This window comes from Colletes latitarsis, chromosome 5 (genome assembly GCF_051014445.1).
Source record: "Colletes latitarsis isolate SP2378_abdomen chromosome 5, iyColLati1, whole genome shotgun sequence".
NCBI lineage: Eukaryota > Metazoa > Arthropoda > Insecta > Hymenoptera > Colletidae > Colletes > Colletes latitarsis.
In genome coordinates, this window is record NC_135138.1 from 35,435,895 (window position 1) to 35,580,073 (window position 144,179).

Below are 144,179 nucleotides of genomic sequence, written 5' to 3' on the forward strand. Positions count from 1 at the left end.
CTAGTTTTTACGTATCCTTGAGCAAATAGACGGTTTCACATGGTGTTAAGCATAATTTATATTAACTTGAGATTGTATGAACGTCAATTTAATTAATAAACAGTGTCTAAAGCTTATTATTATCATAATAAATACAGAAGTGTCCACATAAGTGAATAACAGTTTTGCCCACTTAATTGTCCGTTTACTTTGCCCCTTATCCCAACCGCGGACATTTAAATGGGCACCCTACCTAATTCACTGTATATCTATATATATCAAAACGACATCTACCATAAAACGCCCAAGTTTGTCGAGAAATAATTTATTTTTTACACACTAGATGGGGTACCAATCATTTACGATCGAAAACTAATTTTAATTTATTTATTAACGCAACAATATACAACTCAGTAACATAGATCACTTATAAATGCTCCACAATTAACGCCAGAGCTCCAAACTTGTCCAGAAACATTCCTAATCCTGTCAGAACACACTGCTAATCGACCCCTCTGACACTGCAACACATATTCCCAGTTTTTACGTTTCTTTGAGCATATACACGGTTTCAAATCGTGTCGAAGTATAATACACATTAACTTGAGACTGTACGCACGTCAATTTAATTAATAAACAGTGTTTAAAGCGTATTATTAATATTATAACTACGTAATTCACTGTATATCTATATATATCAAGACGACCTCTACCATAAAACGCCCAAGTTTGTCGAGAAATAATTTATTTTTTACACACTAGATGGGGTACCAATCATTTACGATCGAAAACTAATTTTAATTTATTTATTAACGCAACAATATACAACTCAGTAACATAGATCACTTATAAATGCTCCACAATTAACGTCAGAGCTCCAAACTTGACTAGAAACAGTCCTAATCCTGTCAGAACACACTGCTAATCGACCCCTCTGACACTGCAACACATATTCCCAGTTTTTACGTTTCTTTGAGCATATACACGGTTTCACATCGTGTCGAAGTATAATACACATTAACTTGAGACTGTACGCACGTCAATTTAATTAATAAACAGTGTTTAAAGCGTATTATTAATATTATAACTACGTAATTCACTGTATATCTATATATATCAAGACGACCTCTACCATAAAACGCCCAAGTTTGTCGAGAAATAATTTATTTTTTACACACTAGATGGGGTACCAATCATTTACGATCGAAAACTAATTTTAATTTATTTATTAACGCAACAATATACAACTCAGTAACATAGATCACTTATAAATGCTTCACAATTAACGTCAGAGCTCCAAACTTGACTAGAAACAGTCCTAATCCTGTCAGAACACACTGCTAATCGACCCCTCTGACACTGCAACACATATTATCAGTTTTTACGTTTCTTTGAGCATATACACGGTTTCACATCGTGTCGAAGTATAATACACATTAACTTGAGACTGTACGCACGTCAATTTAATTAATAAACAGTGTTTAAAGCGTATTATTAATATTATAACTACGTAATTCACTGTATATCTATATATATCAAGACGACCTCTACCATAAAACGCCCAAGTTTGTCGAGAAATAATTCATTTTTTACACACTAGATAGGGCTCCAATCATTTACGATCGAAAATTAATTTTAATTTATTTATTAACGCAACAATATACAACTCAGTAACATAGATCACTTATAAATGCTTCACAAATAACGCCAGAGCCCCAAACTTGTCTAGAAACTGTCCTAATCCTGCCAGAAGACCATGCCAACATCCCCCTTTGACACTGCAACACATATTCTCAGTTTTTACGTTTCTTTGGGCAAATACACGGTTTCACAACGTGGCAAGCATAATATACATTAACTTGAGACTGTCTGTACGTCAATTTAACTAATAAACAGTGTTTAAAGCGTATTATTAATATTATAACTACGTAATTCACTGTATATCTATATATATCAAGACGACCTCTACCATAAAACGCCCAAGTTTGTCGAGAAATAATTCATTTTTTACACACTAGATAGGGCTCCAATCATTTACGATCGAAAATTAATTTTAATTTATTTATTAACGCAACAATAAAGTGTTCAGTAATGCAGATCACTTCTAAATGCTTCACAATTAATGCCAAAATTCCAAGATTGTCTAAAAACAGTCCTTTCCTGTCCGTTAATTCCGATAACATGTGCCTTAAGTTAGTGATGTCTTCTGACAGGAATAGAATTGTTTCTTTTCATGTTTGGACCTTTGGCGTTAATTGTGAAGCATTTAGAAGTAGTCTAAATTACTGTGTACTTTATTGTTGCATTAATAAATAAATTAAAATTAGTTTTCGATCGTAAATGATTAGAACCCCATCTAGTGTGTAGAAAAAGGAATTATTTCTCGACAAACTTGGGCGTTTTATTGTAGATGTCGTCTTGATATATATAGATATACAGTGAATTACGTAGTTATAATATTAATAACACGCTTTAGACACTGTTTATTAATTAAATTGACGTACATACAGTCTCAAGTTAATGTGGAGTATGCTTGACACGATGTGAAACCGTGTATTTGCTCAAAGAAACGTAAAAACTAGGAATATGTGTGCAGTGTCAAAGAGTGATATTGGTGGGGTCTTGTGGCAGGATTAGGACTGTTTCTGGACAAGTTTGTAGCTTTGGCGTTAATTGTGGAGCATCTAGGAATGATCTAAATTACTGAGTACTTTATTGTTGCATTAATAAATAAATTAAAATTAGTTTTCGATCGTAAATGATTAGAACCCCATCTAGTGTGTAGAAAAAGGAATTATTTCTCGACAAACTTGGGCGTTTTATGGTAGAGGTCGTCTTGATATATATAGATATACAGTGAATTACGTAGTTATAATATTAATAACACGCTTTAGACACTGTTTATTAGTTAAATTGACGTACAGACAGTCTCAAGTTAATGTATATTATGCTTGCCACGTTGTGAAACCGTGTATTTGCCCAAAGAAACGTAAAAAGTGGGAATATGTGTTGCAGTGTCAAGGGGGTTGGTTAGCAGTATGCTCTGACAGGATTAGGACTGTTTCTAGTCAAGTTTGGAGCTCTGGCGTTAATTGTGGAACATTTATAAGTGATTTAAATTACTGAGTTCTCTATTGTTGCATTAATAAAGAAATTAAAATTAGTTTTCGATCGTAAATGATTGGAACCCCATCTAGTGTGTAGAAAAAGGAATTATTTCTCGACAAACTTGGGCGTTTTATGGTAGATGTCGTCTTAATATATATAGATATACAATGAATTAGGTAGTGTAGTGCCCATTTAAATGACCGCGCTCAGGATAAGGGGCAAAGTAAACGGACAATTAAGTGGGCAAAACTGTTATTCACTTATGTGGACACTACTGTAGTTATTATAATAATAATAAGCTTTAGACACTGTTCATTAATTAGCCTGGCGTACATACGGTCTCAAGTGAATGTGGATTATGTTTGACACGATGTGAAACCTTGTATTTGCTCAAAGAAACGTGAAAACTAGGAATATGTGTTGCAGTGTCAAAGAGGGAAGTTAGCAGGGTCTTCTAGCAAGAATAGGACTGTTTCTAGACAAGTTTGGGCCTTTGGCGTTAATAATGAAGCATTTACAACTGATCTAAATTATTGAGTACCCTATTATTTCATTAATAAATAAATTAAAATTAGTTTTCTATCGTAAATAATTGGAACCCCATCTAGTGTGTGAAAGTGCATTATTTCTCGACAAACTTGAGCGTTTAGGGTAGCGTCGTCTTAATATATATAGATATACAGTGAATTAGGTATATTTTTATATATTGTGTAATATTCCATGCAATTTTGCCTAAATATAGAACACTGCAACTTGATATGAACTTAACAAAAGAAAATGAAGAAGTATTTAAATCTTAAGTTACTACTTACCTGCGTTATTTATGCATAGCTGTGACAGAATGCTTATAATAAGGTAGGGTGTAAAATTTTTAAACACATTCGATAGTATTTATTTAAATATTTATTCATTTCAAGAGTTATTATTTTATTAATACATATATACATCATATATCCTGTATTTAACTTTACATCTCTCTTTATTATTACAATTGCTACACCTATTTCAAGATTAAGTGTAGTACAAAAAAAATGATATAGAAATAGTTTCATACATGAAATATATTAAGATAAAACTTACATACATGTTTCTCAGTAAAGATATTTTATACATTTGAAAAATATTTGCTTTTGAAAAATCTCTTATAGAATAATTCCGATATCACAGTAATAAACTATACTTGTCATAACATTAAAATTCGCTTATGATAATAAAAAAGTATTATTAGTACGGACATAGTCATACAACTTTACAATTGTGATAAAATTATATGAAAAAATATGTCGGATATTTCTGTTCCTTAGCCAATACTAATTCCTTCAAATATGCAGGAAATATAAAAACGATAATTTAATATTACACAAGCTGCCAATTAAATAATACTTTCTTTTATAAAATTTGTTCAATAAAAATCTCTTTTTCTATATATACATTTTATTATAGTGTTGTTGATGTAACAGCACTAACACCATGCACTAATACTATAGGAAGTAAATCTGCTGTTAATTCTGTTAACAATTGAAGATACTGACGATACATAACACTTTCATCCCAAGTATTTGATGCTGGTGGTGTAGGCAAATACATAAATATTATTGCAGTTTGAGAAGAATGCTCTCTAATTAGTTGATTAACACTGTAAAATATATTTAATAAATTAAAAATTTTAATATTCATAAAAAATCTATCATTCAAAATTCATTTTATTAACGCATTTATCACGGAGGAAGTAAATTTATCTCTTTTCGATCGACACGCCCAGCGGTGGAGGTAAATTTACCTCTCCTATTATGCATTTAGTACTATCATCTTTATTGAATTTGTAGTAGAGTTTATTTACTTTCTAAGACCCGTTTTTTTTCTTCAAAATTCAACTATGTCAAATTTAAATTTTAAAAATATCATCGCCCGTTTCTAAAGAAAAATATTTGCCATCCTGCAATAAACGCGTTAAACAATCGTATGTTTATGATAAAATGTTTACCTCAAAATATAAGCACGTGAAACATTGCTCAAGATGTCGTCGCTATTTTCAGTGCCTGATTCATATTGAGTTTCAACTCTCGATTCGATAAGGGATCTACCCTTTAATCCGCGTACTTGTGTTCCCCAATTAGGGATCTTTTTAATGGATGCAGATATTCTCAACATATTTAATAATTTCCTTATACGAAGTTCATTAGAAATTCTTGGACTTTCATTAGTATCTGAAATTTCACAATGAAACACTCTGAGGTGTAAATTTTTCCATGTGGGCACCATGTTGATGATACACGCAAGTTGAAGCATAAACAATGATGTTGTATCAAATGAATCTTGATCCGTTGGTTGGAAAAAATTCACCGGCCACACATCAATATACTTTAAATTAGAGTTCCTGCAATAAGAAAAATTTATAATAAAAGGTGATGTAACGATATATACAGATTACGAAATTTAATATCGATAACAGTGTTAACCGAATAAATTAATTACATACTTACTTTGTAATTTGTAATTTATTTAACGTATGAAAATTGCGGCATAAACATAGGTTTTTTTTCATTTTTAAAACATCTGCGCACATTCCTACATATTGTACTGGATCTAGATTCTTCTCTGCTTTTGTTTGTCTCAATGGGAATGCAGTACTATTTGGCAATGTTGTAACATTTTCAAACATGTCTGTTGCATATTGTGAATTAGTAAAAAAGTCTATTTGTTCTTCTTCGTCATAGAAACCGAGAACAATTGTATTTGGTTTCATTGCTCCCATTCCAGATATTCGTATTAAATGATGCAGTCCTTCACGTACAGTTTTCGTAATTGTCAATTCAACAAATGCTTTTACTTTCATGTGATCAACCAAACTCAACCAATGGGGATATTCCTCTATCGTAGGATCTATACTTTGACCAGAAAATTCTCCGATTTTGATATGTCCAATTACATAAAGTCCTCCTTTTTTCAAATCGTTTACAAAATCTATAAGTGGACACGCTGACCGCGGAGAGGCTACCATTAAGAGCATTTGTGGTCGCCAAAACTTCACATGATCTTTACGCGAATCTAACATTAATAAATATTTCCTGACTTGATGGAATATGAGTGCTTGTGATATACTTCCCCAAGGAGCATTTTTACTCGGAGAAAATAAATGCAACACAATGATTAATATTAAACACAGTATTATACTACTGGAAGCATAGATACTATTTATGACGAACATCATTATTAATGTTCCAAGAAGGCCAATTGTTGCTGTATGCCATGTAAAATAATTAAATGTTGGCCTGTAAAAAATAGTACAAATGTTTCAAATATTTTACACTAAAGTTTTCAATGTCAATATTTCAAATCACGTAAGTTCAAATTGAAAGGTACCTGAAGTTTGGGGCACTTGCAAGTTCAAGTCCAAGACAAGCCAAGTTGGTAGCTAAATAGCTTAACAGAAATAATACTGAATTAATCTGAGCAATTGTATTCAAAGAACCTACAAGTAAAATTATTTGGACTAGAGTCCACGAAGTTAAAACTGCAGCAATTGGATTTCCTTTCCACGTTCCCCGTGTTATAAAATTCAATCCAGATCCTATAAATATTAAAAATGCAGAAATTAAACTAAATTAGTGAATACAACAAATATTTGTATAAAGCAGAATTTAATTTACCAAATACATTATCTTTAGCTAATGCTTCTAAAACTCTACTTGATCCTATTAAATTACTTAAACCAGCACTAAATGTTGCTGTTAATATGCCAACTGCTACAAATGGTGGCCAAATATTAATTGGCATCATATAGATAAAATTATTTTGCAACAAAAATCGACTTGTAGTTGCAGCTGTAAAAATAGATAAGAGAATATAAGATATAAATGTAAACAATACTGCTGATAAAGTTCCACGTGGAATGCTTCTTCCTGGATTTTTCAATTCACCTATAAATAATTATTAAATATTTAATTCTGAAAATATGAACTAAGTATAAGGTAATAAATTATCCAGGAAATTACCACTCATATTAGCTCCAGCCATTATACCAGTTACACCGCTAAATAATACACCAAAAACACTTGCAAAATCAGTCATTACCCCTTCACTTGAATAATCTTGACTATAATTTGAATACAGATTACTTATAAGAGTAGATGATAACAATCCTGTATAAGTACCATTAACATGTTCAGTTGCATTTTGAACTAGTTTATTTGCAGCTGGAATTGCTATCTAGAATAAAGAAAAAATTTATGAATCTTCATACGTAATTAACAATCATATTTTTATAAATAAAGTAAATCAATTGAATTAAAATTTCTGTATATATTTTATACACTTACCTCCATGTATCCTTGTGCCAAAAAGCTTATGAAAACACTTGATAGACAAACACAAACAATAGCCAAAATAGCAACACTAGTTTTTGCAAACATTGCTGCTCCTATTAAACATACCAATAAATTGGCAGTGTTCAATAATGAACAGTATAAAAAACGCCACCATCTACCATCTGGTATAAAAGCACTTTTATCAGCCAAATAACCAGATGGTCCAAAATTTTCTATCAATCCTTCGGCGCAACCAGAGATGCAAAGTGCACTTGATACTATATTAGCCATAAAAAATAGTGTACCAATAGAACCACCAAATTCTGGTCCAAGTGTACGACTTATCATGACTGTATTATAATTAATAAGAAAACAATATCTTACATCATAAGTGACATGCAATTTTAATCTTCATTCAGTATTTAAAAAAAAAAATATATGATAATAGTAATATTTATTTTTTTATGTTGTAAATTATATCTTTAATAAGTACAGCTGTAGTTTAATAATGGAGACAAAAATAATATATGTATAAGTTAAATGTTAGATAAAAGAGTAAACTGATGATTGATACCTTATCTTTGAACAACATATAGAGTTTATGCTTAATGAATTATTAATTACACAAGACAATACAAAACTATTTATTAACAAGAAGTAATTATCTTTTAAGGATACAATAAGCACCACCTCCTTCAACTGCTCCATTTGTTGAAATTGCACACACAGATGCTACAGTAAATACCAAAATTCCATAAGCAATTACAAATTGTACCAAAGTTACAAGTAATCCTGCATTACCAACTATATATCCTAAAATGTACAATTCATTATTACAAAATTAGTCAATGCAAAAAGCAGTTTGGTATTATTTTTATCAATTTCATACCCATTCGTATAAAAACTAAGGCACTGAACATGGATAATGTAACAGGACTAAATACACCAGCAAATGTTCCCAAAGTACGACCGATATCTGTTCCCAAACTACCAAATTCAACATATCCATCACCTTCTGCATGTTGTATCCTTCTCACTCTAAAGAAATTACTTAATCTATATAAAACACCTCTTCCACGAATTAAAGGAGCTTTTTCATTGCCAATTTTTATGTGTACAGGTTCATTATTTGTGGAACCTATTTCTGAAGCTATCATGTTTTTTTTTCTAAAAAGATCATTTTCAATTAAATATATACCATCGATTAATTAATATTCAGAACTATGAAACTACAATATTCAATTTGTTTCAATAAAACTTCCAACAATGAATAAAATAACAAAGAAACTTATTGTGACAATAATAGTCTGTGATAACTATATGAATACAGCTTTTAAATATCTTTATCTGGACTAAATGGGCTATCTTAACATTACATTAATGTACGTACTTATTTTTTTATTGACATAACAATATAAATCTAGCGTTATGCGTAATTAAATCACGAACTTATGATGTCATCTACTGAAATGTCAAACAACGACTGACTACCTATGTAACACTTTGAGGTTATTAAACTCACGTCAGGAAGTATATACTGTACATATGTTGATAATGATACAGTGTTACCCTATATGATACTAATTGCAACTTGCCTCTTTAACTCGTGAAATCATTTCTCAATATTAGAAAATTATTATAGTACTTTTTATTATTACTCATTTCCTTAATGTATTATCAAAATTCCCTATTTAGATATAAAATCTGTATTTGGTATTACTGTTAGCAAAATTTAATTTTAGCCAGTGAATTAATAGAATTTTCTAATCGTAAGAAAGATTCTAACACATACGTATGTACAAAAGAACATGAATATGCATTAGTATATACATTCAAGCTTTACAAATAAGACCATTTTCTTTTTGTCCGGGAAAAGATATAAATATTATTATTTGTAAAATATTGAAATAGCATAAACATTATATTTTACAAATGAGATCATACATGTTTTGTGAAGTCACTATCTAAGTCTGCTTTTGATCAATGTTTTTCTTTGATTAATGTATGCATACGTAATAGTATCATACTGAATTGAAATTGAATCCAAAAACTATCGTATTTGTGAATATTATAGTTTACATAATATTGATACGATCTATTAATGATTTAAGTATTATAACTGATAGATAGAACTGTAATTTTCATGGACAAACAATTACTTATTTTTTAAAAAATAAAATTTTAATAAAAAGTAATATATTAAACGATAAAATGGTTATGTGCATAAGAAAATTAACTTTACCATTATCACGATCTATTTCAACAAATTTTACATCAATTCGTCAAATGAGCATGGCGATTAATGCGGATTCTGTAAAATCCTTGTTTTACAAGGAATATGGAGAACCTGCTGATGTTTTACATATTAAAAAACAAACTATTAATCAACCAGAAAATGATCAGGTAATTAAACTTTTAGTGAAAAGGTGAATAAACGAAGTTAATAAAAAATAAAAATAGTATTTCTTTTAATCATTTGACTCTTTGTTATAAAAATATTATGTAAATTATTCTTTATAAAGGTATCTGTTAAGTGGTTATTAGCACCCGTTAATCCAGCAGATATAAATACAATACAAGGCAAATATCCAAGTAAACCACCTTTACCAGCTATTCCAGGAAATGAAGGAGTAGGTGAAGTAATAGCTGTTGGATCTAATGTGAATAATCTATCTGTTGGTGACAGAGTTGTTCCAAATGGTTCAAATTTAGGAACATGGAGAACACATGCAACTTATAATTCCAAAGAACTTATGAAAGTATAAAATATTCTTAAACACAAAGTATATGTGTGTTTGCATTATTAATATTATAATTCATATTAAAATTTTAGATTCCAAAGGATGTTGGAACCATAGAAGCTAGTATGTTGAATGTAAACCCATGTACTGCATACAGGATGCTTAAAGATTTTGTTTCATTAAATCCTGGAGATACTGTGATTCAAAATGGTGGTAATTCTGCAGTTGGGCAATTAGTTATACAATTATGCAAAATATGGAATTATAAAACTGTCAGTGTTGTTAGAGACAGACCAAACATACAAGAGTTAAAGGTATGAAAGAATAAATAGGATTAAGTGTATACTTCTTAACAAGAATTTTTTAGGATCAGTTAACAAGTTTGGGTGCAGATGAAATACTTACTGAAGCTGAAATAAGGAATACACAAATTTTTAAAAGTAAAAAGTTACCTTCACCAAGATTAGCCCTTAATTGTATATGTGGACAAAATGCATTAGAAGTTATGCGACATTTAGCACATGGTGGTATTATGGTGACTTATGGTGGTATGTCCAGAGAACCTTTAACTGTTCCAACTTCTGCACTTATTTTTAAGGTGATTCATATTAGAATTACAATTTATAAAATATTTTATATTGTGATTAATTTCGAACTAATTTCTAATAATTTAATAAAATGTGTAGGATATAACTTTGAAGGGATTTTGGGTGACAGAATGGACAAAGAAAAATATGCATTCCAAAGAACGCATAGATATGTTCAATGAATTGGGATTATTGTTCAAGGATAAGAAATTAAAAGCTCCACCACATAAGTTAGTTCCATTTTGCCAATTTCACGAAGCTGTTATGAATGCACTTAACATTGATGGTAAGACTGGAGTAAAATATATTTTGGATATGACTCAATCTTAAAATGAATTATCTTTTTAATAATGAGAATTTGGAAGCAAAGTTGGGTAAAATTTAATTAGATTACATTTTGGCCAACTCCGTTTATAAATTTTGTAATGAAATGGCTGCATTTCTTCTGTACTTAAATTATTAAACAGACGCACTGAGAATGATATTAATACATTTATTGTATGATAAGATATATTGGCTTTTTATTTTTAACCTGATGTGTATGTATATTTCTTCTAGTATATTTTTAATTATGATTTCAGTTATAATTAGTAATTATTTAATTTTAATTAGTACGTTTCATTACTAAAAGTTCAAAAATAAATTTAATGTGAAATATTATGAATTCATGGAAAAATTATTTTACGTTATATGAAGAAATATTCATTTATATTATAAAGTACACGTATATAAGTATAGACAAAATGTACAAGAAAATTCTTTTTATTTTTTTTGAATAATTATAATTAGAGAATTTAAAGTAAATCGAATGAAACTATTCTGTTCCCTCTAAAATATCCAATATTAACATTTGGTATTCTAGTTCTTTAAGTTTATCTTCAGAAAAATCTGCACGTACATTATCAAGTTTCGTTTTATATTCTTCATTAAATACCGTTTTTTCATATTTCGTAACTACCGTATCATTTTTGCTATCTTCTTTAGAATCAAGCTCTTCTTTTACTGTATCTGCATTGTCGTAAGTGTCGTTTGAAAGTAAATTCAAAGTAAAAGGTCGTTTATATAAAGTTTCTTCTGTTCCCAATTGAACAGCCAACATACCAAGTTCTGCTTTTGCACCACAATCTTTTAAATCATGATTTTCCTTTTCTGTGTTAAATATCAGTTTTGACATTTCATGTGTCATTGAGTACCTGCATGGAATTTATTCAATGTATTTCTATTTTAATCAAATTTGACAATTTTTTATTCTATACTTACATGTTTTTACCTAGCAAAGTACTACGTTCGTCAAAAAGATTAAAAGTACCATCACAGCAATTTTTTGAATCCAAATCACACAATTTTATGTCAGAAAAACAACTTTTGTTCTCTTCATATTTCTCGTCGTATTTATGATGCACTAAATTAAAACTACCATTATCATTTTGTAATCCAAGACTTAGAAGAAGTGATACTTTTACACAATATGGCTCCAATACTTTCAAACAATCATTTCTGGCATTCCAGACCTCCTCACAGGTTAAATGGTTATAAAACTGCATAATAGTTAACAGACAGTTTTTAAAAATTTCATATAAATTAAATAATTTAATAAAAAGTACAAAAAATGCTTACATCAACTACCATCTGATGTACCAATCCAACGCATTCTTGTGCATTTGAATTGTTAACCATATCGCGCATTGCGTCTGTGTGATTTAACGTTAAAAGAATAACTTCTTTAGGGCCAGTAGCTGCAGTTAATTGATATTTAACCATCATAATCATTAAATCAAACAGTTTATTCATACTATTTATATCGAGTTTCACAAGTGACGATAACACAACGCATTCCAAAGTAGACCGTAGAATAGACATTTCAATTAAAGGTTTTTCCACAAATATAGAAGACAATATTTTAGGATTAAGTAAGGCTGCAGTTACATCGTCCAATACTAGAATTGAAATGAAAATCTCTTCAAATAGATCGAAATACACTAAATATTTAATACTAAAATAAATTTTAATTATGCAGCATAGATCAACATTTTAATATTACACTAGCCTTGGATAGTTTTATCAACATTAATCTTCTGTGCCTTCAGTCTTTGTCGCAAAACATATAACATTTCACCACCCATATTTAAATAAAGAATTGGTGTCGCATATAAAGACATTTTGTAAGGAATTTTTAGTGTTCACTTTTACTAAGTACAAAGTGCTTTTTCTGCTTTGGTACACGTATGACTTAGCTTGTCTATACCGTTGTCCTGGCGACAACAGTGTACATAAAATTAATCGACGCAATACGCCTAGAGACTGCGCGATATCTGGTATTTCACAGCCGTGTACAGCCATCCTTAGGATTCTAAGCATAGTCTTACAAAAAAAAAGTAATCAATTCAATTTTCGTATTATAATAGTATAATTTCAAAAAATAAGAAACACGTCGATGAATATAAATATAATTCTGTAGACCAATTTAATTAATTCAATATCATAAGTTACAAAGTAGCTAAACTTAATATTTATTATTAATATAAATACAAATATTTAGTAAACGATTCATTTTAAAAGTGCATTGTATTTACTTCATCAGACGTATTTTGAAAATATATAAATCCGTTTAAAATAATGCAGGTGGTATTGAACTTTATGCAAGTAATAATTTTACCAAAATTAAAATTCATTATTTATTTCTCTTCTTAGACAACTGTTTTTCTGTTTTCAAAATTTCAGAAATTACACGCATACATCTAACTGGACATACTGTACATACTTAAAAAATAATCGATACAAATTTACACTGATAATTAATTTATTTTTCAAAACATATTTTTGAATTGTAATAAGGTATAATTGTATACATTAACTAGAAAAAACTTTTAACTTATAGTAATTTCATAATTAATGTCAACAAATGTAATATTTAGTGAATAGTGAAGTTTTAAGTAACAATCTTTAATCTTCTGCCTTCAGTCTATAACTTTAACAATACTAATTATATAAAACTATTACATTCAGAAAGAAAGGCGCGTTTGACCATCTTTGCTTTTATTGTGTAACTTCTTTAGAAACATTCTTTTAAATTAAAAAAAAATAAAGAACGTTTCTTATATGTGCTATATATTGAAACAAATATTAAATAATTAATTTTAATAGTCGCCTTAATAACAGTATAAATAACAATAACATTAATCAGTTATAAAATAATATAATTGGACGGTTATGTATAACAAAAGACATTGTATTTTATACTTTTATAAAATATCTTAAATATCTAAATTGAAAATTGGCTCAGTAAAATGGAACGGTTTAGATTGTGGAAAGAATTTAGTTGTCCATTTTCTTTGGTTTCTTTCAACATTTAACCATTTATAACGTACGAAGATTTCTTTCCAAAAAAATATGCCATGCATATTTGTCATTCTAATATTAATCTATAGTACGCGCTATTGCACAGGCTTATTCTCGTTTTGTCTTGTTTTCTCATCGCACTATTTTCAATATTATTTTAAGTACAATTTTACTGCACAAGTCAATAAATATCAATGAAATCATATGTATAGTGAATTAAGTACATATATTCAATAATAGAAGTTTAAGTAATATGGAAAATAATATAAAAAAATAACAGTACATGGTAAGTCTTTACACACACTTGAGTACTTTTAAAGTAAATGTAAGCGTGTAAACAAATATTTGTTAAAAATCAGAATAAAAATATTTAATGATATTAGATTATTCGTCTCGTAGTTTTTAACATGAATATAATAAGTGACATTATCTCAGATTTATTTTTTCAACATATTAAATTATCAATGCAATAAATATTAAACTTATTTTAAAGAATGCAAAATTCAATAGTTTTGATTTTTACATTATTTACTTAATTAGATATAGATGTTGACATTTTATGAATACTCATGTATTGCATGGTATATACATACATAGGGATAATTAATTTCTTCACTCCTTGCAGAAATATCACAATTGTTTCTAATTATATATAAGTATATAATTATATATATATATATATTTTTTTTTAAACATCTTTCCTCTCAAGAATTCCTTTAAGTTATGTAATGATTAGTTTAATAATATTTGAGAATTCCCCAAAACACATGTCTAAAAGAATCTTTCCACTTCGAGAGTATTAATGCAATTTACAATTTAACTTACAAATTATATGTCCAAGTACCTTTCGCCGATTGAATGTAGCGAAGAGGAACAATTGTGTTTCTAACGTCAGGACTTTTTGATCTTCTCACACAATCTTGACTTAAAACTCTGCACCCTGGACTCAAAGTTAAACCACTATAACCACCTCGAGGGATGCTGTCACTGCTTGCTACTCTTCTAACATCATTGGCTTTTCTTTCTTCACAATTACCGACTACTGACATTAAGTTATCCGGTACAGAGTCTCTAAGTTTATACGTGCATTGATTGTTTCCAGAATTCCTTGGATTTTGATCGATCGATACATTTTTCGAGCAAGTTTCTATGCATCCATTATGGCGAATTTGACGTTTTTCAGTATTATCGTCAATTAGATGCCGATCATATGTGCGATGAGCAAAATTACAATTTGCATCGTTATCAATGCATTGATAAGGATTTATTGTAGTATCGAGAGAATCCGAAAATTCTGGACTTGGAATTGAAGAAAGACTGCCCATGTGAGAGAAGGCAACCGTCCCCTGAGAATTTTGGGGACGGTGTCAGAAACATCATTCCTCTAATTCGTCCATTCGATTCCTAACAGCCATTTCTACTACTTCTAAACTTGGATAATCAAGCTCTTTAACTAAGCATAACACGGCTGATAATATATTTGAGTTCTAAAATTAAAACAATAATACTTAACGTATTATTTCTTATTCACTTTGACAGATTTACATAACCAAAATACATACCCTTGTAACAGGCCTTCTGTGATAGTGAAACTGTGATCTACATTTTTCCTTGTCAGAATGTCTCACCCATCCAGGCACCTGATTTGAATCTTCCTACAATATTGAGGAATTGTTTATGTTTTATTTAATTTTCTTTTTAATCTAAAATAGCCTTAAATTCAAACTAATAACAGTTTCGATTCTGACCCTCTCGACATTATGATGGACTGCCGATCGTCTAGTTGGAGGTGGTGGTTGATGTTCTTCGTAATCTGACTTTATCCTTTGCTCGTGTTGTTCTTCGTAGTCTGATTTTAATCTATTATCATATTCATAATTGCTTCTATCTGAACGTCTATCTTCTATGGTTTCGTTTAAAGAGTACTGCGCACGTGGTGACGTTGCTGCATATGTACGTTGAGTTGTTTCATTATTACTATAATCTGAATAAGTTCTTCTCTCATCATATTCTCCATTATGTCTTGAAACTGCTGGCCGGTCATCGTACTCCTAAAAATTTGAATAATACAATAAAATTATTTTAATTTTAATTGAAAAAATATGTTTATGTGTTATTAATTATCCTTGAACTACCGTATGTATGTGTTGAGGGTGGGGAGCACGTTTGTCTTGTTATATTACTATCTTTTATTTATTCTTTTCTACTTGCTAAGGAACACTACATTAAATCATAGTAATATCACTAATTGATTAATCATACTAATACAGGTGTAACTGATGAACACAAAGACTATCAAGGTATCACTAAAAATAAATTATCGTACTGCACAAACGTTATGCGATACTATAAAATGTACCTTGATTATTTCAACAGTGTTAGTTGTCACATTTTCACTGATGCTGCGCGACTCTGTATGTACAGTGTCATCTTTGCTGTGATTTTTTGACTGTCCATTCTGAGGCTGTTAGTGTATGATTGCAGATAAAGGGAGCAACAATATAATCAAGCTTATTTATTAAGTATTAATTTAATTACTTATTCTGCTCAGCGATTACTAAGTGAAAAAGTTAATATATTACTAAGTTTAAATAAATAACGAAAGCAATTCATTAAAAATTCAGATACACAGAGGATATTCTGATTCTTTACACTTTCATGACAGATGTAGACATATTAATACAGATATATTCTCATGCAAAATATAAATATAAATATAATTGACTTACTTCATATGTATACTGATTATTTTGTGAATAACAATGAGATGGTGATGCATTATAGTTTGCATTCCTACGATCTGGATCATGAAACTCTTCTTGAGTATGCTGTGTCTCTTCAAAACTTCTCTATAAGTAAATGTTCAGATAAAAAAGTGATCTATGACTAAAAATTATATTCTATTATAAACCCATGTATGATAATAATATAGTGTATAAACATAATTTTCAGAATGAAATTAGTATAATAGAATCAATCATTTTTATAAGAAAAACTAAAAATAACTTAAACGTCATATTACCTGATCACTCGAAGAACTATATCTTCGATGTCGTATCACTTCAGTTTCTTCAATATATTCAGTGACAATATCCTAATTGTGTAAATGTTATTCAAGTGTTAGGATGTTTGTTAAAGATAAATTGATATGATAAAGTATTTTTGAATAAACTTATTTTAGTAATATTAAATAAAATCAGATACAAATTTAGTATCAGGTTCCGTTAATAACAAATAAATGATACGTATTATCAACAAAATTATGAAAAAATTTTAATTAAACTTTTGCATGACAAAATAAGGAGGAATTTTTGTATGAATATATTGATAATTATTATTTTGACTGTAACCTTACTTCTGGACTGATTGTGTCTGATTGCGGTAGAGATGCGTCCATATCAAGAGGATGAAACAAAATAGGACCTCTTGTTAATGCAGTTTGCACCTCCTCAGGTGACACTACTTTATCATCAAGTTTTTGTAGACCTGGTAAAGTCCTTAGAACTGCTAATCGATACCTGCAAAAGAACTAATTAATTAAAATTCCCTTCTAATAATTAACTATTTATCATCCAAGCATAACATAATTTTCAACCTCAAGTGATATAATTTAAATTTTTATGATTTTTAAAAGAATTATATTATGAAAAAAATGTCGTAAAATCTTTTAATAACATTTTCTACATTGTCTTTAAATAATGTAATAAGTTTATGAATCGGTTTATCAACAAATTTAACAAGTTACTTATTAACACAGTGTATATTACCCATCTTTCTCAGCACAAGGATTTTCACCAAGCCATAAATTTCGTAGATTAGGTAAGCCTTGAAGATAACAAACTTCATTTAAATCTTTAATATCATTCTTCCTTATAAACAAATCTTGAAGATTTAGACAATATTGGAAATCAGCAAGACTATTGATATTGTTAACACTGAAAATAAATGTACATAATCTAAAATAACATTAAAATAAAATTTAATAACATTTTGTAACATATATTACAAGTTTAAAAATAATAAATGACCAACAAATTCATAGATACAATTATTTACAAATAAAGCTAAATATCATTTTACATATTAAACAACATATTCTGAATATAAATCATTATACGGTATTTATGCACTATATATAAATGACACAAATATATGCTTTTTTTTATATTTACATAAATAAAAAAATTACATTCAACATTATATGATTGGTATTTAAAAACAGTTATATAATACATGTAGGTTCTGTATATATATATTTTAAATGATTAAGAATATAACATGATGTCAACTTTCTTATAAAATTATAAAATAGAAAGTTATTATTTTGTAAAGAAGTACTTACAGAAGAAATAAAAGAAAATGTACTGTACTATTTTATTTAATTTCATATTTTTAGGATAATTTATATTTATTACAATTTTTTCAACACCACAGTTTACAAATAAAAATATACAATATTTTATCTTTTTATATTGGAACACTGTTTGCATTCATTTGCATAAGATTAGTTTTCTTTTTCTCTTATGATAATGAAACATATTACAATGAATTCAAAACGTGTGGGTAGAACAACCTTCTCAAATTGTGGGTTGTGCTTCTAATCTTAAGTTTTACGTAAACCTATCCATAATAGGAGTGCATCACAGTTTCTGTAATATATTAACTGACTCAAATGTTTTGAATCATTGCTATGAATAATATAGCTCTTACTTTACCATAAAAATTATAAGAACATTTAGTAACATTTATAAGCATGAAACTATCTAAGAACATACAGAAACAAAATTTTTATACAATAAAAATAAATGTTTGCTTTAATCACTTACCTTAAGGATAATACTTCCACATTTTTCATTTTCCGTAAAATGGTTACATCGGTTAATTCATTACCCCTACAGTAACATATTAATATAAAACTATACATATATAACAGTAAAAATGTTTTCCTAAAAAGAATATCGTAACAAACTGTAAATTGTATGGTTGCATCTATTGCAAGGAATATTTGGCATTATTGAACTTGTCATTTTAATATTTTAACGCATGAGAATCGAGTAATCGCTATAAAACAGATAACAACTCGTTTAAAAAGTTTAATATTTATTTAAATACTCACCAACAATTAAGTTTCTTTACGGCAGAGAAATCGGACACGCGTGTTCGAGCCACGACCATCTCCTCAGTCAACTTCACCATAGTTAAATTTATAATTTATACAAAAATAAAGAAAAAAAAGTAAGAAGAGGCCCCTCGTTGATGTGAGAAATGATTATATCAAAAATGTGGTTCAAACCATCACGACAAATTTTTCAATTGCAAATCAAAGACACAAACAAAACCCATCGCCATGATGGTTCGTTGTCGACTATGGTGATGAATCTAATGTGCATCAGTGTGCACGTATACTTATCGTCTGTTCCATGAACAATGAAGTTGGAAGTTAATAAAGCTCATCATGTAGCTTAAATTTCATTGGTTTGCTGTATTGGCACATTGTTATGTTCAGAATTGTATCGTAGAACAACAATTAAAAATACGGTTGCAAAACCTCCATTTAAAAATTGTTGCAAAAGTTGAAGCCTCCAACAGAACCAACAATATTACTATTTATATAGATTAGTAGTAGTAACTTACATACATTCCATTGTCTCTGCATTTCTTCAAGGAAGAATCATTTGCAAACACAGTCCTGTAATCACGTGATCCTATTGAGATTCCTTTATCTTCTGTAAAACAAATTGTATATGTTTAAGAAATGTAAATATGCTTCGAATAAAAGTCACTTTGTTTACAAAATTCCATTAAATCTTAAAATATAAAGAAAGAATTTTTTCGCTATCCTTACTAATTTCTCAGAAAACAATTTGAAATACATCATATGAGACACCTTGTATAATATAGTAATATTTGATATAAAATAATATAAATACTTAAATGTTAATACAAATTTTGGTTGTAATTTGTATTTTATAATGTAATAGAATGTAGAATGTAAGTAATTACATTACACATAATAGTTTTCTATGATATACGACAAATTCAACAGACAATTTGTGCATACGTTCCACTCTACATTATTTTCTTTACTTCTAGCCTTTCAACATTGCTTGGCGAGGAAATCATTCCTGATATGTATGATGTGTTACACTCTTTCTTGTACCATAGTTCGAGAAATGAAATTGTGAATGAATATTAATACTTATATGATAACACGTGTTAGAAAGTGTAAAGTGATAGGATTAAAGATCTGATGGTCATTTGATTTGTATCAAAGTGGTGTTCATGACTTCTGACATAAGAAAAATGCAGAAGGTTGGGAAATTAAATTCATCGATTGATATTATTCCGTTACAAGGATCCAGTGGAGATTACAAATCGAAGACTATGAATAATAAACACAAACTCGATACTTCACATAGATTTCTTCGAGATCAGTTATTAATTTCGCGCGTGCAAACGGTAATTTATCAATTTTCTAACATTTAGATTTTCTTCACTCAACTATACTTATAAAACCGACACATCTGTGATGCGCATTTTGCGCGGTAAATGTTCGTTTGATACTTATAAGCAGCGCAAACAACCGTAGATGCTATTTAAAACGATTATTAAATGTTTGTGTCGTAACACACGTAGCGTACATGAAATGCGTATATTTATGAGGATAAAATACAAAATAAAACTTAGTAGAATTATTTAAAATATTATTTTAAATATGGAATGTCAAAGTAAATGTAAATAAAATAATAGCTTATTAATATTTACTATTTGAAGACATATTTTATCTAGTTTTGGTATAAAGTTTAATTGTATTAATTTACATTAAATGTTTTGTATTTTAATTCTTTGGTTGCTATCAATACCTATAGGCACTCAATCAATCAGTTGATTGTATGCTTTAAACACCTATGAGTATTTAATGTGTAAATATACATGATGCACGAAAAACTTTTGCACACATTGTGTAAACTTATGAATAATTGGTTTTTTGTATTTTATAGTACATGCATGAAAATGAAAGTAAAGTCTACATCGATGTCAATGAAATGGCAGATGCTCTACAAAAAAAATATCGAGATTATCGTATTAAAAAACGGGGTCCCTTTAGAGCTTTAGTACGCACAGCATACGATGAACTTACAGAGATGTTTGCAAACAAGTATTGTTCCAGAGATTGGTCTGCTTGTGATGATGAGGATGATGAAGAGGAAGTTGATGTTGAAGTATTTACATACATATTATTTGAATATTATTTATAACAGCAACTTTTAAAAGAAATTTATTGTTTTTAGTCAGATCCTCGAAATACCATGTTAGGTGGTATGTTGTTAAAAATGTATAAAAAGTCACAAAACAAACAAAATGGAAATTCTAGTGATAAAGAACTGATAGACATTAGTAGTGACGATGATGTAAGTAAGGTGGAGTCAAATTCTTGTAATAAGGCAAATGAATCAGAGGTTACAGAAAAAGATTTACAAGACTTACCAGGTCCATCTTCACGAACAGAAAAGCCAGAAGCTGTTAAAGAAAGTGAAGAACCAAAAATAGTAAATCTTAATCTTTTTTTTATTTTTCCTGGGTTTTTGAAATTTATTATCATTTAAAACTTAATGATAACAAATATCAAAAATACAATAAAACAGGAAAAGTACAAAATTACAGTATGTAATGTATAAACACAATACATCATTTAATTTCATGTTTGTAGCCTGTAAAAGAAACTCGACCGGTTACAACAACAGCAGAACAATTCGCCAGAAAACGACAACGTGATAAAGATACTGATAACAGTCAATTTGTATTCGTTAAAAAAGTTAAAGGAGTACCTGTCTCTGATCCAAAAGTTACATTTTCAAACATAGGCGGATGCGATAAAATTTTAAAAACAGTATGTAAATTACTTGCACATATGAAGCATCCAGAAATTTTTAAACAACTGGGTATATCACCACCGAGAGGATTTTTACTGCATGGTCCACCTGGATGTGGAAAGACATTACTAGGACATGCTATTGCAGGAGTAAGATCTTATTATAATCATAAATATGTTTTACTTTTTATATAATTACTAATTTTTTACCTTGAAACTAGGAATTGGGAATACCTTTATTGAAGGTAGCAGCACCTGAACTAGTGGCTGGAGTGTCAGGCGAAAGTGAAGCACGAATTAGAGAATTATTCGAGCAAGCACTTGCGCTTTCACCTTGTGTAATTTTCTTGGATGAAATTGATGCTGTAGCACCACATAGAGCTACTGCTCAGAGAGAAATGGAAAGGAGAATTGTTGCGCAATTATTATCGTGTTTGGATGGTAAATTATTATTCTTATTACATTACACAAAATATATTAATTTTCAATTTAATTTTGAAAAAAAAAGAATAACGTTTTATTCAACAGAATTAAGTTTAAAGGAAAATGGTATTGGAGTATTAGTACTGGGAGCGACAAATCGACCTGATTCATTAGATCCAGCATTGAGAAGAGCTGGTCGTTTCGATCATGAAGTGTGTCTTGGAATACCAGATAGAGATGCAAGAACAAACATTTTAACTGTGCACACAGAAAAAGTAGCACTTGCTCCTAATGTCAGTCTATCTACAATAGCTTCACTTACACCAGGTTTCGTTGGTGCCGATTTAGTTGCATTAATTAGAGAAGCGGCTATGGCAGCAGTGGATAGGTAATTTCATTCAAATATTTTAAGTATACTTAAAGAATAATTTATTCAGTATGGTGAATTGCATTGTTTTGTTGTTACTAGGATACTCGAAGACTTAAATAAATCAGAACCGAATACTAAATCATCGCAAACAATAGAAATTAATAATGACACTGAAAAAGAATCACAAAACTTTGAAAACTCTGGAAATTTAGTTGAAGAAGTAACTATTGAGTCACCTACCTCAGATCAATGTAATGTTTCTAAATTAAATAAGATGAGCAATCTGGAAAGTCCACAAGCGACAAGTTTACAAGAGATGGATGTACAAGAAAATTCAAAGTCTCCAGATTTAACAGGATTGCTTACCTGGTTACGTAATGATCCACCAATTCCGTCAGAACGACTAACAAATTTATGTATCGAACACAGTGATTTTGAAACTGCTCTTCGCGTTATTCAACCATCAGCCAAAAGAGAAGGTTTTGCAACTGTACCTGATGTAACATGGGACGATGTTGGCTCTTTACGAGATATTAGGGAGGAATTACAAATGGCTATATTAGTAAGTATATTTGCATTTGTTAAATGATTTTGAATTATTTTATAATATTTAAACATGTAAATGAAAAGAATACTTTTTTTTTACGTTCTATTTTGTTTTGTATTATCTAACATTCTAGGCTCCTGTTCGACATTTCGAACATTTTACAGCCTTAGGATTAACAGCATCCACTGGAGTGTTATTATGTGGACCGCCTGGATGCGGTAAAACATTATTAGCCAAAGCTATTGCGAATGAAGCTGGTATTAATTTTATTTCTGTTAAAGGACCAGAACTTTTGAATATGGTAATTCTATTTATTAAGTTGAATATACATAACATTGTGATGTGTTATAACTTATTATTAGTTTAAATTGAGTATAATATAATTATTGGATATTTTATTTTTTTTATTTTAGTATGTTGGTGAAAGTGAAAAAGCAGTTCGACAATGTTTTCTCCGAGCCCGAAATTCTGCACCTTGTGTTATATTTTTTGACGAATTGGATGCCTTATGTCCAAGACGATCAGAAGGTGATAACTCTGCTACTTCGCGTGTTGTTAATCAAATGCTTACAGAAATGGATGGAGTAGAAGGACGTCAAGGAGTATTTTTAATGGCTGCGAGCAATAGACCTGATATTATCGATCCAGCAGTACTGCGACCAGGAAGATTAGATAAAATTTTATATGTTGATCTGCCTACTGCAACAGATCGTGTCGATATTTTAAGAGCACTGACAAAGGTACCCTGTAATTCAATTATTAATCGCATAAATATTTTTAAAGAGTTTGGTTTTTTCATGAAAAAATTGATATTCATAGAATGCAACTAAACCAAAATTAGCTGCAGATGTAAACCTTGAGCAAATAGGGTATAACAATAAGTGCGATGGTTACACCGGAGCAGATTTAGCAGCTTTAATCAGAGAAGCTGGTACAGAAGCATTAAGAGAATTATTGGATATACATTATACAGGTCAACCAGAGATCTCTATGCGGCATATTGTATCTGCGTTTGATAAAATAAGGCCGTCCGTACAAGAGAAAGTAAGCATTTTCATTTATCGTTAATAAAACTGAATGTGCTTTTTTATCTATGAATGGAGATACCTTATCTAATAACACATTGCAACTTATAGGATATAAAACATTATGAAAAACTGAAGAAATTATATTCGATTAAAAAAAAATCTGATGATACACCTATGGAAACTCCAACAGATGCAGTTATAGTAGATGTAGTTATGGAACCTATGGAAACGTGAAATAAAAGTACTAAGTATCTATATAAAAATCTTCCATTACAAAATATTCTAAACTGATAATGATGAATCTGAAGTAAGAAATATACACTATTTGCCTTGACTTTATTTTTGTAGTTGTGATATCGTGTTCATGTTTGATGAACGAAAATGTAGTTGTACACCCGAAGTTGGTGATTCGTATTGTTAGAGAAAAAAGTTACTGGTTATGGCATCAACCATCATTCCTACTCGAAAGAGATGGAGTTTTGGTTGGTAATGAAACAGATAGACTTCTTTCTCACAGCATGAATCATTGTTCCAGAGTATAATATTAGGTCTTGGTTTATTGTTTGAAACTAAAAGCTAAAACTAATGTATACTTCTTTATTTTTTAAATACTGAGAATTGTGCTAAACAAGTTGTTTTAGTAATTTTTCATATCTATATACATTTATATCCAGTTAAAAAGAATTTTTATAAAGTTAAATAAAATTTACGTTTGATATATACTTGAGTAATTTAAGAGGTTCTGCCACTTTAACGGCGACAAAACAAAGAGTATATTTACTATCTTTTTTTTTTTTAACAATACTATATACTTCATCGAAATTAATACTTTAGTATGAATAAAATGTATAATAAGCTCTAAAATGAAATCTTTTATACGTAAATTAGATGTGAGTAAGCAAAATAACATTAATTTCATCAACAACATATACGGTATTTTGACGGTTTTGTTTCCGACTCCAACAGTGTTTGAAAATCCAAATTTGGGTAATATTATTATTGTTGAATATATTCTGTATCCTATAATAGACAGAATATTATTAATTAAAAATATTGTAGAAATTACGGCATTTAAAACAAAATAGATCTTTTGTTTTACCAAATATGTTTTTTTTTTATATTTTGTACTTTTTTAATCTACGCTTAATCGTCTCGTATTAAAATATAAATGCAATATTACAACAACGCGTATACGGTCAATAATATTATCAATGCAGACACAATTATTGACCGTGTGCGATTGATATTGACGATTAAGAAACGATTAAATGTTTTAAATGCAGAAATGATTATTCGGATATTGATATTATTCAAAATTAGTGTATTAAACGTTTTTTTTATGAATTACATTTGTTCATTTCAAACGATTGTCCTTTATTTATAGTGTGTAATCAAGTTCTCTTACCATTCACATTTCAATTTATTATAAATGAATTACAAAAATTTAGTTTTGTATTAAAATTTGTCAAATTTAATATACTATAAAGACTGATTACATGAATTTTAATTTAGAAAATAACGTTAAATATCCATTAAATATAGTCAAAATTATTAATGTAATGTATAGCCTAAAGAATGTATATATAGTAGATACTTATTCCACACATACAATACAAATATTAAGAAAATATAAAGAATATTTATAATTGCTTTTTTGTTTAATTTTTTTTTTTTATAATAAATGCAATTGTAGTCATACCGTAATGTTCCTTTTATGTAAAACACAGTATAGTAATTATTAAAACGTACTAATTCATCATTGAACATGTGGTTCTGTAGTTCGATTTTTTACAATCCATGGATGTTTTAATACATCCTCTAATGGTAGCCTTCGATCTGGTTCAACAACTAATAACTGAAAAGAAAGAAATTGGAAATCAACAAGTGTTTAAATGTTTTCGTTTAATGATATTAATGTTTGTTAACTTGTTTATTTTCATTCAAATGAAAGTTTTAAAAAAAAAGAGGAAAAACGGCTCACCCTAGATATTAAATTTCTAGCACCTTCACTAACAAAGTCTGGCAACTTATACTGGGCTTTCTTGATTTTTACATATGTCTCTTCATAAGTTTTAGCTAAGAATGGTGGGGTACCAACTAAACACTCATAACAAAGAACACCAAGCCCCCATAAATCCACAGTATGATCATGTGTTTTTCCAAGAACCATTTCAGGTGGCAAATAATCTAAAGTGCCACATAACGTATTTCTCCTAGAAGAAGGAGCATGAACAGACCATCCAAAATCTGCCATTTTCAATTCACCCTTTATTCCAAGTAATAAATTTTCAGGTTTGATATCACGATGTATGACACTTTTACTGTGACAATATTTTAAGGCATCTGCTAATTGAGATATATAAGTTGCTGTTCTAATTTCATCAAAACGTTTTTCTGGTTGGGCATTTAACTCTTGAAATAATTCTCCATTTGGGGCATATTCCAGAATTAAGTAGACTCTTTTGTCATCGTGGAAATAGCCATACATTTTTAAAATATTTGGATGTCTGTATTTAAAAGACAATCAATTATGTAATGTTTTAATTTAATTTATGTTATAATTAATCAAATGTACTGTTATTGTTGTTTGGTGTATAATAACAGTATTAGAATTTTGCAATTAAGTTATTGAAATAAACATTATTAAACATGGAATAAAATATAATAATATAGAGGTTTTTATTTTCAATAGTGGATAAAATTCAACCCTATGAGCAATAAGTTTGCTCTTGGTACTGTTACAGACTAAATTAATGGAAGGTCACTCATACTGTGTAAGCATAATTTAAATAGGAGCAATGACTCTGTTGTTTCTATATCAGAAAAATTGATTGAATGCAAACATGGCTCAGTAAATTTCACATTACTAATATTTTCATAACAAAAGCATTTAATATTGGAAGTATATTATAAAATTAATGAAATGTTACCTTAAATGTGTCTGAATTTCTATTTCTCTTCTAACTTGATGTTCTACATCAGCTTTATCTATCTGTTTTTTAAATAACACTTTCATAGCAATAATGAATTTTGATTTTTTCTCTCTAGCTAAATAAACATTTCCAAACTTTCCTTTTCCTAATGGACGTCCAATATCAAAATCTGATAAAACCCATTTTTTTTCACTCTGATTTTTATTTTTTACATTATTCTGTTCTTTGCTTTTTTCAACATTTAGGTTCTTATCATCTCTATTTTCTTTATCATTATCATCATTAGTTTTATTCTGCACTATTGGTTTAGAAACTAAAGGTAATTTTGGTGGTGGCATCAATTCTGTAGACTTTTTTTTACTGTTTTCGTCTTGCTTATTCTTTTTCAAATAAATATTACAGTGACTTGTGGCACTTTCTATATTCTCAGTATTATTTAATGTATTTTCACTCAATACAGGTGACACTTTAGATATATTTAGTTGTTTCAAATTGTTACACACTTGTGAAATTACTTGTTGTGGTTGAGGATTTGTTATTTTGTTCTTTAGCATTGCTGTTATCTCAAGGTATTATCTATAATTAAGAAAAATAAAAATAACATGCAAAAATGCATTTGCTGATTACTAATTGATTCAGAATTTAAACAATTTAGTACCTAATTCTGTATGATTTTTACTTATGAGTTTATAAAATTTTTGTTAGTATACGAATTTTGTGTGTATGTACCTTACTATAAAACATATTTTTGTATTTTATGGCAAAGGATTTTATATAATAAAAATTTCGAATTTATTTAAAAAATATATGCATTTAAGTCTTGTCCACTTTTATCAAACAAATGACTTTACTTCCGAAACTATTAATTGTACAGAGTTCGTCTTTTCTTGTTTTAACCGCAATAAATTTGACTTTTAAATATACATTTGTTTAAGATATATTAATTTATAACAAATATTATGAAGAAATTAACTTTCTTACCTGGAATGTTGCACGTTGCAATTTTTAGCAATCAAGCGGTCGATTTGGTGTGGAATAACCAAGAAACTCTTTATGGGAATAAATATACTTCTTGTTAGATACTTGTTACATATACAAGTAAAAATAATAAATTAAATAGTTACGTCAAAAGCAGAAATTACAATTCTTGCCAGAAATGGATTACCTCGTCTGTTTCAAAATAACGAATTTGCTTGCTTTCTTGTAATTGGTGGAAGTTAGTGTGTTAAATCCAATGCAGTGTAGCCAATTTGGCATAATTCAGTGCATCAGTGTATTGACGGCGACACTACTAACGACGAATATCCTTAGCAACTAAAAGAGTCATGGGGAAAGCCGACATATTCTACCGCACGAGCCATATTACGTGAGCTCGGCACTTCCTCCTCTTTTAAAAAAAAATAATTACTTGGCATCTTTTAAATTTCGTCGAAAAATTTCAGCACTTACTCGAATTTTTTTCTCAAAAGTGCGTAAGATTTTGGGGGTATGTCTATTCACCAAAAATTTCTAACGAAATTGTACTATAAATACAATAGTCCAACTGTTGAACAATCAATTTACACTTTTTATATAAATCTTAAAATATTTATTTCATTTAGTATGAGTAACATATTTATTACAGATTAACAAACATTTGTAAATAGGGTTCCCTGTTTGTCTATATACTCTATATTACAGACCATATTTAGAAAAATATTCTATATGAAATAAAATTTATTTTTATATCAAAGTATAATTAAACCAAACAAAAAGTTAAACATTTTATTCTAAATATGGCCATAATTTCATATACATTTATTGGGATAAGATTTTGTTCATCAAATACAAATTACAATTCATTTTTTAAAAGTTTCTCATCAAATAGGTATTCTCCTAATGATCCATGTGTTGTCATCATTTTACCCAATGTTGAAATTTTTCCAGCAAGATCACGTTGTCCTTTGTATTGTTCCTCTAAGAATTCTCCAGTGAGGTAGTCTACCAGCTGGAGTTAAATAATTCATTAATTATAATTTAATAAATTTGAAACATTAATACCAATATATACATATGTACAAATAGTTTAATTACATGATAATCATTGAAGTTGACGGATTTTGGACTTTCGCATGTTATAATAATGTCACGAATACTACGTGTGACTTGAGCTTCCAAATTAAGAGCATCTGTAAGAGCTTCAACACCACTTTTCCAATCTTCACGTTTTGGTTTCTGAAAGTGATGTATATGTGTGCATATATTCTTAATTTACTGAATTACAATCATGTATTTTGTAAATAGAAACAGAATTACATAATAATTTCAAAATTATTTTATATACATACCAGGGGAAATTTCAAAAGTTTGCTAACATCATTTGTAAGCTGACCACGCATCAACAGATATTCAATGACTTTTATTGCATGTTCTCTTTCTTCAGTAGCAGAATCAAAAAAGAATTTACTAAAACCAGGACGATTGACTGTGTCACGTGCAAAATGGGCACCCTATTATAAGGTGTAGTATGTATAAATATAACTTTTTTTACAAAAAATAATATGAAATAATGAAAACAATAAATACATAATTACCATTGCAAGATATGTCATAGCAGCTTCAATTTCAATTTTAACCTGAGACTCTAAAATTTTTGAGCATGGGTCGACCATATCTAACCATAACTTTGGTACATCTGCAGGCTTAAGTGTACCTACAAATACAAATAGGTAATAGTATTTATTGATAATAAGAAGTTGAATAAAATATAGTTTGTTACAAAAAAAAATATTTTAATTGCACAATCCAAACAAATAAATGTAAACACTTAAAAATATAACAAGGATTTTCTTCTACAAAATGTACACTGCTTGAAATATTTATTTATATATTAGGATAAATTACATATCTTAAATGTGTCAACATACATTTATAAAATAGTATGGATTTGTATTGCAATTTAATTTATTAAAGATCTTATTACAATTTCAAAGAATAATAAAATAATCTATTGTTGAGTTAATCAGTTTATCAGTTATAACGAAAATATTTGCTGGAGATAAGATTATATTCTTATATCTCTCATAATTACAAAAGCATGTAGAACTAGATTACTTCAATTATCATTATTTTTTTAGCACTTCATTTCCTTTGTTATCTCCAGTTCCCCTACAATATAATACACTTATACTCAATGCATGGATTTATAATTTTTGTACAATTCAATATTACTAATTTAAATACTAATAAATACGTTATAATTAATTTAAAAAGCAAATGCAAAAATTATTTATAATATTGGTAATAATAATAAGATTAATCATTATTGAATTTTAAATAGAAATCCATAGTGAAACAATATGAGCACAAATTACTGATACACAGTGATTTCATTTGAGTTATCTGACTTCCCAGAATAGTGAAGAACACGTATACATTCAATATGGACTTTAGAACATGCTGTAATCAATACGTGCATATTGTCATGTGAAGCTTATCAAATGATATTACTTTGAAAACAAGATTGCCAATAATGACCAATAATTAATACGTTCCAGAATTTCATTATCTCATACAAAATAACTAGACCATTCTGTAATTTAGAAATACTGAATCAAATCATTTTAATGAGAAAGTATTCATAAAAAATGTACAATTTCTAGCACTAATGTATTTCCTACAAAACATAATTATCAAATTTAAATAATTGCACATATTGATAAAATTTAATTTAGCTGAATTTCATACTATAAGTTTTTATTAGAAATTTTTTTATAATGTGAAATAAACTTATTAATACATTAATTAGTAAGACAAAAGTAATTGAATATGATTATTTTATTCTAAATTAATATTCATTGGTAACTTTAATAATAAATTTTCATTAATGATGTTTTGCTGCAAATTATCCTCATTTATATTGTATACTTAATGAAGTTATAATGTTTTATAAGGTCAAAAGATTATTAAAAACATTGATGGTGTCATATGATATATGAAACTTTTATAGACACAAGTATTGGTAATACAAATATGCATCACCAAAAACCATTTTAATCTTTATAGAACAAATCAGCTAGTCATTTAACTATGTAAAATTCACAAAAGGACTAATAATAACATCATTGTACAGATTGCATCATATGTTTATTCATTTGCACAGCTTGCAGAGTGACGAATATCTGATAATGTGTATAAATATGAGTAATAATATAAGGAAAAAAACATAAAATCAAGTGGTGACTAATAAGTATACAGTTTCTGGAACAAAGGATGCATCATTGCTGATAAATTGTGCAAATAATATTATGAACTTAAGAAACAAAAGAATAATGTCTTTGTTTTTCACTGGAATCAACAAGTAATAAGCTGTTAAAGATTAAATTTATATTTATGTAGAACTTTGTATAATAATAAAGGTTTGAGGTTTCAAAATACAAATAAAAATAGTTATTCAATATTTTTTGTGCACATGGATGGATATATGAAAAAAACTGTGATATATATAATGTTCTATTAATGGAATGTGAAAAAAACTTTAACAATATTAATGATAATAAGTTACTATTATTTGTTGTTCGAATTATGCTTTTTAGTTGTAATGATACTATTTGAAATTTATATAATAATTGATATTTTATCAGTTAAAAATGCAAAAAGATTATTTAACACTATTTCTAGTATGGATTTATGCAAACTTATTTCAATCAAAAGGTGTCAGAAGACACCTTTGTATTTGAATACAAGTAACTATAGAAATAATTGTTATTTTTAATATCACATTACTCATGTAAAATGATTAAATTTATAAAATAATTTCAAGGTAAAATTTTGAAAGGTAACACCTTTGATAGAAATAGTGTTAACATGTCTTCAATAAATAAAATCACTAGTATAAAAAAATAACACGTCTACAAAAAATAATCTATGGTTAAGTTTACGCGTTGTACAATGATCAAATTAAATTGTAATGCTATTTTGTAATAGTGTTAAATTCTAATTTAAAGAGTTTAACATTAGTAAATGATTCATACCTGCATGTTTGGTAAATTTTCAAGAAACACAAAATGGGCTTTTCAAGGATATACGTCGTTCTCAGAAACGGAAAGGATACAGGATAATGGAATCTATCGGGAAGTACATTAACCTTAATCGATATTTATACACAAAAATATTATAGAAACAAAAAAATATGTATAAAGTTTAAAATGATAAGCTTACATTTAAGTCCATCTCCTAGAGCTCCGCTGACGTAAAGGAAGGCAACGAGAAAGAAGTAAAGCAGCTTCATTGTTGATTGCTTTCGGAGGTTATAGTTGAAAAAATCGCAAGAATACTTATTATTACTTGTTTTGGGAGCAACCTTTATACGCACTGGTATAGAAGGCTGCTTTTACTGAAGCTAGATAAGAGAACGTACGTGAACTAAACACGATGTACGGCCATCGATCATTTAATAATTGGCCAACAAATGCGCACCATTCGTACTTTAGTCGATGGGGAGTAACTGGAATGGAATTTTATATTCCCTTCCTACTACGCGTGCGCTCTACTATCACCTGACTATGACTGTGTGAATCTCAGTAGAACTACCAACGAAGTCAGTGTTCATTGTTGGAAGAACGTCGAAGCGAGAGTATTCACGTTGTTCCCTTTAAACGAGTACATCGTTTGAACAGGTATGTAACATGAACAATTTAATTTCGCTGTTCATTACGACGCAGTTATATGAATTCAATATGTAAATAGAATATAATCCCAGTACATGTGTACTATTTTTTTTTGTTTTTCACTCTATAAATAAGGGTACTGCGCATTTCGATACATCAACGACGTTATCACTGTACAGTGCCTAGTATCTATAGAAGCATAAATTTTTTTCCAATGTAGGTAGACGTCACATCTATAGATTATACTTAAATCAATGATTTATTTTGGATCTTAGGTTATGCTGTATTAGCGTTAATTCGATTAGTAATTAAGCTATTGTGCGTTATTTTCTATACCAATTTTCCTTTTCATCTGGTGTTAGTGTATCACCCTTCTATCAACCTTTTTTAATTAAAAGTATAACTACTGCATTCATATCTATGTAATATTAATGTATATTTTTTATACTTTTAGTTATACTTGCTTTACAAAGTGTATCAAAATTGATTTATTATTAAATTTTTATATTATAATGTTCCTTACAAAACAATGTTGTATACAAATTTAAATATATTTATACTTATATTTCCAATGAGTTGAATTTAATTAGATGTTAATAATTCTAAAGAGTAATTTTATATTGTTAATTCTTTGTGTGTATTATTTTAATAATTTACCCATACAAATGTTATGTATGTTTTATCCTTTTTGTTACTTAAAATTTCAGAAAATATGTTGTTCTTTGGAGTATTGTCTATTCTTTTGGCAGTTGCTTCTGCTGAATTCTGTTATAGTGATGTGGAAGGAGCATGTAGTACAAAGCTCACATCAAATGGTACAAAAATATGGAATATTTAAAAAATTATTAGTCTGATAGTAATTTATAAATTGAGTAATATTTGTACTTTTAGACGGGGCATTGATTCCAAATTGTAATGCAAAATATGGAGCTATTGATGCGCTTCAAGCTGATCTTCAATCATATGTAAATGCTAATATAGAGTCTAGTTTTGAGTTTCTATTAATGTCAAGTTATTTTGGAAATTTTGAGGCTCAACGCGAAGGATTCAGAAAGTTATATCGTAAACATTCTGACAAAACATGGGAAGATGCAATTGATTTAATGAAATATATTACTAAACGTGGTGGTAGAATGAACTTCAATCAGTTACCACGTTTCAAAAAATCTGTAAGTAGATTTGTGTTTTTCGTAATTATATAATTTTCTAACATAAAAATTTAATTTATTTAATTAATGATAATTTTGGCTATTTTATTATATTTTTTCTCAGGCAAAAGAAAGCAGAGTATTAGAATTGAATGAACTTAACAGCTTAGCTAAGGCACTTGATACTCAAAAACAACTTGCAGAGGAAGCAATACGTATTCATGGTCAGGCACATCCTCACAATAAGCATGATGCAAGTGTTGCTCATTATATTGAGGAACAATTCTTTGAATCACAGACAGGGCATGTACGAGATTTATCAGGCTATACAAATGTTTTGAAGAATTTATTAACTGAACGCGATCCATCTGTATCTATATTCTTGTTTGATGAAATTCTTAAGAAGAGTTTGTAAATTGTTTGCAACCAAAGTTAAAGAAAGAACATAAAATTTTACATTTATTATTATTAAAATATTACAAAAAAGTATATTTCTTTCTTAGTTATGTAAAGTTCTACATGTAGAGTTAATTAATATACTGTATAATGTTTTTTGACATCTTTCATACAATAAAGTGTATAATTTAGTAATTGTTTCCTTTCGTTCTCATGTCAATATAATAAATATAAATTAAACGCATACTTAAAATTGAATTACTAAAAAAAATTTATCACGAAAAAACTGATATCCAATTAAAAAATAAAGATGGACAACATTCAAAATAGTTACAGAGTTTCAATTTATTTAAATTAGTTAACAAAACTTCAAAAATATCTTTCTGAAAATAGAGTATCTAGAATTAAAAAAATAGCATATTAAATTTCAATTATTTTGTAATAAATTGAATGTATAATAAAATACCATAATGAAGCATTAGCACACAGTATTTTATTTTTATCTTTTATTTTTATACATTGGTACTGTATATTACATTTAACACATTCACTACCATGCATCATATCTATGACGCACCAATTCTCGCGAGAGTCCAACGTCACATTATATGTGATAGCGATGATCGTCTATTTTATATTTGTAAAAAATAACTGAAGTATGAACTATCGGTCATTGTTGCATTATGTGGGACACCACATTAAAAATATTTAGTTGACCTATTTAATATATTTCATTTATACATAATTTAAAGCATGTACTACAAATGTAGCATGATCTGTAATGGACAGTTTTCGAACTGAATGGTGGTAATGAACATCTTAACCATTTGAGTACCAAAGAGCACATTTTTAATATCACACATTCTTTTTATGTCTTAATTCAAGATTAAATTTTAATATTTGAAAATAATTTCTGTCAGACAGTTATATTATTTAATTACTGCTTCCTAGAATTAAAAAGTAAATATATTGCTGCACTTGGCACTCTGCATATTCTTGGACTGTCTGTAGCACTCAAACAGTTCATTGTATCTACTATACATATATCTATATTTTTTTTCTAGATATGCTTGTAGTAATAGAACAGTTTATCATTTCAATTACACACATGATTATAGAAGATGAGTGTACAATAATTGTCATTGCTATTTTCTTAGATGAATAATGCGTAATAACATTTCTAAGCCAATAACTTTAAAAAAAAGGCACATTAAATAGGTATTGTTAGATAAATCTAACATGCTCTTATAAAAAAAGAATAATTATTTAAATAGCTTTTTGTTTATTAATAAATGTATAATTTGTTCAAATTTGTTAAAATCAAAGTAAATTAAAATTTAATTAATTATGATGCAATCAATAAGTAATGTGCCTAATAAAATATAATACATTAAATCATACAATACATTTTTATTATCACTTTTAAACAAGCAACTTATTTCTAATTATACAAATTTGCACTAATTATAACATTAATAAACATGGACTTAATTTGTGAAAAATAAAATCTATAATTTTATACAAGAATATAGAAAAATGTAAAATAATATTCCTATGTTTTATGTTTGTAAAAAATAGTTCTATAATTTTTTTGTACCATTCTATTGATGGACAAAAATATATGTAGTTTTTGTGATATATAATATAAAAGCATATTTATATTGTTTCTTAAAGTAAAATTAACATCTCGTAATTTTTCTGTGTATCATATTGTCGAGCTACTAACTATTTATTTTTGAAATAATAAATAAATACTATTAACGTGAAAACAATATTTCAAGAACTGTAAAAGAATTAAAAGCGTATTTTGTATATTAATTAATTCAGTCTAAAATATATTATAGTATAAAACTTTGCTGTTTTCGTAACTTCAATATAATATAAATGAAGATATATTTTGTCATGCTACTGCCTAATCTGTTATTTTCTACACTTTAACAAATTCAAAAATGGTTATACTAAATCACATTGCTTTTTTATAAGTTATTTATCTTTTCGGATGCAAATGATCTAAGTGAACTATATACTAAGTAATAGATACATACTTTTGGATATTTTTCGCAATAATTTGCAACAATATGCCATATACAACTTTTGCAATATTAACTAGTCATTTTTTAATGAGACATTATTGTATTTTTCATATCTAACTTTTTTTAAATATATCTCTTCCACTCTATTCAATACTGTAACAACTACTCTATTATTTTTCTTTGATACTATACATATATAATAATAATAATATTCCTAAATTATCTCTGTAATTAGATACAAAGATAAGTATATTTGTTTTTGTAATCATAAATTTCAATTTGAAAGATAATCTTTGTAGATAACCAGTCTTGATGTTTTATGTAAGCTTCTAATCAAAATATTTCATCTAGTGATATTTATGCTAAACCTGAATAATGGAATTTTTATTATGCAATACTGAATGATTAAATAATATTTAATTTATAAGTACAATTTATTAAATTTCTTACCTTTTCTCAATTCTAATGTGCATTAAACAGTTCAAGGCTCGTACGTAATTTACCATTGGTTTTATAAATTATGCGAATGTGACTAAAATAAACAATTTTGTATAAAGTAATACATATCTAATTATACAGGATGTTACCAAACGGGTGGTACCCGTGGGGCAGGGGGTGATTCTATGTGCGAAAATAAATCGAAAAATAAATCGATAATCGAGTTTGAAAATTGTTTCGAGCCCGTGCGTAGCATGATTATTTCGTTTGGTACTTTCGTATTTCGTATTCGTTTTTAGCAATACGGCTACCGGTTACTCTTATTATCAGTCTGTTTGTATCGATCAAATTGTGACGATCGTAAATACGTTGACATGGTGAAAGTGTTAAAGAGTTTATAATGGAAGTGTAACAGCAGAAGCTAAGTATTACAGGCAACCATTTTCAAATCGTCGCCATCCAGACGAAAGGGCGATACACAAAATGGAGCAGAGAGCAAGTGAGTGCCGTTTATTTCATAATTACCATAAATTACCATAAACTTATTATCTACACATTTTCAAACTCGCTTTTCTCGTAAACGAAATTTGAAACGGAAAAGTATTATTCCTTTTTCTCGATATATTTTCACACGTAAAATCACCCTCTGCCCGATGGTATTGCCCATCCGATACCACTCTGTATAATGGAATTGAATTGTAATTTAATTTTATACTTACGCCTGAAGATGTAATTCGAAGATGTATTAATAACGATGCAAGCTCAAGATCTTCACTGTAATTATTTTTTAATGGAACGCTCCTATAGCCTGATCGTAAGCATCGGACCTAAATGTACAGATATGTCCAGGAAAATGTAGTATGCAATTAGGAATTTAAAAAGTGTAGCGAGTTTTTGTAGTTAATACGTACGGGATAAGTAGCTTGTCCAATAAAATTACTATCACCAAACATATCTTCATCCTGCACAATGAATCGTATGAATGCAAAGTATGGATTGGTAACTTCGAAATCAGTAGATTCATTCCATATAGGATTAAATCCATTATCAGCTATAATTGTAATACGATTATTATATAATTGTCAAAGTAAGGAACACATCAATTATCTTACTTACGTATTGTTTTGGTTGTTATTTTCGTGCTACTATCAAAATCAGCCCCCACAATTTCAATTTCAACAAAAGGACTGGCTATGCCTCTCCCTGATCTAATTAAATGTCTAGCACCAATAATTTTTAAATTAAATTTAACAGGCTCTAATCCTTGTAAGCAACTTTTATCATATGGATTAAAATCATCTTTAAACATAAATTCAGGTTTCAATATATAACCACAATTGCCATTTTCTCTGAACTTTGCTTGATTGAGCTGCATTGACTTATCTCCAGTTTGATAATTTAATGCTACCATTTGGCAGCCAGAATTCCACATTGGCACAGGATTATAATTTGACGAATCGATACGTTGTCCTTTTGGGTATACTCTGCTAAATTGAACCTTTAACATCGTAATTTTAGATTACTAGAAATTTCTCTTTGCAAATATAATTAATGGCATTGATCCTCTATTGCTTTACCTGATGATACTTTATGAAAAATTTGTTTTCTTGTTGACACATAAGTTTCTCAGCTTTAGTCTCGGGAAAGCTACTCATTTCAGTGAATACAAAACCTTTTGTCTTTATTCGCTCTAAATTAAATGCCACTGACCTACAATAAACTATTAAATTTGACATTTCTTTTGCTATTCTCCATGCACGTTCCATCTCTTTATGTTGATTTTCCTGAAAAAAGAAATGTAACATGTAATTAATCTATTGAATTCATTGTTCGTTTGATAATTATTTAAGTGTACGAAATTTCATGTTTACCCTGACACTAGCATTTTGAGCAGTTTCTTTAATGCTTGCCATCCATTCTAATGCAGTATCTTTACAAGGAGTTGCCACTTCAAATACTGAACACATACTAGGATTTTGTATTCTTAATATCCATTCTAGTCCAGGTCTTCCACCTACCCTTAATTCAACAACAGCACCCATAATATCTAGTGAGCCTTTTTGTAGACTACCAAACATCATGAAATCTGCCGACTAAAAGTAATAATAATATTGACATTAACTATACTGAAAATCAATGCAATATGAAGTAGACTTACATCTTCCTGATTGTCTTGAGGTTCTATTTCTTCTACATAATTAGCAGGAAACCAATGTTGTTTTTTACCACCATAATCTCCTCGCCACCAGCCACCACTTTGTCGATGCACGTTTGTTACTATAGCATGTTTTACCAATGTTAATTCATCTTCTCTCCTTGCTTTATAATCATAAATTGCTTTTACAGTCACCTTTAAAATAAATTGAAAGTGTAATATGTCATGTTTCTGATAAATAATTATTGTAGTACTGTTTACTGTTATTATTGTAATAACTTACTTTTGATGTAAAACTTGTGGGATCCATATAGCCAGGAATACCATAAACAGAGCCATCATCTGTATCCTGAATATGAAAAGATAATTCAATAACTCAACAAGAAAAACCATTCATTAAACGAAAGCATCGACAATATATTACATACCAATCCCATTCTTCTAATAAAATCTTGATTTACAGGATGGCTCAATTTTATTTTTTTATATAATGGGTGTCTTTCATAATAATTAACTAATTCAACCAAGCTTTCAAACTGTATAGTACCAATAGTATATAAACGTCCTTCTTGTTTGATTCTACAATGCTTAATTTTCTTCTCTGCTCTGAAACCAAATGAAAACATTACAACATAACTTATAACGCAATAGTATTAGATATTATCATTTTATATTGCACTTTAGTAGTATTTTAAAATATTTTACCTAAATGAAATAGCATAAGAATTGCTTTCTTTTTCACTGGGTCTTACTAAAAATGCTCCGTCTGTAGGAATGCGTTTCAACATTTCCTCGGCTAAACTTCGGGTACAGTCAACGTGCCACCATTCTTTCTCCTCGTGTTTATTTGGTTGCGGGACAGGTTCTTGAAGCGTGATTAAAAATTCCTATTTCATTTTTTAGATTAGTCAATGAAATAACTATATAACTTAGAAATAATAAAGTACTATATCTTCTTTACACTTACTTGACTTCTTAAGGGATGATTACGATAATGTGTAATTAGGCTGTATAAACTGTCAAAGCAATTTGTGTCAATAAGGTAATATCGTGTTTGACCCATTTCTTGCTTGAGTTTAATACGACAATGATTTACTTTGCCTTTACGCCAAAAGGAAAGACAATAATCTCCCACAAATGTGACGCATTGTCGGACTAAAAAAGTACCATCACCAAGATGAGAGTAACGTCGTAACAGTTCCTCTGCTTCTTCTCTTCCTCTTGCCAATTTACCATGAAACCATTTTTCTCCAAAGTGTAATTCATCATTGGGTACACCCTATATCACAATCAGTAATAGACTTTATCTCAGTAATAGTCATTTAAAATAAATATATTGTATATACATACATCTGTTGGCCGCCGAGCTATACCTTCTTCATCGTCATCATGTTCAATCTCTTGATTTCTAGAAAATGTATCCGTATAGAATAACTTTTGTTGAGTGAGCACAAAAAAATGAGGATTCCACTCTCTATCAACGGGGTCTTCAAGATAAAGAATACCATTCTTTACTGTGTTTCTCAGATCCATCTCTTGCCTGCTTTCATCGCTTCTAATGAGAAACGATGTTTCGTCAACACCATCCGGTAATTTTTTATGTTTCAATATAATTTTTCTTCTCAATGCATGTGGTGACGGCAAAGAAGTTTCATTTTTATCTACAGGCTGAATCAACAGCATATCACCAAATACCTCTTGCATTGTAACTGCCATTTTACGTTGCTGAGGTAGGGTGCAATTATCCTCAATAGATAGAATGACGGGATAACTATGTAAAAAATATATTCATTTTTTGCTTTCTAAAATAAAATATTAGATATTTATTTATACTTACTCGGATGTAGCAAATGCATGCTCTTTAATAGTTTTAATAACATCCAAAAATTTTATTTTTGTGGTAAGTGTATGACCATGAAAAATAAATGGCATCCCATCTGGTCCATCCCAACAATCAAGCTCTATACATCTACATCCAGTTCTTAATGCACGTACATAAGCCTGGCAACTACTTTCACTGCTAATTTGATCTCCCATTAGATACCTATAATAATATTTGTTTAATTAATACACTCGTTTTGAGTATAAGTCACCGTCGGCAAGGAATATGCTTACGTATTATGCGATGAAGCAATCCAATAATGTGATAGAGATTTGTTCATGTCTTGATATATTCGAGAATATTTTGTATCCCAAACAGAATTTTGTTTTGAAAACAAAAAATCGATAAATTCAGAAAATGTAAAATGTGGTTCTTGTACATCTCTTTGGGGATCTTGTAAATAGTCTCTAATAAAACAAGAAACTTCTACTTCATTATTTCCTAAAGGATCTTGTTGTTCAATTGTTAAGAAATTTTGAAAATCGTGAACAGTAACAACTGGTCCTGTTGTAGAATAATTGAGCAATGTATTCCAATCTGTGAAATCCTGTGAAAGTAAAATTATAATGTACATAGCAATTATATATATGAGTTTTCGTGTGTGTGTGTGGGGGGAGGGGGACCGTGCATACAACATTGCATATGTAAATTTATAACGAAAAATACACATAGTAACATCAATAATCAAAAACTTACATTTTGATCAAACATAAGTTTATGGTAAAGTATAACAAAGTCATCAAAACCAAGTTCATTTCTATTTCTTGTATCTATTTCTTGAAAGAGTTCCCGAAGTCGATTTGTTGCCACTTTACAATTAATTCTAGGCAAAAATGCTTTTACATCTTTCACAGTCACCCTGTGAATGTAAATTATTAAATTAGAAGTGTGTAAATTAAAAAACTTAAGACATCCATAAATATATTAATAATGTTAATAATAATAAAAAAAAAGTATATACAAATTATATAAGGAATCTAAAGCTATGAGTGAAGAATTATAAATTTTTTACGTTTCTCTTGAATTTTCCATTGCATAAAACTCTTTTCTTAGCCATCTTTCAACTTGTAAAGGATATGGAGCTTTTATAGTATCTTGAACTAAACGACGTAACCCTTTTACCCAAAGTTCACATTCTTTTTCACTAAGGGCTGAAATAAATACATAGAAGCAGGTGCATGCAAAAACATACTTTAAGAAAAATTTTGTGTCTTTTAATATAAAAATATAAATGTATAATATTAAAAGGAAATATTAAAATAGTTACAGGTCCAATAGTTAAACCATGAAAATATATTTACCAGAAATTGAAAGTGTTTTAAGTCGAAATTCAGAACCATAATATATAACAAAACATCTCAGATTTTCGATTCTTTTTGCATCTTCTGGCCATTTTTCAAAGTCTTTAGAATGTTTTCCAACCTTAATTTCTTTGATTTCTCTTATTTCAACTAAAATCAGAAGGAATAAAATCTTCTTTAATAGATCTTATACATTTGTAATGCATTTAACAATGCATTATTTTATATATACCTATATATGTATAAATATTATATATTAAAATAATATACAAAAGTAATGCTTTAAGTATTAAGTGTTTCAAAAAACAGAAAATACTTTTCTTTTTTAAGTACTTTCTGATTCATATGTTATGTATTAATGTTCTGCTGTAATATATAAAATCAGTGAAAAGAAGTTTCTTTTTAAATTAAAGACCCATGATATCCATTAGGGCTGATTCAATATATCAACAGTATCCATGGGCACATTTGTTTGTAGACCAAAAATGAAGGAAATGTCCACTAAGTTACATATAAGAATATTTAATGTAGTATTGTCAAATTACTAAATTATCCAGTCAGAAACAAATATAATTTAATTCTACATTGAACACAAATGTGTGTGCAAAATCTTATTAAATGAAATTTATTAACTGACTTAGATTGTATCTTTATCATAAACTCACCCATATACACTATTCACAAGGACCTTTCCTTCAGGTTTTTGACCTATAACTAGTATCCTCAGATAATATTTTGCCCATTTTTGCTGTAGATATATCTTCATAACCATGCAAAATGTGTGCCTAGAATATTAGGTGGAATTTTATTTCAACAGTATCAAATTAATATATGCAAATTTAATAAGTACTATCATGTTGGAGATGTAGAGATATAGATATATTAACATTTCTATTATTACTTAATTGATCTTCATTTAATGTATAATAATAGATAAATAAAAATATTTGCTTCCTCTTAAGCATGTAACAATGTTAAATTATTAGAGATCTTGCTATAATTTTGTTTAAGGAATGAACTATTTTTACCTGAACCATCAAAAGGTTTAAATGTTGCACTTCTTGCCCATACAATTTGTCTGGTTTCTCTTCTTATCATAAGAGTCTTTTTTTCTGGTCTTTTCCTTGAAAAAAATTTTGTTACCACAGTCCCCCTTTCTAGTTGACTGATGATTTGTTCCATTTCAGGTATTATACCATTCATATTTAAAATATTCTATTTATGCTATAATGAATGGATATATTTTATTTAAGTAACATATATGTATATAGTTTGTATATTAAAGAGCATTATAAAACTACAAGTGCTTGAGAAGAATTAAAATTCTTAAAGTAATTAAATTTCAACAGAAAAATGTTTATATAGGCTTTGGTTGAACTTTACTAAAGGGAACTATTTATATTTATATATTGTATTCATTTACTATTACTTGTTATTATTACATTACATGTAGTGTTTGCCATGTGCATGTTTCTGTAGTATAAAAATCTTACTAATGCCTTCTATAGATTCTCTTTAAATACAGTATATTTTTATTATGCGGAATAATTTTATTAGAATACATAAACATAACCTATCACAAAATTCATGAAGTATACAATATCGTGTATACTTCAACTAATATATTTAAAAACTAAAAACATTTTTTCAACATATCAATAAGAAAAGTATGTATACAAAATGTGATTTTTTAAAAAACGCAGCTCCTTTTTTAATTGTGAAATTCTAAAAGATGTATTTGTCGTGTTCTTGATTATTTATCTTTCCTACGAACTCGTGATATTTTTTTATATCTTTTGTTAAATATTAAAAATGTATCCTACCTGTATCAGAAATGGTATTTTATTAATTATATGATAAACAATTTGATTTCCTTATCATTTGTAGGTATTGGTCATGGCTATGTCATGATCAGTGTGACCAGATTTGGCATAATTAAATACATCGACGTCGACACTAGAAACGACGAACTTCCTTAACGTCTAACGCAGTAATGGAAAAAGTCGACATACCCTACCGCACAGAACGATTTTTATCACTTCACGTAATTAAGGAACAACTTTCCAATTAGTCTTGAAATTTCTACATATTCTACACCAAAGTACGCGTTGTTTGCCTTTTGAAACATTAAAATCCTTCAATCCGATCAGAAGTTATGATGTTTGAAACGTACGCATGATCTTTCAGGAAAGCATTTCTAACCTCAGATTATATTTTTGGTAAAGAATTTTTTTTAAAAATTCGTTTATGATTTTTAGTAATTTTGTTTGTTTACACCAACAACTTTATTGCCATAACTTATTACATTAATTGAATTGTGCTATCTAAATTTGAAAAATTCTTTTAAAGATGATCCAATAGATGAAAAGAATTCACTGATAGATTTAAATGTTGATGAGGTTTCTTGATTAAAGTTTGAAGAAGGAATAGGAGATAAACATGACGTTGTGTTCTCTGTATAATATACATTTTCTTTCCCTGTAATATTCTGTGAAAAAGTGTGCATAAATCAATGCAATATCTACCCTGAATAATTTTACAATTAAATACTTGAACTTACATAGTTCATGTTTTGTACACAGGATTCAACGTATTCGGAATTGTTACTAGTTCTTAATTTTTTCAATTTTTTGAATAATACAAAGCAATTACTTTCCGGTTGTACATCCGCATCTGCTTCTCTGTCCTTTTTGAGATACATAATTCTTGATGCATCCAGATTAACCTATTAATTGAACAAATATGATCTAGTTATGTATCTAGATCTTTCATTCTACATTTTGTTTATTAAAATAAAAAGTATGATTTTATAGGTCAAAAACTACTGTATCACCTCAGTTTCTTCATTTGATCTTTTTCTTTTGCCAGCATTCGTTGATATATTTTCAGATTGAAAGAGATTAAGATTATTATGTCTTAATGGTTTCCTTGAACTACTATCCTTTCGCAAGGTTTGCCTGCACTCTGCATACTAAAATAATAAAACAAATAGTATGAATTATATTACATAAAATATTTGAATAGGAATGCTGTTTAATACCTTTTTTATAGAATTTTGTATTACTTCTATCCATAAATTGCTATCATCTTTCTCCGAATAAAGTAGCAGCGTTTCATTTAAACAAGTAACGCGAAACAGTCCACCGCTTAAAACACATTCGACCTTGCATTTATTTAACGGTAAAACACAACATAAAGTTAATGAATTTTCCGGATCGCCTTTGCAATATAGTAAAGTATCACTTAGAAGAACAAAATATCTTCTATATGCAGAATTTCCTCGTCTTGACACTCTCATTAATGCTCCCTGTTTAATAAATCTCCTACCAGGTTTTACCAAATTAATTGGATTTACAATACATTTTTGTAGCTTCAATAATTTTTGTGCTTCTTCATGTTGTTCAATTAAAGTATTTATATGCCTTGCTGCTTTTTCAACTTCTACTAAACACACTATAAATACAATTAATTTATTTTGCACATATTATTATTATAACTTAAACAACATTTTTACATGGGAAATAGTTTGAATTCTTACTTTACAGTTACCTTGCAAAAGATTATATTCCTTATGTTTATTAGGTGTATGTTGCAAGACTTCTTGTAAGAGTAACTTATATCTAGGCACTCTTTGTATTGGTGTAATTAATAATGAAGGTAATTTTCTACCAACTTCAGGTCTTGATTCTTGTTTACTAATAAAATCTTTGAATGCACAGTTGCTTTCTTGATTTGTCTGAAAAATAAATTTTTTATATACAGAGTGTTGATAAATAAAAACATTCTTGATAGATTTTAACAGAGAAATTTTTAAATAATAAGATACCTGTAACAAGGATAAAACTTGTTCATAATCATAAGCATACACAGAATATAACTTAAAAAATGGAGCAAGTTTGTAAAATGCACCAGCTATATTTTGTGGATCTTCTTTTAGTTCCTTTACTAATTCTCCACTAACATTGTATAATGTTTTTATATTTTCAGACAGCGTTGAAAGTAAAATGTGATCTAATAGTTTCCTTTTAAACATAGGTTGTATAAAGTACTGAAAAAAGTAATAATTTTGTTTAAATAGTCAAATAGATATGAAGACAAGTAAAACATACCTCCATTAATATTTCTAATTGTCGTAAATAAGTAACTTCTGTTGTTAAGATTTCTTGAATGGCTTGATATCTTAAATCTTTTTCCTTTTCTTCTAAATATCTTTGATTACTTTCATTTAAACTGTTAAGAACTATAACAAAAATAATGAAATATTATATATAAAAATTAATCAACACAAAGATACTTTTAATCATACCTTTCATACGGTTCCGAGTGCTCAAAACATTTCTATTATTTATAATTGTTTTTAATTCAAAACTCAGCGGAGTTTGCGGTGATCTTGGTGAATTCATAATTCTCAATAATACTGTCAAACTTTAAAAAATTATATTTAATTCATTTCAATGTGCACTCGAATATGAATTATCGTTGAAAGTACATAAGAATATATAGTACTTTTGAGAATGCTTTACTATTATATTAAAATAATGGTCCTTTAATAATAAATACATCAGTTAAAATTCAAAACTTTGTGGTGTATGTTTTGTCGTGTGTACGATGTAAGTACGTAGTGAGTTTTGTCGTTTAAACATATTTTACAGTTTACTTCGGCTTCAAATTACTGTATCAATAGAGAAATACAAATGATCAAATTGTTTTATTGGTCCATCGATAATAAAACACCAATAAAAATCAGTAATAGATAGAAACTTTTAGAAATAGTGTATTTTTCGATTATTCTCGTATTATGTTGGCAACGTTATAGGGTTAGGAACTAGTATATACGTGTTGTAGAATATCAAAACACATGATGATGAAGTGACAATTTGACGAGCATCGAATTTGTTAATACTTACAATCTGTATTTTTACGAATCTGTTATTATCCGTAGTGACATGCAGAAGAATAGTTTTGTTGGAAATACAGCGTTATATTTATTGTTCAGATCTTAAACAAGGTACGATATGGTTGATTTGTGTGTGAAAATTTTACCAGCGGTTCGTATGTTATCTGTAAAATGTCACGTTCGGGTTATAACGATTTATTCGAAAAGAAATATACGCATTGTAAAATACAGGATGAATAATATTATTTAAATTTGTTTGCGATATATAATTACTAATTTTCTAAATTACTTACTTACGTAACGAAATATGTTATTGATACACAGACCTATTCTTTTATGTGTTTAGGATAATAGTGAAAACTATGTGTATAAATCAATGCAATACCTACTTCATATATTTCTACAATTGAATACTTAAATATACACAATTAATGTTTTACAGATAGAATTTAACATATTTGGAATTATCATTCTTAAACTATTTTAATTTTTTCAATATTATGAAACAACTACTTTCTGATTTTACATCTGCATCTGCTTTCCTGTCTTTTAAAAGATACATAATTGTTGATAAATTCAGATTAACCTGTTACTTTAACAGATGTTAAAAAATGATGTATTGAAATTTTGTATACTTAAAATTGTTTATTAAAATATAAAAGCATGATTTTTTAGATCAAAAACTATTGTAGTACATCAGTTTCTCTGTTTAATATCTTTTTCTTACCAGTTACTGTTGATATATTTTCTGATGGAAATAAATTAAGATTATTATGATTTATTTGTCAAAACTTAGAATATCAATTTTTTGGAAAATTGTAATCATCCATAGTAATACAGAGGATACTACTGTTGATAATTCAGTGCTAATTTTAATGTTCAGCTTTCAAAAAGAATATGATATAACTGATTTGTCTTAAAATTTTAACAGCTGTTTATGTATCATGTATGATATGGCACGTCAAAGTTATAATGATTTGGAAACAAATATATGCATTGTACAATGTTAATAATATTATTCAAAGCTGTCTGCATGTGTAAACATTACTTTTCTAAATTATTTAATTACATAATTAAATATATTATTATCAGATAGGCATATATTGTTATGTATCAATAATGTGTTTGATGCATTTAATATAAATAAAAACAAGTTTATGAATAATCTTGAAATTATATTAATATTTATTGAGATTATCATTGATTTCTGTTGCAAAATTTATATATTATTAAATAGGTTATAATGTTTCGTATAGTAACATTATAGCAGTGTTTGATCTGCCGCATTTTCCGCGCAAGCGTGTTGAAAACTGTGTCAGTAAAGTGTTTAGTCTGCGTGAAAAAGAATGCTGTATGTACCCCTGTTTTGTTATTTGTGAAAAATTATTTGCAAATACAAAAAATGTGTATATATATATACAACTTGACTCACCATAATACAAGTAAATAAATTACAACAAAACGCAATTAATATATATATATTTTACTTACAGCTTCATTGTACATTTTCAGCTTTTGAAAAACAATTTTTCAAATGAAGTATTTTTATACAGCATTTTTTTCCCTCGAAAGAACTAAACTATTTCTGGTATAAGAAGCAATATTATATTCAGCAAAAGATGCTGTTAAGTTTATTTTCGCTCGTTTTACTTTGTATGCAACAAAGTGTAGCTAATATTATTGAAGCTTTTATTATGACATCATATTTTCTACATGTTTGATCAGTAAATGTTTCATTAAATTTGTTTTACAAGTTTTGATGGTTGTGTAACATATAGTACAAGTATTATTTGTTTTTTTACTTTAAATTTCCCAGCTTGTTTTACTTGTTGCTGTTACTTGTGTGCGAGTCAGCTAAAATTGGTTTCTTTCATTATGTACGCTACTGTCGTTAGTGATGGATTACGCATGCGTGAAAAATGTGGCAGATGTAACAACACTATGTTACAGGTTATGTTCTATGTTGATTATGATTATGTTATTAATTATTATCTTTATATGTGAACGTTATTTTACATTTTTATGACGATTAACATTTTCTTTTTATTATTTGATATATAAAAATTTATAATTCGAGTAAATTTGGTTTTGTATACGTTCCATATGTGTGCAGAAAAATTATGTACATTTAAAATATTAATTATATGTTAAAACAATAGTGTTTAAAATACTATATACATAAATCTATCGTATAAGTTTAAAACAGTTTATTATTTAATATAAACGATAACGAATTTCATACTTAATTTAGTTTAAAGCAGAAATTGAATATGGTTATGAATTATTTATTCTTGCATATAAAATCTGTCATGTTATAACACAGAAGTATATAGCAGGTCAGAAATGTTTTAATATGATGACCTTGTCTATTATAAGTGTCATTTGTTACAGGATATACAAAAGGTAACTTGAATATTTATGAGTAAAAGTTATTAATTACTACAGAATCATTTGTTGAAAATAAATATTACATAAGATTTAAAATGTCTGAAGTGGATGGTGGTGCTATACCAACAACAAATAATCAGAACGGTGCAGCTATACATAACAATCATATTGCCGGTGGTGCAACTCAGCCAAACTTGAATAATAATAACATGAATACCACTAGGAATAATAATAATCAAATCCCACTAGTTAATGTGAGGGATAGATTGTTTCATGCAATGTTTATTAAGGCTGCATTAACATATGCAAGAACATTTCCAAGGCATGTCAGGAGACTTATTGAATTTATAGTTTTATTAAAGGTAAGTAATTTATCTACTTCTTATTCTATTAAATGTGAATTTAATTTATTGAATTATTGTAGTATAAAATAAATAATTACAAATTACAAATTTTCAGGCTATATTAGCATTTTTTGTGCTGGCTTATATTCACATAGTATTTTCACGAGTACCAACTAATTGTTTGGAACATATAAGAGATGATTGGCCACGAGATGGTATATTAAGAGTTGAAATACTTAGAAATGGAGCAGAAGATTATAGTATAGAAAAGAGTTACGTAAAAGAAGAGAAATTAAGACAAGAAAAAGTTGATGACTTAACTAATGCTTTGGGGATATTAACTAGAGATGGGTGAGGAGTTAATATTTGATTTGTTATTAAAGGGTAATTGCTTTTTATAATTTTATTTATTCGTCTTATTTCGTTAACAGATTTATTATCATTGAACCATCCGCTGTTGATGAAGATAGTGATACAACAAATGTGTCTAATGAAGAAAGTCATGATAATTTATCATTATCCAAGAAAGATATAGTTATCAGAGGTGCTACTGTTTCCGGCGATGCACAAGATCCAAAATTAAGTATAAATAATACAAGTCCTTTGCTATCAACAACATTTTGGAATGATCTAAATATAGACAAGAAAGAAGTAAATATAAACAATTGAACAAATATTGAATATATTATTTACGATATCAATTTTAAATATTATTTCAAATTAATATTTTAGACATCAAATGAGAAGACAGTATTACTAGAAAGCGCACAAAATAGAACCACAGGACCCGATGCAAATAAATTAGATAAAGAAGATGTTATCCAACTTTTAAAAGAGCAAAACTTTGAATCCGATAAGTTTGCTAGAACAGGTACAGATATGATGTAATTTAAAAGAAAGTAGTATGATTGTAGTGGTTGTATAAGCTATATCTAAAGTTGAGCAAATTTTATTCAAGTACTAGTTGTCCGTGGTTTCACCCACGTTTATCTTATTTATGAACAAAATGTACTCATGTACATTAAATATATTAAATATACACATGGTTAGATTCGTGTAATTTTCAAGATACGTATATACGTATATTTGGATACATGTGTATCTGTGTATTACTAATATTTTTTACAACATACAACAGTGTTTCGATCAACAATGTTTATTAAAATAATTAATTACTAGTTATTTCATAATTCCTTGTCTTATTTCGTTTGAAAAACCGTTTATCTAAACAGATTTGTTTCTCAATTAATTCGATTAATCGATCGACTTTTTTCGACTGTACAACGGTTTCGATTATTCGAGATAATCTCGATCCACACTATCTCGGATTACACGGAAGGATCGGTGAATGTTTATTAATCATGGAATAAAATCATTAAAAACATTCTAATAATGTAATATTGTGCATATATTTCAGTTTAATTATATAATTGTTTAATTCAGTGAAAATTTTCGACCGTAAAGCTCAAGACACCTCGGATAATACTTGGATAATCGAGACTCTACTGTACTTGAAAATTTGTAAACATTATTCTACATGAAATAATTACATGTAATAAAATATATTTAATTGTTTACTGAACTACACAGATTCACGTGTATCGAAATTAACCACTATATACGCGAAATACACGAATGTCTTGAAATCGCTAAAAAATTTTACAATTTTATTTATGTGTATAATGACTAAAAATTTTATATTTATTCTAAAACCAATATTTGCTTGCGTATCATTCTTAAATTAGAATCCATTAATGGATTTTTTAAACCAACATCCAGAGGGGTAAACTATGGATGAAAACTAAAATTTTTACTCATTTGTGAATAAAATTTACCCAACTTAGCTTATATTTATTTCAGTCTAAAACAGAAGTATTAATAAGATATACTATTTTGTTGTTATTATTTTAAATTATTTATTGTTTTAGACGATGGTTATATTGTTGAATATTCATTGGAATATGGTTTCTTGAGATTGTCACCTGCAGCCAGACAGAGATTAAACATTCCTGTAAAAGTTGTTACTTTGGATCCTATGAATGACAAATGTTTTGGTGATGATTTTTCAAGATTAATACTTGACGAATTCTTGGGATATGATGATTTATTAATGGCGAGTATTAAGACACTGGCAGAACACGAAGACAATAAAGGCTTTTTACGGTAAATATCTTATTAATCATTATTATGTTTTAATTCGAACAAATTTTTATTGATTGCAAAAATCATAATATTTTATAGAAATGTGGTAACTGGAGAACATTATCGATTTGTAAGCATGTGGATGGCCAGAACGTCGTATCTTGCAGCATTTTGCATCATGTTAATTTTTGTAAGTACACTTTTCTAATTATAAATATAAAGCGTATTACTTTTGCGTTGAATATTATTAAATTGCGTGTGCAATTGCATTCGAGTTGAAATGTTTATCACATTACAGTAGCAAATATTTAAAAGAAAGTTACGTGAAAATACAAATCTGCTTTATTTCCGATTTACTGCGAAGTTGCACACATTTATATACTTTCATGCATGTGTGGTATTTGAAGTAAGATTTAAACATCTGAATTTTCTATTTCTCAAATATTAATTGTTATATCTTTGGATGAGTTAGTAGAAAATATTTTTTAATATTAAATTTCATAAATTTCTATTATACGTATTTAAATTTCTTTACATGCAGTAGAGAATTAAATTATGCAATTTATGTTATAAATTATGCGTTATAATATTATAAGCATCATCTGTAACGAGTCTAGAACGTTCTGGAGGTGTAAATTAGATTTAGTTTCATGTGCTACGTGTTTTCGATCCGGATATATTCCTCTCCGTCAAGGGGATGGTATCATACGTATCCACACGACAGCTTGGTACATGTAAAAGGATATGGCAATCAATTCAAAGTAACGCACTGAGATCACCCGCGTATAACCCTCCAACCCCCTGCATCCTCACAACCTGCGATCCCTTTGGAGTTGAACCGTTGGGCATAAATCAACGTTATTAGGGGCATCATATTCGTTTCAGAGGCCCCAAGCCAGTAATTTTGTATCAAATTATCCCCAAATAAGTTGCGCTATCGCGTCAGAGACGATACTAATTTTCAGGAATTTTCCATTGTATCAAAAGTGTGCTTTGCATATGCAGTGTTTGATCAGTTATCAGTTATATAGTTACAAATTTCAGATAATTAAGTTAATAACGATTTCGATTGAAATATCCAACCGGTATAACCAGGATGTTAGTTTCGACATTTTTTTTTCAACGTGTAACCAAGTTTCCTCTTTTTTTGTTACAAACGATTGCTATTTTAAACGAATTTGTTAAGGAATAATGTAATCAGACATATAATTATATCAATCCATTATCGATAGCTATGTTTCGACATAAACAACACGGATGCCAGATGGGTTGTGAAATTTCAGAGTATTCCCCGGGTGTTAGGAAGTGATTGGATCATATACGCACCAACGAATAGCTGCGCTCGTGTTTAATGGGTTCACACCATGCGAATAAATGAGTAATACTGCATACCACTAACCATGATTCAAATGCTATGCATTATGTAGTAGCCTACATCTAGTTTATATCTACATAGTCACGTCGTATATAGAGAAAAGCCAATTATTCCATACACGGGTAATTTTACGAGAAGAAACGTTCAAATACAGAGCGCTAGAATACTAAAATAGTTACATACAGGGTGAATTTACTGGGAAAAATTTTAATGAGAAATTTTAGAGGCCAAAATAAGACGAAAGTCAAGAATACCAATTTGTTGATCGAGGCTTCGTTAAAAAGTTATTAACGTTTAAAGTTCCGCCTGTAGAACAGCTGCGTACGCGTTCGCAGATTGCCGTTCTACAGGCGCAACTTCAAACGTTAATAACTGTTTAATGAAGCCTAAATCAACAAATTGGTACTCTTGATTTTCGTTTTATTTTGGCCTCTAGAATCTCCCATTAAAATTTTTCCCAGAGTTGGTCGAACACTCTGTACATAGTCGTCTAGTCGTATCCCCAAACGATGCATGATTATTCTTTAGATCTCAATATCTCATTATATTGAACGAACACAGGATTAGGAAGGTAGGTACTTAGAATCGTCTATCATGGCGTAAAGTTATAATCTTGAATAAGTACTTTGTGGTAGTAATTACGTTCACAAGCGAAAAAACAGAGGAGGACAAGAATTAGGAAATATATCGAGCCGCGATTGAAATTTCCAACGATTCAATTTACTCGACGATTATCGTTACCCTGTATTTTGAACTAAATATGTTGTTACTCTTTCGTCGAGTTCCAACGTAATATTCTATGTATAGAGCGTTGGAAATGCTTTGAATGTAGTTTGTGGTGGAGACGGGAGATGGGTGGATTCCGTGCTACAACACGTGAATGTTACTTCAGTGCTTGAAGCGTCATCTGGAACCACCCTCGGTCAACCCACCGTAAAGTCACGTGTATCGGACTGTCGTCATTCACGTATTACCCCGTATCTCTTGCGTCATGTGCACGTAATATCGGGTACTTTGTTACAATACGATCCAATGTGCAATACTAGCCACCCCCCTCTCCTCATCGTTCCCTCTACTTTTCGTTTTCTTAATGTATGTTTTTTCGTGCGTTTTTTTAAATCCTCAAACAGTCCTGTTTTACTACACGTTGACGGTCTTTGAGACAAAAATTATGTCAATATATAAACAATAATATGTTTACCAAGGAAAGGGAAACAAACATACTGATATAAATTTCATTAGTCCATAATTGCATTCGTTGATAAATAAGGACGTCTGGGGTAGAAAATGACCCGAGGAGCGCATGAGTATTAATATATTTCTGACTTAAAATATTGGTTTCTTATTGAATCTGATTCTTTTTAGAGTTTGTTATACCTAGAGTAACGAACGAAGTATCAATGACGAGTTAGTAATTGTTTGGATTCTATAACATTTTTAAAAAAATAATTACTCCATTTAGATTTATATTATACATACAGGGTGTTTGGCCACCCCTGGAAAAAATTTTAATGGGGGATTCTAGAGGCCAAAATAAGACAAAAATCAAGAATACCAATTTGTTGATGGTGGCTTTGTTAAGAAGTTATTAACGTTTAAAGTTCCGCCAATACTGAATTTTTTTCTCGTAAGTGGGTAGGATTTCGAGGGTATGTCTAATGACCAAATATTATTGTAATTGACCCCTGCAACTAAAAATAATTTTTTTAGAACGATTTGAAATCTTTTTTTTTTGTCGAAAAATTTAGGCACCTACCCCCTGTCGATTTTTCTTAAAAATTCGTTTTTGATTTTTAGTAATTTTATTTGACGCCCTACAGAAAAGTTGTGTAATACTTTTTGTAGGTACCCATGAGCTCTACTTCAGGAAAAAGTTTCATTGAAATATATTCACATTTGTAGGAGTTACGACTATTTGAAAATTGGACCATTTTTTATGGGGTTTTTCTCATTTTGCGGGGTCAAGGACCAACTTTTCGAATATTTTTGCGATTTGCACATATTCTCCACCAAAATACGCGTAGTTTGCTTTTTTAAACATTAAAATCGTCCAATCCGTTCAGAAGTTATGACGTTTTAAAGATACGCATGAAATTTCAGGGAAACATATCAACGCATAGTCAGACATGACATTTTCAGTAATGAATTTTTTTCTCGAAACTGAGTAGGATTTCGAGGGTATATCTATTCACCAAAAATTATTGTAATCGACCCCTGCAACCGAAAATAATTTTTTCAGAACGATTTGAAATTTTTTAATTTAATTGTTAATAACTTTTTAACGAAGCCTGAATCAACAAATTGGTATTCTTGATTTTCGTCTTATTTTGGCTTCTAGAATCCCCCATTAAAATTTTTCCCAGGGGTGGCCGAACACCCTGTATATATATTTCAAAGCTTAAGAAATGGAAATGTAAAATTCTTTAATCAGAAAATTAGTTAGAAAATTATATTGTCTCGACGCAAAAAGGTTATTTTATTATACAAGGAAGCGATCGACAAAACACAGGTTTACGAGAAAATAAAAATTCGTCGTTACGAGTAGTCAGGATGTAATTTGCGAGAACGTTTTCGCGTTTTATTTAAATTTTAATTTGACTCTCTGTTAGAGTTCTATATCGAAGTAATTTTTTTCGTCCCATCCTTTGTAAATAACGGCGACGCATCTGCAAAGTAAGATTAAACGGTTCCAATACCAAGGTTACCCATTGCAAATAGTAAATTATCTCCTGAGTGTCAGGTGCTAGTTCAATATGAACCAATCGCAATTCAATTGCACTATTCACTCTCAACCCGGTAACCGAGTGCACAGCTCGCAATTTATCTCGTAACGTAGCTTTGTTGCAATCTCCCCTATTAAATGTATTTTTGCCAACGACGCGTACTAATCGACACGATTCTGTGTCTGGGAAAGCTTAATTAAATTACGTACTCAATTATATCGGTAATCATTTAGTCGGCCAGAAAAATAATTGCAAATGAAACATCGAAGAATTATTAATTTCTCGCAATTCTGTAAGTTTCTTTCAAATTTTTATTGAAAATTACATTAATATTGCTTAAAAAAAAATACAAGATAAGCTTAATAAACTTCAAATATAAAAATGGTTAAGTTTAAGTATTTTGAAGTATTTGTTAGCGATTATTATCGTGACTTTTCATTGTTTATCGATAAAGAATACATTGCAGATTTTTATATGTTTTAAACACATTTTTTCGAATATTAATTTTGCATTCATTTACTATGATTCTATTTGTGTTACAATTAAATGTAAACGTTTCTCGTTTCAGACTATCTCCGTTTCTATGCTACTACGGTATTCGCATCACCAGATTTTCGTGTTTATTGGTAAGTAATTATTACGATAATTATATTAAAAATTGCTTGATACGGATTATGTTTGGTACGCGTGACGCCGTGGATAATTGATTAGCGTTTTTTATTTTTATGCTTGTTCTTTCAAGACAATTTTATGATTTATCGGTGTATATCATTTTAATTTGATTGAACCTGTAAGTATCTGGTAACTTAATTATTTTACAGTAGTAGTTAAAAATTTATCAACGAAACGCTGTCACTCTTTTGCTTTCAATGAGCGGTTCGTTAATTTGAATTGTGATTTCGTTGTTTGTTTCGCCAAGTGTTTTACGTTAACAAGTCGATAAAGAAAACGAGTGCTCGGTGCTTGACCGATGTTAATCAAAAGACGTAGAAGTTAGATTAAAAAAAAAATGGTGAAATGACAGAGTAATTTGAAAGTTTGAACCGACTGACGGGGCAAAGGGAGCTATTTTCTCAGGTTAATCGTTTGAAATACAAATTTGCATAGAAAAACACTGTAGAGGGTAACTCTTATTTTCTCCTTCCACCAGTGGGTTTCGGATGTTTTAGACAGTTTCAGGACTGTCCAAGTTCTCCTCGTCTTCTGTCTCCCATTCATGTTTATCTCTGGCAGTCTGTTTTCGTTACATCGAGCCTTTTCTTTCTTTTTACCTTTCCCACTCTCTCCTGTTCGATTGTCCCGTTCTCTGGTACCCTTTCCCGACTTGTCTTTCTTTGTGTTGCAACCCTCTCCTAATTTCTCCGTCTCAAAAGCGTAACGAAAATACTCGAAAATTGCATAGTCTGTTTGAATTCGTTCCCTGGAATTTCTACATTGCAAACACGTAAATGCAGTAATAAAGCTAGAAGCCTGAAGTCATTTTTTAATAAAGTAAAATACATATACAGTACTAGTAATAAATTGTTTGAACTCTGTTTTCGAATCGTTTTTAAATATTTGTTGTAATGCACGACTGTTGGAAGGCAATGACTATTATCTGAGGTGCGAGAGGCATCCAGATTTTCGCATGTTTACTTCAGAACGGAAAAATAATTTGATGGTACGCTTGGTAGCACGCGGAGTTCAGATTACGTAGCGCAAGATGGAGTAGTCGGGAGTTTTAATAAGCAGTGGGGTTGGCTTTAGTGGGTGACATCTTAAAATCTAAAATTCATTAAATCGGAACACCAAGGTTGTGGCGAAAATTTGTAAGCAGCGATACTCGGGTTGTTATAAAGAAGACATGCGTTGTCGTTTGGGAATAGCTGAACTTCTTAACCGCATCTCTGCGCTTCAATTAAGTTATAGAAGAAAGCACCTTCGTGAAAGTTTCAATCACCCCCGAAGAATTAAGTACTCGGCGTGCATCTTCGTTACAATTGGCCCAGAGATTTACCTTATTTTAATTCAAAATTCAAACGAGTTCCCGAGACCATTTGAAAGTATCAATTATGTTTCGCACATCGTAATGATTAAAATATTCAAGACGTTGGAGAGTTGAGTTACCTTATTAATTATCGTAGTTATTACCTTTCCAAAGTGAGGTAGAATAGACATTGTTTTCTGGATGTTATATGGATGATTAAGTTACCAGTCGAGGTCCTGAGTAATTAACGATTGTTTTGCGGCATGCGGTAGCAATAAAAGAGCAAATGGAATAAATTAATGGAAAGTTGTGTATGGATTAGATGTGTCGAGAAAAGCGAAATCTTGTCTTTCGTCTCAAGGCACCGATCGAAAGTTTGCTAGAACTTAAATCGAGATCGAGGAAGTTTTGAAATTAATTCGTATTGAGCTTTGAACCGAGTCGTCGAACGCGACACGATTTCTTCACAGCCCTCAACTTGGGTAATAACCTTCCGCTCAGAAACTTTTCGTCACTGAGTATCTAATAAATATTAAATTCGATCTGTTCGTCGTCCAGCATAATGATTTCGATACAATATCTCGACGCCGTGCATTTAGAGAAGAGAATATAAAATGCATTTTTATGAGCCTTTCAAACACTTCCTCGTCTTTGAAACTAGACAATGTGGATGAATCGCACGCTGTTCGCTCGAATATTCTCACTGATTTTTCGTGTGAAATGTACTTCTTTTCGCTTTGTTTCAGTGGATCTACTTCACATGTTGGAGTTCAATTTACCGATATCGTTTCCGGCTGCGTCTCTACTTACAGTGATACTGGCCCTTGTCGGTGAGTTGCACAAAATTCACTCTTTAACGCGATCGTATACAATCTTTTTATTTTGGAATTTGTCTCACTAAAACTCATTTAAGTATCGAATATTTTCTTTTATGATTTATATGTGTTCTTTGTGCATTTTACTATTTACAGATCGTATCTACGTAGCTAACAATATAATTGCTCCTCTATCATTTTAAGTTGACAATCAATATTTCCAGAATGAATAATATGAGGTTTCTTAAATTAATTTTGGTAATGTAGATGGTTGCTACTTCGAGTATTAGACCCAGGGAGATTGACTTAATGCACAGTTTCAATAGTTTGATTGGTATCAATAGTTTATTTGGTAACCGATAGTTTTGAATTCAAATCTCAATTCAATACATACCGTTTAGAGCAGGAAATGGACGTGGACTTGCATGTTCCATCATCGATCTTCCGTGTGATATATATATACATTTCTAAACAATAATTGGGTGGTGGTTTTACAAGCTGAGTTATCAAATATTTCATATGCCATTTAGTAAAGTATTTTTTTTAACACACAATATCCCATTCACATTTTATTTTTCGTCATCAGAAACGTGATTTTTTATTTCACGATTGGGCTTCCAATCTACATGAAATCTAGAACGATATCCCTAAACGATACACCAAAACGTGTTAGACGCTCCCATAGCGTAGCACGATGTTTGAGAACGGGAATGTAGCCAAAGACATAGTCGAAGGTGGCAAGTTTTGCCAGCAGTGCGTCGAAGTAGAGCGCGTGTCAAGTTACCAAAAGTGCAAAATATTAAAGGCCTTTTTACTAAATCAAGGCCTCTCTCGGTTTCGTTCCCTCGCTGATACGACGTTAGCTCAGTTACAAAGCTGATTGGCCGGAACGGTTAACCCAGGATTCTGCATAAATTTCTGATGAAGGCGCAACAGTTGGGTAACCCGCTCGGAGCCCATTTAGCAACGGTGGCGGCGTCGGTGGTTTCCCTACCACCACGACGCCCATTTCCATTTCAACCTGAATCTCCTCTTCACGCTTCGCATGTTCGTCAGCGCCATCCAATTGATCTGTATAAAGTGTGATATCGCTAATCCTTTCACGAGACTATCCGAACAGTTCTGAAAATACTAATTAAATTAAATTTACGGGGCCCTTTTACCTCTAGTTTCCCTCACCTTCCTGTGGTTTTCCATTCTTGGGTGCAGCAGCAGTGAACTGTAACCTAACAAGGGCGCAACGTCCAATTGGAAATTAGTTTCAGGTTCCTTTCCTTTTAAATAAATATACGAGAGTAGACACGGTGTAAACAATTTTATACTTCGAGTGTTCGTAGTTTTACGTAGTTTTTATATCGAATAATTTTTAATTTTCAATTGGAGCTTGGGCGGTGCTTGAGACGTTTAGGTTTCGTTGAAGTGGTCAAGGTTTCCTTGCACTTATGACGGTATATCGAGAAGCCACCAGTTGCACGGTATCCGAGTAAAATGGCGACAGAAGTGGTAAATTTCCGGATTCATACTCGCTACCGTACGGATTGCCGGGATTCACGCGCGCACACTTGTGTGCGTATCGGGTTTACGGGTGGGTGTAGAAGAAGGAAAGGAAGCCTTGGGGAAGTTGTTATCTCGAGTAATGGGTTCCGGTTCCTGTGTCGTTTCCTGCCCTCTATCCGTCATCCTTCAGCTCTCTCTGGCGAGTACCTCTACGATTTCTCAGCCTTCTACATACACGTTTGCCTTATTCTTCTGTCCTGATATCCACGGTCTGTCTTCCTCCTAGTACCTCTTTCCTCGTTCTTTCCTACGAAAAATATATACCGCATCATATTTCTGCAATAATAAACACCAAAGAACACCGTATAAATTCTTCTGATGTACGTGGAAAATTTGTTATTCTGACAGAACTTTAACATCGTACTAAATACGTACTCTTGATTCTTTCAATTCTGTGATATAATTTATTTAACCGTAACATCGTTACGTGCAACTTGTTAGGTTCCCTCTGAGATTGTTTATTACCGTTCTTATCAGCGTCATCGTTTTATGCTCGGAAACTTGCAGCTCGATACACGGTTACTCTTTGTGTGTTCTCTCTAAAATTTCGTTGTTCCATTCGTCGTTCACGGCTGTTGCGTCCATGATTCTGTCGCGACCTGTGTATCATCGGCGCGAATTCACGTGAAATCGACCACGTGTCGTGCGGCATTTGGCCTCGGAAACGACGAGGAAGACGATTTTGCATAATGGAATGTCAAAGAACGGAGTCCCTGGCGCCCCTGCATATCAGTGACGCATGATCGACCGCCTAACATGCTGTAAACACATTTTCAGGGACGGTCAGAATATGTTGCATTCTCCGCTGTTTCGTTTATCTGCTTACGACCCCTTCGTAACAACTTTGCTTTTATCCGTACCAGGCAACGGGCATTGGATAAAGCGTTATCCAGCACTAACAAACGTTTCGAGAAAACTGTTCCTCCGGTTTGAAGTTAAAATTAAGAATAAGAAAGCCTTAGATATTCTAGGTTTTCTTATAGTTTTATGGATACGATTCAGTTACTTTTAATTGTTTCTAATAATATTTGTACCGAAATATAGGTGTAGCGGTTTAAAATCCTCCAATCCGTGTCCCCTGTCGATTTGTCTTAAAAATTTGTTTTTGATTTTTAGTAATTTTATTTGACGCCCTACAGAAAAGTTGTCTAATACTTTTTTGTAGGTGCCCATAAGCTCTACTTCAGAAAAAAGTTTTATTGAAATATATTCACAATTGTAGGAGTTATGGCTGTTTGAAAATTGGACCAGTTTTATGTGGTTTTTCTCATTTTACGGGGTCAAAGAACAACTTTTTCATTATTGTTAAAATTTCTACATATTCTACACCAAAATACGCGTTGTTTGCTTTTTTAAACATTAAAATCGTCCAATCCGTTCAGAAGTTATGGCGTTTTAAAGATATGTATGAAAATTCAGTGAAACATATCAACGCTATAGTCAGACATGACATTTTCAGTAATGAATTTTTTTCTCGAAACTGCGTACAATTTCGGGCATATGTCTAATGACAAAAAATGATTGTAATTGACCCCTGCAATTGAAAATAATTTTTTTAGAACGATTTGAAATTTTTTAATTTCACCGAAAAAGTGCAATTACTCCCTGTCGATTTCTAGCGTTACGGTCGATCTTGCAACGCGTAAAGTGCGTTTATTACAGTTGTAATTGATAATGTAATAACGTCGAGCACGATACGTCTAGTATTGGCTTATGAAAGCAGATTTTCCGTCTGTAGATTTAACAGAGTCGCATCTCACCGCATCCGGTGGAAATGCGCCATGGAATCTGGAGTTGAGCGATAGTTACAGAGCAAGTTGTTAGGGTTAGATAGTTGAATCAACATACAGAGCGGCATTGATCTACTCCTGTTCAGAGTGCTTGAAACACGTGTACAATGCATTTACCTACATGTGTTCTGGGAAAAGCAAACATACACATAAACCCCTTTTCTGTGTTTCTGCTTGCTTTGTTCGTGTCTGGTTTCTATATAATTTACAAAGTTTATGTACAGGGCGTCGTAAGTGTGAAAATTCAGGTACGGGATCATATTCCTTATCGAACTAACCGCACTAGTTATTCTCGTTTCGACATTCTACATATTGGACACATCAGGGGCAAAGAAATACAAAAATTGTTGTTTTGATTTACTTAATTCTAGGAAGTATCGGTTACTCGTTCCCTTCCTTCGCGTTATTTATTAGATTTGATCGATGCAATGAATTAGTTTGATATCTGTGAGTTCTATCACGTGACGTAAAAGGAAACAAAAATGTGAATGCACTTGTCCTCATTTTGATTTGATTAGATTCAAGCGCGTCCAATTTCGGATTCCATCAGGCTCGAATGCGTTCAGTATGTTCGGTCAGCAGGAAATATTATGCCCATTAAGTTCTGGATATTTCTGCTGTTTTGGTGGCACGCTCGAAATTAGTCAACGATGGCCACTAGAATCTCCCATTAAAAACTTCTCAGTAGTTCTATTATTTAAAATCGCTGCTGAATAAGCTGTTACCGTATTTTAAATTTATTTAAGTAGATGATATAATTATTTTATTTTAAGACATTTACAAGAACGATAATTCTACGTACGTATATTCGAATTGTACCGTTGCTTCTCTGTAAGTTTGTATATTTTTGAAAGCTCAATGCAAGTAACCAGTCAGTTTAGAAATCTCAGTGCTGCAGAGTGATTCTATGGCGAAGATGCAAGATACGTCGCTAAAGTGCGGAATCTCGAAGTTAGTCGACATCGATGTTCACGCATGATCGATCGGCATCAGCGTTTCGTGTGGGTGGGTGCAAGACCGTGTAAAACGTAGTCGTCGCGCACAAATACATACGTATCACACACGCTATCAACCGTACATCTATCTTGTCAATCACGACTGCGAATTAGTTTTGATGCAGTAGGGTTGTCGTGAACCCAACGTGGCGGAAATTATAATTATGCCATGGTTATAGGTTGCGCTATATATACAGGGTGTCTCTAACAAAGATGGTACCCGTAAGCGTGGAAATTGAAGCAATAAAATAGAGAAAATTATTAGAAACGAATATGTTACAATACTTTTCGTTATATCAATTTAACACTATTTTAATTGAAGATAATAATTATGCAGATTGTGTATACAGGGTGTTCGGCCACCCCTGGGGAAAATTCTAATGGGGGATTCTAGAGGCCAAAATAAGACGAAAATCAAGAATACCAATTTGTTGATGAAGGCTTCGTTAAAAAGTTATTAACATTTAAAGTTCCGACCGTACTGAATTTTTTTCTCGAAACTGAGTAGGATTTCGAGGGTATGTCTAATGACCAAAAATGATTATAATTGTCCCCTGCAACTAAAAATAATTTTTCCAAGACGATTCGAAAGTCTTTTTTTGCACCCAAAACTTTCAGCACTTACTCGAATTTTTTTTTCGAAAGTTTTCTCTAGAATCCTGTATTAAAATTTTTCCCAGGGATGGCCGAACACCCTATATACGAACAAGTTAATAATCGAACATTAGTTTCGACGAAAAGGTAGCAATTTATGGAAGATTAGCAACTAATTGTAAGAAAATCACTTTATGTTTGCACCGTGTTGCTTTAGATGTGCATTTAACTGTCTATATTTTGAGTAACTGAAATTTATAATGAAAGAATGAAATCGACAGAGTAATTTGTTATTATTTAACTTATATCGAAATTAATTTAGCCACTTCGGGGAATTAAACCACGATATCGCGTTCCTCGCGATCATCCATCGAGAATACTGCGCTTTATTCGATTTTTTGGCCGTTTGAAGCGGTTTCACTTTAAACTGTCTCGTTGACGCGACCCGCGTGTATGTGCATCCTCAATCGATCAGTGTACGTAGATGTGTACATCGATATTCATATGCTTCCGAATGGATCGGGTTTACGGTCATATTTATTGGCACTGAAACGGGAGTAAGAAAAACGATGTTACATACGGCTTGCCATTTAATTTTCTTTTTTCGTACCATTCAGTTTTCTTCTTGTCGTAAAAAGTACATTAAATGAAATAATAATAGTAAGAAATAAGCATATTGAAATTGACGAGGAGAATATTACCGTTGAATTTGCGCTGATCGATAGTCACAAATCAAGCTGTAACTTCTACTACCACCCAATTTAGATAATAACGAAGAATCGATGACATAGTGTGTAGTTCTATAAGAAGACGGTTTTCAGATAAAAAAAGGAAAACTGTTTACCTCGTTGTTAAGCCTCGAGATATCGATATTCCTCGCATAAAAGTCGGATCTTCCGTTAACAGTTTCCAGTTATTCGTCCGCCGTGCTCCCGAAACATTGAGAAATTTTTCTCGAGTAACGAGGATCCCCTTGATCGGTTTTTTCGTGGTGGAAAAATGCTAGCGATATAAATTGGAACGTTCCCCGTGCAATTTCAGCGTCGCGCGAGATTATCGAGCGTTCGTCGTAGTTGCTCGAGGAATTTTAACGTCTTTATAAAAGTCAAGAGGAAGAGGAAAATGTCGAAGCGCAGTTCTGCTACACACTCGGTCAGGGCTTGTGCACCAGGGGGGCTTACCGGGCTGAGGTAATGTCCGGCTAGTATGCATTTAAATGAGTGCATTATCCGTGCATTATCCAGCGTTAAGATCATTTTGGCGAAGGCTCGTATGTAACTGATTCATGCGTCTCGAAGTTGTTACCCAAATAATGATATTTGCGACGTTGATCGCAAAACTGTCTTTGATTCTTTTCTTAAAAATTCTCTCTTCGAAATACCGTCCCGAATTTTATAACACATTTGATCGTTACGTGAAATATTAATCTTTAAAAATTAATACGACGTATCGAAATCATTCGTTGTTCTGTTAATTTTATTTGGACAGAGCGAGATTACTGAAACATTGGACTTTCGATTAAATAAATAATATTTGTTCTGTTTACTATTTTCAACATTTCCATAAAAACGAGGAAGTAATATTAGTTCATCGTCTGTGAAATAATAAAAAATGATCTACAATTATGATAACCTTTTTGGCGAATTGGTAGAAATTATACAGGGTGTTCGGCCATCCATGGGAAAAATTTTAATGGGAGATTCTAGAGGCCAAAATAAGACGAAAATTAAGAATACTAATTTGTTTATGAAGGCTTCGTTAAAAAGTTATTAACGTTTAAAGTTTCGACCGTACTGAATTTTTTTCTCGAAACTGAGTAGGATTTCGGGGGTATGTCTGTTGACCAAAAATGATTGTAATTGACCCCTGCAACTAAAAATAATTTTTTTAGAACGATTTGAAATCTTTTTTTTTTGTCGAAAAATTTCATACCTTCTCGAATTTTTTTCTAGGAAATGAGTAGGATTTCAGGGATATGACTGTTCACCAAAAATGATTGTAATTGACCCCTGCAGCCAAAAGTATTTTTTTCGGAACGATTAGAAATTTTTTTTTTTGTCGAAAAATTTAGGCACCTACCCCCTGTCGATTTTTCTTAAAAATTCGTTTTTCATTTTTCAGTAATTTTATTTGACGTCCTACAGAAAAGTTGTGTAATACTTTTTTGTAGGTACCCATGGGCTCTACTTCAGAAGAAAGTTTCATTGAAATATATTCACATTTGTAGGAGTTACGGCTATTTGAAAATTGGACCATTTTTATGAGGTTTTTCTTATTTTGCGAGGTCAAGGACCAACTTTTCGAATATTTTTATAATTTTTACATATTCTCCACTAAAATACGCGTAGTTTGTTTTTTTAAACATTAAAATCGTCCAATCCGTTCAGAAGTTATGACGTTTTAAAGATACGTATGAAATTTCAGGGAAACATATCAACGCATAGTCAGACATTATATTTTCGGTAATGAATTTTTTTCTCGAAACTGCGTAAGATTTCGGGCATATGTCTAATGACAAAAAATGATTGTAATTGACCCCTACAATTGAAAATAATTTTTCCAGAACGATTTGAAATTTTTGAATTTAATTGTTAATAACTTTTTAACGAAGCCTCCATCGACAAATTGGTAGTCTTGATTTTCGTCTTATTTTGAGCTCTAGAATCCCTCATTAAAATTTTTTCCAGGGTTGGCCGAACACCCTGTATATCTAATTAATAGTTACTTTACGGACGCGAATCAAACGGATGAATATGTTTCGAATGTATCACTTGTTTCGATCGTAATGCCCGGACATTTTGTTTATTTCAACCAGACAAACACTAATATTAATTACTAGATATAATTAAGAGCAAAGAATTATTAATTTCGCTAATTTAATTTACCGGTCGCGTTATCTCTTCCAGGCGACAATGGATCGTTGGTCCATGTACATAATTAACTAACCACGCTGTTAGCGAATAATTCTTCACTCTACTGCTACTTTTACTCCCGGTGAAGTGTCACACGTTGCGTGGTGGTCTTTTTGCACCATCCTGCTGCCTACATTTGGGATGTAAACCGCCGAGGGACACTCATTATCATTCTCCTAGCGTGTTTCTTCTTATTTCGTCGCACTGTGTCCGATCAAGAAACTAATTACCCGAGGTCGTGCCCTTACTCTAGGAAACTATTTATTCTGCTCATTGCGGAGTGCTTTCATCCACTACCACTATTCTCTTAGTACCTTTTGTACGACGTATTGGCGTCTTGTTTTCTCCACCTGATATCACTCGTGAGCGTATTTTTCGAAAACCAAAACGTCAGGCGCCCTAAGATCGAGCACCGTATCTTCGTGCGTGTCAGCCCAAACAAAGGGGAGGTAATTACGGGATGGTAATGGTTTTCTTTAGATTCTCCGTTCTTCTCTGCAACGTTTATTTTCGTGGCCGTGTCCTTGTTTATCGAAGCGATTGGCTCTGGAAGTAGATCTTGGAATTGCACGAGTTCCCAAAATTTTCGACGAAAGTTCGTTGTATTATAGTCGATTAGACTGTCGCGTCATTCGAAAAAAAAAATAATGATTCTGTCGTTATTTTCGAGATTTGGGGCTATGCTAATTGATCGAGAAAATATCGTGTCGATTCTCTTCTAGAAAACTTTCAACGTTTTCATTAATCACTCTAAGAAGACGCGTTTCAGGTTGGTTGTTTTGCACTTTCGTGACCTGGCCACGACACGCCCTGGGATACTTTTATTATTTCCGTTTGGTCCTCGGGGAGGTTTCATATCGTTACAATTCATTAAGAAACACGCCAGCGAGCATACAACGGTGTTCTATATTCTTCTAATAGATTAGCTGCGTTTTTTGTGAACACGATCCAGCTAAGTATTGGTTACACTAGTCCTCAAACATCTGCTTTTAGAATTCCATTAAAATATACCTTCATTTATTTTGATTTTTTAATCATTCATAACGTCTAATCGATGGTAGGTGTAATCTTTTTCATTTAATAAGACAACTTATAAATATTGATAGAATGAATACTTTAATTAGTTCCACTAGTCTCATTGCACTTGAAAGCGTGCAATTACAAGAATACATTCCTGCAAAATTGTCTGCATAGTGTATCCTGGTAAATCGAAAATAAATGTCCTGTCTATTTACTTTGCACGATTTATAACACTCTGTTATTAATCTGCAACGTGAATATTAATTTACGTATTTATTTATTTAACGAAACCCGTATTTTGGTTAAATTTATTGTAAATTTACGAATTGTTTTCGAACGTACAAAAATTTTTAAATGGTTATGAATATCGAACGAACATTTTTTGTTTACGTTGTTCCTTACCAAAATTTTCGTTCACTGTTAGTTCGAAGGAAAATCGTTTCAAGCGAGATAAGTTTGTCGATAGTTCACCCGATAAGCGAGATTTAACGTTCAATGCCTGCGAAACGATAAAAACCGCCTGTGGGATACGCCGAATGTATCGTTTTAACAGTATAATGGCCCATGGGTCGGTATTAAATTTACATGGGGTGAGTCTTGCACACTGTACCACGAACTTTTAATTGTGCGGAAACTATTCGATTAATAGGACGAGCCTACGGGTTTGATAGCAGACGATTGCGTGTATCGATTCCCTCCCGTGATTTGTTTCGTTATTTTTAAACCTCCAACGCTCCCTTTCGTTTTCTCTCTAGCGGAGGTATTCTGTGCTTGGATAATCCGAGTTGTTTACGCGTCGTGGCATTAGATTTCGATGCTGACATTATCATTAAGATAATGAATTACAACTTCACGTTCCTCTAATGACGTTTGCTTCATATTTGGATTATCATTTGGTCGGAAGGTCGCCTTTGATTTATGTAATATTATTCGACTGACTCCAAGGAATAGAGAAATATAACATGAATAGTATTTAGTAAAAAAAAAGACGATATTATTATACTGTACGATTTTCACTGTGAGTGACTGTATGAGTCCATCGGCAGATAATTAGATTTTCAATTTGTATTGTACAATAGGGAATATATGCATCCAATCCGGCTTTAGGTATTATACGCTATCTCTAAATGTATGTGCACTGCTTGGTACATACTCGTGTACATATGTAAGATTTATAGTACGTTTCGATAACATATAACGTGCACGTATTTGCGCGTACGAATAAGATTCAGTGTATTCTTTAATACACGATGCGATTATACTACAGTAATTTAAGAGGAAGGTGTACAAATTGAAGGATATTTTGTATTTTCAATATTCAAAATACAACAGAATTCACTGATAAATTGATATATTTTCTCGAAACTATTATTAATTCAAGTAAACTTTCGAGATTGAAATACTGACCTGTTACATAAAATAAGGATTGTATTCTTTCTTCTTGCGAAAGAAAATAGTGACAAAGTTTTTATCTTTTCTCTTGTAATTATTCAAACGACTGTGAACTGTAGCTTTGCTCCAACCGTAAAGTTATTCCTCGAGTAAATAACTTTTTTTCTCGAAAAATCAAAGGCTCAAGTTTCATAGAGTTAATGGATTCTGTTTTGGACGCTCTGTAAATACAGAATAAGAATTGACACTAACGAAGCGATACTTATAGGAAGACGGTAAAGATGAGAAAAAAATGTGTTCAATTGTAAGCGATAAATAATTAAATTTACGGTACAAAATGATGATGTTCTGTTGCAGGAATGGAGGCAATCATGTCAGAATTTTTCAACGACACTAGAACTGCTTTTTACATCATACTGATTGTCTGGATTGCTGATCAGTATGACGTTGTTTGCTGTCACACACCAGTCACGAAGAGGTATTGGCTTCGGTGAGTGTTACATAAAAATATTTTCTGCTCTTTGTACTTGCAAAAGTAGATAAATTTAGTTGAAATGTGAAGGATTCGGTTTCCAATATGGCCAGAAAGTTATTTATATTGCACGGGGTCGTAGTTGCATGCATAAATTATAATAAGTCTTTCAATGAACTATTTCAGCAATATTTTTAGTATTATTCCATTTTTGCAATAGAGTTAAATAATACTAGTTTCTTAAACTAATACCTATTAGATAAAATGAAAAATTAGTCGAATGCTCGACTCAAAACCCCTTTTCACTTCCTGTTTGTCGTCATGTTCCGCGGCAAATACAAAATAATAATCGTCACGTACCCACTCTTTCAATAATGTTATACAATGCCATGTTAAATAACAAAAAATTTTCCTCTTCATTGTTTATTCTATTTTCAATGGAAACAGAGTTGTAGTTTAGACCAGTTAATAAACTCGCTCTGTATAACAGTGTATGCTCGTCTGTGTGCAAAATTGTATCGAATCGTGTGGATTTCAGTCAGTGATTTTTAATAAGTAATCCTTTTCTATATTTCTGAAATAGGTCTAATTTTTTGTTCGATTCTACGTACAGTGTATTAGATGTTAACCTCGTTTTCCCAGAAATCCCGCCCTTTGTTTCCCAATTATGCGATTATGGCGGAATTTGTCTTTGTTAATGGACGTCAACACAATTAAGGACGAATACGTACCTTCTGTAATTATTGGTGTTTATTGATTGCCATGGAACGCGCAGATCCTGAGTGCGGTACGTGCAGTGAAATCTTAATCAAACACTGCGGTTTGCAGTATAATAAGCTTACAGAGTGTAACCATCTGTTTATGTACTGTGACGATCATATGTGTAAATAGGGAAAATGTTTTTAATTCGTACTGTGTCGAAAAATGTACATCTTAGACTACAATATAGTTTGCACATTGTTATATGTAATATAACATTGTCGAACGATCATGGTGGCAATAAACATTTATTGCAACTTGTCAAAACAAGATCTGTGTTTACATAATTGAGTTTGGAAATAAATATTTCCCTGTTCATATTTTCGTCACCGTACGACCCGAATCGTTGATTTCTTTTTTATATTTCGACGTCGAGCACGATTCGATCCGTCCATTCGAGTAGGTAGATTGCCCCTTTATTACCATAAATATTTTCAATCGATCGAAACAGTGTCGCGACGTCCCGACGATCGTGTGCAGATGTCAAATCGAGATCAGGATGAGCTTCCTCGGGATAGGAATCGAGTTTTACGCTCGATGTGGCTTACGAGAGAGAACTATACTGTAATTTCCTTAGACAGACAAAGCTATAGGGTCGAGACATTAGAGGCATTAGACAGCGATTAAACAAAATTGTCGCCGGTGATAGTTCTACTCGCCGCTCTGGATGTTTGAACAGCTCCCATTGACGCGCGAGTGAACAGTCAACGAAATTGCTCGCGGCTAGAGGGCGATACGTTTAAAGCGGAACATTTTAAATTGCCGTGAACTTTTGACAAATAGATCGAACGCTGTAGAGTTTCCGGAAATGAAAGAAAAGAGGGATTCCTCTGAAGCGAGCAGGGACAGTAGCTCGAGTCCGTAACGCGTCAGACGTGATTTTACTTTAAATTATAAACACCGTAATTGCACGTTAAAAGAAAAGCAATAAGCGAAAATAATTTATTGCTCAAGTTCTGATAGGACTCTTTTGCAGTACTTTTAGCATTTACCTCGCTGTTATTATCTCTTTCTATTATTATTTCGAAGCTCGTTTAGCCGTGACATTTTGAATCTGTTGCAAGTGTAGAGCTTTCTGGGCGAACAAAAACCTTTAATAACCTTCGTCAATCATTGTTTGCTTGTGCTCTTTGACACCTTTGTCATGTTCCTTTCATTCTCGAATTATTAAATGGTCGTACTAACAATATTTGTATATTCGTGCACGTTATATTAAATATAATGGTTTTATTTAAATAATTTGATATTCTAAATACATTTTTATAATTACATTATATTTTGGGAAAGGATACGACGAGACAGGAACCTTTAAAAATTTATGTGAAATGTACGTGGAAAAGCCATCAAAGGACGCATGTACCAGAAACAGGTTTTTTTTTTTAAATACAAATTTTTTACCGTCTATTTCGCTCTCTAAAAAATTCTCTCGGAGGACAAAGCTTCGATACCTACGAGGACATTAAACGACTTTTTATTAGTTTTTTTGTGGGGAAACAGGGATTTTTATGAATGAGGAATTATGAAGCTGTTCGAAAGATTGAAATAGATTGTAAGTTAGATTATTTGCATGTTAAGAATAGCACGAACGCTTATAACTTATCAAATTTTAGAAACACAGATTTGAAAATTTATGTGACAATAATATATTATTTGATAATTCTAAATATGTACGAAAGGTTATAAATTTGCTTGTCACGAAATACCAAAAGCATAGCTGCGTTTCCTCTAAGATGCAGAGAAACACAAATCATTGGAATAATCGGCATTAGGGAACAATTAAACAGATTCCGCGCTGGTAATATCCCTTGTTGCCTCCAAGTATCTGCAACTGTGTCTTGCATAGTATCAAAACTGTATTGTTGTCTGTGATATTTACATATACTAGATCGATTTCAATCACGAGACACACGGTGAACGGTCTGCAATCGCCCTCTTTTTCTTCGTAGAAATTAGTTCCCTCACGTGCGAGAAGATTCTTCAGTTTGACCTCCTTTCCAAGCTCCAACTATTTCGTTTAAGCCGAAGCTTAGACGCTCCCTTGTCACGTGAACGAAATACGATTCAATGAACGATAATTGTCTTGCCCATAGAAATAGTTTTTAAACTAAACGAATATAAAATCTCGTACTTAATTCGTACGTTTCTTTGTATTAATCGTACACATGTGGAAACAATACTTAAAATAAAAGTTTCCTCCTTTTTCTCGCGGAACTTTGAAACCCGTTCCTCGAAATGATCGTAAATGCAATTGGAGGCCCTCTTAATTACGTAAAACATTTTCTGTTCGAAATTGTTTCACATCGCGCGTAATCATGGTTCAATTTATTGCTTCACGATCTTAGGTTCTTGGAGTTCTGGTTGACTGACTTTAGGTTACGGTTGGTATGCAGCTAACATCGAACACTGTCGACTGACTGTTTCTACGGGTCATCCAATTTTAATTAGGAGCTCGACTTCCGCTTACACGCGGTTTATCCGATCCTTCGTATTTAGTTCCTGTTCCCATTCTCCTACCGTTCGTAATCCGAAGCCTTTATAGAGGGACAGAGATCGAAATGGAGAGAATGGCTAACGCGTTGAATATAATCGATACGAGACAGATGCTTCGTTTCATTTAAACATACCTATTATTGGTATTATATTATAGAGAAATGATTTAGAGAAAGAGACAGAGGGATCTAGAAAATTTAATAAAATCCATGCCATGTAATACACGAACGTGGCAACACAAAGTTTCCAGACCTTCTGCCGCTCGAATGCTCTTTTGCAAGCATCATTTCATTTATTTACTTTTCCCTATAAGATAAATTATTTCTTATGTATTTATATCATAGCATTTCACGTCTCGAAAGTTGCAGTATTTCAAAATGATTTTGTATTGTCGCCTTTGCTCGAATGCTTTTTGTCAGAAGTTGTACAATTATTTAACTTTGGTTAAAATTCATTAACGCATGAGAACGCTTGTCCAGAAAGATGGAATTTTGATGTTTAATGTAATTCGAAATAAAATAAATATGCCCCGTTAGAAAATATAAGATAATTATTATTTGTTTGCTTGTTACTAGTGGTTAAATCTATGTTTATAGCCATGATCCGCCAGAATATCTTCACTGGTGAGTCCTCTAGCGGATCTAGGACAAAACGTCGTAATTGTCATTGTTCTCACGATCAATAAACGTGCTTACACGTACTTTTATTAACGTATGTTCAATCAGTGGCGAGCAAATGAATTAAAATTATTTTCTACCTTTGCAAAGAATAAAATTTCTGATTTTTTAAACGCAGCGGCGAATTTGAATTTCCGTATTTTAGTTAAGAATAACGAACATTTACATTTTCCGAATAGTTACGGAGATTTAATGGCACGTTGCACGATATGAAATTTTGATTTTCAATGTGGATATTCTTCAACCATTTTCGCGATACGGTTCGTACGAAAATTTACTTACGACTTTGATTCTCTACGTGTGTCTTGTTATAGACTGGAACGAAACTCTGGAAGTAAAACCAAGGTAGTATAGCAGCCTTCGTCCGTATACGGTATACAAGAGTAGACATTGCCAGAAGGCAAAGAGGTACTGAAAGTTCAATGATTGCCACGCCTGATATCTGTTCTATGCGAAGTTAGGTGTTTTCACATACTGTTTCTTGTTCTTTTTACGCGCGGGAAACGTAGACTGGAGATCGCGCGAACAGTATCTTTCGCTTCTGGGTTCTCAATTCTCGAACGAGGAAACGTTTCCTACGATATTGCAAGAATCCAATAAATAATTTCTTATTAACTTGCATCCCTAAACCAATCGAGTTTCGTGATAATTGTTCTTCCGCCAGTTTATTAATCTTCGCGAATTTAATACGTTGGTGCTTCGATACTCGAGTATTTCCTTTTCAAAATATTTGGATTCAATTTATTCTCAATATTTGATAAAATGAGAGTTCAATGTACCAACTGTGGCTGAATTCATCATTCGATACTCGCCGAGCAACGTGGAAATTAGGGTCTGATGCAGAACGGACGTTAAATTTGATGGTACATAAACTGTTCGGAGGTTGAACATGCGATAACGTTGGCGGTCTTCATAAAAAGTAATCTGCAATACGATTTTATTTCTTTTAAAGACTCGAGGATAAACGCAATCAAGCAATTGGTTTCACAGACCCAACCAGTTAAAACCTCAACCCAGTGGTAAGAGTTTCATCCATTTGTTCAACGATTTAAAAGGGTCGCTATTATTCGCAGTCTACTGGCGTGCACGTGGCGGCAGTCCATGTACGTGCGTATGTTGTCGAAAACAATTAGAAAAGTGCTTTGTTGAAACGTTTCGGGCAGTGTTGTTGCATGATATCGATTCAGTACTTGATTCCTCAAAGCAAGACGAAATAAGTATTTCATTTTACGGAACGTGGATCGCTTTAATCGACCGAAATCGTCGTTTCTGATCTTGCTGAGTGTTTTTAAAAAGCATTAAAATAATTAGAAAATACGTTTTGCTAAAGGACAAAGTATCCTGTTTAACGTTTAATGCGGTATCGAGGAGGAGTACCATTTGCTAACCGAGACAATTCCGGAGTAAACCGGATATGTGACTGTTTTTAATAAATATTCATTCCACTAATGAACGGCTAAAATTAATATCGCGATTCGCGAATAATTATTTTCTGATTGTTGCGTACGTTCCACTCGCGTGTTTTGTACATACACGTGTATGTACAGAGCGCAGACCGATGAAATAAATAATTCGAGGCATTGGCCCGTTTATATATTTTACATAATTAAGATTATTTGTTTTAAATTAAACTCGGCCATTTTATACTACGTCTGTGTTATTTTTCACAACGTCGAGCCTCTCAATCGTCTTTCCCATTTGTTTTTACAGTTATCAAAACAGATGCGGTAACGGAAATTTATTTACGCTTTAATTTCTCACTGGCAAATATTGAATTTAAATCCACTCGAATTTTTCGAGTCTCGAGTTAATTTAGCTTCGATAAATTGATTCCGAAAACTTCTTGAAAATGTACGGTAATCGTGCGGCCTGTTAGAAGAAGTACTGAACGTTGAAAATGATTGATGCGAGGGTGTGGATGGTTTCGTGTTACTGATCCTTGAGTGAATTGTCATTGCCAGTGACACAATATTTCATCAGTACGATCCAGTCTCGTGTGCTATAAATATTTGAAGAATTCACTCTTTAAACAAATTAAGATAATTTCGTTATTGTCTAGTTAATTGAGCCTGATGTCATTTCCGTCCGTAGTGAACACATTTGTCAACAGGACGAAATTGTATTACGTTTATTTGGGTGTGCGACAGTATTATTAAAAACATTGTTTTTGAGAAAATTGACCAGAAATAACGCGAGCAGTCTTTCTCAGGTTTCGAATCCGTAATTGTCGTAGGTTATTCAGAGGTGTACGACGCGATTTGGCTTATTTTTGGTCGTGTCAATAGTCGTGTCGTCCTTTCTGGAGAATTGGGATGTGTCCGTTGCCTGGACAGCAGTGGCTGCGAAGAAAAAGATGAGAAAGATGGGATGTGATCAGAAGAGAGCTAGGATGGATCTTAGTTTGACGATACGTGATGGTGTTAGGTCGTCACCAAGGGGTGTGCACTTTACTTTCGATCCGTAATGTGGGTCTGGATTCTCGGCAGTTCGTAGATAACGCACGTTCAGTCCCATTTGAGCCTAGAAGGGCTGTCTCTTCCTTCGTCGTTCTGCTTGGCTGACTTATCTGGACTGGTGTGCACATACAAACGCGCGTGTCCCTTCTTGGCGAGCTGGACTTGTGTAAATAGTGACATTAGGACGTATAATACCGTAATATAATAATTTAATACTTTCGTCTGCTCGTGGACGACCTCTCGCTGCTCGACCAGTAGTAATTTCTTTCACGCAGCTTTATGTTGTGCTCAACCAGAATGGTTTATTACTTTTTGTGGACAGTTGATGGTCGGAGCCTGAGAATTGGGTCAATAGTAAACCAAGATATAGACTTGTTCCAGTTATTATTTTCCTTACGAAGACGAAGATGTTGTAAAAGTTGGGGTTGTTGAAATTATTTTGAAGTTTCTGCTCGAGTATTTCGTTCTTTTCGTGCTTAATTAGCTATTTATATGCTTTAAATTACTTTACGTATAGAAGGAAGTAACGTTACGTTTCGTTCTGATTAACTTTGTACGTATAATACATGGCAATGTTGAAGATTGTTATGGGGCTTAATAGCTTAATATAATTTCGATTTTTCTGTGCTCTTAATACTGTTCAAATAGTTTCTCAAGTTCCCCTTATTCAGGTAACTTCCTGGTTCTAATTTATGTTTAGAGACTTGATGACACAAACTTTCGTCCTCATACAGCCGTAATTCCATTACACCTGCTGCAATTTGTGTAACAGCGTTATTAATGATACCAGAATTTACTCGAGAAGAGTATTAAATTATTTTCAGTATTAATATGAATAAGGAAGCTTCTTTTTAAATCTCTCACCTTAACTCTTTTTATACATATCAGAACGGTTAAACGGTATACAAGACTTAAACGGTTTGCAAATTTTTAAGACGTAGCGGAAGCCTCTGTTCGAGGCTTTATTTTAATCGAAACAAATACGAAAATTCGGCGATGCTCCCCCGGTTTGCAGGCACGTTTAAGAATTCTCGTGCTCGTAGAATTCATCGGGATATTCTTGTCGATATCTCCGATCGAACCGCATTTCAATCGCAACAGCCGGAGTTCGAACAGCTCGCGGCGCCCGGTGCCGCATCATTTCCGTCCCATTCTGCTCATTCTGTATTTACATTTCGCCAGCAACGAATTAACCTGGACGAAAGGGATCGTTCTCTCGCAGGAGGCAGTCCATTCCATCGCGCGGGTGCTGTCGGTGGCATTACGGGCGTCGACGCCACGCGACGTCGGCTCGCAAGTGGCGCGTCGAGTGCTTACAATCAGCTGGGCTTGTCCGCAAATAACATCGGAGGATGATTATGATTGAATAAGGCCCGTAATTGAGGCTATAGAGCAATTATATAAATAACAAGCACATCACGGATAGCGATGCACAGCTACACGGCCAGACGGCACCCATAAACGCATATCACGAGTGCGGTTGGACTGCCTGGGGTGTTATTTTAGCATGATGGGTGGAGAGCGTATCGGGGAGGGGGTCATTCTAGGGGGTTTCTCTCTCGTTCTGTCTCTAGGTATCCGTCTCTCTTGTTCTGCCGCCGTCGAACGGGAGCGGCGGCGAGTTGGGTTGAAAATTACAGTGCAAACATAACCTGTACATATATACCGCGAGCCCTCGGCACGTCGCGTTTGTGTGCGCCGTTAGGTGGAGCCGATGATCTCGAATTGCCTTCGTTTCAACCCCTACCGCCTTGTTTTTTCTCTTTCAGCCATCCTCTCCTTTCCATGGTTCCCCCCCCTCTCTTCGCGTCGCTTGGAAAATCATGAGCATCGTGAAATTATATTTTGTCCGAGCAAATTGTCGGAAAGAAGAAACCATGTTCCCTTCCGTATGATTCGAAGCAAGGCGAGTCGAGGGATAGACGAGGCGGAGTTTCAACCCTTAATGGTGTGACTTCTCGCGATACCCCGGCTGTGCTCGAGCTTCTGCCATTTTTTGGTCAACAAATCGATTTATATTTTTCCTTTGCATCAAACATTTTATAAACGTTCGTTTCGCGCAAACAAAACATTTATTATAATGGTTCCGGCAGTAACCATCGTTCTGTCCAGTTAATAATGTAGCAAATAATTTATAGCGTGGATTTATAACGTATTAAACGAGGAATACAATATCGATATTATGAAATAATTTTCCAGTTCGTGAGAAATTAACGATAATTATATGGTTTGCATTAGTATCAATAAATACAGAGTGGCTGAATTTTTCAGCGCGTTTTGATCCAAGAGAGTTTAGTAGAACGTCGATTATCGAAATGTCGATTAACCTAAACGTCGATTACAAGAAAATCTATTATGGGAAAGACCGAACCAAGCCCATGTACCCAAACCAAGCCCTTTTCAAACAATCGTGCCAAACGTTAGTATCTTAAATATATTGATAGTAATCATTCTTTTCATTTGCATAAGTACGGTACGAAATAAGCAGTAAAAGAAAGTAGTGCTTTCGTTAGGTGAAAAAGTGAAAATCATTTATTCTTTGACTCTTAGTTTTATATTATCCTTTAGAATACAGTAAAATTCCAATTACGGGGTTAAGGAACAACATTCTAAATATTTTTAGAATTTCTACATATTCTTCATTAAAATACGCATCGTTTGCTTTTTTAAACATTAAAATCCTTCAATCCGTTCAGAAGTTATGACGTTTTGAACATACACATGAATTTTCAGTAGAACGTCTAAACGATTGGTCAGACATGACATTTTCGGTAATGAATTTTTTTCTCGAAAGTGCGTAGGAATTTGGGGGTACGTGTAATGACCAAAAATGATTGTAATCGACCCCTGCAATTGAAAATAATTTTTTTAGAACGATTTGAAATTTTTTTTTTCGTCGAAAAATTTCACACCTTCTCGAATTTTTTTCTCGAAAGTGCGTAGGAATTTGGGGGTACGTGTAATGACCAAAAATGATTGTAATCGATCCCTGCAATTGAAAATAATTTTTTTAGAACGATTTGAAATTTTTTTTTTTCGTCGAAAAATTTCACACCTTCTCGAATTTTTTTCTCGAAAGTGGGTAGGATTTCGGGGGTATGTCTATTGACCAAAAATGATTGTAATTGACCCCTCTACCTGAAAATAATTTTTTTAGAACGATTTGAAATTTTTTTTTTTATCGAAAAATTTTACACCTACTCGAACGATTTTGTAACTGATGGATAGTTCGTGCAGGATCTATTGCTTGGTCTGCACATTCCTCAGATTAAAAATCCCCTGGGTTTTTAATTTTGCTGGCCTTTAGAAACATTTTTTTGACGTTCGTTGAGAATTATTAAGCGATTATCGAGCACCGTTATCATTATTATGGTTTAGGACGGCTTCTGGCGTGTGGATTCATAAATAATGACAATTATTTGTACCACTGGTATGCGAATTGCGTGTGATTTCAAGCGGTGTTAACAACGCCCGGTATTTTCAAACCTCCAACGCGCGTTTGCCACGAATTTTGTATCCAAATACGTCGTTCTCATCTTATCGTTTCGCGTTGCAAAACATCATGTTCGTTTATCGAGTTGTATTCAGATATCTTCAACCGTGCGATAACATCATCAAAAATCATACGGAAAAATACTATTTCGGTTCAATAAAATATTCGCTAAGTTAATTCACAAATCTAGTGGAATCTTTTAGTATCACTGTGACTTCTTACATTGGAATTATAACAGATGTACGATGATATAGATTACAGATTATTATATTATTTATTGAACAGTTCGAAAATTACGGTTGAAAACATTTCAATAAATATTAAGCTAGCTCTGAAGCAATCAGCTATCCTAACGGTTACTTTTATTCAAAATTCATCGTCGCTATGTTGAATTCCCAACATCCGACTGGTCGTCGGAGGCAGGTCGGATATATTGATAAACGTTTCTTTCATCTGTTTAAACAGTCAGTTAACTCTGGCATACGAAGCCATGAAAAAGTCGCAAGGCAACGGTTAAATCGATGCCAACAAACGTTACTCACGGCCTGTTATTTAGCCGTGGCGGAAAGCCTCGACAAGAAGCTATAATTACTTTCTACCACCCCCGATGTATTTACCTCGTAAAGGTGGATTTCGAAAGGAAATAGCGAAACTTGGAGCTCGATACACACGGAATTGGCGTTTTAATCAGGGTGTCGCGTTCGTCTCGGGTATCTCGGGAATAGGGGCGGGGGGTGGAGGGGTAGGGGGAAGGGTGAGGGGGGTGATACGGGACGCATGGAGGCGAAGGGGCGTCAGACAGGCGCCAGCCGAACGGTGCTCTGGCTCCGACGCTGACGGAACGAAGAGCTGACTTCATTTTCCACGGATCGCCCTTTCGCATTCCGTCTATATACGATCGGTCAACGCTTTTGTCCTCGCGACAGGGTGCCAAAACGCCTTCCACGGGGGTTCCTTTTACCTCTGGACGTATGGATTTACGTCTTACCCCGCTAGGAAGATCGATAGCCGTGGGATATGAAACCGATATCGGTGTACCTGGAAAAATTCGAGGCAGATAAGCGCACGCTGACTGACGATCTCTTGTTTTGGCGTTCGTTCGTTTCTTGGCGGGCAGGCCTCCCTCGAATATTGGGTTCGAGGACGACAGACCATTTGGCCAACGATCCTTACATGTCGCGACTATCAGTTCTTTTTGCAGTCGTCCAATATTTTTAAAAATCGCGTCTTCGACGTAGCTGTCGACTCGTGACCGCGGGGCTCGTTCTCAAGATCTGTGTCACCGGACTGAAACTTTTCAAACCACCCGCCTGGTAGCTCGATCATTTACAATACCTCCGCCGAAAGCAAAATTAATGTTCCGCGTAGCCCCAACTTCGCGATGTCCGAGTTTCAACTCGTGCAAGCAAATTAATCGAATTCTCTGCATTTCCATGATAAATGGAAATGATTTTTAGTTGTATATACTGTCGTAAATAGTACAATTACGATAGTATTTTATTTGCAATAACCCAATATGATAGAAACTTGATTATTGCGGGAAATTTCGGTTATTAATGTGACGAGTTGTAACTCTGTGTTACCTATTCTCGCTAATACCCTCAACCTTATTTGTTGCTTAGCGACCATACTCTCGTGGAATAATCGAAATTTTGCTGTATCTGTAGCCTGCAAATTAATCATGTTCATTGGAACAAAGCAATTTACTATTATATAATACTAATACAACGTCATCTGATTGACAGTCCTAGAATTTTATGAAGCTTGGCACACAGACAGTGAAAAATATTATTTTTCCTGTATTTTTAATCTATTAATTAATGAATTTTTGATAAATTTAAAAATAATATTACACGAGTGTAAATTTCCACAAGAAGACCAACGACACGACGTAATATTTTCGATGAAATATTTGTTTCCTTATTATCCGGGGGAGATGATAATTTGAATTCAATTAAATTTTATTTGTTATGTGTTCTGAATTATTCAAGGCTGAAGGAGTGAAATTATGCAAAGATATTCGATATCGCGGAGTTCTCCCGAAACGAAACCGTAGGCCCGTTATTTACCACCCGAGACACATGATTAATCGTAAACACTGGACGGAAAATTAGTCCCTGTAAAATAATTAGCCAACATAATTAATTTTCTTCACTACGGAGTGCACAGTTTGGAATACTAAACAGAAACTGTCAGTTGCGTTCAGAAAACTGTTTCTAAAGAGGAGAAGAGTAATCACTCTCGTGGTTGTTGCATTAGTTTCAACTGTACTGAAAAATTGTTTGTATTAGGTTTACATCGAATGTGACGCACTTAACTAATTTTAATTAAGTACAGTTGGGACTTTGTTCTTGGCAATTGTTCAGAATTGCACTGTTGCAATTTATTGTAGGGGAGGGAAATTCTGTAAAACGAAACGAGTGCTTCTTTTGCAATAACGGCGTTCAGAAAATTGAATTTTCCTAAGTGTATTAGAATCCATACGCCCGACGAAATTTCAACGACATTAAAAAATGAATATTGTCGTCTTAAGCAGCAAATGCGTTAAGCATAGTTTGCACGGAGGAATGTCCGATCTTGGCTGCCGCGGAGATACGCTTATAAAATTAAGGGATAATAAGAATTAACGGCGATGATAGCAATCTGCACGCCATGATATTTTTTTTTGTGTTATCGAGGCTACGCCGCTGACGGGGAGACCTCGAAATGAATACAGATCTGCAGTGTTTTAACCGGAATAAGGATCGAGAACGAGAAAGTATGTTCGCATAATCACGTTGAAAAATGTAGAGAAAAGAAATCATTATTTATCCCGTTTTACCTCTTCTTGTCAATGTTTTTTCTCTGCCCAAAACACAAAGATAGTTACTTAATATTAGAATTTCGATTTTTCATACGCGCAAAAGTGATATTTTTACAGTGATATTTACAGTGATATTTACAGTGATATTTACAGTGATATTTATATTAAATAACCTTAATTCTTCTTGCAAGCAAGTCTCGATATACCTTGGGTAGCAAAAATCATTTACAGTTGAATTTTTTTTTCGATTCGATGCGCGTACGACGATCTAAAAATGTTAATATTCAAATATTAATATCGTCGTTGCTACCGTGAAGTGCAAATATCATTTGAAGAGCGTAAAATGAAAATAGCCGACACAGGTAGAATATTCTGTAGTAAATTAACATCCTGACAGGTCAATCCATCCACGATAACGTTAAATTTTATGAACCATTGGCAACGTTTTAATATTTTATTCGTCTCTTTGCTTTCTAGCTTTTAAAGCCTCGTTCATATTTGATATTCGTTTTCCCTAACGCGGGAGCATTACAAGGAATTAAGAAGATTATTCGTAATTTTGTAATATTTAGAAATAAATGTTTCACGAGATCCGCACGTGTGATTGCCCCGAATTGCAAATATAATTCAAAGTGTATAAAATAAAGTGAATAATGCGCGCGTAATATGCGAAACGCAGTCCTTAAATTCTGAAATACGCGAGCCCCGGAAATTAGTTTGATTCGTAAAAAATATTTTCCGATTTTCGAGTCAACGTTTAATAAATTCAAATACGAATGATACGTTTGCCGATAAATGTTCGAGTGTAACGTGTCTTTTTAAAAAGAGATTATAATCGTCCGAACGGATATTACGAGATGTCTGTACATTTAATCCGCGTATTATGAAAAGCTTCTGAACAAATCTGGAAACGCGCGGCAAGTTGTACGCCATCGTCAAAATAAAAATTCCTGTTTATTTATGGTATTCGTAATTTAAAATAGTATTTTGCACAACCCCTACGTTTTATTATAGTGAATATTCCATTTGTTTGTAATATTATAAACGACATGTTAAATTGAAATTTTTGCGCTGATACCTATACAGAATAGCATGCATTTTTTAAATTTAATTTACTTTAATAATACTTGTATTTGCTTCCCCTGTATATTGGTAATTGTAGTGTAACAATATATTGCGTATAAAAGTGAATTGAGAAATTGCAATAAAATTTGTTTATATCGTGTTTTATTTTCGAGAAAATTGATTGTAAATATTTGTCGAGTATGCGTATATTTAATTACGACATTGTTTGCTGAATAACGTTTCAGACAGAAGTTGTGTTCATTTTTATACATATACAGGGTGTTCGGCCACCTCTGGGAAAAATTTTAATAGGAGATTCTAAAATAAGATGAAAATCAAGAATATCAATTTGTTGATTGTGGCTTCGTTAAAAAGTTATTACGGAAAAATTATTTTCAGTTGCGGGGGTCAATTGCAATCATTTTTGGTGAATACACATACCCTCGAAATCCTACGTATTTTCGAGAAAAAAAATTCTTTACCGAAAATATACTGTGTGGCCGGAAATATTTCTACAACTTTTTAACGAAGCCTCAATCAACAAATTAGTATTCTTGATTTTCGTCCTATTTTGGCCTCTAGAATCTCCCATTAAAATTTTTCCTAGGGGTGGCCAAACACCCTGTATACGTATAACTTACTTTGTTTACGTGTTGCTTCGTAATTAATAATACGAAATATGCTTCAAAATTAATTAACTTATCAAATGAGAAATTCATGGAATTTCTCCGTGATATTACTAATGTATGTACCTTTCGTTTAGCTGATTGCATATGAACATTCATAGCTATGAAATACCAGAGCCTGTTTTTAAAAACAGATGTTATTTTAATAATTTGAAGTGGAAGATCTTTTATCTTTTTTGCATTTTTATTTTGCATTTCAAATATTCCGTTTCCAATAATAGCGCCCACTGTATGTGATATTTTAAATCATCGACAGAATATTCACGGAAAATAGCACAAGCATTCATTACATTAAAAATCGCACCTGATCAAACAATGAGAAAACAAACGGGCAGAAAATACAATACGTGCGCGTAAACAAATTGTAAATCTATCAAATAGAACTTTCGTGATGTTACGTCTTTCATTATTTTGTACATGCTTTTATTTCTGCATAATACACGATTCATTCTGTTTGCACGACAGAAATAATATTTTGTTTGTGTCCAAAATATCGCAATTATTATTATGTTGCAACAGTACCGGTGTATACGTTCGACGCGACGAAATCTTATAGCGTGTGCGGGGAGCCAGTGGTAAAGTAAAAAAAAGAAAAACTACAGGCGTGACGTCAAAAGGAAGGAGGATAGGATAGCCATTAACAGACACTATAAGTGCAAAAGCGGATTGCAAATCTACCGTGGCGGAGTTTCGTGATGTTTCGTTGGTACGCGATTCGTCTCTCATCATCTCGTTCATATTTTTATCACGTCTATTTCCACCCGCCCGTTGAGATTCTATGTACGTACACATGCGTTGTCCCTTCCCTACCTGGGAACTGTGGCGTCGGATCGCGTTTCTGTTGCGAGCGTACGCATCATATAGGTATTCATTTGTGTACCTGAAATTCCAGCAAATCCTCGGGAATCTGGTTCGCTGCGCAAAAGGCACGCAACGACGTATTCGCTCGATCGCAGAACAAACGTTCGCCACCCCGTCGGTTCATGCATGGACAATTTCATTACCTGTATCGAGCCTCGGTGATGCTGCCGGTGGTTGTGATGGCGGAAAGAGAGGGGGAAGAGGGAGGGAGGGGGATCCGTGTGGGTGGTTCGACCAGAGGGCTCGGTTGGCGAGCGCGACGACGTGTGCAGGCGAAACTACACTATTAAATGGTGTCCTGACGGGCGCCAGTTAGGTGCACCGGGGTATGGCCCATTCTCATCGTGTCACTACGAATCTATTTGCATAGTAATGGCGCCGTGCTTCCCCGTCGTCTACCCTCTCCTTCCACCACGTCGCCGTTTAACGTATAAATACTGATACGGAAGGCTACGGCTCGACGGAAGTCTTCCTCTTTCTTCATCTTGGCAGATCTGGATCGAATGTTCCTCGAATTGGGATAGGGTGTCCGATCGACTGTGAATTCAGCCGAGTAACTTCATTCGCACGATTTTCTCGACGCGTTACAATTGGCGTGTGTGTTTCTGCATTCCCATCTGACGATAGAGTGTAACGAAGACGCGCCTTTGCTCGATACGCGTGGTTTGGTGGTGGGGCGCGGCTGACCTCACCAAACCTCGCGTTGAGCGACTCTATTTCGCTACGGATCCGTGATCGTGTCAACATCACCGTCAAAGGCAAGGAAAAGACTCGTCGAAAGGCTTCGACATACCTGGGAAAGGATCTATCGTCACAGGTAGCTTCAGATTCAGCTACGTGACCTTTTCTCCAGTAATCGAGGCCACTGCCCACCACCTTCTTCTTAAAGAAAGTAAAACCATTTTTATTTCGGAAGCCAAGCAATAAATTCAGCCTCCCGGTTCTTTTCACCGTCTCGAATAATATTACAAGAGCAATTCTCGAAACTTGGTCGCAATGTAAACGATCGATTTATCAATATTTTGAGCATGCACTGTCGGCCATTGATGGAAACGTTCACAATTTTTGAACTGCTCTAACTTGGTAAAATATAGTCGCAGGACGAACCGTATAGTTTCATATCCTTAAACTGTATTACACAAAGCAATGGGTATTTTTGCATGGAATTTCTTATACGAATTTATTTGATGAGAAGAGATACTCGACCTGTCTGCGTAATACTATTACCGTTATTGAATTTGTCAGTTTATTAAGAACGTATATTTTCTACGAGTTCGATAATAGTTTATGGAAATTCTGAACTATGCGAAGGAGCGTGGTGGTAGTATCAGGAGTTGCCTGTTATTTCGAGTATTCACTGAGATGCTGTTGAAAGCGATTTCCCAAGATAATGTGTACAGATGGAGGAGATACTGAATTGCTAGTAATTACTCCGATATGTTGATACAATTCTGTAATGATGAGAAATTCTGACCTTAAATAGTGTTTATTGTTTCGTTTGCACGGGCCAGTGAAACGATAGTGCGAGGAAATTACGAGCATATTTAAAAGTAAACAACAATCGAAATTATTATCTTACTGTCGTTTCATCGAGAGTGTTCAAACTGCCGTTGAAGCTTTGGGGCGAATTAAGTCAGCGAAGTTATACGTATAAATTCATTGCAAACATCAATCTTCGCGATAATTAGTATTTCATGGTAAGCTGGCACCAATTTTCCTCAGTTAGAGAACAATCGAGAATCGAACTTAAAGCTCGTTAGAGTAACGACTTACGATCCCCAATTATTCCTTATAATGCTAATTATCTCGTTCACCTTTAACTCCCTTGCGAAAATCTGCGATGCCGCGTACCGGAAATGTATCTTAAGACAGCGTTCGTGATAATTAGGAGCTTACTCGGAAAGCGTAAGACGATTACGACACAACGACGCCGTAGACGTCGACGATGAGTAGGGTAGAGTAGGAGGATGTCTGCTGCTTTCCATTAGAAGAATAATAAACTATTACTGATACCTACTGCTTCCTAGGAAACAGGCAACTTTATCCGTCCCTCTCGTGGATCGCGAAAACAGGGTGGTCGCAAAAGGGTTGCACGTTCAGGAATGGTTGGGTAACAGAAAACTGCCGTAATGGAGGTTAATTACGAAGGGATGATTGCGGAGAGGGAAGATCGGTGGAAGTAAAGGGAGCATTGAAGGTTTTTTCCTTCGTCTCGCTCTCTTACCGTCGTTTCTTTCCTCGTCCACTCTCATTTTTTCAATTTCATCCCCTCTCTCGTTGGCACTTCTCGTAGCCCTTTTAAAGTTCTGCGAAGTCTTGGCTCGGTTGCCAGGGTACGGTCACATCGAGAGGGTCGAAGCTTCCTTCAATTATAAGAATCCGGTTGTCTTCTGCCCTTTAATTCTGTTCATTTTCGGGCCCTTGGATCCCGTTGACAGCTGCACGACACTGTTTTATCGAATTTCTCATTCGTTGCTTGTTTAATAACTTTTAAATTGGATATAGTTCATTATTAGACTTCGTTTTGTAAGTTATTAATGATAGATGCAAGCAATGAGAAAGGAACTTTATATAAATGAATGTGGTTGAGCCTCATAATGGTACGGTTAAATGCATTGCTTGTGTTATTATATTACTTTTAACTCTCAAATGTAAAGTTATTACATAAGTTCTTTCTGTTCATTTTCATCTCGCTACAAACAGAATATCCTTCCAGTAACAGTTTGCAGATAATTACATAGATCATTTTACAAGAAGCACCGAGTACAAAATTGTAGCTTTCGACCAACGATGCACGGTAAATTTTGCCTCGTGCTATTAATCAACGCGTATGCATTTACGCGTGCGTATTACATGGCTCGTTCACTCGTACGTCCAACAACAATTATTTCATCGTATTATAAAATGCGCAAGAGGATCCATTCTTAGTAAATGCGGTAAATGTAAACAAAAAAGATCAACGTTAATTGATAGTGAGAGCAATTTAAAAAAAGAAATTTCAGATATAATTTTTAGTCGAGCACCTCAATGTTTATGATGATAATTACTTAGTAGATAGTCACTTATAAAATAGTAACAGCGTAAGAAAAAAGAAACTGAGGAAAAGGCATGACGCGTCCTCTAATTCTGTTTCTTTTCTCTCGTATCAGCGACTCAAGACCCTTATCGAGGTGGATTTAAAGTGCACGGCGCGATTTCACATTTTGAACGCGATCAGGCGTGATTCCTCATAATTGGTAACGTTCAACCCTCCCACCCTTGCTCGAATATCTCACGGTTCTCTGGCTGCTGGCAAGTTTCTCTCGTTTCCCGTTTCTCTCCCTCTTTCCCGAACCTTAACATCCAGAGGTCCTGGCACGAAGATATGCAGGATACCTCAGAAGTGACGTTACCATGGAATCCGATCATTGTGATAGATCGATAAAATCCTCGTTACTTTACGGACTTCTTGCGTAATTGAGACGCTTCGTAGATTCGTAATTTAGTATCTATTTATAGTAGTTAATGATCGATGTTCGTATTACATCTCTCTAGATTGGCAAAAAATGAATAAGAAAAAACTGTACATTATCCGCTGAAGTGATTAAATTTCTCGCGTTTTGTACGATTGAGTTATTTCTCACTTGTCAGCAATCATATTTCTTGCTTGCCCGATCTCCCATCGCGATGGTAACGATTACAATAGATTTCCAATCTAATTGGCATTGTATGTCGACGTTGTGGCGTTTGATGTAGCAATATATTAATTGTCATTTATTATATTTGTTTAGCGTCAAATCTGTTTGACTCTTTATCCAGTTCTGTTACAAGCATTGGACTGTTGCAATAAAAAATATATCATTTTTAACTAACTATGGAAATCTACTACGGTCTAATAAATACCAATTGTTGACATTGATTTCATATTATTTTTCTTTTTGGTATTTCTAAGTAGAAACTGAGTAAACGCGTAACATGTATGGAGGAACAAAGGTTCAGAAATATCCTTCTATGTTTTTTTATGCTCGTACACCGCAGATTTAAAATACATTACAGATAATGAACTGGCCGTAAGGGTAAACATTCTTAATACTTTTTTTTCGATTGAGTTTGAATTTCTGTCGGAACAAGTTTTACGAACCGAAGAGGCGTCGGTGTGCGTCGAGGTGGAAATGGATGATCTCTGCAAGTTAATTTGTAACTTGAGCATTCCGTCAGGGGGATTGGGGTGGTTTCTGGAACTGGTTGACAGGGTGGAAGCAGGGTACACGGTACCTTGGGGTTGTTTGTTGCGCTAATGTCTAATTAGTGGAGTGGTATCGTGTCGCAACGAAAGCCGTTGTCGACTCTGTTCCTTCGTTGTACCGTCATGAACGTACTTTGCGTTACAAATTCTGCAGGATGAGCTGCGTTCTTTCCTTCTTTTTCTTAGTATTTTTCGAAGAACGTGTATTTTTACTGAGGCACAGAATCAGTTTCTATCTTTCGTTTACGTTCTGATAAAATAATATCGACGGATCAATTAACTCTTTTTTAAATCGATTTCGTCCAGGTTTAATGTCTTTAATATATCATTTATATATTAATAAATTAGTTGAAGTTAATCTTCTGTAGTCCCAATCGAAGACCTTGGAATGTGACTCTATTTTTTATTTTTTTAAAATCACTTTATGATTTTTGATCACTGACCAGATACTGTGTTCATAAAAATATGTCGAGGGTTTTATTAGAAGAATTGCTGCAATTTCCTGTTAAAGATAAGAAGCGGTTATTGTCATCCAGTTTGACGGTAAAAGTGTTTGTTGCACGATGTTATATCGATTTTATATATCACGTAGTAGGCGTCGTATAACGATAAGAGAAGGTCTGGAAGTACGACGTAATGTACCGACCTTGTCATTCAATATACCATCTAGCGATCAGCATTTTTCAACGCATTTAGACGACCAAATGTGCCATGAAAGCTCGCCAATAAGAACATTCACTTATTTTATATTATTCAGGAGGTTCCAATAAAGTGCTACTTTAAGATTCACTTTTTACTAGGGCCGGGGAAAATTTGAAATAGATTGAAACTAAATTATTTACAAAAGCAGAGAAATACTTAAAATACTCTTTAAGTCTTCAAGAGAATTAAATTTTATGATATTAGAAATGAAATTATTAAATAACTCGCTTCATGATATGGACGTAAAAAAATTCTCTTTAATTTATTCGTTGTTACACTAGAATTTTCAACAATCTAAGAATACTGTATAATATGTTTCTTCGTGTAAAACACTCCGTATATATATTGGCCATTGAAAACTCAACGTGAATCGACTTTAAAAGCGGACGCGTTAAATTCGTTCAGATGTTCGGAAGTATTTACAATCGTTTTTAAGAGGACATGGAAACTCGCCCAATTGAGACCATTGGCGGTTTGCACGAGCAGCTTGCCAATAGCTAGCGATCTCTTAAACTCTGATTCAACCACGCCTGGTCGTTGCAAAGTGGTCACTGCAGTGACTACAAAGACGCGTTTTATCGCTCCGCCGCGATCGTCTCAGGAAAATAAGCAATTTTACCTTTATTCGGGTATGTCGAAATCGATCTGCGCGAATCTGTGATTACAGAACAGTTTGTCCGTGTTTCTATTCGAAAAAAACTGAGTCTGAACAGCTTTAAAAGTGTCAAATACTACGTGGCTAGTTAAAAGTAAATTGTTCGTAAATTACGAAACGTGTACATTTGATTTTTGAAGAAGATGCTTCGATCGGTGGAATGAACGCGTGACCGCAAAGTTTCTCGACATGGTACGATGAAATATTAACGATATACCGCTCGGTTATCGGATCATCGTATCGTCGGTCTTCCCGAATTTGCTTTGCGACTGTTACGAGTTCGTAAATGCGCGAGGGAGTGCTCGTTCCCAGGCAATCAATATGATCCTCTGGGACAGTTAATTACCATCTCGTACATTTTAGAGAAAGTTTTGAGTTCCGTGACTCGCTTACACGATGCTCAGCGCGGTATTTCCTATGTCCATTTCGATCCGATCAATTTTAATGCTACTTTAAACGCACCAAAGTTGTTTGCTCCTAAGTTCATACGATTGGCCGAGATCTCGAGCAAGTACTTTAAACGACGAGTAATTAAGGCTTAATTGTTGTAATTACGGTTCGACCAAAGAACCACCAGATTGAACGAATCCGTGCTTTCTCGCTTCCTTATTCTGATAAACGTGAATAATACTGCGTTCGAAAACTACTGAAATTTTCTTATTTTAATTTAATTTAGTTTAGTAAAGACAGTAGATTTTGAAATGTCTAATTTATTAGAGATTTTACCTGAGTATAGTGATTAGAATCCACTGAGGAACGGATAGATATCGAAGGGATTATTTTGTGTTTTTAAATTCACGAGATATAATATTCGTACTTCGCTATGTGCATCTTATTCATGGGTTGAGATTCATCTCGTGAACCATTGTCATGGATCAAATAAGTAGCACGTGTGAATTCGCATTCCAGGACGTTCCATTGGATCTCATTTCCAAGTCTAAGAAATAGTACCTCCATTCTTTGCTGAGATTACTACATTCGTGCATTTACGTCTGAACAAAAGGTTTTCTAATTTTACGGGGTCAAGGAACAACTTTTCCAATATTTGTTGATTTTCTACATATTCTTCATTAAAATACGCGTCGTTTGCTTTTTTAAACATTAAAATCCTTCAATCCGTTCAGAAGTTATGACGTTTTGAACATGCACATGAATTTTCAGTAGAACGTCTAAACGATTGGTCAGACATGACATTTTCGGTAATGAATTTTTTTCTCAAAACTGAGTAGGATTTCGGGGGTATGTCTATTGACCAAGAATGATTGTAATTGACCCCTCTACCTAAAAATAATTTTTTTAGAACGATTTGAAATTTTTTTTTTTCTCGAAAAATTTCACACCTACTCGAATTTTTTTCTCGAAATTGCGTGGGATTTCGGGGGTATGTCTATTCACCAAAAATGCTTGTAATTGACCCCTCTACCTGAAAATAATTTTTTTCGTCGAAAAATTTAGGCACCTACCCCCTGTCGATTTATTCAAAATTCATTAAAAAACAACTTTTTCAATATTCTTAAAATTTCTACATATTTTACATAATGCATACAGAATCGAGTGTTAGAAAAATATTAATATTAAATTAGAATTTCGATTTATGTAATAACATAGAAATAATTAATATTTAATGTTAGGGACGAAAACGTATAAACTAGCGATACATGTAATTTTGACAACTCTTGCTACAATATAGCGTGGTCGTTATCGTTGTTGGTATTTTCTCCGCGTTCAGGCCCGTGCTGTAACAGTCAGTATCGTAGACTGCGGTAATCCCGTAGATTCTTGCAGAATAATCAACAATTTTCGCGTTCTATTCTGTATTATTAGAGCGGTGGACCTTGTATATAACTGATATAATACGGAGGGGTGCATTAAAGGCCGCATAAACCTGCCAACCGTACAATAACCGGCACGAGCTTTATATGATTCCTCTCTGTACCACTTCTTCTTTTCTTCGTCCCTCTCTTTCGAACATTCCGAGCGTGGTCGTAGGTGGCCCACACGTGGTATCGCATGATTAATGATTACCACTGGTACGTTACTTGCTCGACACTCTCGAAAGAGATCATTTTATCACGCTCAACGGATTTCGATGGAGTCGGCTGGTTTTAACAGCTCCCCAGAAGCATCTCTAGGATATTCTCTCTCTTCTTTTGTACCTTCGAGACACAGGTCATATAGTAAAATCTAAAGTTCAAATGGTATTTAAATGGCTTCTCATTGTTCTTGAGTAGTGATTATATTCACATAATAAATAAAAGTGCTCAATATTTAACTTATTTACACAGTAAAATATTCCTATTAGTACGAAGTAGATGCAAATACTCATTTTCTTTAAATCGTAGGAGATTGAAAAGATATTCGCGCAATAAGGAACGAATCAGGCTTTTAAGTATTAATGTAGTTATCGAAGAATCGAATCAGCACACAACACGCTCAGGTTGATCTTTACTTTTTTAAAGTATAACGTGCACGCGATACGAAGAGCAAAATAAAAAGTGTCGTTGGGCAAACAATACGAACAGTTTTGCGTATCCGTGACGGGTCACGGCGCGAGATTCTGTAAATACATTATCCAGATTTGCTATCCGTCTCAACGTCGAAAAATCTGTGGTATACAAAGAGCTTTGCCACGTGGTACGATCCCACGACGTATCTCTCCTTTTTCTCTAAACCTCTCCTTTCAAAAATTTTCCTATCCTTCTCGATCTCCTTTTTCCAATGTTACTTCCATAAACTCTCTTATGTATTTATCCACGGCCCTTTTGGCGCTCGGTCCCGTGTGTTTGCGTCGATATTATTTCATTTTCCGCTAGTCCAGGCCACCCCTTGTAGACGTTGTGGGGGACAACTTTTCATTGGGTCGCAAGGGGCGTGTAACCTTATTTGCTGGTGCATGGCTGAAGTCATCTGCGTTATCCTGTCTGGATAGGAGTTGTATATACCGTTGTCGACGCCTGTATACAGGGTCTTCGTCCACCATATGTCAGAATTTAAGGGGCTGATGTTGGCCAAAATAAGAACAGTAATTTGTTAATTGAAACAAACATCCTATTCTTGATTTTCGTCTTATTTTGGTCTCTTGAGATATCGTTTTAATCGCATGAAAAATTAGTTTCGAAACGTCGAATGAAAGAAATAAAATAAAACGTGCGTATTCAGTTGGCGTTAAGATTCTGCCAAAGCGTTTCGAATCCAAGTGTAACTGGCGGAGCAGGGTAGAAAGGGGATGACATCGTGTTGCGCAATTGGAAATAACTGGTGATCACCGGCGGTATTAGGTTCATTTTGCGCGACTGACTTCCCATAAAACGAGAACCGTAAATAAGAGATTTTTTGAAAGACGTCCATCAATCCGACGCCAGGATTCTCTCCTCGTCGCTGTCATTGTCTCTCCTGGCGGTCAGACCGATATATTTTCCCAGCACTTGGAACTCCCCGTGAACAGGACACGTCACCTCCTCGAGAACACCCAGGTCTTCAAGCGACGTTTTCAGATATATTCCACCATCGGCCATATCCGTTCGGTCACGCTGAGTTCACTATATACGCGATCACATCCTTACACACACACACACACACACGCCGTGTACACCTACACGCGTGTCTATAAGCATAGATATAGGTACCGGGCAGGAGTTTCGTTTCATCCTACTTGTTGGGCAGGGTCCTTCGAGTGGCCAGAGTAAAGGACTTCTCCTTTTCTATCAAGTTCTCTCTCTCTCTCGCTCGGTTCCTCCTTATAGAAGCGAGAGGGGATTGTTTGCACTCTCTACCCTCTTCCTTCGGTGCCCCTTCTCCCTGGAGCCACTCTCCTTTCTCTGTTCCTTGAATCCTTAGCTCCTTCGGCCCGTCCACGCCCCACGGGATCCCGCCACCCCGTCGACCGAACCTCAGATTGCTTTTATACCGTGGATTGATTGACAATATACTTACGTTAGTCGAGTGGACCGTACAGTTATGGAGACGGCTACATCTCCATTGCCCCTCTCTCTCTTCTTCTTCTTCTTTCTCTTATTCCTCTTCTGCCTCTTCTCTTGGCCCTTGGCTCTACCTAATGCGATCCTCTTTCCTGTATCGGGCCACCGCTGCAGGATATTCCTCCTCCTTCACTTTTCCTCTGTTTTCGTTTTCCCTTACTTTTTTTCTTCGCTCCTACTAAGTGCACCATTTTCTGGTAATATACTGGACATAAGGAAAAAAAAGTGCTTGAACGTTGAGCGGGAGGACGCTTCGGGATATCGGTTTTGTCAGCCGAATACTCGCCTCGATTCGATCGTCCGCGTTACGCAACTCCGTCTTCTATCGCGGCTACGTTTATTTCGACGTTTGTTTACTTCTGTTTCTCAATTTATTCTAGGGTAGAGACGGAGTGAATTTAACGGAGAACGATACTCCGCTGTATTGGAACAAGAGTTTCGTACGATTTATATCTTATATATGAATATATACACCTATCATATCGTAAATCCTGTCGATCCGTTCGGCTACCATGAATTGTGTCCTCGGAGAAGGTGATCGAAAGACAAAGTATCCCCTGGCGGATCTATTTGTATTGCAACCCCTAAATCTCACCGACAAGGAAACGATGAACAGCAAATTGCAAATTTCGCTTTCCACCTTTGGCGTTGCGTACAATTTCAGTCAACGCGCGGAAAGAAATAGCGTAATTGTACCGTACGTGAATGTTTAATTTACGGCCCTGGTCGGTAATGCCAGTCGCGGGAGGGATTTCGTGGACGAGACCGGAAGTTGGGAACTTGTAAAAATCTTGCTTAAAGTCCAAGCGTATCCTTCGCGATCCGAGAGAGGGGCAGCACTATTCAGTGAATTCAGAATGCGTTTGGAGAGTCTCCAGTCCCCTCTTTACCTTTTCCATTCTCGGGAAAGACCTATGAATCGTCGTCGGATGGTTGTGGTTCCCTGAGCGTGGGACACTTTAGACGCTATGTCTCCGGAATACGTAACTGGGGATTTTGAACGTGCATTCTTCCTCATCTTTCTTCCTTCTGCACTCTATCGCCCTGTCTTTATAGGTACTTACCACTTTTTTCGATGCTTGCGTTAAAATCGAATTATCAAACTGTTATACGAACGTTGGATTTATCGTGGTTCCCCGAAATCCACTCTTGTCTGACCAAGCATGGACGTTTCTACTAGGCAGCATTACTACTTTAATCGTACCTCTGTGATTTTGGAGTCCTTTAATCCGTTGATCGTCGAACATATTTTATAAAACTTCCTTTGAAAATTGCTGTATTATAAGCTATATTATTTATACATAAATCGAAATAAAGGGACTCTGTTCGAAAACGAGAAAATATTTAAGTAATCAATAATGTGATTTCTTCTTTTCACCAATTTACTTCCCAAAAGCAAATTTTAAATTAAAAGACGCCGTGGTAATAATCTATTTGTTATATTTTACTAGTTCTTTAAGTAAACAAAATTATGAATAATAAATTCACGTGTATCGGATGGGGTGATTGATACTTTTTACTTGTAAATATTTCATCGTTTACATTTTTTAAATTCCCACTTGCTTCGGTATAGTAAACATCGTGTAGATACAATAGTTTTCTTTTACGCGCACAAGAAGCTATAAAGGATAGATTTATTACATGCAGTTGCCTAAACTATCTTTGGCCTGATCAAAGCTCGTCTCGATCTACTAGATGCGAGCGTAACACGTATACTATACCGAAAACGGAATAGACCGGACGCCTAAACTGCATTTTACGACTAGCAGGATCGTAAAACGTAATGCAGAAGCGCTTTTGGACCGTTGCTCAACGTACATAAATTCGCACTGTGTAAGATTTCGGGCGTGTTATGTGTTTAGGGCAGAATCGTTTACGGAGAAGCAACATCCTCGTAATTTAAGCGACGATTGTGAATGTAATTTTAGCTACGATACGATTCTATTTATTAATACCAAACTAGAATGCTCGTTATTAGTTTCTTGGTCATTCAGATGTTTGTAAATATTAAGATTGTCAATATTAAAACAGTTATTGTAACAAATAATAATTCGAATCACAACTGTTATTAAATGAAAGTATTTATAAAACTAATATATGTAATATATTGTAGTGGTATATAATGTTGCAGCCTTTTGAATTCATTCAAGTTCTACTCTGATTTTATATTAGAAAATATAGAATATTAGAGTACAGAATAACAAATGTTGATTCTATAAATATCGATTCGAACATTAACCGTAGTAATTAATTTTGTAACAATGCAAGGGTTGTTTTACTGCTGTCGGTCTTCCTGACATCGTTTTGCATAGAATTAATAAGAGCTGTTTAAATTGAATGCTTTTAATATTCATACGCAACGTCAAATATAATTATACATGAGTCTCCACGGTTATGTTCAATATGTAAAGTTTGTTATTTCAATATTAAATTCATCGTATCTTTCTTTTTCATGTTTTAATTACGAACTAGAAATAATATTTTAGAAATTAGAGAACTTGGGATATTTGTTTAGCCTCTAAACTGGCCATTATCATTTATCAGGAGTACATTCTTCTTCTTAAAAGGGTTAATGAAGATTTTGTAAGGAAATTTAGCGGCGTGTGACGCAAATATACCTTCTCTCGTATTTAATAGGAAATTTGTAGCTTCGTTCGCGGCGTGCTCGAAAGTTAAATGAAAGAAAGTTTCGCCATATACTTTAGGAAATTAGTCACCTTGCTTATCGAGGGGATACACAATATCCATTTTTCCGCTATTCTCCCGGTCTTCCCTGCCCAACCACAATTTCCTCACTTAAGGGTGGCGTTGCAGTCTGAACTCCACCCTGATCCGCAAATATTGGCAACCCCGTAACAGCTACTCGTAAAAATCACTTGATTACAACCCCACCCTTATCACCTTAAAGGTCCCCATAAGATGAGGCTAAAAGTAAAAAAAAAGAAGTCATCTTACGACTTTTTTTATGTTCATTGAGTAAAACTCGGAATTTGGCATGACGGAAGTTCGTGCAGCCTCTGTTCTTTTTGTTATGAAGTTTAATGTTGTACACCGTAACTTCGTAGTTCATTTACATTGTAATTTTAATGGCTTTGTTACAATAACACGAACTCCTTTGTTTCTGTTAACATGCAATTTTAAAGATTGACTTTTTAAAAGATTCTGCTGAATTTTGGATCAAGATTTTATCGAAAATTTCGACATATTTTATGATTCAACGATGTTTTCGAAGGTTTACAAGGGTTTCTGCGAAGTTTTTCAACTTGGAGCTCGGCGAGTATAGTTTTATATTCTTACTCGTTTTCAAAATGACTGTCCGTGTATTTCGTGGCGAACGTGTTTACCGTGGAAGTATTTTAAATTTATCTGGAATGTTGAATTTATTGTTGAAACAATTTAAATTTAAAAATCCTTTGGAACGCAGCTAAAATATGTCGACAAATTGCAATACTTAGAACAACGGAGAAGAGATTATTGTAGAACAGGGTGTTAATAATAAAATCCCATTAATATCAGATGCAACGTTTTTCTATTCGTACTGAAGAACAAAATTATGGCGGTGCTCGTGTCACAATAGAACATAAAACTTGTTTTTATAGAACAAAGGGCAGTTTAAACTCAATATTGACTTTATTTTACGCTTCAGGTTAACAAATAAAAATATTGTATTTGTCGTAACTCGATTTCCCGTTTGAAATAATATTTTAGTCGAATTATAATTTTAAATAGTATTTCAAATTTTACCCATCTCTTGAACGTTACTTTTAGCAGTTCAGGGCAATGATTACGAAGGGAAATCTTTGCGACTTTGTTCATCAAACGAGGCGGCACGAAATACCGTAACAAGTAATTAAGTTAGAAGGAGATTAAGAGATAAACTGTTTCTACGTTTTATTTACCATAAAGCGGAGGAGGATTAATTCTTGCCACGATGAGAGGAAGTTTCATGATTTTTCGAGACACGGAATCGGAAAGTTTCGCCGGTTTAAAAATGTTTCATTACGCCGTAAATGTGGCCGACATGCTGTTATTTTTAACGACTTGCAAACGTTGTAATAAATTGAAACAAACAAGACACCCGAAAGAAACCATTATAACTTTAAATTGGTAGTTTACTAAAAATTTGAATCGTTCCTTGATAGACAGTTTTAATTCTCGATATTTTTAACACAGCCTTAACAGCAATACATAATTTCAAATGCATAATTTAGGAAAACTCGTTTTTTTTCGAACAAATTGAAGACAAAGATTTATTTCAAATATTGTATCTTAAGCGTGGCATTCTATATAATTTTTAATGATGTTACATGTAATACCCCAGCCTCGATATTTTAATAGGTAGGAATCTGGTACGATCTGATCGATAATGAGTCCATGTTGTTGCATGGCTGCCAATGTACTGTAAATACCGAGGAGTTGTGTAATCTGTCAAGTAACATTGTTGTTGCTGCATTTTAATTTTATTACTGACGAAGTAATTATTTTTTGTTTCAGGTTCTTCTATTTGTACCACTTTTCATTCTACGCTTACCATTACCGATTTAATGGGCAGTACAGCAGTCTGGCGCTCGTCACATCTTGGCTGTTCATACAGGTAAGAACTTTTTATCAAACAATCGTGTGATTGGAATTCTTTTTTCAGTTGGTCAGTCGTCAAGGAATTAGATTTCTCAATATTGTACTGTTTTCCAATTGACCAGTATTTTAGTTTAGATAACTGAATATCACTAATGAAATGACTATTATATTCAGCTACAATTTACTAATAATTTTTCTGGTTTGTGATATTCCCGGATTTTATTTGAGTTTATACATAAATTATGGAAGAGAAAACCTAGAAGATTTAGGTATACAGTGGATAATTTATTTATCGATTTAATTCGATTTCCGGAATTTACAGCGCAGGAAATTCTATTGTTTCGACGGTAAAAACATTCGGAGCTAAGTAATTTGTAAGACAAACACGTTTGCAGCCCTTTGGAGAATTCCTTAGGAACGATGTCGGAAATGATCGATGTGTAAGCGAAACGCAAAAGGGGAAAGATACGATGTGACATAATTTCGAAACGTATGTCCATTGTTTGAGGAGAGTTCTTTGATAAGCGTTGGCTACCACGCGCGTTAACTTCGCCTGAACATATTTATTCTCCGCTCAAGTATTCTCAAGTAGGTCGCAAAGTATTCCTGATTAATGCCCGTTTTCAGCACGAACGAACAACTGTTCTCGCGCAAACTTTTGTATTCCCGAAGGAGTGCTTACACGAAGGACAATTATTTCGCCATTCGCAATGGCTGCCCGTGCCTTAATCCCGAAACATTTTATCTAAGTACGCGTTTGCGAGAACGTCTCCTTCCGAACGAAATATTCGCGCATTATTCTTCCTGGCAACAACCGGCTCTGTTTATTGTTAAACAGAAACTTCCACGACTGTGCTCCGCAGGCACAACCAGTGATAATCCTCGTGTCAATAACCGAGTATCCTCTTCATTATGCAGAAATAAAATTAAGTAGCAAGATTAGTCGATTGAATTTGAATTATAAAATTATTGGAATAGTCGTCGAAAGCTATGAGAACGATGAACAAGATACTTTGGTCGATGTTCTCACCTCTCAAACAGTGTACTGTTTTAGAAATGTATTTAGAACCTTGTATTACATTTTCGAATAACAAGTTATATCGGAATTCCTACGTCAGTGTTAAATCATTGTTTCGTTAGAGCGTCCGCGTAATTTTGGCGCTGGTCCTGCATACACTCAACATTTCGATGTAGTTAGGACACGTTCATAGTACTCGAGAGTTTGGAAGTTCTACGGAAATGTAGAGTTATTCAAGGAGTTCAATTCAGGAGTTCGACAAGTACGCAAAGTTTAAAGAGTTCCGTTCACAGGAGGTTATAATGCTCCGGAGTTTATAACTTTCCTACGGTTCAAGAGTACGAATGTAAAGTGCTGGCGAAGAAAAATTAGTAACTTCTCATATAGTCTTGGCGAACTTGTGATCAACGCGCGATAGCATCGTCACATTCGTAAAAAAGACAGAGTTCGTTATGGTAGAAGACGATTCTCTGGAAAGTAAAAACTTCAACAAATTTGTGTAAGCTTCTCTGAATTGTACCCTTTGAATTATAAGAGGTATAAATTAAAACTTTATTACTCTAAATAGTTAAAAAAAGAAATGATTTTAACAAATTTTATAGAGAATGAAATTTTCCATAGAAAAGTTAAATTTGTTGTACCTTATTTAATCAGCAATTAATAACACCGGTACAGAGCCTTATGGGTTTTCGAGAAAAGTCCATAATTGATTTTTCGATAACGAGTTTCTAAATTCAACGAGGTGAAACGAAAGGAGAATATTTTACAAGAGCGAGAGAGGGAGAGAGTGAGAGAGATCCTATTGGCTACCGGTGAAAAACCTGCTATTGACAGTGACGGTAGCGAATGAAGAGCAGGGAGTAGCCGTTGCTCTGCAGCAATGGGTCCACCATCGCTCAAACTTAAGTTGCGTAAACGCCACCAGGACAATGCACCTGACAGCTCAATCGATGAGAATAATTTAATGTCGACTCAGGATTTCAATGAGCGTACATAAATACCGTTCAATTGTAATTTCGTTGCATCAGACCCGCTCTGGACGTCTCTTGACAGCAGTAGCATTGTATTCTTAGAATATTCGAAATCTGCTAATAAGCCGTTTAACGTATCGCGAATTCGTACGAAAAGTAATTGTAATCACGTTCGAGTGGACCTTTAAAAATTACGAGACGAAGATACAGTTTTACATGGATGGATAAAATATGATAATGAAAGTTAAAATTCGAAGGGACTTTGGCACAACGTGCACACGTGTATTACGAGTCGCTGGAATTTTGCACGCAAAAATAAATTTTTCGCTGCGCCAATTATACGCTGGGTAATCTGATATGATAGCGTACTTTGATAATCCAATGAATCATAATTAGATCATCGCGATGAGCGTATTAACAGTTATTATTATAATGGCATTACAATAGGTAGCTGTTGGCGTTAATAACTACGTTCGATATGTGATGTATATATTTAGCGTGGAAAAATTGAATACCATTAAAGTGTAATGGAATGGCTAATTAGCCGATAAAAGATACGAATGCATAACAGATTAAACTGTAATGCGCGTGCACAGAAGGAATATCGTTTCATAACGTAGGTGCGTACTAAAAGTATGGATGTGCATTATACGCAACGCGAATATTTTCTATTTACACAAACGGACGACGAATTGTGAAGAAATGTCTATCGTAATTCGTCTATCGTAAATGTCTATCGAGTTCTGTTCGATTCTGTTGATAATAAATTCATCAAGAATTTTTATAACACATTCTCGATCATTTTCTAAAGTTCTGTGGTTCTTATTAGAGAATCTTATGTTCTACGTACTCTGTACCACGAGAAGAAGTGAGATAGAAAACGAAATTACAGAAATAGTTCTGGCTACATCATATATTTTCGGTAAAGAATTTTTTTCCCGAAAATGCGTAGGATTTCGGGGATATGTGTATTGACCAAAAAAGATTTTAATTGACCCCTCCAACTGAAAATAATTTTTTTAGAACGATTCGAAATTTTTTTTTTTCGCCGAAAAATTTAGACACCTATCCCCTGTCGATTTTCCTTAAAAATTCGTTTCTGATTTTTAGTAATTTTGTTTGATGCCGTATAGAAAAGTTGTGTAATACTTTTTTGTAGGTACCCATGGGCTCTACTTCAGAAGAAAGTTTCATTGAAATATATTCACTATTGCAGGAGTTATGGTTGTTTGAAGATTGAAGTATTTTTATGGGAGTTTTCTAACATTATGGTGTCAAGGAACAACTTTTCGAATATTTTTATAACTACTACATATTCTACACTAAAATACGCGTTGTTTGCTTTTTTGAAAATGGAAATCCTTCACTCCGTTCAGAAGTTATGACGTTTTAAAGATGCGGACGAAATTTCAGTGAAACATATCAATGGTATGGTCAGACATTTATATTTTCGGTAATGAATTTTTTTCTCGAAAGTGCGTAGGAATTTGGGGGTATGTCTATTGACCAAAAATGATTGTAATTGACCCCGCTACCTGAAAATAATTTTTTTAGAACGATTTGAAATTTTTTTTTTACGCCAGAAAACTTAGGCACCTACCCCCTGTCGATTTTTTTTAAAAACTCGTTCTTAATTTTTAATAATTTTGTTTAACACACTACAGAAAAGTTGTTTAATACTTTTTTGTAGGTACTTATGAACTCTATTTTAGAAAAAAGTTTCATTGAAATATATTCACTATTGTAGAAGTTATGGCAGTTTGAAAATTAGACCCACTTCTATGGGGGTTTTCCTCATTTTTCGAGGTCAAGGATTAACTTTTCGATTATTTTTGTAATTTCTACATATTCTTCGCTAAAATACGCGTCGTTTGCTTTTTTAAACATTAAAATCGGCCAATCCATTCAGAAGTTATGATGTTTTAAAGATTTGTATGTAATTTTCGGGGTACATTTTCTGGCCATACATTATATTTTCGTTTAGGAATTTTTTCCTCGAAACTGAGTAGGATTTCGGGGGTATGTGTAATGGCCAAAAATGATTGTAATTGATCTCTGCAACCGAAAATAATTTTTCCAGAACGATTTGATATTGTTTTTTTTCGCTAAAAATTTAGGCACCTACTCCCTGTCGATTTTATTATAAACATTCCGGATACTCGAAACTCTACCGTAACATGGTTTTGGCCTTTTAACCTGGAATGGTGGAGATTCTAAATATATTATATGAAAATATATTATATTTTTGTCAGATAGTTATTTTGCTCCGGTTGGATCTAATTTTCCTCAGTTGTATTCAATAACCGGAAAATACGGTAAGCCTGGTCGCCGCGAATTTCGACAATATTCCTCGGATGGGAAATTAAGTTACTCGGTCCTGGACCAGTTACGATTAACATCTGCCGATAGTTAAGCGTGGTTTGTTAACAAGAGCAACCTGGCGGCGACGATCGACAATTATTTTCTGGGAACGAGTTTACGAATAGAGCGAACCGCTGGAAAATTCAAAAACCCGGAGGGCAACAAGACACGACTGGGTAAATCGGATCGTTTTGATTCCTGGCGCTCCCGCCTCCCCCTTTCCCGCCCTATCTATCTATCCCTCCATCTCGTTCCTTTTCTGTATAGGTCAAAGTTCAGGCGATTAGCCCCGCGGCGTGATTATATGCCGGCCGATATCGATGTCATCGGCGTTGATTATCCAGCAAACGAAAATCCGATTTCCTCGGTAACCTGCTTTCACCCTAACCATCGTTTTAACTCGGGCTTATTTTTTTTTTTCTCCTTCCGCATAGCGAACCTATCTCGTACCTCGTCGCGTTCCCCCGTTCCTGCAACCCAGCACCGATCCCAGCTTTTGCCTCAGAGTCGTCTTCTTTTTCTGAAACGATACAGATTCGTTCCGTTATACCCGACGAATCACCGTGGATACCATTTCCTTCATGTCGACGACAGGTGCTCGGTCTCGAGATATCTATTTTCCATATTCAGCCACTCTTTTCCCTTCTTCTGACGTTCTCGAGCTATCGGTTTGCGTGTTTCATTTTGACGTTGTTTTTTTGTTTTTTTTTTTTTTGTATTTGTATCTTCGAGCTGGACTCTCCCTGTCTGATGCTCGCGACGACCAGAGTCAGGCAGCTTTCAGCGAGAACGTATCGATTGACATTGCTGTGAAAAGGAAAGGACGCTACACGAAAATCATATGTTTTTACCTCCCAGATTAATTTTTCTTTGAGTAGTTTCTTATTTTTCATTCATTTTAAAGTATATACTATTATCAATAACCAGAATTACACTTATCTAAGAAGCATTCGTCAAAGCTTAATCGAAATCGATTAATAAAAATTAATTATTACATAGTATCTAAAAATACTATTCCCTGGCAGTTGTGATTTTACTGTGTTAAGTTGCAATTCGCTCGGGTGGCTCGTATGACGGATTCGAGATTTTTAAAATAATTTCAGAAATGTTTTTATTTGTCTCGCGGCGACTGAAAATTATGCATACCCCGTACGCAGGTGTAGAATGTTTGCAACTACTGTGAATAAGGGTATTGCTATCGGTAGCGTGCTCTGAAGGGTAGCGAAGGGGAAGAGAGAAAGAGAGAGAGCGACAGAGGGAGAGACAGATTGGCGCAGGGATTCCGAAGAGTACGAAGAGAACGAGAGAATCGGTATAGAACAAATTTGGCGAATTTCCATATAAATTTGTTGGTCACGAGCGACGTACACATAGTTCCCAGAAACAAGCGATATCGTGAGCCCATATACACCAGTCTGTGCTAGGTACTAACACCTTCAATGGTGGCAGAAGTGGCTACTACTAACTCGCGAGCCGAACGAGTGCAGCCATTTCAAACTTGCGACAAATCAGAACTACTTTCGACGCTGTTATTAGTCGAACTACGTATAATTTTTATACGAATCGATCGTCAAGTAATATAGAAAATCGTTAAATTTGTACTGACCTAACCCTTCCAGATCTGTAATTTAGATGGAATGTTCCGGTTAGATTTTGCGAAAATATTCATACGAATTGTTTCGTGTATGTTAAGTTAAAGTTAATTCATTTTTCATATAAAACCTTTTCGAATTGCATTCGATAGCGTTCGTGGCGATGACATGTTTTGACAGGTCATTATAATTGGCATTATCAGTTCATCAGGATTATTCGATGTTCTACGATATACGATATCCTTAACCCTGTCGGAACTCGTAGGTCTGACAAATATAATAATTTAAAATCATCATTTACTATTGCAGTTCATTTTTTAAGGTACTCTATTTATTTAAGTAAACAGTACGAGCGGTTAATTTATTATAAGACAACGAGAGTATGAATTATGGATAATTGACGATGAGTCGCGTTTCTGTTATGATTTCAGCACTCGATGCTATACTTCTTCCATCATTACGAGCTGCCTGTGATTCTGCGACAGGCACAATTACAAAACCTTCTGTTTCGTAACCATGGGCAGCCTCGCATGGCCGAACTATCGCCAGAATCTCAATCCTCTGAATTGACGCAGACATGGGAAGTATCGGTCGTTATGGCGTCTGGATCGACAGAAGAAGCGTCTTCGACGAGTTCAACAGTGCAGATTGCGTCGGAGTCGACCAATTCCGAGGGACAAGTCGCGGAAGAAGCCAGAGGCACGACGAACGATTCTCAGTCGAGCGAACAACAAAGTAACGAAGGTTTCTATATTATTCAATTTGAATTGACTAGTTTTTAATCGTTTTATATTTCTTTATCTAATTGTTTACGAGCCAGTGTCCATCTTCCAGCGCTCTCATTCATGCACATTTTCATGTTTGTACAACGCTAACAAATATCTCACCGATTTTATAGTTTTAAGCAATTAACTCAATAATTCAATTAAGTTTTTTTTTTTTTTTTTTGCTTATCGAGTGAGTTATGTACGTGTGATTTCTTCTTTTTTCAAAATTTTGAGAATAATGGTTGTTTTATTTTGTATATTTCTATTTTCTCTTGTTAAACGTTTCCACGAATACGATTGTTAGGATCGTTTACCAGATTTAGAAAATAACACGGTCCGTCCATTTATTTGAAAGTGACGCATTTCAAGTTGCGCGTTTGCACGTGAATTGTCTTTCGAGTTTTGAAAAGATACCCCACGATTTGAATCATTTTACAATGTTGAACGCGGACTTTGTAGATCTTGTGTCACCAACACTCGTCGCTCTAACGCGTCAGCGAATTGTTTGGCACGCGATACCTTTGAATCGCGTTTCAATTTGCACTGTCGAACTGGCACCGATTATTTTCCTCTGTTTTAATTTCATTTACCGTCGCTTTTGGTGATCTGAGCAATCGATAACCCCTTTAACGACTGAAACCGGTACGTCAAAGAATTTGGAGTGGCGATCTGCCCTCGATTCGAAAGCATTGTTGTTTGGAATAATATTTAGAGAGATCGTTTATCTAGCAGTTGTTTAAATGTCGGGATCGGAAGCTAGGAATACCGATTTGCGTAATTAAATTGGTAAAACGAAAACTAATAACGACAATCGTTTTATCATTATTTCTTTTTCCATCGAGTGCTTTTTATGTGAAGTGTCAAACTAACTGAACTGACATATTTATACCGAATCGATTGCATGTTCTTATCTAGTTATCTTTCACTGGCTGGAATAAATGTAAATGGCTCTATTCTATGCGATTTTAACGAATCTTTCGGCATTACTAATCACGAATGCATTCATTAGCACGTGTCACATTTATGACAAAGGAAGCATTAGCTATCAACCATTGTCACATCATAATACATTCAAAATATTCAGTTGATCTATTGCTTGTACACAATTGAAAGCATGCAGTGCACTGAATAAGATCAAAAATGGTGATCTCTGTCGAATGATTTCCTAACTGACAGTAGTAAACATCATAACGAAGCAAACAGAAATTTAATATTAAGGATACGCCAATATTTGACCAGCAACATACAACGATATCAGTGTGCTGGATCGTCAGAACGCATTATCTAGGGCATCATCCGTGCAATTTCATCTCCGTGGCCGTCGCCGATCGCTTCCTAATCGTCTGTTTCGTTTTGCTTGCACCTGTTCCCTTTGCTTTCTTGCTTGCGCATGTTCCTGGTTACTTTTAGCTAGTAGAAGCTGAACGTTACTTGGAATCTTAGCAACAGGGAGCCCAGCGGCGTCGAGCACGAGCACCGATACGACCACGGAAGCGAAATCAGCAGCGCCGACATCTGGTAGCGCTATTTCCTCTTCCGAGGTAGAAGACAATGGATCGCCCACAGATATTTCCATGTCGGAAGGCTTTGAAGTGATCGAGGCTACGCAAGCGACCCGGAAGGAAACGGCGTCCTATCAGGACAAGGAGGAACACTAAATGCCTTGAGCCCATGCCAGTTGCATAGCGGATAGCCTGGGAGAAGAGGTTGTCATTTCAGAGCGTCCCGGAGCTGAAAAACCTGGAGGATCCCAGACAATTTGGACACGGACTGTATCGTTCACTGTGGATCATACAGGGGCAAATAAAACGTTTATTTTATAACGTATCGATATCGAAAGTCTGGGAAAGCTCGTCCATCGGCGGAGCAGCCTGAGACCTGGTGTGTCGGGTTTTAACGAGTAACCGGGGAACTGAAGATCGGTAGGGATGAAACGAGATAAGTAACTGGATTTCATCGTGCACGGGACCAGATAGCTAGGAAATACACTCCTACCAAGAGATTAACGTTTGCAATATCGTATTCCCGGGGTCAGAGAGAAAGACGATTACTTGGAAGGTGACGGAACGAGGTTTTCCGAGGCGGATTCTTTTTAACTGTTTGTAAAGGGGTTAGGGTAGATTTTACCGAGAATTTCTGACTTTCGTTTTGACCGGAAAATCGAGGAACGGGCTTTTCTTTAAAGCGCCGATCGCTTTGGCTCATCGAACATTCATACATCAGTAGCGCCGAATTTTAATGGTCCGAATGGGTAATGTAACCGAACAGGGTGGATGATTGATTTTCATGCATAAACAGTTTTTAGAACTGTCGAGTTTTAAACGGTATTGTACCTTTTACGTTTACCTCGAAATGGGACAGTTATATCTGGCGACATTGCACGAACGTAACAAATTGAAACTTCAGTATGTATCTTTTCTTTTCTCGCGTTGATTTCGCGAACAAAAGTCTCAGTACGAACAAAGAACTTTTCGGATTTCGTACTGCACTGATGAGGGTGACTTTTATGAAGTGGTCGATGCATAATGGGGGGGAGAAAACTGTACAAATTCAAGTGAACGGAAACATGACATATAGTGGTAAAAAAAAGGAAATTTGCAACGTAACCATGACTCGAAGAACGTGTGGAGATACTGTTCGTGCGAAGAAAATATAGATTACTATACGAATCCTTTATCAACGCAGATACGTAGACGATCATGCAATATTTCTATTTATCCCCTTCGTGTCTGCACATTTAAATGCAGCGAATATTTTTTCTTTTAAAAAAAAAAAAACAATAATGCAAATTGATCGCGCGAATAGAAGGATAACCCATGAAAGGTAAAAGTCCGTACGAATAGATTCTGAAGTCCAGAGATGATCGAGCGTCGGTTACTTCATAAGCGATTATGGTTTATTTATATATTTTATGTCGTAGATAGGTAATTGGTTAACGCGTACGATCATTGTTTGGTTCATCTTCGAGAATGCTCGGGAGATTCTAACTCCTGGTAGTCGAGCTAGCGTCGACCGTGACGAATCTTTGTATCGATAATGCCGTTTGTACAGAAACAACCGAGACTTAAGTCGCGCGATTCATTCATATCTCGCAGCAAGTTCTCCGACGTTATCCTTAGGCTTAATTAATTAAGTCGCTTAGTTGATAATCTCGCTCGTGGGAATTGTAGCGCGTTGGAGGTGTGTCGGCGTCGTGAACAAATTTCACAAGTTAACGATCAAAACGACGAGAGAGGCGGCAGGGAAACGGGGTAAGAGCGTGTACATTACGAGCGTCAGTGGAAACGGAAAATTCACCCGTAAACGTCGAGGTATCCCCGCTCACGTGTTATTATCTAAGGCTTTGATCGCTGATTATTGTAACATAAGTTTTACTGTACCATACGTCCGAGGGGAGGCGTTGTCGCAACGTCTCTCGCGTGTTTGTTCACCTACTTTTTTCTATATCGGTTATAAACGCGTTTCCGGTGGTAAATGCGAAACGCGCGACACGTCGAAATTAGATTTAAGAGGCAGCGACTCGTAGTGTAAGAATTAACTGGTGACAGAATTTGTTAAGAGATATTTACTGCACATATATTTATTCATTTGCTATCAGCGTTCTTCTATCGGCGTGCATCTGTTAGGTTGTCCAATAATTTCATATCATTAAACAAAATATTTATCCCTTTCTGTTTACGATCTCGTTACAACGTTTCGATTAGCTTTTGTATAACATCGTAGAAAATATTCCCGCGTTTCAGCACCGACGAACCAAACCAATTTTTTTAGTTAGCTTCGAAGGAGACAATAGAAATAGGTGGGCGTTAGATAAGCGTGTAATCGAGGAGTAAAGTGAATGTGGGAGAACCTTTCAACCAAGCTCTCGAATAGCTATTTTTGTCGTAGCTGCAACATGCGGTCGGGCGTTATCACGTTGAAGTATCACCCCACGTTGACGAATTGGGCTTTTCCGTTTAATGACATCGATCAATAGGCGAACTTGCTGGCTGTATAACTGGGCATTAATTGTTTGATTGTTCTCTATCAATTCGAAGTGATTATACGCTTCCAATACCACCAAATATTGCTTGTTCGTCGGGACTCGTGCGCTCCCTTCGTATCAGAGACACCATGTTTTGTGTCTAATAATAATCGTCTTTAAAAATGAACGATGCTGACAAATGTTACGACGAACAGTGAAACGAGAAACCCATCCTTCGAATTGTTGAACTCTTGCCATTCAGGTTAATTCGCGAGTTGCTTGACGAGGTTCCTTCAGAATTCAGTCTTCCAATCGATTTTTGTTTACAACGTGACTCGTCGAGGACATCGAAATTACCGGTTCTGGAAACGTGGTTTTCTCTCGAGTGGAATCTTCCCCGCGAACGACACATATGTTTCGCGTTTCGAGCAGCTTGGTACGCGGTGCAACCTCGATTAAACTCCAGAAGGTGTTGGAAACATTCGTGTTTAGCAACTTTGACGCTTTATGGGTTTAAATTTGCAACAAAATGGAAATGCAAATAAGGAAAATTTAAATAGAGGAACGCAGAAGCATTGTAATTGCGTACGAAGTCAACATTCGATCTCCGTTGGCTTGAATTGTTCATGAAACAAAAACGGTACGAATTTATTGGACGATCCAATGCATGCAAATCATATCGCGAGAAGTGTAAAGAAACGATAGACCGATCGTTGTTTTAAACGCCTTGAATTTGAATTTACAGATATTCGCCTGTGTAAAATATTTTCCTATATTTATGTCTTAAGTATCTTTTTGGTTGTACATATTACTGCATCAAATTATAATTACTACAATTGTACTATTACAGATCTTATCGATAGGTTACAAATAAACGTAAAGGTGTTGCAATTACTGTGAATTCGTGTACACGTCTCCCTTTTCTCTTTTAACGAAGCATCTCGTACCGAGTAAACAGATAAGTGACAAATTGAATTTCTAATCACGTAACTTACTTATGGATTGAAGGGCAACCCTATTCTCTTTTCAGCTTCCCTCGAAAATTCGCCTTTGAAGGAAGGACAGCTGTGTTTTTGAAGGTACTCAGAACTGTTTGAAAGGTGAGGCAAATAGATAAATTATAAACTATTCATTCTGCATGGTGTATTATTAAATAAGTTAAAATCAAATCTCATGATATTACAGTATAAGTAGATATGTATGTACATACGTGTGTTTCTTTATTAAGTGCGTATAATTCGAGAACGAGTAATTTCTTCTGAATAATTGCGGGGTTAAAGTTGATCTATAGTAAAGGTTATCACTACCGTTGGCTTACATTGTTCGATCCGTCGAATGCCTCCATCCGTGGAAGTCCCAGACGGAGGTCTCGGGTGAAACACGGAAAGTGTAAGATTTAAAAGAGATTCCCGTGAAATTGGAATTGATTGTTCAAACGGGACAGCGGGGTGAGCTCGGGATATAAGACGGAGGTTGAATTCTGTCGGAGACGCGGGCCCAGAAAGGGAGAAGCGTAGAAACGCCGAAATAGACAAATAGATAGCGGTGTACCTTAGAGAGAATCAAACAGGTGGCGTAGAACCCGAAGAAAACGAGCAGCGTGTTTGGTTGGAAAGAGAGAAAGGGTGAAACGGACGAGGGGAACGATCTTGCGAAAATGTCCGAGGAGACACGACAGTCGTACAAATGTAACGATTTATTTTCATTACGACATAATTAGGAACGAGACTCGCGATTCGATTTCGTCTTCGGCGTGTTTCCGTGTGCTCGAACGCCCACACGGATACAAGTTGTAAGTAAAGTCTTGCGAATGTCGCCAGGGATACGCGACTTTAATAGATAGAACGTCGGCAAGTTTTGTCCTTAGACTCCGTGCACGGAATGGAAAAGCACAAAATTCAAGATTACGCAGTTTGGTTCGTTGCGAATTACCGATTTGATAACTGAAAAGTGTTAGATGGAATTTATCGTACATCGAAACGACACGATAGACATTTTGTCAATTATCTTTGTCGACAGTCCCTAGTCATCGTATTAGGATTGCACATAATTAAAGAATACGACAATTTTGATTGAGTAAAACAGCAAATCGTACGATGTGCTACGAAATTAATTTCAGTTTTGTTGTGTTTTGTGTTCATTTTATTTTTGGGGGCATTGTATTGCTCATTGATTAATGAAACTAATTCTATATTTGAGCAGAATGCAGAATAATTCTGATAGTTTGAGAGCAAACATTCTTTCTTATAATTCACACAACATCGTTAAATAAAATTGGAGCACTTATAAAAGGATATCCTAGTTTTGTTAGTCTTTAACTGAATTTTTGTTGTCTTAATATTTTTTAGCAACATACGTTTCGTTAGGGCGATTAAATTTAATATTTTGCCGATTTTTCTGTTACCTTTTCCTGTTTACAAAGGGAAATAACGATAGTCCGATAGTTTTTCGCAGGATTGACGTTATTTTTTCGTAGATCCGAGTTTCGACTTGGAGCGATAGAACGAACAGGATGCTTTTTCGTAGGTCGAAATTGGAAAGGGCTGAAGTGAACAATACGAAGGGGGAATATACAGTATTAGTGGGCAGCGAGAGGATTTTCACGTGACCCGGAAACTCGTGTACAGATTTCAGCTAGGGGTTGTTGGTGAGGAAAGCCTTTCGGGAGAAGGGGGAACGGAGAGAGGGAAAACAGAAAGCCCACGGGGGCCAAATTTGCATCCGGCAAAGCAACCTCGGACTACTTTATTTGATTGGCCGCCCACAGGGTTGCCTTCTATCCCTACACGATGAAGCCCACACGGAAGTACATTTCCGTATTTTTCTCTTCTCTTTTATTCAACCGTTTTTCCTTCTCGTGGTCCCCTTCTACCCTTTTCTTTTTTTCTATTTCGCCATTTTTCTCCGCGTTCCTTTTGTTTCATTTTTCATATTTCTTTGGTACCTTTCTTTGTTCCCTTTTACTCCTTCGCTTGATCTTTTATCTGTCTTGTCATCCTTCTCCTCCGCTCCTTTGATCTCGGTTTTCCTTTCGCTTTCCTTGAAAGAATCTCGGAGAAACGGTCTGCGATTTGCAGACCGTGCTGGAACCCCTTGAGCCTTCTTAGGATATTTCCTTCTGCATCTCGAATCGGATCTACACCACAAAGGAGTGAGGCAAACTTCAATCTCTGTAATACTTTTACAACTATAGGCATTGACTATCTGCACAAATACTGACGAAATTTTCTTCTCCCATTCGGTCGTTTTTGAGCGTAGACACGGTCGAAAGAGCCCTTCGTTTGTGTTTTATATTTTACATTACGTTTCACGAATGTTGCGGACGAAACGTAAAATAAAATAGAGAAAACCTGACAATTATTTTGACAAAATTGAGAGAAACGATACACCAAGTATTTTCACCGGTCTTGATGTCGTAGTTGAGAGTTGTTTTGAAAACAAGGTCGTTGAGTTACCAGGCTACCTCGCAGGTATACAACATTCCGCGCGATCGTGTTTCAAGGATCGCTTAGTTTTTGCACGTAATCGTCGAAATTCTTTCTGGCGACCGAAACCGAAAAACAACGACGGTCGTTCGTGAATTTTCGGGAGCTAATCGTCACTTACCATCCTGTTCTCGGCGTGTAAGGATGTCGGTGAAACGTTTAACGGTGATTGCGTCATATCGACGGAATATTAACTCACGGGTTATTTCGTACGTTATTTCGACTCATTAAACAGGCATTCATGTACTTTTATATATCTTCACAAGTATTACAAGTTCGAAATCATACGTAAAATCTGTAGTAGACATATTTGCAAAATTAAAACATTTTATTACGTCTCTTATATCGGTATCCGGATACCTACGATTCTCAAACCAACGTAAAACGTATAACGTAATATTCTTTTGGTAGAGTTTTAATTTTAAAGCGTAATTAGACGCAAATAAATTCGAAAATGGGGATTTCGATCGATTTCGCGATATTATTGTGGGATGATGAAATAGTGTAGGCCGATGCAAGGGTTAAAGTGTGCGAAATCTCGGGGCATCGAGCTGGAAGAGTCGGATCAGCCTGCGAGGACGAAGACACGCGACAAGGTAAGCCTTGCTTTTAATGACTACGCCTGAGACACCGATCGATTTCCATCTATTCTGTCCATCGTCGATGCTCGACGTCGGAATAATCATCCGGTTTAATAAAAACGGCTTATCCACAAAACAATGGTCTGTCGCTTGCAGAATGGACGCCCGTGCCCGACGAGGCATCATACAGACTGTACCGTTGTCCTTTCCCACGCCAAAGTACTCTCCTGTCTGCTTTGTTTCACTCGATATTAAGCGATTTTTGCTTTGTCGGGCGAAACGAAGTATCCTGTCGTCACACACCCACGCTCTCCGTCTCTTTCTCTCTCTAGTAAACGATCCTTCTTAGATGAATTCTTTCGTACAGTTTGACGATCAACTGGGAAATCCTTGATGAGCCTTGTAACAGTGTCAATTCTTTGAACATCCAATCATCTTTAGTCTCGTAAACTTTGCGACTTTTACACAGTCTCAAAAACAGATTAAAAAGCTCGATTGTAACGAAAGAGTCCCGATTTCCTTACAGCTTCGTGTTTCTCGCCCTGTTTCTCTGTCTCTCGTTAAGATGATAGAAAAATCACCATAGCGAGAAGTTACACTACTCGTTTGTAACGAAAATAGTTTGTGTTTAACAGTCGTGGAATTTTTATTAATATTTCACAATAATTTCTTTTATTTTTTAACACTCTGTGTACTTGGGTTTAATTAACCCTCGGTTCAAACAGACAAGGTTTCTGAATGAATTTCTATAGAATCGTATTTATAAACTCGTTATATGTTCATGCACTATTATTATAATATTGCATGGTAGTATATGTATATGGTAATATATGGTTATTTAATAAATGCTTTAATAAATATTTTACTTTCAGATTTTATGCGAAACTCCGATGAGCAGTTTCGTAGGACACGTGTCCTTTTTTAATTTATTATTTCAACGCAATAATGGAGCCCTTTAATTTCGACTTGTTATTACACACTTTTCTTGTAAAGCTCTGTATGGAGTTTTCCTCGAGCTCCTCATTTTTTATACATAAACAGACGGTTGCTTGATTTCGACGGAAATAAGCAGCCTTTTCTCTCGTTTTAAGCTGCACAAATATTGCTGTAGGATATTTTATTAATTAGCTAATGGTCGACACGTTTTCCTCTGTGCCCGTCTACGTATTATAATTTAATATCTAAATTGAGAAACCCTGAGAACTTAGTACACGCGAAAAAAGCGTCGTATTATTATATCATCATTTCATTACTATGAAATTTAATAAATTTACCTGAATATTTTAGTTTGCAAACGTTGTGATGATATGATTTTTGTACTAAATTACGAACTTAAAAAAAAGAGATTATCGTGTATATAGAAATTTCGTAGATAGTTTAGTTTTGGCTCGAACTAGAATCACAATGTTCGTTCGGAAAACTTTTTTCAAAAATAGAAAGAAGCAATTTTAATGATATTGCGTTACAGAGTACAATCGCCCATAGAGTTTTATTTATAAATGTCAGGCGTTGAAACTTGCTAAAGTAAATTCTCAGTGTTTGCTATTCGGAGGTATACTTATGTGTTCATCAAGGATTCGGGGTTATTCGTGAAACTTAATGGTTTCCTGATAATAATAGTTCTCGAGTCGTTCTAGCGGTAGTATCTTGAGCTTTGGTCCTTTCTCGAAAGTGATGGAACTGCCCGCATTGAGTTACAGCAAGTTCTGCTTGTCTACCGCAAAAGACAGACTCAACTGGAAATGGCTAGCTCTTGTAAATACATTATTAAAGTTTGTCTTTGTCCGGAACATTTGAAAAATCGAATATCTTCCTCGTATCATCGCTCAGGGCACGGTGACTTTTGTCATATAATAAAGATAAATGTGTAATGCTTGCTAGAATAATGCATCTCCATTAGAAATATTCTAATTTATAACAAATTATCGTAGAAACATTTCTGAATCGCTAAAGAATATACTTAGGAATATAATAAGCAAGTAATTACTTATTATCAGTCTCAAACTAGCTATTTTTAATATAGTAAAAGTGCATTGTATTTACTGTCATACATATTCGTTTTCTATTAAGTCTATCTATTATCTGATATCATTTCTTCGGTTTTATATATGTATATATTACTTTTTATTATTTCTTTTATATTAGTTTTTGTGTCTATGATTTATTTCAAATACAATCTTAATTTTCTACGTTCGTGTAATAGAGATGCTAAAATCAGTTTATCTAGTAATCATAGCATACAGTTTGACAACCGTTTAGAGTTTTAGAGTTTAGTACGTAGAAGGGAATTGACGAAATTCTGGGTATTCGTAGAGCCAGTTCGGAGTACTTCAGTCGAGACAGAATCGTGACTTTACTGCAATAGTTAGTCGATAATTGTGAAGGCTAGAATCAGCAGAGGGTATTGAATCGAGACGCTACTGTTTTCCATGATCCATCTTTATTCGAAACTAAGTAGAAATACGACCTGCCTTAAACCCTACATGATGGAGAGTGGGTTGGGAGTTCATAGGCGTAACCATCTCTTGATTCGCGACACCTTCCTTTAACGAAGCGAAACTCCAAAAAAATTACAAACTATTTAGCTGATCACTGACGTTACTTAAAAAGAAAACAATCATCCCCAATATTTGCGTTATAGAACAACGTGCCACGTTCTATTTGGTATTATGTTACGTTGTTATCACACATAACACCGAGTTAAACCAGTAAATGCAAACAGTTGCACGACGCGGTTGTATCGATAGAACAAATCTAGAGTTTCAGTTTATAGAATATACAAGACATTTTGTAAACATATTTACACAAACTGAACAAGGTAACAGAGTTTATAAAAAAGAAGAATTGGAAACCTCAAAATTTTATTGAAACAAACGATCGACAACTTATTTTATAAATAGAAATCAATTTATCAAGATACATTCTTGTAATTAAAATTTCGAACATTTAAATAGTTTATTTTTCGACGTTCTACGTTCTACGTCGATATTTGTGCTCGTGTTTTTAAAATATTTAACACGAAGATAACAATTTGAACAATAGATGATAGGCGTGTATAAAATAACGAAGCGAATAGAATTGCGAATTTGAAGCGGCGTTCGGGAAATTTCTGCGACGTTTGTCTGTTTATTCGTTAAGTACGCCTATGGCAAGGGTTTTCCCCTTGATTTCCACTCGAGGTTGGCAACTTCGTATCTCTATTCTAGGTTCCACTTGATCGAATTAATCCATTCCCAATCTAATCAAATCGCGTGAATGTCTAATTTCACACACGATCCGTTTTCGTCGCGCGTTCTGTCGATACTTCCGTATCGAATGCTTCGTTCACATGTGCGCGCTAATAGTGCCCAATTACTTGGAACGTTTGCGTTGATAGACTTTCCTCGTAAGAATGAGTAAATACGCTCCCTCGGGATTGCATTTACTGTTCACTTTATGTACGCGATATACTTCGTTTCGAGATCCGATCCGACATCGTATTTGCGATAACTGCGGCCCCGCTTTATGGATTTCATTATTATTTATTTTCACTTACAGTTCGATTTCGATTATCGGAAATAATTGGAAGAACAAACTATTCGTTAAGAGAATTTTCGTAGATAGTAAATGTCCCAATTATGCGTCTTAAATAGCTTCGACAAATACTTTTGGTGTAAAATAAAGTTCCTCATTTATTATATTAATATCCTTGATAGCTTGGTGTTCGGTAAAAATTAATATCACAAGTTTCGTGTCTTCTCATTTCAACAAATAGTTTGCAAATAAGATAAAGACGATGACGTACAACGGTTTGAAATTAATTTTCCTTAAACTCAAACGAAGGAAGACTCGCAAGGATATTTAAAATAAAACTCGAAAGCTCTGTCGTAAGACGATGAAACCTGACTACGGGCGTGACGCAAATTTGGAATGGCTGGCTTACGAATATAAAATATGAAACCTTTTCGCTATTCTTGCCTTTATGGGGGAAAATCATGGTTCAAAGGAGCGCGCTAATCGGTTTGATTTTACCACGAAGTTAATTACGAACGGAAATGCAGATCACGGGCATTGCATTTGCGTTAATTGACCATTTGATGCTGAAATTACAATATTGTTGTTACCTCTTTTGTACTGTCGGAGGAACGCGGTGAGATTTGCCAACTTTGAGAATATCGAGCACGTATTCCGTCGCTTGGCTCGGCAGTGCATTTCAAAGTCATCGTTGAGAAAATTTTGCGAAGGCTTTCGAAACACGCGAAATTTATTGGTTGCCGTTCCGATCAAATACTTACAACAGACGTGTCGCAACGTTGATAGAATATAAAATTAGAATCAGTTGCAGAGGGCAATTATAATCATTTTTCGTGAATACATATACCCCTGAAATCCTACCCACTTTCGAGAAAAAAATTCGAGTAGGTACTGAAATTTTTAGACGAAATTAAAAAATTTCAAATCATATTAAAAAAATTATATTTAGTTACAGTGGGCAATTACAATAATTTTCGGTGAATAGACATACCCCCGAATTCCTACGCACTTTCGAGAAAAAAATTCTTTACCGAAAATGTAATGTCTGACCATACATTGATATGTTCCCCTGAAATTTCATGCGTATGTTTAGATTTTTTGTATGCAGAAAGTGGATAGGATTTCGAGGGTATGTCTATTCACCAAAAATGATTGTAATTGTTTAATTAAGTTATCTTTGTTACAATTTTTGCCACGATGCTGTACCGTGTAAGAATAATACAAAAATAAGGGGCTGTATTAAGTAGATTTTCATAGAAGAAATTCCTATGTTCTGTCTGGAGACAACTTGGGAAATCATTTGCTTTGATATCTGAAACTAGAGACGATAATTGGTAAAAAGAATGCAAGAAAGTTCCAGACGGTTAAAGCTACCGAGACTACTTTACTTTCGTTTCTTTTTTTTTCGAAGTAATTTCAAAAGAACGACACATTCCTCCGAGAGATATGAAAGTTCGAAAGTAGGGGAGCAAAGCCAACGTTGACTCACCTCTTAAAAAGGATACAATTTTCCCGTCGATCCTCATGGTTGCGACCCACTTCAAGCATCTAGTTAGGTACGCGAACGGAAAAGCTTGTCCTTATTTTTAATGCTTTCTAATGGCGTGAAAGTCGTCGTCGGATGGACGATCCGTGGGGGTTTTACGTTCCTTTGCGAGCACAACCGGAAACACGAATATAATTGCTCGAACTCGAAAGGAGACGACGGAATAACAGACGAATATATGTGTCTGGGTAGAGGAAAAAAACGCTGGGAAAGATCGGAAAGTACGGAGGAAAGGTGTTGACGCGGCGTCAACGTGAACGAGAGAACCGTAAGCGTTTGATATTTGAGTACGTTGCTAGAAGGGCCTGCCTATTCACGGTAACGTTGGAAAAATACTGCGAAGGCGAAGCACTCGGGTTTCTACTTAAATCGACTCGATCTCTGTGCCCCGATACTCCACGAATGTTCCTATCGATCGCGGTAATTACTTATGTAAGCCTGGAAGCTCGTTGCCAGCATACGTCTTTCATGACGTTGGTTGTACGGCATTGTTGTTAATTCGAACATTTACGGTACAATGGCCGGTCTTGATTATTCGAGGCAACCGGGACGAACAGGGTATTAAACTGTTCGGACAAACTTTATCAGTGTACTCTACCGATCGTGTTCTTGCAAGGATGCCATGCAAACATGCCCAACGCAATACGTATCGAGTCTCAAACGCCGTTCCTCGCAATTTCCGTGAGAAATCGCAGATACGTTTCTTAAGATTTAGGGAAAAGTGGAATAAGTTGTTACGAAGCATCGAAAAATTTTCCTATTGAACCTTGTAGCAATTACTAAAAATTTAGGTTGTAACAACTTACAATTTAAAAATATTTCACGTATCTACGCTATCATGAATTTGAAGATTAAAGATTCTTCTTTATAATGACCCCTTTAAAGGTTCATATACGATTTCTTTTTCGCTGTTTTATTGCAATTCGAACACATCCGTTACATTCGTATCAAACGAGAGATTTATTAGTTAGAACATATTTTCAATTTTAATTACAGTGCATATTCAACTTGCAAATCACGCGTTTTATAACATCAAATATTTAATCAAAGTCTAAATAAGAAGAAAGTGTATGGAGATAGATCGTTTATTCAAAAGTTTATATATTAATCATTTATTGTCAGGGGCCAGTTTCTACCCGTAGTATGATACGCCACTGATTGTTCGTTGCTTACTGACCTGTTTACATTTTATTTGCTTGTTCCTCGTGCACGCTATAACTTTGAGAAATGGACGAGGGAAACGTTTAGGGTGACAATAAAAGTTATAAAACGGGGTGTCGAGGAATTTCGTTCGATTGAAAAGTTAAAAATTAGGGTAGATGGCGGGTAAACTATACTCATTTTATGGTACCGTATTCGGCGAGAAAAAGATTGGGGTCTCCCTTTTCTTTTCACGCAACCCTCGTTTGTTCTAGCGAGATTCTTACAAGACGTAAATAGAAATAAATTGTTTAAGACTGACAATTCATAGCCAAAAAGACTAAATGTCAAGTAAATGATCGTTCAGTTTATATTTTAATTCCTCCACGATTTGGATTAATTTCTCGTATTATGTTTAACGAAAGAGGAAGAAAATAAACATTTGTTATATGTATAAAATATCGATTTGTTATTTGCACGTACGCCGTACGAGACGTAGATTTAAAAATGTATAGGAAGAATAAAGTACTACCTTTTAAAAATGATCGGAACAGGTTTTTCGGTTGGTAAAGTCGTTTCAGGCGCCGAGAGACGCAATGAAATTATAAATTCGTATCGTCGATGTCAAATTATTAAATCCGGTGAGGTGTTCGTCAAGGAACAGATAATGCAATTTTTATACGCTTCACTTGTACCGTACCATTATCGATTCGCGTCGCTTCCATTCGTTCCCATTCCTCGTTCAGCTGTTGCCTCGATCGTGTTAAAAATTATGCGATAAATTTTTATATTTTCGAGAACATCCGCGCGGTGGACGGAACCCTGAATGAGAAAGCAGGGACTCCGTAAGGGTATTTTCCATATTTATGATCTGGTTAATAATCATCCCTTGTCTCTTCACCATTTCTGCAATATTTAACGGAATACGGGATCTATTCACGATGTACAATTTTATTTTCATAATCTGTTACGGTTCCGTATGTCTTTCGCGACTACCGCCAGTAAAATTTGCTAGAAAATTAAGGGAAGAAACTTGTTTCGTACGTGATTTTTAACTGTCGATACCTGTTAGAATTTCACAAAATGAATTTGGACCTAGAGATTATTTATTGGCGCGCGTAACGAGAACGTCGATGTCCAATAATATATTATGCAACGCGTCTATTTAAATTGTACATTAAAAAATATTTCAAAACCTGTTTCTTAAGCATTGTTTGGTACGAAATAATGATCGTAGAATTCGTTTTGGCTATTAGTAAGAGTAGTAGAATATTCAAAAAAATGTTGAAAGGCTTCTGTTTTCTGAACATCTTTATATTAATTAGCATACCCTGACGCGTTGTCATGGCTACGGTTACTGGGAACATGAATAATAACTTTTAGAATAATTACACGCACTGTCGATCACATGAATTTACCTCGCGGTTTAGCGGGGTTGCGTTTATGATCGTCCTTCTTCATCTTCTATTGATCACTTCTCTCTTCTTGCTCTTGGCACAACTAATTTGCAGTTATTAAATTTCGTATTCTGCACATTAGTGTAGCACGATGTAGCTCATCATTTCGAATTCCAAGTCACAGGGGTGGTTCAAAGGAAACGAAAAAGGCAGTAACTGCGGTGTAGCGTTAATATTGTTTAATTTACAAGCATGAAAAAGTAGGGATTGCAAATGCAAATGTGAAAGAGACTGGATCGACATTACAACTAGAATTGTCAAAAATTTAGATTTGGGATATTTACATATTTAGAAAACCATGAAATTTTTTATCAATTCACTTTAACACCTTGACGTATTTGCACTAAATCATTAAGAATCGTACGATAGAATATAAAAGGCTCGACGCTCGATACGACAAATTCCTCAAAACGAAAGATTTGCTACTAAATATTAGTTACATACAGACGCAAAACGATTCGTTCGCGCTTTACAACTATTTCCTTTTGATTTAAAATAGTGGAACGCGAGAAACGCGACCGAATGATCGAGGATGGACCATCGTGGTGTGCCAGTTGTGAAAAATAGAATCTTGATTTTGCCGGACGGATAAAAATGCCCCTTTCAACGCGCAAGCTCGCGCATACTTGTGTCTGCCGAATAATGTTGATTTTAAATCAATCAGTCTTGATTGCTTTCCCGTGGATTCTCGATTAGTGCGAGGTCTTGGTAAACGATTTTCAGCTGGATTCGTTTCGCGGAAATTAAAGGCGTTTATTAATATTTGAGAGAGGCCGATTCAAACGCGGAACGGTCAGCATCCCATGCGAGAACACATCAACGCGCGAACATTTTCATACGTGGCTGCTTAATAGAACGGCGGGAGGGCTGCCCGTTGGAGATTAATATTGACAGATTCGCAAAAGACGAGTTACCTTAATAGCACACTTTCCCCACTTTCGACGCATCGTCAGAATCTCGCGGTAGCGCACCGTCGAAACTTTTGATCCCTTGCAGAGTGTGTGTTTGCAGAAATTTCCGTGTATCTATTTGCTAACTGTTTTTCATTGACTTCCTCCGTTACGCGCCGCTCTCGGCCCTTCTCATAATACGTCAGCATTCGTTGTTTGCGCAAGCTAGACGATGTCCAGGTTTTTAAACATTAGAAACGCGGCGCTGTTCCGCAGTATTGTTTTTAACCCAGTAATTCTCGAGATTTTTGATCCTTATGTGGACAACCACATACTAATTTGTACGTTTCTTGACATAATACTCTAGGTTGTTGTAAAAATATCGCAATATTATTTTAGACCCTCATTATTTACACATATTTTGGAAAGAAAAATTTGTGCTCATTATTTTAATTAAGTAACAAGGAAATATAGAGCATATATCATTTTGAGAATAATTACTGTACACTTCGACTTGGAATCATGCATAAATATCTCTGTTACTATTTTGTAAAATATATTAACTATGTTTTACAGTAGGAGTAGAAGTCCCTTCTTAAATATAAGTGTTTGAGTTTTAACGCTAAACCTACCACAACGTTTTTAAAATTTCCTTCAGAATTTCTATCGTGCAATGTTATTTTAGCGCCATTTAAATTCACGACTTTTCTCATAGTACACGTAGAATGGATTTCTCGATATTCACTTCTGTTCTTATTGTTTGTTTCGCTGAGAAAAATATGTGGTCTGTCTTGCAACAGGCTAAGAAAGCGTATTAAAAATAGTATAACTTTGGATCCGTGCAGTTCCGAAACTACTAGTGTTTTATAAATAATCGAGCCACTGTTAGAAGCGGTAAACCTTCCCCTTTAAAATGGCTTTTCGTTTTTGACGATCGGACTTTCCGTTTCGGAGATATCGTAATTTATGTAAAAGGATAATTTTTTAATTTCCACTCTCGGTCTTGAAAAGGCCTATTCACGCGTAATAAAAATACATAAACTTTAGACGCCTGCAGTTCCGAAACTACTAGTGTTTTATTAATTATTAAGGTATTGTTAGCGACGGCAAAGCTTCCTCTTTGAAATGGTTTTTTGTTTTTGACGATCGGACTTTCCGTTTTCGAGATATCGTAATTTATGTAAAAGGGTATTTTTCTTAATTTGACTATCGCTGTCTCCGTCTGACGCGTCGCGTCGTACCTCCTTGTCGCGCATGAGTCGAGACAGTCACGTGACTAGGAAGTAGTAGTATTTCCAAGAATTTACTATGCACTCTACTATTTTACGCGCGCGAGATGAATGGACTCGCGCGAGCGCATCGAAATGTAAACAAATCTTCGAACCCTTATATCTCCGTAACTATCCACCGCATCGACTTGAAATTAAAATCGCTATATCTCGGGAACTAATTGAGCTATCGACTCGCACAAACGCTCATTTTAAAGGGTATTTCATCCTCTATCATATGAACATATAAACTATTATTATTTATACTGTCTTCTATGAGTATTTTAACATTTACTTCGACGTTACATACCCAAAAAAGTTTTAACAATCCCTATCGATCATACGACTATTGCGCGATAAAACTGGCTTATAAATTATTTATTTAATTGAAATTGACTGTAAATTTGAATACAGGATGTTTGCCTAATTACTAGTCAACATTTTTTCGTAAATAATGGTTTTCTTCGGAACTAACTACGGTATTGATCATTTGACTGATTATAAGTTAAAGATAAAGAAGTAGCTTATGTCAGAAAATTTCCTTTCCATATTGCGCAGTTTCCGGACCTATAACAATAGAATCAATAGTAATCGAACATCGAAGGGTTAATTTGCTCCCCTTAATCTGACTTTCCGCAACAAAAATATGTGCGCAAATATACAACCCCAAAGTTTAAAAATTTGTTTAATTTCCGGGTAGAGGATCGTCCCATGTAAGTTTGAAACTTATTAACACGCTGGTTGCGCAACCGGGGTACCTGCGTAAGCCGAATCACGATCAACTTTCTGGAACGTTTGATACCAACAAGGAAAGTGACCAAAAGCGTGCAATATTTTCTAGGGCGTTCCAATAATTCTCTATTGATTCTTATGGTGGGAATTCCTCGAAGGTTCAGGGGGAATTTGACGCGTTCAAAAAGTCGTTGCGTCGCGTCACTGCGCAACGGGACGTACCCAATGGAGCCGAGTCGAGTCTTTATTTCGTTGGATGAGCGAGATATTATAATCACGTTGTACTATCGATTGACGTGTGCACGGAGGGTTGCACGGCAGTCTGGTATACGGGCTGAAAAGGGGATCGTAGAGAGAGTGTGTTAGGCGGAAGAGAGGAAGCAGAAGCTGCCAGGGAGAAGACGCTGCCTAATAGAATGCCAATATGATTATGTGTGCCATGCTGCATCCAAACCACGATCCACGCTGCACCTACGGGTGCTCTTGAATGCTCGTAGCCAATGTAATCGACTAGCACACGAAACGACGCCGCGTGAGAAACTGAATTTCTTTCGTCTTGCCGCGATAAGAAATTCACGGTTTTCGCTCGCGTCTACGCGAACCTCCCTTTTTCGGGTCTCTCGATCAACTCGCGTCGTAAAAATTAAATTTTGGCGGGTCTCGTGGTCGTCGTTGCAAAAAAAGCTTCCAGGAGATCCTTTTCGTCGTTTAATCCTCGAAGACAGACACCATTTTAAGGGGTCACACCACGAGAACGCGTCAAAATCGTATCAAGATTAATTACAATTATTAAGAAAGAGTTACAGAAAGATACGTAATGTCTGATGGTAATTTATCCCTTGAGGGTTTATCGATTTAAGGGTTATTTCCTCGTAAGTTTTTATGTTTGTTTAACTTTCATACGCGCGTGGGGTTTCGTGTACTTTGAATTAGGAAAGTCCATCGAGCGGAAAAGTAATTATTGCCAGTTGAAAATTTTTGTTGGTCGGGTAACATAGGGGCGGATTGGTGCCCGCGTCGAAAAATTCGAGCGAGTGTGAAAGGCTAAACTTTCGATTTATAACGTTTTCCAGTCAAACGCGTTAAATCCATCAAGTGCGCGTTTATCGGAAAATCAAGCAGTCATGTGCATTGGATGCAGTGTCAGTGCATTAACTCGTACATTCGAGTGGAAAATGGCATTACTTAGCCATATTACCGCTGTATCATACACTTGAGGCCATTTCTCTTTGATCGTAATATGTGGCCGAGTATTAGGTCGACTAATAAATTCTAAGAACATCGAAACCTTGCCCGTAACAAATGAAATCAGAAATTTTCGAGATCTATCTTGTATGGAGTGCAGGACATTGTTTATAGATGGTATATCATATAACTTCACCAAATTTGTTTCCATTTTGAATAATTCATTTTAGAGAGTTCAAATGGAATGTGATAAATATTTTAATTTCACAAAATACTTTTCACTGTTCAAACTAGTGGTTGACACGTCCGTCCATTAGTTGTTTGTTCTACTTATACTGACGTTCAAGTGACAATACGAGGACATTCTACATTTTCGATTTACTTTTTTACCTAGAACATAATTACTGGGACACCCTGTAGGTAAGTGTTCCATAGTAGTAAACAGGGGAGGTATAGGTCTCGGGGTTGGGCTAGGTATCTAGCCTGCTGGCTCTTTGCTACGCAATTTTATTTAACTGACACAATTCCTTCGACTATTTTTGCATCTATGCTACATTAAATTCATAAAGTCTCTAAGCCCAAATATTGTGAATTTCGAAAGGGCTAAAAGGTCCAATAGCACTGTAAAACGTAGATCAGTTGTATTTAAATGTACACTAAATGAACGTGCAATCGGTGTGAAAATTAGAATCGAAAGAACCAAGAGTGGGGGTTTCGTGTAACGATTAAATTCATTATCGAAAAAGATGAAATCTACCCCCGTGTGGACAGAGCCTTAAAGATCCTAAATGTGCAATTTGTGTAAAATTTCAATTCATCTTTGATCCATCGAAAGAGATAAGCGTGGGGGTTGTTGGTAGTGGTTGAACCTAAATATTGATCGCGACGAATTAAAACGCATTCCGTCAGTCGTACAGAGCACGACTTTTACGAGCGACCGGTTACACAACGGCTTGAACACGATAGAATAGAACGTCAGGAAGTGCTTTAACGGCGTCGAACGAAAGCGTTCATAATACATATCGAAAGATACATCCGGTATCACCGCGTCCTCTTTCTCGGCTGCTCCATCACGCTTGCTGCTTCCACCTATACGCTTGTATAGGGGTAGCGCCCGTCAAAGTTAACCTTTGTTTCGCGCATGGCTAGCCTTTCGAGTTTATCAGTGTGTAGCAGGTGGTGGCGCTTTATTTATAACGCAGCATCTCTTCCTTCCTTTTCTTTCCTTTCGCAAAGCCACTGCCGTGGCCGACCGCGTTAAGCCGTGTGAGCACTTCGTATATCACGCATCCTTCGACCGTGTGTGCACACCCCCACACACGTTCTTTTCGTTACACTTGTGCCCTGAAACGCGTACACGTACATACGTCGTGCCATACGTTTGGGGCGGCTGTATATTTTGTATCTATTGGACACTTTCCCATTAACAGTGATTTTATTTTTATCTGACACGTTCACGCGCCACGGTGATCAACTACGCCCTTTGAATTTTTTAAACTCTCAGTGACCAAAACAGTTGATACATTCTATATTTAAAATAAACTTTAATAATCCTCAGTACGGAAAAATAATTTATTTTTGAAGCCGAATTTAGTTGAATAACTTGTGAAAACCTGTGAAAATATTACTTAAAATCTCCAAAGTAATGGTGCAAGAAATTAGCGGGTGGATGTCGAGTCGATGGCGTGAAAAACAAAAAAACCACAGTATTGTCGCTATGTGTGAGCAACATTCTACACGTTGACCGATTTTGCACCCGCAAGCGTGTCCAATATTTGAAGTCGGTCCATTTTTACTCTTGTCCAATGGTACATAGACAAAATAGCTCGTGGAATTACTGGGGCGTGATTTCAATTCTATTTTTAAATGATCCGCGTGACTAGAGAACGTACGTGACATTATTGCAGACTCTGCATATAATTCAAAATATATTAAATATTTTCAGGAAATGTTATAAGGAATTTTAATAAATAGTATAAAAGAATATCAACACATTTTTAATATCAGCTCACGAACGGTTTTCACGAACCATTGCGTTCGTATATACAACCAGAAATCGAAGCGATCATTCACGTTGAAGGGAATGCAACCTTCGAATCCTTGTGCCTATATTAAAATCGTCTCCTATTCAAGGTTGTTCGTCAGAGATTTGGTAAAATGAAAAAAAGGAAAGAGAAAATTTAGAGTTATTAGAAGCATAGGAAGTTGTACAGAAATTCGTCTTTTCACGAACATTGTCTTTGGGTTGAAACGGGTATCGGTAAAGAGCACAAAGATGAAATTCTTAGCGAAGTAGACAAGAATAGAAGAGCGTCGCCCGTCGAGAATGGCGGAATTAAATTTATTCAGGCAGTGCCAATAAGTCGGAAAAGTCGTGTCCTAAAAGCCGGAATCCGCTCGGCCGAGTCCCATCCCCAATTCTCTTTCCTTTTTGCTCTCTTTCTCTGAGCTGCCTCTATTTTATTGTGAACCGAAGTACTCGTTCTGCCCAATTGACGCGATTCCACCGTGAGAATGTTTAATATTGTGCACGAGAACTGAGTCACTTAATTCGAGATAGAATGGATACGTATCATATTCACTGATGCCTATCTTGCCCTTCACAGGCTTAATTTTCTAATTAATATTTCGCTGGTATTCGAGGAAAATGAACTTGCATTAAAAAAGTGACTTCTAACAAAAGACCAGCTTCAAAACTCTCGATAATTTATTTTAAAGAAATAAAGAAATAAAAGCGAAAATTTTGTTCACGAGAAAACATTGAAAAAAATTCTTAGAGCTACGTTAAAGTGAAGATTTCGAAAATATTGCCATGCAACGATCCTTCGGTTAGCCATAGAATATTTGTGTCCTCTCATCGTCGATTTAGATGCATGTGAATAAAAGGATGGCTGACATTGGCGGCCCCCATTATTGTTTCATCCCCTATACAAGATCCGATCGCGTACACTTAGCGGGCAGAACCTTCGATCGTTGCGAAATAAGTGTTTCCTCGAGTCTATGAAAGCGATAATTTGCAAGACGCGTTAAAAATTGGAGTTAACAGTGAGAGATGAAAATTATTACATGCATTTCCATGGGTTTTCGTCCAGAATTCGCGTACAGATGTCAGGAGAAAAATGAAAGCGCCCCGGTAATTGGCGAAACAAAGTGATGATAAAAGTAATTTTAAGAAAGTAGGCGGCCCAACCCGGATGAAACTCAAGGATAAGATAATATATTGGAGGCGAATTGCAATGGACAGAATCAGTCCTTCGCAATTTGCTTCGAGGCATCCGGTCGGACTCCCTCTGATAAAGGACCTTCTGACAACCAATTATCTATCAAAGACGAAGCGAACGTAGAAAAAAAGAGAATGCATACTATGGTATCTGGGAAATACAATAACCAGTTTGATTAATAAAAGTCAAATAGTGTAGCTACGTCTAAGAATATATTAGCTTCCCTTCGGACGCGTCTATCAGCTTCAAATGTAATTTCCGTATCGTGTGTTCTATTTTTAGTTTACTAATGTAATTGTCAAAGCTGTGATTAGGACGACGCGTGTTATTTTTTTGTCTAAATCTGAAAAAGAAGCTTTAGCATTGTTCAATAATATAAAAGTCCAGCATTTGTTTTAATTCGATACAATATCATTCTACGGAATTTATTTTATATAATTTATTCCCAACGTACGACACTATTATTAGTAATAGAATATTTAAGATCGTTTTGCAGTGATAATTATGGGGTCGAGGCGTTTCGTACTCATGGCTCAGTCTTTCTGAGATGAATCAACGAAAGCGAACTACCGAATGCGTAATGTCACAAAATTGCGATACCAAAGTGCTTAATTAACGCGGAAGTCCTACGTTGATCTACAAGGAAGCCTAATTTCACAGTTATTCCTGTCACAGACGCAACAGGACTACCATAACCCGGTACTCATTGACATTCACGGTCCTCGTTACGAGCATAAAGCTATTTTCAGCTACGTAGAATCAAGACGATGTGTACGCAATTAGTGATGGCAGGTCGAGTTCCTCTATTGAGCTGCATGCGTTCGGTCATCATGATAATTATAATTAACATATAGCAGTAAATGCACCGACTTCTGCTAAGATACGTGGTCTAATTCCTTTGAGTTTCCATGTGGAGTGCTTCCGGCTTAAACGGAATATAACAGCGAACGTGGTTATTAAGCCTAGCCGTATAGATATTACCTAGAAGTTTCTATCGTATGCGCTATTGTTAAGTCAACTCGATTTCCAGATTACTATAACGACAGTAAGCTTCCAAGGAGTTACCTTTAATAGGCCATTCACGTCGTGCAAATTGCAAATTTGTACCTGGGTTAGATGCAAGAGTGAAATTCTAAATGCAACATTATATAAATAACGATACGTCGTTTCGTAACTAATTTGAGAGTCACTTTTTTCCGTTTACTCTCGTAAGTATGCTAGATAACATTAATAATCGTTTGATTTTGAAAAATAATAATTTCGATCGCTCTCGTGGGAACTGGTTCGGTGGCGGGATCGAACGATCGAGAAAAATTAAAGCATCAGGAAGGTTCATATTTGTCGTACAAATTCCCAACTCATTAATGTCAACCGATACGTCTTTCCGGCGATTAAACGAAACTGGTTGTTTCTCGCTGGTGGCCGCTCGTCTAGTTTCTTATCCGGCGGTAACAGATTGGAATCTACGGTTGCCAAATTGATTGTCCGATCGATCACGAAGTTCGCGCCGGATCGAGTGGCAAGATATTTGTTCGAGCGACAAAATACATCGCGCCGCGGATACTTGGTGTGCCCGCGCGATCGATCATCAGAGAAGCAGATGATCGATACGTTCGCCATCTGCCAGAAGGAAGTTCACCGCACCGAATACGTCGCCACCCGATTAGACACGAGTTTGACACCGTGCGTGAAGTATTTGGCAAATTACTATAGATAATACGTAACGATTCCGCGGTACACTCACGCGCGAACGCAATGGCGAACTGTCCTTCCGGTTTATTACGATTTCCCCGAACGTAAAATCAAAATTTATGTTTTATTTGACGTACCTAATGTGAAATTACTACGAATATTGCTCATCTGTTCAAATATTGAAATTAATTTTGATTAATACCGAACGATTAGTAACCAAAATAATTGTTTGGCAACTTTGGGTCACGATATTTTATTTTAAACGCTTGGGAGTAATTTGGACAAAAATGATGATAATACAGACTTTTTAAAAATTTGCATCGAACTAATTTAGATATCAATATATGGGTATGTTAATTACGAGCACGATTAATTGTGCAGTTTTCTAGATACGATCGTTTAAGATTCATTGTTTTTATCATTGTGTATGAGAGTATAAAGACCGTAAGGTCGCAGAAGTAACGCCTATAAGCACATCAGAGATAAAACTCATTATCAATAGCGTGAATCATAATAACAGCAACATACATATACGTGCTTATAACATATTTAAAGTATTTTATTATGTTATTAGATTATTTTGCGGTCTAAACGGTAAATAAGATATTGCATGAAATCCTATCTTAAAATTTAATTTCGCAATTGCGTTGTTAGAAACCTTGACGAACTTATCGATATACAAGGTGACCCATATAATTGTTTATAATACGATTTATATCTTGATAAATAATTTATATCTTGAATCTGTGGATCTAAAGGGTTTTCAAATTGGTATGGAAAATGATTTCCTCATACTCTGCTGCGTGGTAAAAGGAATTAACTAAATTTTTAATTGAAATCCCCGTGAAAATTTGTATTTTTAGTTGAGCATATTACTTCTTTGTTTTACGTAATCAACTGTTTTAACTCGAGTAGTATAGAATGCTTTTGTAATCATATTTTTGATATTTACGCTTTGTTATCGAACAAAGCTTTAAAATGTTAAAACGTGAGCTTTCCTGATTTTAAAGCAAGGAAGCAAATGTTAGCTTTACAGAATAGATTTTCTTGCACTCTCGGATCAAAAGTAAACCTCGTGTAATCTTTTTTAAAACTATGTATACAAAGATAAAAATTAATTTTGATACTTAAAAAATAATTCTGTGTGTCGAGAAGTTTAACAATATCTTATTAATCATTTGATGTGATGCATGTATGTTGCTGTTATTGTAATTCTTGTAATTAATTAGTATTGTTTCGTTTAAATATTTAATAAGTAAGCAAAGTATCAATCTAATACTTTAAATAGTTTTCGTTTCATGTAAATACAAAATATGCTCTTTTTGTTTCGTATCCAAACAAGAATATCTCTGAAACACGTTTCATTTTTACGCAACATTCGATTTGTTACCTTTGTTTAAATCATTCGGTTACGATTGAACGAGATTTCTGCAAATAAACTGTGTAAACGTCATTCAATTACTCGTGAACGTACACGGTATTCTTTATTAATTAAATATATCGAAAGGTGTTGCGATATTTGTTTTTTTCGAGAACTCGATATCGTTGGAATAATATAATACTGAATAACATTTTAAATGTTATGAAAAATTGAATACTCTTGGCGAACACTTGAAAAAAAACAACACGTTCTTAATGCAACAAATGTATAATCGAAGAATTAAACATAGGCATACATTATGTAGAAAAATGATAATTCTGGTCGCTAAAAGACGGTACGATCGCTTATGACATTCCCTGTACTTCTTGAACAATCGACGTAGCATTAAAAGCCCGAGGGACACATGCACGTGACGCAATATATATGGTTATTACCAAAGAATTTCCAATTTCGATCAAGAAAAAGCGTCGACGATACTTTTTATTTGCATGCCATGAGGGATTCAGAAATGTAAATATGACCAAGGCATTGCAAGCAGATATACATCTGATAAGTTTACAGAAACTGCCATCTGTTCACTTCGCGTTTCTATCGACGGATGCCACTCATTTCGACCAATGTACATTTTTCTTCGGTCCTCAGTATCAAAACGTTAAACAAATATCACGTCGTGCGTACACAGGGAAATAGTCAAAAGATTTACAGAGAAATATTTCTACGAGCTGGAAAATACTATTGAGTACATTGAATCATCGAAGAATCTCTCACATATATTGGAATTAATTTTCGTAAAATAAAAAATTGTCCGCTGAAAGAATAATCGTATGTTTAGAGAGAAGTCGAGAACAAATTTCTCGACTCTATCAATTTCTGCCTCTTCCTCGTCATATATATACACTATACGGGCGCACGACGCAAATCATCGTAATGTTCATTAGGCAAACTCAATTACGCGTGCGTAGTGTGCATATAGCTTACGTTTTAATCATAGTTCAGTGACGCAAAACAGCTACCAACTGCGTCGCAAACCAGGGAGCCCGCGATGTTACCAGTAACGTCGTTATTTCTGTCCTTGTTATACGACCCGGCAAGGAAATTTTCGTCCGACGAGGCAGAAGTCGAAGAAAGTAAAACGTGTACTCGGAGAACAGAAAGGTAACAGCGTTACTGCAACATATTATATAGCTACGTCTTGAAGATTTAATGACGTAACGCTGCGATACGACGTATACCAGCGAGAAGACCTCGCGTCCCTTTCGAGTACTGGCAATACACCCTCGAAACGAAGAAAACGTAACAGTCGTGGCTGTATATTTATATACATATACCAAGAGAAATGGAATAATGGACGAAAGTAGACGAAGAGATAGATGGTTTCTGTTTACAAGCATGACTTCGCTCCATTACGAATCTTCGATCTCCTCTATCGTGCTTTTTTCGCGTAGTATCATTTTCTATGTCTGTTTTCCAGAAAATTTAACGTCACTGCTTCGAAAACTGGGTCGAGGCGAAGAAGAGAGAAACGCGAGAAAAAAGGAAGACTAGGTTTATGGAACCTGTCAATTTGACGTATCTCAGATTCCATACTCAGAAGTTACAGAAAGCGTAGATGTTATATGATATAATATTTATGTCGAGCAAAGTAAACAAACATGTATCGAATACGCGATGTTCCTTTCAAATTAGCCAGTGTGTTTCTGTTTTATCGAAACCAGAAAAACGCGAAGTTTTAGAAAGAAAAAAAGATAATAATTCTCTTTTTTCTGCGTGGATTATCACAAACGAATTGTATCACATTGTATTTTATTTCGGTGCCAAAGGGACTTCATTGCGTGTAATTAAATCTGTCACATTTTTCATTTTCCAGCGTTGAAAATTATGAACGGTTTATTTCCCTATAAATATTTTTCCGCTAAAATATCTGCCCCTTCGACGGTTAGGGTATGTTTTTCAGTCGTGCTTAATTGTTCGAACCTTTCGATCGGTCTTATCTGTTAATTTAATCTTTCTTGTTCCAATTCCTGCTTCACAATTCTCTTCCTGGCTCCTTCTGTTCGCGTCGTCACCTGTTATCTTCGATGCAATTAGTTGCTTTAATTAGCGCAATCATCTCAACTTCGACTGCTTCATCGGTCTTTTTCTTTCTCAACACAAATATATTTGTAATCCGTAAAACTTGCACAGTGATCCTTTTAACAAAAAAATCAACCTTCCCGTATCGACATTCACGTCGAAAATTTAAGAATGAACACATAAGTAACTGTTTTTTTTTTTAGAAATATTTTAAAAATTGACAAATAGTTCTGCATTTTTAAAGATTGTATTACATTCACTACCCTTTCCCTTACATTACAACAGACAATCATGAACGTTATACTATTCTTAATGTGTCCAATCGAAATTGTACCGCGATTTGTATACAGAGCAACGTTTGTTCCCTTTAAAATTTTCCGCTAAAGTTTGTCTTGTACGTGGCACAGTTTTCCAATTTCAGCCAGTATTAAAAGACGTTGAACAAAATAAGTACCGGGCTGCATCCAGCCGTTGATTATTTTCTGTTCACGACATCTAATCAGATTTTAAACGAGCTGGAAATAGATTAAAAATAAATCGGTTAACTTCCGTGGAGATTCGCTGTACGTTTTGCAGTCAGGAGCACTGTTGCTCGACTGACTTTCGCGCTTTTGTTTGCGCCGAAGGTTGCAAGTCGACGCGCTTAACGAAGAAATTAAAGGCGGAGGGGACAGGATGTGAAACTACTTCTCCTTTTTACGTTGAGCTTTTACGATGCACTCGCGAATAATGCCGTCCAGCTACGTCCTGTTGCATGGTTGTGACCTGTTAAAACAATTTTCTTCGAATTACGGCGTCCCGTTACCGGGGGAAAACAGGTTTGTTGTATCATTCCGGTTATATTGATAATTAATTACGCCCGAGAGACAATAAAGTTGGCGAAATTGTAAGAAACGTTGCATAATCTGTTCAATTCGCTCGATCTGGAATTTTATTTCACACTGATGAGAACTGTTTCGAAGATGAGACAAATGCAATTAAGCAACACCGGAGTTGGACTAATTTTGTTCGAAGTTTGAACAGAAAATGTCGAACGTTTCGATAGTTCCTGTGTAGGGGATAGTCAGTTAATTAGGTACTCACACACATGTATATTTGGCGATCGCGGTCGTTGACGTTGCGTTTTATCGCAAGCACTCGCGATCATGAAGACCTTCGGTCAAACAACGTGATTAGGCCGTTGACTCGATGATTGATTAATCGATTTCGTGTGAAGATAAAACATTCTTAATTTTATCACTGGTCATGTAATATTGCCATGTCATACTGACTGTTAAAGAAAAACGTCGCAAGAAAGGGAGACGTTTCCCTTTAAAACTACTTAGAACGAAACTTAGAACTTTTTTATTATATTTTGCATTTATTCAGTGAGTTAACGTTTATTAAAATTCTATTTTTAACATTATTGTATGTAAAATTTTCTTGTTTCAGACTATCTCCGTTTAATTGCTCCTGCCAGGTATTCGCATCTTCAAATTTTCGTGCGTATTGGTGAGTGATTATCGATAATAATATTAAAACCAGTTACAACAGAATATGTTTAGTAATTATGCGATCATTTGATTAGCGTTCGTCCATTCGGTATAATTGCACAATTCGAAAGCATTTTCTTTATTTTTCAAAAAGTTTTAAGAAATTTCCTTATACTGTATTGCTTTTAGTAAATCATTCTTGTCTGAATAAAAATGTCTAAATGTCTTGAATTTTTGTGAAGAGTATATAATATAATATAATATAATGGAATAGTTTTTGCTTCGTATTGATATCTTGTGCAGTTACACAGAGGCTTGTGCAGTTATACAGCTTGTGATAAAAATTTTCAAGTGAAACTCACCGCGATTGATTGGTAGAATTAGATATGGGGCTTATCAGAAACTAATATCGGGGATTTTCTTGGACGTGTCTTTAACTATCATGTTTAGAAAAAAATCGGTATCTGTTTGCCATTCAAAACTTGTTCGATAGAATTTGCAGACAATCTCTATACTTTGTAAAAGCAGATTTTTTATAATAACGCTAACATTGGATAATTTCAAACGAGTTAAAAGATGCCCTTTCTTGAATATTCATTTATTTTTGTAAAATTGATATTTCTACGGCGACTGTTGTTTCTACCCTTAAGGAGTTATGAGATTAAACGTCACTGATACAAGTTACGACCATTCTGTCAATTTTAGTCACCGATAATTTCAAAATCTTGATTAGTGATTTAATAGTTCAGGTTCCCTATATTGAAAGTAATGTTACAAATTGGATCTTTGTTGAGTTCATTTAAAGAATAATTTCTTCGACAAGAGACGTAAGTAACGTGTCACGTTACCTTGAAAACAATGCATTATCGCTAAAGCTAATCTCTCATTCGATCTCTGATATCGCGAGGTGAATGCCCGATTACATTCGATAACTTAAAATCGAAGAATTAATTGATTTCCAGTATCTGGTTTACGCTAAAAAATGTCAGTTATTTCCGTTCTCAAAACCGTAACATTTATCAGGAGAATTATTGAAAAAAATATTCGTTATCTGGGAATCAGACATCCTCAGACTCTTATCTGAAAATGACAACGCAACTCCTGCGTATCTTGATCCTCCCTCCTCGTATTTTCTGCGTACATAGGGGGGTTTGTTAACATTTATAAGAAAATCCAATTGAAAACGTTCATTTCAAAGACATGTTTTAAACGATGGAGGCTCTGTCATCTTTATCAGTGTTCGAGTCGTTGGTGATCACTTTGATCGTCATCGGTTTAATAAAGATTGTGTCAATAATACATTATCAACGCACTTATTGGAAGAAATGTGGTGTACCGTACACGGAAGTATTGCCATTGCTTGGAATGATATGGGGAATTATTTTACGTCGCAAAATCTTTCTAGACTACATAAAAGAAATTTACAATGATCATAAGAATTCAAGGTATTTCGGAGTCATGGATTTCGCCACGCCAACCGTTATTATACGGGATCCAGAGTTAATCAGAGATATAGCTATAAAGCACTTCGACCATTTCCCGGATCACCGAAGCTTTGTCACCGAAGAAATGGATCCAATATTTGGGACGAACGTCTTCTCCTTGAAAGGTGATCGTTGGAGAACGATGAGGAACACTTTGAGCCCATTCTTCACGGCTAGCAAAATGAAATTCATGTTTAGTTTGGTGTCCAAGTGTTCCTACGATTTCGTCGACTATTTCTACAATCATCCAGAATCTTGTACGATGATACAATCTAAGGAGGTTTTCACGAGATATACGAACGACGTGATCGCCACAGCAGCTTTCGGGATAAGCGTGAACTCTTTGAAAGATCAAGACAACGAGTTCTACAAGACAGGAACGGACACAGCTAATTTCACGGGTGTATTTCGACTGATGAAATTTCTGTTGTTTCGCGTGAGCCCTCGCCTGACGAGAATGGCAGGCATAACGTTTCTGTCGCGATCATCGATGAAGTTTTTGACGAAAGTTATACACGAAACGGTGAAAATACGAGACACTCAAGGCGTTGTCAGGCCAGACATGATCCATCTTCTGATGCAGGCCAGGGACAAAGGGACTACTCGAATGACCATCGACGATATCGTCGCTCAAGCGTTCATCTTTTTCTTGGCTGGATTCGATACGTCGTCCACCTTGATGTGCTTCTTGATTCACGAGCTGGCTATGAACCAAGATGTCCAGGATAAGCTACGGGAGGAAGTGGATCACTATTTGGCCGAGGGAAAGGGAGAGATTTCGTACGAGGCCCTGATGAAAATGGAGTACATGGAAATGGTAATATCAGAGACACTCAGGGTGCATCCTCCAGTAATATTGATCGATAGATTATGCACGGAAAAGTTCGAATTGCCCCCAGCTGGACCTGGTTACAAGAGCGTAGTTATTTACCCAGACCAAAACATTTGGTTTCCTACTTCTGCACTGCATTACGATCCTAAATATTTTCCTAATCCCGACAAGTTCGATCCTGAACGGTTCAGCAAAGAAAATAAGGACAATATAGTTCCTTATACTTATATACCGTTTGGAGTTGGACCTCGAATGTGCATTGGCAATCGTTTCGCGTTGATGGAAACTAAGCTTCTGATAGTACATCTTTTGCAGAAGTTTATAATAAAACCTAACGAGAAGACAAAACCTATAAAGTTTAAGAAAGGCAGTTTTCAACTTACTCCAAAAGATGGGTTCTGGGTTAGTTTTGAAAAAAGGGATATTTAAATATGTTACTTTTCGTATTTTATTATGACGTTTTCGTTTTTATTTCTCTTTACTTTTCACTTTAGAAATTCTTGTTACATATACTAGGAATTTTGTTTTATCCCTATGTTGCAAAAGCTTTAAGGGGTTATAAAAATCTAATTTGAAATAAATCTTTATCTCTTTGTTGAATTATTTTCCATTATTCTTCGCGTTCGTTTGGATTAACTTTCATTTCGCCGTACATTGTATTTTAAATTCAATTAATTTAATAGACAGTTTTTAAAATCTCATGAAATTAAGAACTAAGTTCTCTTGAGAACTCTTGTTCTTAATTATGTTTCAAAGCGCATACTATATCTGTTGTATTACTTTTATCTTATAATGATAAAGATTGCACGGATATTTCAACATACTGTTAACTACAATCTATAGAGTGAAGACACTAATAGGAAGTTTATTAATATTTTTCATTAAAAGTCATTGCTTTGATACGAACAATTAAATAAGAAGAATGCAAATCGTTGGCATCAGCGAGGGGAGACTGACTAATTTGAAATCGTAAATTATAACGACGTTTATGCGTATTCAACAAGAATGCGTTACGGTCTATAAATGTTTATTATTTCAAGCTGAAGGATCTGTTATGGAGCAGCCATAAAGTTCACTACATATACTTTGCATCGTTACTGCTTCGTTGGTCTTATAATATCTTCTTCAATTACAACTGAATATTTTATTACAACGAATGTACAGTATTGCTTGCTGTATCATAACTATGTAAAATTTTATCGAAATAAAATGTCTTTACCAAAGATAATTAAATAATAAAAAATCAACCTGTAATTGGTACAATATCAATTTATGAAAAGAATTTATTCAGTTGTAATAGGAAGTAATTAAGAAATTTCAAACTTTGTTATAAATGTTAGGTGCAAAATTTATCATCGATGATGATTGATCAACAGAGTTGTTAGTACATTTTGAAACTGATATGTTTCGCGATGTTATCTAAATATTCTACGTTGATTGTGTTTCTTGGTTCTCGACACCAAGTGATACATTATGTAACGTCGAGATTTCTGTTTAATATCGATTAGTACTTACGAGTGGACACAAGTAGAAACGAATTGTTTTAATTAGACATGCCTCAAGTTGTAAGTCTCGAGGATAAAACCTGATCCATGGATAAAAGTCTAAATCCATTTCGTAGCGAAACGATCTTTTTAGAATAAACCTATGAAAACTGGATTTTCTGTTTTTCAAAATTCTGGACCGATTGGAACGAGATGTTAACTGAAAGTAGTCGTTTTTGGGCGTTTCTTAAACGACTTCTTAATTCTCGTTAAAATATGCAGAGTTACGTTACAGAGATATTACGACAATAAAAAGAACGTTATCTTCCGCCAGGTTATAATCAATTTTCTTATGGAAAATCTTCATAGCTGCGTTAAACTTTTGTACTTTCGTGCACTTTAGAACAATGCTACGCGACGTTGGTTGTTTATCGAGACTAACGAAGGCAAACACTAATAAGCAGAAATCTTGGTAACAACTCTCTCCTTGTATAATTAGATCCGCTTCAAACTTTAATATAACGAGAAAACTCGGGAATAAGTAGGTCATTCGTTTAGTGCAGATCACGACATATTTATTTGTTAATGATAAGAACAAAATAACTACGTTACACGGGGTGAGGTATGTGGCACAGGAAAATATTTTCAAAGTTACTGGAAATATTCAAATATGAAAAGTTTCCTTTCTGAACGGTGCAAAATATGTTTATTATTTAAAAAAAAAATCTTTCGTCATATTTTGATGTTAGAACAGAATATTAATCTCTTATAGTTTTGAAGATACAACATTTTTATTTGCATAATTTCCTCTCAAGCTCCTCGGTTATAATTTCGATTCCATTTCTGCTTTACGCGTTTAATTAATAGCTTCGAATTGTTAAGAATGATTTCCTTTCGTCAAGAGAATGATTACTTTTGCACAAACAGTAATAAAACTGATTTCGGGAAAATCTAGGTCATGAAATTTGCCCGTTAAAGATGATGGATTGGTTTACGTTAACCGTAAAAGTTCGCACGCTTGTATGATCGAGAACAAACTGATTCGTTTCACGAAGATTGACATAAATATTATTTTTAACTTACACTTTTCGATAGAAGGAGGGAATGATAATTATAGGGACCGAAAATAATTAAAACTAGAGTCATCTTTGTGTCGATTATTAGGAAGAAAAATTTCTTTTCGATTATTTACAGTAATTCAAAAGAGCACAATTATTCTATAAAAGAACAGTAAAATTTTTTCGAATGAAAATTGATTGTTCCGTTGCTTATCACAGGTGCAATATGGTGGAAAAATTCGATTTTCGTGAGCAAAAGTAATTAAGAAATAGTAATGATATCGCGAAAATCTGAGAGTCTCGACGGTTGATTAATATGTTTCAACTATCGATGCCAATGGGTTAATATATTTCATTCTGCCCGATTGTAATGTCCCTATAATGAAAGTTACGTAACGTTCGCGTAATCGATTGATCGACGTATGCCTTGGAACGGTTATTTCGTGGAAAATTATTCGTCTAAACAGATATATTCCAATTACTAATGAGTGATTTCCGATCGCGACGGCGCGGCGGAGGGTTCGCGTTTCGTGCACTCCCACGCCGGGCAGAGTGGATTTTTATTAATTACTTTATTGTTCGCGTATCGATCAATTGTAGGATGTACGTATACAACCGATTGTTTTGCGGGTGATTGGTTGTTATGTGCGGTAGCGCGAAACCCAATAGTCGTTGTTTTTGGTGTCTCGAGGCTGATGGATGGCGGATATCGACTGCATCGCTGCAGGGGGCTGGGTGGCTTTCTCATTTCACAAGCCGAGAGGGACTTCCGCCGGAACCCAACACCCAAGGGAGACACTGGGAATTCGCTTTAACCGCGGCATCAAATGTCGCCGAATTTTCTGTTGGTGTAACCAATTTTCCTCCCGTGTCTCGGTATTTCTGCAAAAACCTTTCTCTTTCTCTGTGCCGTTGGCGTTCATTGGAAAAATATAACGTACAGAGAAGCGCTACACATTCCAATATAAAGCGTCGGATAACTGAAATTGAAATTTCTCCAGCTTTTAAAGGTACATTTGAAAACGAAGCACTGGCTTGAAAATGTTCGCCGGGGAAAAATGCTACCGGGAGGATTCGCGTACAAAGAATAATCTTAACGTTGTGAAACCGAAGCTATAAGTTTTCTTTCGAAGTATACTTTCTCCTCCGTACCCGTTGATGTTTGAAAACGACAATAAAATCGCGGGAATCTCGTATTTATGCACGAAAATTAATACAACGTTGAGAAAAAAACAAATTATGAATTTTCTATAAACGGAAAGTTATTTCATATTTCTTGTTGATATTTGAGGGATGAAACGAATTTAAACCCTGTGTTAATATAATTTTCGTGTTATAAGATATTTCCATCATAAAATATAGAATAAAGATAAATGTAGTAATTATAGAAGGGTGAGAGTATACATAATACAGAAGAATTTAGCACATAAAGGTTAGCAAGATATTACTAAATGTGAAATTTAATTTTGTTTCTCCGCGTTAATATTGCGAATACACCAGTTTTTATAAACTCCAATTTTGTTGGAATTTTTATAATGAAATATTTTTCAACCCGTCGGCTTCCACAAAAGTTCCGCAATTTCGTGTCATTGTACTAGAATATTATGCTTCGTTCAAATATTTAATTAACAAAGTTTAATTAAATAAAGCCTCGAGCCATACAAAGCACTTTATTATTTGAATACAATTTTATTTGGGAAATTAATAGGCATTGCTGCCTGCAAAAATATTCAGATCGAAAATTTCATCCTTTTCGATAAAAGCGCGTGAATTATGGGATATCGTTGCAATGACACGCGTTTGCCTATTGGAAAATAAACTCCAGGTGTGGTACAAACTGCTTGTAGCTAGAATAAATTAATTTTTATATTTTTATATATGCAAGACCCGTTGTTTAACTCGTTAATAATGATTTTTCTCTCTGCACCTATGCACCTATGCGTTTCTATCGATTGTAAATCATACTTTCCATGGATGGAAGACTCGTGCAAGATCGAAACGCACGGTTAGGCGTTCAATTAAAATAAAATAAGGTCCCACGCGCGTGGAATAATTCGCCGCAGTCGGCCAAACGTGAAAAGCGAAAATAAGAAATCGAGAAGCGGCAGGGAAAAAGGAAAATCCGTTGCCGATAGCAGATTTTCTTACGTGAAAACGATCCGTCGTTGTCCAATTTGCTGTATAAAGCCAATAGCCGTCGTCGTGCACGACGGACCGAAAAAAAAGGGACGTCCTGTACGACATAGCCGCGCCGTTATCCGATATTTGTGACCGAAAATGGGAGCAGGTATCGTATAAAATGACAATAAGGGCGTGCCATCCTGTACTATCGTGCCGGACATCAATAACATTCGTTACCGGCGTTACACCCTGTATATACGAACGTACATATAGCCACGGATTACGCTGCTCCTTCACGGTTGTATCGTCAGTGTGCTTCACCTGTGGCGTCGACTGTGTTGGGTATAGACGACAGGACGCGGCTTTGTGTCGACGCGTAGCGTCGCGACGGTGTGCGCCTTTCGTCGGTTACGTGGACGCCTTCCAGTGTGTACGCTAGTCAGTAAAAAATAGCCAGTCGTGCGAGGGCGTATAGGACCACTTTACGTAACTTATGTCGCCTTTGTTAGCATCGCTGTACCTCGACCCGTTGTTGTTCCGCGAGGAGACGTCGGCCTTGTCGTTGATGCCCTTGCCATTGATGTCCTCCTGTTCCTTGTCATCGTCGTCGATCCTTCTTCGTTCTCCTCTTGCACCGTGACTGATACCCAGGGAATCGTCTATTCGCGAAATTGCCACCAGAAGTTCATTCTTTTGTCTTTTGTCGGACGAAAGGAACGCGTATCTGTCATCAAACATCTTCATTGTGAAGGATCACGCGCGTTCGATATATATATTATACTATTGCACCCGTGGTATATATATTATACTTTGTTTAACTCATCTATGGATCGTATTCTATATCTATACTCTACTATATGGTACAAATTAATCATTATAAGCTGTTATTTTTTGTTTTTTAAACCCTTGATTTAATTCCAAATTTTTAAACGCATACTATTTAATTTTGTTCAAGTTCGAACCAAGGAATGGCACTCGTGAATGTAAAAATGTGTAGATTGGGGTTAATTAAATGGTCCAGAGGAGATAACTCAGAAAAATTGATTGTACATGAAAAGATTAGCTCCCATGACCCATTTAAGGGAGTATTGCTGTCTAGGCTGTCATTTCTTCGGCCTTCTTTTGTGATTTTTTTTTTAACGACAGGTAGGTTGTTTTGTAGTGACATTTTGCAGATATATTTATTCGTCTTATAGGTATGTATAGTATTTTTTTCATCAAAAAATATTGAAAATTGCGAGAGTTATAGCTTCTTGTTTAAAAAAAACGCGTTTAAACTGGCTTACATGATATTTCAAGATCTAGCAAACCGATTTACTTCAAATTTGCAGAGAATATTCAGCAGACGCGCCTTTATAGCTGGAACTAGAGATTTAATAGGGATTCTCCCTAGTTCCTGCTATAACTACAACCTTCCTTATAAAGATACTTTAACCCCCTCTGTTTCAAATTATCTGGAATCCTGGAAGCCATTGGAGCACCTTTTCCAAAAGAGCTATTAAATAAGAAGTTATTATTCCCACGATTTTTAATATTTTTCCATGAAAGAAATATTGTACATGCTTATAAGACGAATAAATGTATCTACAAAGTCTCAGTACAAAACAGCCTATCTATCATTAAAAAAAAAAAATTACAAAAAGGGCCGTGAAATTGACAGTCTAGACAGCAATACCTTCTTAATCTAAAAGAAAAGAGAAAGTGAAAGTCGATACCTTCGTTGACTTCTAAGGAAACAGATTGCAACATTTTATTTGGACGGATTTTAACGAAATTAATATAAATTTGAGATAATTGACGTTCTATTGTCTAGGACATACGCAAAGATAACGTATCGAAGATTGCA

The 144,179-nt window shown here is 34.2% G+C and overlaps 12 protein-coding genes across 25 annotated transcripts; 5 read left to right on the forward strand and 7 right to left on the reverse strand.

Moving 5' to 3' along the window:
• Window positions 1-3,972: 3,972 nt before the first annotated feature.
• Window positions 3,973-9,015, reverse strand: LOC143341798 (solute carrier family 12 member 9). Its single transcript, XM_076765017.1, has 10 exons — window positions 8,785-9,015; window positions 8,284-8,561; window positions 8,073-8,207; window positions 7,407-7,744; window positions 7,083-7,296; window positions 6,738-7,007; window positions 6,451-6,658; window positions 5,571-6,359; window positions 5,072-5,464; window positions 3,973-4,723 (listed from the first exon to the last, which is right to left on the reverse strand). Exons 2-10 carry the CDS (start codon window positions 8,549-8,551, stop codon window positions 4,525-4,527), a joined length of 2,814 nt encoding a protein of 937 aa, XP_076621132.1. The 5' UTR covers window positions 8,552-8,561; window positions 8,785-9,015; the 3' UTR covers window positions 3,973-4,524.
• On the forward strand, window positions 8,907-11,233 carry LOC143341799 (enoyl-[acyl-carrier-protein] reductase, mitochondrial). Its single transcript, XM_076765018.1, has 5 exons — window positions 8,907-9,797; window positions 9,917-10,153; window positions 10,228-10,449; window positions 10,503-10,733; window positions 10,822-11,233. Exons 1-5 carry the CDS (start codon window positions 9,606-9,608, stop codon window positions 11,050-11,052), a joined length of 1,113 nt encoding a protein of 370 aa, XP_076621133.1. The 5' UTR covers window positions 8,907-9,605; the 3' UTR covers window positions 11,053-11,233.
• Window positions 11,234-11,449: 216 nt separating this feature from the next.
• Oscp1 (Organic solute carrier partner 1) lies at window positions 11,450-13,376 on the reverse strand. Its single transcript, XM_076764618.1, has 4 exons — window positions 12,770-13,376; window positions 12,340-12,659; window positions 11,983-12,260; window positions 11,450-11,915 (listed from the first exon to the last, which is right to left on the reverse strand). The coding sequence occupies exons 1-4, from the start codon at window positions 12,879-12,881 to the stop codon at window positions 11,537-11,539; spliced, it is 1,089 nt and encodes a 362-aa protein (XP_076620733.1). The 5' UTR covers window positions 12,882-13,376; the 3' UTR covers window positions 11,450-11,536.
• A 526-nt stretch (window positions 13,377-13,902) lies between these two features.
• On the reverse strand, window positions 13,903-19,599 carry LOC143341639 (uncharacterized). 5 transcript variants are annotated; one of them, XM_076764609.1, is made up of 10 exons: window positions 19,178-19,599; window positions 18,888-18,953; window positions 17,829-17,996; window positions 17,417-17,579; window positions 17,084-17,155; window positions 16,791-16,910; window positions 16,421-16,525; window positions 15,810-16,112; window positions 15,624-15,716; window positions 13,903-15,548 (listed from the first exon to the last, which is right to left on the reverse strand). In XM_076764609.1, the coding sequence occupies exons 1-10, from the start codon at window positions 19,255-19,257 to the stop codon at window positions 15,438-15,440; spliced, it is 1,281 nt and encodes a 426-aa protein (XP_076620724.1). In that variant the 5' UTR covers window positions 19,258-19,599; the 3' UTR covers window positions 13,903-15,437. The 5 variants fall into 5 exon arrangements, with proteins under 5 accessions (XP_076620724.1, XP_076620723.1, XP_076620725.1 ...); XM_076764608.1 differs by having other exon boundaries at window positions 18,888-19,007; XM_076764610.1 differs by lacking the exon at window positions 17,084-17,155 and having other exon boundaries at window positions 18,888-19,007.
• Window positions 19,600-20,187: 588 nt separating this feature from the next.
• Smid (nuclear valosin-containing protein-like smid) lies at window positions 20,188-25,852 on the forward strand. The gene is made up of 11 exons (XM_076764607.1): window positions 20,188-20,520; window positions 21,063-21,284; window positions 21,354-21,611; window positions 21,773-22,084; window positions 22,156-22,375; window positions 22,463-22,745; window positions 22,827-23,289; window positions 23,408-23,575; window positions 23,688-24,014; window positions 24,094-24,318; window positions 24,411-25,852. The coding sequence occupies exons 1-11, from the start codon at window positions 20,344-20,346 to the stop codon at window positions 24,534-24,536; spliced, it is 2,781 nt and encodes a 926-aa protein (XP_076620722.1). The 5' UTR covers window positions 20,188-20,343; the 3' UTR covers window positions 24,537-25,852.
• LOC143341641 (aurora kinase C) lies at window positions 25,243-28,509 on the reverse strand. Of its 5 annotated transcripts, none has more exons than XR_013079660.1 (5): window positions 28,217-28,475; window positions 27,233-27,811; window positions 26,284-26,809; window positions 26,002-26,157; window positions 25,243-25,322 (listed from the first exon to the last, which is right to left on the reverse strand). XR_013079660.1 is itself a non-coding variant. In XM_076764616.1 (5 exons), the coding sequence occupies exons 3-5, from the start codon at window positions 27,787-27,789 to the stop codon at window positions 26,059-26,061; spliced, it is 1,182 nt and encodes a 393-aa protein (XP_076620731.1). In that variant the 5' UTR covers window positions 27,790-27,811; window positions 28,217-28,306; window positions 28,378-28,469; the 3' UTR covers window positions 25,937-26,058. The 5 variants fall into 5 exon arrangements, 4 of the variants coding, with proteins under 4 accessions (XP_076620731.1, XP_076620732.1, XP_076620728.1 ...); XM_076764616.1 differs by lacking the exon at window positions 25,243-25,322 and having other exon boundaries at window positions 25,937-26,157; window positions 28,217-28,306; window positions 28,378-28,469; XM_076764617.1 differs by lacking the exon at window positions 25,243-25,322 and having other exon boundaries at window positions 25,937-26,157; window positions 28,217-28,284; window positions 28,360-28,426.
• A 291-nt stretch (window positions 28,510-28,800) lies between these two features.
• Fer1hch (ferritin 1 heavy chain) lies at window positions 28,801-32,726 on the reverse strand. Its single transcript, XM_076765783.1, has 5 exons — window positions 32,435-32,726; window positions 29,809-29,927; window positions 29,563-29,724; window positions 29,309-29,449; window positions 28,801-29,222 (listed from the first exon to the last, which is right to left on the reverse strand). The coding sequence occupies exons 1-5, from the start codon at window positions 32,502-32,504 to the stop codon at window positions 29,067-29,069; spliced, it is 648 nt and encodes a 215-aa protein (XP_076621898.1). The 5' UTR covers window positions 32,505-32,726; the 3' UTR covers window positions 28,801-29,066.
• Window positions 32,727-32,808: 82 nt separating this feature from the next.
• Fer2lch (ferritin 2 light chain) lies at window positions 32,809-34,622 on the forward strand. Its single transcript, XM_076765781.1, has 4 exons — window positions 32,809-32,892; window positions 33,591-33,698; window positions 33,775-34,052; window positions 34,156-34,622. The coding sequence occupies exons 2-4, from the start codon at window positions 33,596-33,598 to the stop codon at window positions 34,444-34,446; spliced, it is 672 nt and encodes a 223-aa protein (XP_076621896.1). The 5' UTR covers window positions 32,809-32,892; window positions 33,591-33,595; the 3' UTR covers window positions 34,447-34,622.
• Window positions 34,623-35,817: 1,195 nt separating this feature from the next.
• On the reverse strand, window positions 35,818-44,315 carry Sl (small wing phospholipase C gamma 1). 2 transcript variants are annotated; one of them, XM_076765759.1, is made up of 20 exons: window positions 44,060-44,315; window positions 43,265-43,460; window positions 42,237-42,386; window positions 41,948-42,086; window positions 41,632-41,794; window positions 41,169-41,482; window positions 40,891-41,097; window positions 40,404-40,824; window positions 40,021-40,332; window positions 39,759-39,940; window positions 39,482-39,659; window positions 39,337-39,402; window positions 39,057-39,248; window positions 38,770-38,991; window positions 38,476-38,682; window positions 38,015-38,396; window positions 37,810-37,949; window positions 37,618-37,725; window positions 36,911-36,992; window positions 35,818-36,828 (listed from the first exon to the last, which is right to left on the reverse strand). In XM_076765759.1, the coding sequence occupies exons 2-19, from the start codon at window positions 43,437-43,439 to the stop codon at window positions 36,972-36,974; spliced, it is 3,579 nt and encodes a 1,192-aa protein (XP_076621874.1). In that variant the 5' UTR covers window positions 43,440-43,460; window positions 44,060-44,315; the 3' UTR covers window positions 35,818-36,828; window positions 36,911-36,971. The 2 variants fall into 2 exon arrangements, with proteins under 2 accessions (XP_076621874.1, XP_076621875.1); XM_076765760.1 differs by lacking the exon at window positions 44,060-44,315 and adding an exon at window positions 42,902-43,021 and having other exon boundaries at window positions 43,265-43,390.
• A 129-nt stretch (window positions 44,316-44,444) lies between these two features.
• On the reverse strand, window positions 44,445-47,028 carry LOC143342175 (rac guanine nucleotide exchange factor JJ). Its single transcript, XM_076765776.1, has 8 exons — window positions 46,543-47,028; window positions 46,346-46,476; window positions 46,063-46,284; window positions 45,786-45,972; window positions 45,277-45,689; window positions 45,070-45,207; window positions 44,797-44,961; window positions 44,445-44,724 (listed from the first exon to the last, which is right to left on the reverse strand). The coding sequence occupies exons 1-8, from the start codon at window positions 46,637-46,639 to the stop codon at window positions 44,557-44,559; spliced, it is 1,521 nt and encodes a 506-aa protein (XP_076621891.1). The 5' UTR covers window positions 46,640-47,028; the 3' UTR covers window positions 44,445-44,556.
• A 76-nt stretch (window positions 47,029-47,104) lies between these two features.
• LOC143342174 (membralin) lies at window positions 47,105-108,135 on the forward strand. Of its 5 annotated transcripts, XM_076765773.1 has the most exons (14): window positions 47,105-47,244; window positions 49,525-49,536; window positions 49,627-49,883; window positions 49,981-50,216; window positions 50,297-50,516; window positions 50,598-50,736; window positions 51,794-52,028; window positions 52,107-52,197; window positions 56,674-56,731; window positions 58,818-58,901; window positions 69,504-69,636; window positions 98,962-99,061; window positions 105,419-105,731; window positions 107,198-108,135. In XM_076765773.1, exons 3-14 carry the CDS (start codon window positions 49,731-49,733, stop codon window positions 107,410-107,412), a joined length of 1,977 nt encoding a protein of 658 aa, XP_076621888.1. In that variant the 5' UTR covers window positions 47,105-47,244; window positions 49,525-49,536; window positions 49,627-49,730; the 3' UTR covers window positions 107,413-108,135. The 5 variants fall into 5 exon arrangements, with proteins under 5 accessions (XP_076621888.1, XP_076621885.1, XP_076621887.1 ...); XM_076765770.1 differs by having other exon boundaries at window positions 47,107-47,244; window positions 49,525-49,883; XM_076765772.1 differs by having other exon boundaries at window positions 47,107-47,244; window positions 49,525-49,883; window positions 105,419-105,722.
• Window positions 108,136-136,554: 28,419 nt separating this feature from the next.
• On the forward strand, window positions 136,555-138,101 carry LOC143342248 (cytochrome P450 9e2). The gene is given in 1 exon segment (XM_076765956.1): window positions 136,555-138,101. A coding segment is annotated over 1 exon segment (1,545 nt). The 3' UTR covers window positions 138,100-138,101.
• Window positions 138,102-144,179: the final 6,078 nt, after the last annotated feature.

Excerpts from the sequence above, each read along its gene's own strand:
- LOC143341798 (XM_076765017.1), bottom strand. The coding sequence starts at position 8,551 with ATGATAGCTTCAGAAATAGGTTCCACAAATAATGAACCTGTACACATA. Across the intron at positions 8,208-8,283 it reads CTTAGTTTTTATACGAATGG|GATATATAGTTGGTAATGCA; the intron begins GTATGAAATTGA and ends TGTACATTTTAG. Across the intron at positions 6,360-6,450 it reads GCAAGTGCCCCAAACTTCAG|GCCAACATTTAATTATTTTA; the intron begins GTACCTTTCAAT and ends TATTTTTTACAG.
- LOC143341799 (XM_076765018.1), top strand. The coding sequence starts at position 9,606 with ATGGTTATGTGCATAAGAAAATTAACTTTACCATTATCACGATCTATT. Across the intron at positions 10,154-10,227 it reads ATTCCAAAGAACTTATGAAA|ATTCCAAAGGATGTTGGAAC; the intron begins GTATAAAATATT and ends TTAAAATTTTAG. Across the intron at positions 10,450-10,502 it reads CAAACATACAAGAGTTAAAG|GATCAGTTAACAAGTTTGGG; the intron begins GTATGAAAGAAT and ends AGAATTTTTTAG.
- Oscp1 (XM_076764618.1), bottom strand. The coding sequence starts at position 12,881 with ATGTCTTTATATGCGACACCAATTCTTTATTTAAATATGGGTGGTGAA. Across the intron at positions 12,660-12,769 it reads TGTTGATAAAACTATCCAAG|TATTGGACGATGTAACTGCA; the intron begins GCTAGTGTAATA and ends TTTCAATTCTAG. Across the intron at positions 11,916-11,982 it reads ACTTTGCTAGGTAAAAACAT|GTACTCAATGACACATGAAA; the intron begins GTAAGTATAGAA and ends AATTCCATGCAG.
- LOC143341639 (XM_076764608.1), bottom strand. The coding sequence starts at position 19,257 with ATGGTGAAGTTGACTGAGGAGATGGTCGTGGCTCGAACACGCGTGTCC. Across the intron at positions 19,008-19,177 it reads GTAAAGAAACTTAATTGTTG|GAAAACATTTTTACTGTTAT; the intron begins GTGAGTATTTAA and ends TATTCTTTTTAG. Across the intron at positions 17,156-17,416 it reads CAGACACAATCAGTCCAGAA|GATATTGTCACTGAATATAT; the intron begins GTAAGGTTACAG and ends TTACACAATTAG.
- Smid (XM_076764607.1), top strand. The coding sequence starts at position 20,344 with ATGACTTCTGACATAAGAAAAATGCAGAAGGTTGGGAAATTAAATTCA. Across the intron at positions 20,521-21,062 it reads TAATTTCGCGCGTGCAAACG|TACATGCATGAAAATGAAAG; the intron begins GTAATTTATCAA and ends TGTATTTTATAG. Across the intron at positions 22,746-22,826 it reads GCTATGGCAGCAGTGGATAG|GATACTCGAAGACTTAAATA; the intron begins GTAATTTCATTC and ends TGTTGTTACTAG.
- LOC143341641 (XM_076764616.1), bottom strand. The coding sequence starts at position 27,789 with ATGCTAAAGAACAAAATAACAAATCCTCAACCACAACAAGTAATTTCA. Across the intron at positions 26,810-27,232 it reads GAAATTCAGACACATTTAAG|ACATCCAAATATTTTAAAAA; the intron begins GTAACATTTCAT and ends TTTTAAATACAG. Across the intron at positions 26,158-26,283 it reads CTAGAAATTTAATATCTAGG|TTATTAGTTGTTGAACCAGA; the intron begins GTGAGCCGTTTT and ends CTTTCTTTTCAG.
- Fer1hch (XM_076765783.1), bottom strand. The coding sequence starts at position 32,504 with ATGAAGCTGCTTTACTTCTTTCTCGTTGCCTTCCTTTACGTCAGCGGA. Across the intron at positions 29,928-32,434 it reads TCTAGGAGATGGACTTAAAT|GTACACTTAAGCCTGCAGAT; the intron begins GTAAGCTTATCA and ends TTGTATTTGTAG. Across the intron at positions 29,223-29,308 it reads TCAACTTCAATGATTATCAT|CTGGTAGACTACCTCACTGG; the intron begins GTAATTAAACTA and ends ATTTAACTCCAG.
- Fer2lch (XM_076765781.1), top strand. The coding sequence starts at position 33,596 with ATGTTGTTCTTTGGAGTATTGTCTATTCTTTTGGCAGTTGCTTCTGCT. Across the intron at positions 33,699-33,774 it reads TACAAAGCTCACATCAAATG|ACGGGGCATTGATTCCAAAT; the intron begins GTACAAAAATAT and ends TTGTACTTTTAG. Across the intron at positions 34,053-34,155 it reads TACCACGTTTCAAAAAATCT|GCAAAAGAAAGCAGAGTATT; the intron begins GTAAGTAGATTT and ends ATTTTTTCTCAG.
- Sl (XM_076765759.1), bottom strand. The coding sequence starts at position 43,439 with ATGAATGGTATAATACCTGAAATGGAACAAATCATCAGTCAACTAGAA. Across the intron at positions 41,795-41,947 it reads ATGGAAAATTCAAGAGAAAC|GGTGACTGTGAAAGATGTAA; the intron begins GTAAAAAATTTA and ends TTACATTCACAG. Across the intron at positions 38,992-39,056 it reads CTCAAGACAATCAGGAAGAT|TCGGCAGATTTCATGATGTT; the intron begins GTAAGTCTACTT and ends TATTACTTTTAG.
- LOC143342175 (XM_076765776.1), bottom strand. The coding sequence starts at position 46,639 with ATGAATTCACCAAGATCACCGCAAACTCCGCTGAGTTTTGAATTAAAA. Across the intron at positions 46,285-46,345 it reads AATTAGAAATATTAATGGAG|TACTTTATACAACCTATGTT; the intron begins GTATGTTTTACT and ends TACTTTTTTCAG. Across the intron at positions 45,973-46,062 it reads AAGTTTTATCCTTGTTACAG|ACAAATCAAGAAAGCAACTG; the intron begins GTATCTTATTAT and ends TTTATTTTTCAG.
- LOC143342174 (XM_076765770.1), top strand. The coding sequence starts at position 49,617 with ATGTCTGAAGTGGATGGTGGTGCTATACCAACAACAAATAATCAGAAC. Across the intron at positions 52,029-52,106 it reads GACAATAAAGGCTTTTTACG|AAATGTGGTAACTGGAGAAC; the intron begins GTAAATATCTTA and ends AATATTTTATAG. Across the intron at positions 99,062-105,418 it reads CATCTTGGCTGTTCATACAG|CACTCGATGCTATACTTCTT; the intron begins GTAAGAACTTTT and ends TTATGATTTCAG.